The sequence below is a fragment of the Panthera tigris genome, chromosome B3, assembly GCF_018350195.1.
Source record: "Panthera tigris isolate Pti1 chromosome B3, P.tigris_Pti1_mat1.1, whole genome shotgun sequence".
Lineage (NCBI taxonomy): Eukaryota > Metazoa > Chordata > Mammalia > Carnivora > Felidae > Panthera > Panthera tigris.
Genome location: NC_056665.1, coordinates 5353421 through 5497599, shown reverse-complemented (window position 1 = coordinate 5497599; position 144179 = coordinate 5353421). Strand labels below are relative to the sequence as shown.

Genomic DNA, 144179 nt, shown 5'->3' with positions numbered 1-144179 from the left:
GGCGTGCGCGCTCTCTCTCTCTCTCAAAAATAAATAAAATATTAATATTTGGTGAATGAATGGTTTCATTCATCGTGGTAGAAAACCTGAATCTACATAAAGGCACAAAGAAGAAAGAGAAGATGCTTTAGAATTTCCAATCCTTTCCAATGAGCTCCCCATCTCTGGAGGCGTCTCAGTGCAAACTAAGCACCCGTTCCCGGACAAGTTGCGGGACGGTGCGCGCTGCGTGGAGGTGAGATTCCTACGCTCTGCAAAATGCTCTCTGCCACTCAGAGGCATCCTCTGCAATTTAGAGCCACTGACCAGCACAGGACTTTCCCTTTGGTGCCCAGCACCGGGTGGGGAGCCCTCTGACCCAGAAGGCTTGGGAAACAGGGTGGGGCGGAGTCACCTATCGGAGCCAAACAAGACTGCCCCAGGAGGAAATACAAGAGACCTGCAAACGGTGACAAAGGTGGACGGAAGCCGGTCCAGACGCTCACCGGCTGGACTGATTTGAGATAGGTCAGGCCATCCCCCCATCACCAGTCACGTCCCAGCCGCCAGCCACGATGTCTGGAGCTCCGGCACTGGAGAGACCACGTGAGCCACAGAAACCAGGCCCGAATTTGCATGTCGGCCCTGAACGGGTCATGGGGGGACGGCGAGATTTGGTAACGGGGGCATTTATTTATTTATTTATTTTAACGTTTATTTATTTTTGAGACAGAGCATGAACGGGGGAGGGTCAGAGAGAGAGGGAGACACGGAATCTGAAACAGGCTCCAGGCTCTGAGCCGTCAGCACAGAGCCCGACACGGGGCTCGAACTCACGGACTGCGAGATCGTGACCTGAGCCGAAGTGGTAATGGGGGCATTTTAGAAGCAGGGGCACTGCCAGGAAAGGAGGCGGCCCGGAAGCCCTGTTCTCCATGACAGGAGTCCCCAGCGTCGAAGAGATCAAAGGGAGCGTGACTTCACGGATTACACCCCGGCGCAGGTACTGGAGAGCCAGTTATCTGGGACAGGAAGTGGCTACGAGAAACACGCACCAAGGCAAAATCCCCTCTCAAGAGCTGCGTAATCTCTCCAAGGAGTCCATCTGCACAGAAACGGGGTTACTGGGGCACGTCACCCGTGGGGCGCGTTCGGGGAACTCCTTGAGGGTTCACTTGGGACACTTGGGGGATCACAGGTACGGCAAACGCACAGCACACCCGCCCCCTGCGTCTGTCCTCGCTCGTGGCGGACCCAGCTAAGCCGTCGCCACAAGGCCGTGGGATCCTTCTCTCTACTGTGTTCTGGTCACCGCTAACCCACCGGCGCCCGCACGTGGAATGAAAACGTAGCGGCTCTCCGCTGGCGGAAGGGTCGTCCCTGAGGGAGGAGCCGAAGAACTGTCTTCACCTCGCCTGCCCTGCGAGGATCACGGGGTCAGGATACCTCAGATGAGGAAACCGAGGCTCAGAGAGGGAGTGAGACCCGGCCAAGGTCACGCTGGACGCTGGTGGGGAGAAGCGGGTCCGGAGCGCTGGTCTTCTCCCTGCTCACCCAGGAGCTGTCACCTATGGCGGGACAGTTGGTGCGGGAGACACGGCCCACGTGTATGTCCCCGTGTCCCCGTGCCCGGTGGAAGAAAGCATTCCGGGTCTATCTGCCACCAAGTGCAGAATGTGAAGTCCCAGGGTGCTTGGGTTGGCCTTATAAAATTTGGACTTTCTGGGCTCCCTGGGTCAGCAGGGCTGCGGTGGGCAGGTGTTGGGGAGGCCCGGTGCCCGGAACGTGGCTGCTGGCTGGACATGTCCTTTTGAACCTTAGTCCCTGGCCTGTGTCCGGGGCCAACTGCCCAGGACCCTCAGACAGAGGCAGCCTGGCCCAGTCCAGGGGACAGGGCTTGCTTTAGGGTGGTGCCCATCCTGGGCAGGCCGTCTCTGCTCTCTTGGCCTCACACGCCTGATCCGTCGATGAGGAAGCTGACCTATGACTTAACTTTGCCGAGCCTCAGTTTCTTCATCCATTAAGTGGGGATAATGATACCTCCCTGCCGAGATGTCACAAGAATGGGATGGACTAATTCTATAAAATGCTTGGCACAATGCCCCGCACATGGCAGGTGCTGAAAGAAGGCAGCTGGAATTACCTGAGGACTTGTCCAGCTGTGAGAGCCCAGCCTGTGACCCACACCGTCCTGTGGGAAACAGGCCACCTGACAACTGGCTCTCTAGTCACTGGAACTGATATACCTTGGCCAAGCTTGGAGGGTGAGAAAATGGATTTCTCTTGGATTTGCAGAGCAGCCCAGAAGTCCCCAGACGGCTGCCCCTGGTGCCCACGGTCTGTGGCGAGAGCTGCAGACAAAGGGCCCCTTACATTCGTGGAGGGAACTCCCCGAGTGGCCGGCTGGCTGGGGACCGGGCAGGTAGGTCAGGGGATCTCCTGCTTGGAAGCAGTTTCTGGCAAGGAGAGGCCTGTGACTCTCCTTACCTCTGGCTTCCCAAGGGCCCTTCCTCAGTGACCTCAGCTCCTTTGTGCCCACCCACGTCACACGGGCAATGCTGGGATGGGAACTTTGGTGGCACTGAGTGGGAGAAGGACGAGCCGGCTGTGCCTTTTGTCTGTATCGTGTTTTCAAACAACAATATGGCTCATGCTGTAATTTTATTTTCTTAAAAATTTTTTTTTAATGTTTATTTTTGAGAGAGAGAGAGAGACAGAGACAGAGCGCAAAAGGGGACAGGCAGGGAGAGAGGGAGACACAGAATTGGAAGCAGGCTCCAGGCTCTGAGCTGTCAGCACAGAGCTCGTCGCGGGGCTCGAACTCACAAACTGTGAGATCATGACTTGAGCTGAAGTCGGACGCTTAACCGAGCCACCCAGGTGCCCCCATACTGTATTTTTAAAAGAAAAAAAAAAAGAGGAACTGGTTATAAAATAGTACATAGAAATGAAGTTCATATGCATGCACCAAAAAAGAACTAGAAGGAAATACACCAACAGGCTGAGGGCAGTTGTCCTGGGTGACAGGCTTGAGGCTGGATTTTTATTTTCTTCCCCGCGCCTTTCAACCTTCTCGACCGTGAACACGATTTGCTTTTACCATCAGGGTAGCAACAACAAAACCTGCTACCTTTAAACAGTGTCCACGGGGCCGGCTGTTTAGGCCCCAGCTCTGAGCAGGGGGCAGACTTTGTCAAAGCACCCGCCCTCCGCCCGGGGCTGGGAACCCTCAGGCAGGAGTGGGGCCAGATCCACTCCTCCAAAGGGTGAGATCTGGTTCTCCGTCCCTCAGGCTGGGGAGACACCTCCTCCCTCTGGCTCAGGGATCAGAGCCAGCCCTCTGATCCCGAAGGTGGCAGAGGTCCTGGCAGCCACCAAGCCGGCCCGCTGGCCGAGCCATAGTTTGGGCTCCCCCGCCACCCCGGGGAGGGGGGTGGCGACTCCCTGCCTGCCGGGAACTGGGCCAGGCGGAAGGACATGGTAACGGTGACGTTTCCCCCACTTCCTTTTACCTGCCCCACTGTGTCTGCTGCTGAGTCAGGGTCCCTTTGGGGACTGACCAGAGGATGTGGCATGACACAGCAGGATGTGGTGACGCTTTGGGCGGCCCCCTGGGGGCCAGGCAAGAAGTTCCAAGGAAAACGAGAGCATGAGCGGAGACATCGTGTGTCCCTGCACACATCACCTCTTGGTCCTACAGTTGGTTCTCTCTCTGCCTTGGCCGCGGGCCCGCTCTCCGGATGCTAACATCTGCGTGTGCGTCGGCCTGAGCACTTACCCGTGCCCCTGGCAGCAGCCTGTGAGGGGAGGGTGGCCGCAGACACCCCTGGGCTGGCCGAATGGCCCACATTCCCAGCCCTTTCTGTTCCATTGCTTCCACTCTAGACACACAAGAGCTTCCGAGTTGAAAATGCTCGTGGCCTTTCCGGGGAACGTTCTTCAGGTACAATTGTTCCATGAGCTGCGGTGCCCCACCCCGCCTCCACTAAAGGACCGGCCACTGTGACAACCTGAAACGTCCCTCCCACATTTCCAAACACCCTGTTGAGCTGTGGTTCCGGCCCTTGGTTGAGAACCTGTGAGCTAACCCTCCGGTCTTCATCCTCACTGATGGTGGACTGCTCACGTGACCCCACTAGGGGCAATGAGATCAAGGGGAGGTCTTGGGCTGAAGAGATTTTCCTTTCTTTCTTTTTCTTTTTTAAATGTTTATTTACTTATCTTGTGAGAGACAGAGTGTGCGCGCGCCAACAGGGGAGGGGCAAAGAGAGGGGAAGAGAGAGAGAATCCCAAGCAGGCTCCACGCTAACAGCACAGAGTGTGAGGCGGGCCTTGAACCCACAAACCGTGAGATCACGACCTGAGCTGAAACCAAGAGTCAGACGCTCAACCGACTGGGACACTCAGGTGCATCCTAAGTCGGATGCTTCAACGGCTGAGCCACCCGGGCGCCCCTGGGCTAGCTCTTTATGCCTGTGCCTGGGTGCACTTTTCTTCCCCCGAGGGGAGCATTCCATTCCTTCTACCAGATTCTCAAAGGGTCCACAACAGAACGGGAGCCCTCCTGCCTTCATGTTTTCATCTCATTCATGTTGTAGGTAATACAGGTAAGCCCCAAGGAGGACAGTGACTTGAGGCACTGGTGACCGAGCTGAAGTGATCAGTGGCCTCACCTGCAGTTCTGTCCCCTCCTCTTAACCGGCGGCCCCTCCTCACAAAGGCCTGGCCTCGTGCGGCAGCCTCCTCGCGGCCTCCCTGCCTCTGGTTCCCCTGAGAGGCCTTCAGGGTGCTGTGATTCTCCCCCAACTCAGTCCCGGCTCTAAATACTAGGGTTTTTCTATGTCTACCATCTAAAAGTGGCCACAGAAATCTCTTCAGTCCCACGTGGCCTGAAACCTCGCCCACGGGAGGTGGAGTCAGTCCCTCTTCTCCTTGAAACTGAGCCGGCCTTTGCGGCTGCCTTGATGAATAAACTGTGGCGGGAGCGATGGTGTGTGGCCTCCACAGCGAGGTCATAAAGATAATAAGGCTTCAGCCTCTCTCTCCCCAAGTCTCTCCTGACCTTTGAACCCATTGCCACGGTGCCAGGAAGTCCCTGGCAGGGCCTCTCGGAGGCTCTGGCCAATGCCAGGCCAAGGTCTCTGCTGATCAATCACCTCATAGGAGTGAAGGGCTTTCAGGATTCCAGCCTCTGCTTGCAAGTCTTCCAGCTGAGGTCGCAGGTGTGGCAGACAGATACAGTTCTCCCCTCTGGGCCCTGTCCCAATTCTTGGCCCACAGACTCTACGAGGCCAGTTAACAGTTGTTCCCTTGAACGGGAGACCCCTACGAGCTTGGGCTCAGAGGTCAGGAGCCACGGGCGCTGCCGGATGCTTTGTAGCAAAGGAGCGTAGTGACCACAGGGCTAAGAGAGGAGGGGGCCTTCCCGATCTCCTCCTCCAGCCACGTCTGAGGCTGGGGTCCACATTTGGTAGCAGCAGTTTTTTGTTTGTTTCTTTTGCTTTTTTAAAATTTTATTTATTTTAATGTTTATTTTTTGAGAGAGAGAGAGAGAGAGAGAGAGTGTGTGTGTTCAAGCAGGGGAGGGGCAGAGAGAGAGAGAGAGAGGGAGACACAGAATCTGAAGCAGGTTCCAGGCTCTGAGCTGTCAGCACAGAGCCTGACGCGGGTCTCGAACTCACAAACCACGAGATCGTGACCTGAGCTGCAGTGGGATGCTTAACCAACTGAGCCACCCAGGAGCCCCTTATTTATTTATTTTGAGAGAGAGCATCGCATGGGTAGGGAAAGGGCAGAGAGAGAGGGAGAGAGAGAATCCCAAGCAGGGAGTCGATGTATGGGGCTCGACCTCACAAAACGTGAGATCATGACTTGAGCCGAAATCAAGTCTGACGCTTAACCGATTGAGCCACCCAGGCGCCCCTTGTTTGTTTTCTTTTAAGTTTTGCCAATCTGATGGGGGAGACAGAATATCTTGCTATTGTTGTAATCTGCATTTCTCTGATATCAGTAAGGAACAGCATCTCTTCTCCTGTGGTTGGCCTTATGGACTTTTTTTTTTCTGTGAGACGTTTGCTCACAACTTTTGCTGACTCTTCGGTTGGGTTGGTTGTCTGTCTTTTCTGATTTGCAGAAGTCATTTACATGTCCTGGAAACTAATCTCCTGTCGGTTGTATGTATTATAAACATCTCCTCCCAGATTGTGGCCTATCTTATCGTGTTGGTTGTGGTATGTTTTTGTGTTGAACTGAAGATTTGAATGTAAATGTTATCAGACTCATTTAATATTTTCCTTTATGGCTGATACTTTTTGTACCCAGGATAGTCTTCCTTATCGAGAGGCATGAGGGGACTTTCCAGGTTGCTGGCTGTGTCCTATTTTCACGGCCTGAGTGCTGGGTACAACGCTGGGTTCATTTTGTGAAATTTTATCACACCGCACACTTATGACATGCACTTTTCTTTATGCATGTTGTTAATTAACAAAAAGTTTATTTAAAAAAGAAATCAGGGGTTCCCGGGTGGCTCAGTCAGTTAAGTGTGTGACTCCTGATTTCGACTCAGGTCATGATCTCTGGATTGTGAGTTCCAGCCCCGTGTTGGGCTCTGCTCTGACAGAGCGGAGCCTGCTTGGGAGTCTCTCTCTCCCTCTCTCTCTGCCCCTCCCTCTCTCAAAATAAGTAAACATTTAGAAAGTAAAAATAAATAAAAAAGAAATAATTCTTTCCCCTGACGTCATAAAAAGATTCTCCTAAAGCAATACCTATCAAAACAACACCAGCATTCTTCACAGAGCTAGAACAAACAATCCTAAAATGTGTATGGAACCAGAAAAGACCCCGATTAGCCAAAGCAATCTTGAAAAAGAAAACCAAACCAAGAGGCATCACAATCCTGGACTTTAGCCTGTACTACAAAGCTGTAATCATCAAGACAGTATGGTACTGGCACAAAAACAGACACTCAGATCAACGGAACAGAATAGAGAACCCAGAAATGGACCCACAAACGAACGGCCAACTAATCTTTGACAAAGCAGGAAAGACTATCCAATGGAGGGGTGCCTGGGTGGCTCAGTGGGTTAAGTGTCTGACTTCGGCTCAGGTCATGATCTCACGGTTCGTGGGTTCAAGCCCCGTTTCAGGCTCTGTGCTGACAGCTCAGAGCCTGGATCCTGCTTCAGATTCTGTGTCTCCCTCTCTCTCTGTCCTTCCCCTGCTCGTTCTCTGTGTCTCTCTGCCTCTCAAAAGTAAAAATAAAGATTGAAAAAAAAAAAAAAAAGAATATCCAATGGAATAAAGACAGTCTCCAGCAAATGGTGCTGGGAAAACTGGACAACGACATGCAGAAGAATGAACCTGGACCACTTTGTTACACCATACCCAAAAATAAACTCAAAATGGATGAAAGACCTAAACGTAAGACGGAAGCCATCAAAATCCTCGAGGAAAAAGCAGGCAAAAACCTCTTTGACCTTGGCCGCAGCAACTTCTTACTCCACACATCTCCAGAGGCAAAGGAAACAAAAGCAAAAATGAACTATTGAACTATTGGGATCTCATCAAGATAAAAAAACTTCTTCATGGTGAAGGAAACAATCAGCAAAACTAAAAGGCAACCAACAGAATGGGAGAAGATATTTGCAAACAACATATCAGATGAAGGGTTAGTATCCAAAATCTATGAAGAACTTATCAATCTCAACACCTAAAAAACAGATAATCCAGGGAAGAAATGATCAAAAGACATGAATAGATACTTGTCCAAAGAAGACATCCAGATGGCCAACCGACACATGAAAAAATGCTCCACATCACTCATCATCAGGGAGATACAAATCAAAAGCACAATGAGATACCACCTCACACCTGTCAGAATGGCTCACATGAACAACTCAGGCAACAACAGATGTTGGCGAGGATGCGGAGAGAGAGGATCTCTTTTGCACTGCTGGTGGGAATGCAAGCTGGTGCAGCCACTTGGAAAACAGTATGGAGGTTCCGCAAAAAATTAAAAATAGAACTGCCCTACGACCCAGCAATTACACTACTAGGCATTTATCCATGGTATACAAGTGTGCTGTTTTGAAGGGACACATGCACCCCCATGTTTATAGCAGCGCTATCCACAATAGCCAAAGTATGGAAAGAGCCCAAATGTCCATTGAGGGATGAATGGATAAAGAAGATGTGGTATATATACAATGGAGTATTACTCGGCAGTCAAAAAGAATGAAATCTTGCCATTTGCAACTACGTGGATGGAACTGGAGGGTATTATGCTACGTGAAATTAGTCAGAGAAAGACAAATATCATAGGACTTCACTCATATGAGGAACTTAAGAGACAAAACAGATTAACATAAGGGAAGGGAAGCAAAAATAATATAAAAACAGGGAGGGGGACAAAACAGAAGAGACTCATAAATACGGAGAACAAACAGAGCATTACTGGAGGGGGTGTGGGAGGGGGGATGGGCTAAATGGGGAAGGGGCACTACGGAATCCACTCCTGAAATCATTGTTGCACTAGATGCTAACTTGGATGTAGATCTTAAAAAGAAAATGAATTAATTAATTTAAAAAATATTCTCCTGGAGTTTCTTCTAAACGTGTTAAACTTTTGTTACTCACAGTTAAGCCTTGAATCCACCTGGAGTGTGTGTGTGGCTTGAGGTGGGGATCTCATTTTACTTTTCTTCCATATGGATCACAACTGTCTCAACACCACGTATGAGTCTTTTCCCCACCCGTTGGTGGTGTCTCTCCGTCACAAGCACATGTTCTCCTTCATGCATGGTTGTGCCTCTGAGCTCTCCTCCTGTTCAGTTCCTCTCTTCATAGCCTGATGCCAAAGCTGCTGTGCTCAGTTTCTTTAAAAAGCTTGAATAGCTGACAGGATCTGGTGGAGGCCAAGAAGGCGGGTGGGGTGTGGGTGGGGGCCTCAGAAAGATGGTGTGGCACCGTCCTGCCGACGAGTGGAGAAGGATTTTAGAGGCCAAGGCTGAGGGGTCAGGAGGTGACCCCAGCGAGGTAGGGTGGCTGTCCAAGCGAGAGGCGAGCAGCTTGGGCGTGGGTGGCGGCGGCCAAGTGGCTGGAGGTAAGGTGGACGGGACTTGCCGTGGGTTGGAAAAATTAGGATCGAAGAGGACTGCTTGGCTTTATGGGTAAGCCTGGGGTACGGCTGACAGGTAGGCCTCCCAAAGTGCCCTGATGGACTGAAGGAAGAGCGGGGGTAGGGGCAGGGTGAATGAGCAGGCCGTGCTGTCTCACCTCTGGCAGCTCTAGAATCCTCCGGGGGAGGGGGGGTTGAGCACCGCCCTCCTTGTTTCACACCATTTGCTGTTCTAGGGCACCTGTGTCACACCCCCCCAGCGGCACTGTCCTTGTGGGAGGCGAGGTACACCTTCCCTGCCCTGCGAACTCCAGCTCAGGGCTGGGCCTCCCAGAGTTCTGGGCCCAGGACCCTGGCTCATGGACGGCTTCCGGTCCCACAGGAGGCCCCGGGGCATCCGGGAAGGACAGAAGCAGGCGTCTAGGCCACGGGTCTGGCTCTGTCAGTCGCTTCCCTCCTGGGTTACAGATGCGGCTGGGCGCGTCTCCACGTTATTTTGGGAGTCTGTGCTGTTTGCCAGGACGAGCCCAGGGGCCCGTGGCCCCACCTGGGCGTGAAGGAAGCACCGCTGTGGAGAAGCTGACAACCTCGGAGGCCCTGCTTGTGGGCGGGGGCTCGGACCTGGGCGTTTCAACCAGATCACTGCTCTGTTTACAGCCTGCTGCTGGCTCATCACCCCCAGTTGTTATGAAAACACCTTTAGTTCATAAAACGTGGACAGGGCATCTGAGCACTCGGGCTGAGTCATTTCTCTGAGCAAGCCGTCAGCTGGGGCGACAGTGTTGGCCGGGCCTGGCGTGGGGCCCTGTGTGGGTCTGTGTGGTGCCCGTGGACGGCTCCAGGTGGCCTGGCAGGGCCACTCAAGCCCAGGCCACGGGCTTCATGCACTGAATCAAGGCCGATTTTGAGCTCCTCCTTTGTTTTGTCACCAGGGTGGCTGAGGAGAACAGAGGGGCTCCCGGGGTCCTCGAGTCACCAGATAACTGAGCGGGCACGCAGGGCGGGGGGGGGGCGCAGCGAGGAGGAAGAGAAGAAGAAATGGAAGGGGGCACCTCAGCCGGTGGGGGAGAAGGTCAGGCCCGGCCTGGGGCTCTGTCTGTCCTACCACAGCCCTGGCCAGAGGTGACCTCCTGACTGGGGGCCCAGATGGCTGTTGGAAGGGAAGGAGGAAGGAATAGAAGAAACCAGTCTTTACTAAGCACCTACTTCATGCCAAGCCCTTGGCTGGCTCGTTCTGCGGGCCTCGTGCCTGGTCGGAGAACCTTGGCCCCCTGCCAGCTGCAGGGCCTTGTGGGCCTGTGAGTTCACCTCCCGAGCGAGCTGTCCTCGTTGGCCTTATCTTCCTCATCTGGCCTCAGCTGAAGTGAGGGTCAAGCAAGATGACACAAAGACAAGTCAATAAATGGCACGTGTTTTTATAAGTAATAGTGACACAGTTACCACTGACTGAGGACAGACTGTGCCAGGCTCTATGTTGCAAGTCTTCCTCCCAGAAATTCATTTAACCTCCTCCCCGCCCCCCGCCAGCCACTTTGAGGCGATTTCTCTTTCTAGTCCTGTTTTGGTTTGTTTTTTTAATGTTTATTTATTTTTGAGAGAGAGACAGAGCACAAGCGGGGGAGGGGCAGAGAGAGAGGGAGACAGCACCCAAAGCAGCTCTAGGCTCTGAGCTGTCAGCACAGACAGCCTGACACGGGGCTCCAACTCACAAGCTGTGAGATCATGACCTGAGCCGAAGTGGGACGCTTAACCGACTGAGACACCCAGGCACCCCTTTAGTCCCGTTTTATGGATGGAGCCATTGAGGTGTGGAGACGTTAAGGAACTTGTCGAAAGCCACACAGGAGCTCTAACGCTGGGGCTGGCACTCTGACACAGGCAGTAATGACATCTGCACCACTCCATACATCAGGAGGGCTGGATTAAATTGGTCTTTCTCATTGTGAATTTTCCAGAACCCTCATCTTTCCTTCATTTTTAAAGAGTTGCTTCGCCATCAGATAAGCACGGAAGACGCCGGGATGTTGCCTGCTCCTTCTGAGACATTCACGGGGGACTTCGATACGGTAAAGGCCGTCGGAAGTGCTGTGGTGAAAGGGGAGAAGCAAACAACCCGTTCGTGTTTAACCTAGTACTTCTGAGCTTGTTTGCTCTCGGGGCTGTATTATCTGAGGGGCCCTTAGTAAGATCAAGCTCGGAACCGACACACTTCCACAACCTGCAGGTCTTTGCCTGTCTTACAGCGGTGCTCCACGACGGTTTTAGGCCGTTACTCCTTTGTTCGCTCATTAATTCATCTATTCAACCATCTATTCAACCTCAAGTGCTCCCTCACAATCAGAGGTAGACACAAGTGGTGATTTTAAGCGTCTTACAAGACCGATGGGGGAGACAGAACAGTGTGATAAGGAGTTCAAGGGACTGGGGGCACCCGGGTAGCTTAGTCAGTTGAGCATGTGACTCTTGATTTCGGGTCAGGTCATGATCCTAGGATCGTAGGGTGGAGCCTGATGTCAGACTCCAAGCTCAGCGAGGAGTCTGCTTAAGATTCTCTCCCTTTCTGCCCCTCCCCTTCTCCAATAAAAAGAAAGAAAGAAAGAAAGAAAGAAAGAAAGAAAGAGAAAAAAAAGAAAGAAGGAAAGAAAGAAAAAGAAAGAAGGAGGGAAAGAAAGAGAAAGAAAGAAAGAAAGAAAAAGGAAGAGGTGTCTGGGTGGCTTAGTCAGTTGAGTATCTGACTCTTGATTTCAGCTCAAGTCATGGTCACACGGTTCAGGAGATCAAACCCCAAGTCAGGCTCTGTGCTGAGCATGCGGTCTGCTTAGGATTCTCTCTCTCCCTCTGCCCCTCCCCGCTGAGTGTGTGTGTGTATGTGTGTGTGTGTGTACTCTCTCTCTCTCTCTCAAAGTAAACAAACATTAAAAAAAAAAAGTTCAAGGGACTGGGGGAGTCCAGTGGATGGCATCATCCACGCTGGGAGCCAGGGGGGCCTCCTGGACAAGATGGGGGTTCAGTGGCCAGGTGGTCGGGATTGCAGGGAAATATTTGTACACCTGTGTAAAAGCGATGCATTATCTTGACTCTTGGGAAACACCTCTTGGATTATCTGATTCCATTCTATGAGGGTTATTTTACAACTCTGCAAATTATAGATAAGTAATGCAAAATTATTCTTGTTACAGACCTGTGGACTCTGGCCCGTCTCATAGAACACCAACTGACTTCCCTCCCCAGTGTTGCCTTCATTTGCGTGTTCATTTCAATATTCCTGATCGATAATTGTGCCTGTTCTTCAGATTCTCTTGTGAACTGGTAATAACATGTGCCTGGTTCCCCCATTGATTTAGGAGTTTAATAAACTTTAACACATGTTCAGTTTTATATGACAGTCATGAGTCTGTGTCTTTTTTTAAGGGCTGATAATAAGAGGTTCCCTGGGCAGAGAGACACATGTGCAAAGACCTGGAGGCTTGTTCTCAGCACCAGGCAGTGAGTAACAGGTAGCCTGACCCGGATCCTTATCAGCCCAGACCATCAGGAGCTGCCGAAATGGGCTAATTTTTCAGCCCCGACTCATGAGAGGTGGGGGCAGCTGGAGTCAAATGAAAACACGCTCGTGATCACTTGTCAGGTGTTGATGTGCATATAACCGGGGACGGCATGACTCGGTGTCACGTTGATTGGTGTGTGTGCAGGGGAACTAAATGCACTTCTGTGGTGGAACCCATCACATCTGATGCTGCCATTGAGGCAGGCATCCCTCACTCGTCGGGGAGCACAGGCCACTTTGTGTAATGAGCTCATTCTGTGCACAAATGCAGGCAAAGCTCACCAAGAACAGAGGGGAGCAGGGACACAACAGCCTTGTGTCTGAAACCTGGGGGGATTCCACAAATGCTTATCAGAGTTGCCAATCCTAGGTGCAAGAGGCCTTAAATCGATTTGCTAAGAGGCCTGAAATGTTCAAAAGAAGGCAAAAGAGGGGCGCCTGGGTGGCTCAGCCGGTTAAGCATCCGACTCTTGATTTTGGCTCAGGTCATGATCTCAGGGTTTGTGGGTTTGAGCCCTCCGTGGGGCTCTGTGCTGACAGTGTGGAGCCTGCTTGGGATTCTCTCCCACTTCCTGCCCCTCCCCTACTCATGTGCTCCCTCACACACATGCTCTCTCTCTCAAAATAAATAAATAAACGTAAAAAAAAAAAAGCAAAGAAACTGGCGTCTCCAATTTGGAACGCTAGGAGATGGATGCAGCATCTGAAGGAGACTGGCTTGGGCTCCTCTGGCCTCACCTGGACTGGCCTGCAGGCCCTGGTTAGCTTGAGGCTCTGGGGTGGGCTCCCTCTCGTTGATTTTTGGCGGCAGCTCTGGCTAGGAACCCTGTTTCTCGTCATTCCCACGGACAGGCCCTGCGGGGGGCGGGGGGGGGGGGCCCTCAGCCAGGCAGGCACCAGCAGCTCCCGGCCAGTGTGACTTGGTCAGGATGTTCAGTGACAGGCAGCACTGGGCAGCTGCCACCTGCTGGGCCCCTGTGACCCACTCTGCTGTCCTGGAACTCACAGTTAAGGAGACAGTGTCACGCTGAGGGATCGGGGCTGGGATGGGTGCCCCGGGAGCTGTAGGCACCAAGGAGGCCCCACTGGACGTTCCTACATCACCGGTGGGCACTGTGGTGGGCAACCGGGATGCCAGCCTGGGCCCAGGGGAAGGAAACAGCCGTCCTATTATAGTATCTGTCCATACTGGACTCTGAGCTCAACACAGACACCCTGTAGGGACCTCTAGGAACACAGGGGATAGAACGGAGGGGCCAGGGCCATGGCAGGACCCATTCCCCTGGGAGTGGGTGGTCCGTGGGCCCTTTCCTGAACCCCTCAGGCCTCCTGCAGGGAGAGGGGATGCGCCTAGTTCAGCTTCTTCCCTGGCAGGGAGCCCAGAGCCAACCCTTCTGCTCCCCTGAGCCCTACTTCCTTGTTTGATTTGCATAACCACCTGCCCAGACCAGCTCTGTACCTTCTGCAGTTAGGGCTGGAGCCCAGCACTGCCACCACCCCCCCCCCCCCGGCCAAAACAACGACAAGGACAACCACAACAACGGATCCACCTGTAAAAGGAACACCTGTTGGGGTTCCTGAGCGGTCTCTCTCTGGGGAACCCGCTCTTGGGAGCTGGCTGGCTCTGGAGGGAGTATCTCGGTCGGTCCCTGGTGAGGGGCCCTCCTCGAAAATCTGCATCCTCTGGCATCTCACCTGTGGGACCTCGCAGAGCCCTTGGAAGATTTATTCTCCACACACCGCCGTGCAAAGGGATGTCCTCACAGCACTGCTCGGCTTTGCAGAAGGCTGGAAATAACCTGCATGTGCCACAGCAGGGGGTTGGTGATCCTGAGTGTCCGTTCAGCAGAGTCCTCAAGAGCCCTTAAAAAGATCAAGGTTGGGACATCTGGTGGCTCAGTCAGTTAGGCCTCTGACTCGACTCCATCTAGGCTCAGGTCATGACGTCACCGTTTGTGAGATCGAGCCCTGTGTTGGGCTCTGCGCTGACAGAGTGGAGTCTGCTTGGGATGCTCTCTCCCTGCCCTCCCCTCCCCCTCCCCCATGCTCGCTCTCTCTCTCTCTCTGTCTCTCTCAAAATAAATAAACTTAAAAAAAATGGTGAATATGGGGCGCCTGGGTGGCTCAGTCAATTAAGCGTCCGACTTCAACTCGGGTCATGATCTCTCATTCCTGAGTTGGAGCCCCACATTGGGCTGTCTGCCTTCAGCAAGGAGCCTGCTTTGGATCCTCTGTCTCCTTCTCTCTCTGCCCCTCCCCTGCTCATTCTCTCTCTCTCTCTCTCTCTCTCTCTCTCTCTCTAATAAATAAGCATTTAACAAAGTTAAATTTTGCCTAGTGGGAAAGACAGGGGTGCAGACAGGGGCAGGGCCGGGCTCAGGGAGGCGCCGCGAGTCGTCTGCTGGCAGGAGATGTGCCCTGCCTGTCACATGCTCTGTGTGAGTGTTTCGAGTGTTGGGCTGGGCTCCCCAGGTCGCCCCCACAGCAGACGACATGTCCCTGAGAGGAAGAGTTCACGCCACTACTTCTGAGGGCGGAGGAGGCACGTCAGGCCACACCGTGGTGACAGCCACAGCCCTCATCCCTGCCTGCCCTGAGGTCCCCCCCCAGCACTGCTAGCGGTGGGGTGACCTCAGTTCACCACTGGTGCTGGGACTTGCCCTGGAGACGCGCTCACTTGCCTGCGAGCAGAGCGTGATCTGGGGGGCTCTGTGGGAACGGTGGACACTGGGTGGCGGTGCCTCCCCAGGCCCTGGGGGGTGTGGGGGGCCGAGAGGGCAGCTCCCGCTGGGACTCAGCCCTGTCTGACCCTGCAGCCCCCACAGACCTTCAGCTGGCTCCAGGAAAGTGAGACCTTTCTCCCCATTTCCTATTACTTTCCTTCCCTTACTGACTTGATGATTCCCCCTTTCACTTCCCCCTCCTCCTTCACACTCATTGTCATTCTTTTAACAAACCTTAAAATAGAAACATGCACTTTTTACTCCTTTCAACGACCTCAAGAGGAAGACTTGACTGTGACCCTATGTGGTCACTAGGCCACAGGAATGAGTAGAGCCATGCTGGCTGGCCTGTGGGGAGCTCAGAGCTGGTGGCGGCGGGTGCCTGCCCTCTGGGCTTGGGAGTATGTCGGGAAGGCTTCCAGGGGAGAGACCTGGGATCTGGGGCAAGGGAGGGCAGGTGGGAAAGGGATTCTGGTGGAGGAGAAAGCATGTGCAAAGGCCCGGGGGTGTGGGGAAGGGGAGCTTAGGCCAGTGGGGCTAAAGTAAGGGTGCAAATGGAAAAGGGCAGGAGTCAGGGCTCCACCCAAGAAGTGAGAGCAGATGAGGGTACTGGAGTCAGATAGGGCTCCCAAGTCGGGAAGGAGGAGAGCCTTGGCTGTCAGGCTTGTCCCAGACACTCGTCAAGGCTGGGCTGGGCCCCCAGCTGCCTGGGTCCAGTGTCAGCTAGAACACGCATCTGTTTCACTGGCTTAGGATCCTAGGACAGGGACAGGAACCCCTGGCAAGGGGGGCTTGGGAGACAAGCTCAATGGTTCTTCCAGGCCAGAGAGGCTGAATTCCTCGGGGAGCAGCTCACCTCTTCAGTTTTTCCGAGGATTTAGCTGCCTGGGTTGGGACCTGCAGAGACTCTGGGTCCTCACACTGTCTTCCTGAAAACGTAATTCACACTAGAGTGTCAATGGCTCAAATGAAATGTAGCAGTCCTCAACTCTGGCTGTCTAGAAGAATCATCTGAAGTGTGTGTGTGTGTGAAGGTAATGACCACTGCTTTTATAAAAATAATACATGCTCGTTCTCAAACAAAACAAACAATACAGAAAAGCACAAAGAAGGAAGCAACGCCCCCCAGCCCCACTAGAAGGCCAGCTTCCTGATGGCAGGGTCTTTACCTGTTCTGTTCTCTGCTGTATTCCCATCACCTAGAACTTCCCCCCGACACAAAGCAGATGCTTAATATGGCTCATCATCCAGTGTTAACATCTGGGGAAATGTCATCTACAGAGAACTTTGGAGACATAAAGAAGTTAGGTAGACAGGTAAATAGGTCCAAATAATTAAACAAAAATTAATGTTTACTTATTTTGAGAGATAGAGAAAGAGAGAGGGAGGGAGGGAGGGAGAGGGAGAGGGAGAGAGAGAGAGAGAGAGAGAGAGAGAGAACGTGAGTGGGGGAGGGGCAGAGAGAGAGGGAGTCACAAAATCTGAAGCAGGCTCCAGGCTCTGAGCTGTCAGCACAGAGCCCGATGTGGCACCTGAACCCACGAACCGTGAGATCATGACCTGAGCCCAAGTCAGACCCTCAACCCACTGAGCCACCCAGGAGCTCCTGGTCTAAATAATTTTAAAAGATGGGATTGTACCATACATGTTAGATATAAAACTAAAAGCAATTTTACTTGAGTTGAGCAGAAAAAAAAAAAAAAAGCTAAAAAATTGCTGAATCTTAGATAAGTTTTTACTTTCCACAGAAATATTGGTTCATAATGAACTTCTCTCCTGTTAAGAGAAAAGATTATGAAATTCATCAAGAGATTGGAGTCTTGGGGAAAAAATAATAAATGCTTCACTTGGGCAGGCTCAATCATTCCTTGGGATGCAAAAGGCGATCACTTCCCTTACGCATCTTGCCTGGGTTCCTGACTTTGATTCTAATATTTTCCTTTTGTCAAGGTTTCTAACACTTAAATTCTGTTCTGCAACCATAATTCTCCTAGTATTTCATCTCAGTCCTGCATTTCAATAGATTCCTTTCCTTTTTTTTTTTTTTTTTTTAAAGCATATTATGTCCCTGGATTTTGCACCCGGAGTCATCTCTTAGTTGTACCAAGAGAAATTGAGAGAGACTTTGAAAGCCACTCACCCCCGGGGGTCCTGTATTTCGTCACCTCTGAGCAAATCTAGGTGGTAGAAAATGCAAATCATTCTGGTTCCTAGAAACGCAAATGCATTTTGTCTGGAGGAATGCAATTGATTGATGCCCTGTGGCTACTGATCAGTTTTGCACCCGTCTGTAAATTCATTTCGGGGGTGTTCTAATTTTCCTTTAAACCAGTTGGAACGTATTGCTTGTTCCCTAATTATTTAATGAGTTAAATACAATTTTTGACAGGTGCTCATTTTACACTGTATCAGAGGCATGATTTTGCCTTCAAAAACATTGACCCTTTTAACTCTCAGCTAGATTTCATTGCTGAGTAATTTTTTTTTTTTTTTCCAAAGGCAGCCCGAGGGTGCCGTTTTCCCCTGATCCTTTCCGTGTTGCCTATAAATCCGAACAACCTCATTGGGCGTAATATTCTCGGCGCCACCCCCCCCCCCCCGCCCCGCCCCGCTCCACACACACACCTTTGAAGACTAAGTTCCCCTGTCTTCTCGTATTGAATGTTGCTGTGGAAAAATGTGAGGCCAGCTTGACTTTTTTCTCCCCTTGTTCGTGCCTTGGTTTTTCCTCCTGGGCACCTGAACAGTTGTTTCCTTTATCCTTAGAGTCCATTAACTCAGCCCGAGTCAGCATGTTCCTGATGCTGATCATACCGAATCCCTCTTGTGTCCCCTCAATGTCTAAACATTCTTCTGCATTGCTGTTGGATAATTCACTTCAAGGACCCCGATCCCTCTATGCTGGAAGGTCTGGGCTCCAATCTCTAATTGTTGGGGTTTGTCCTTTTTCTCTGACTTCACTGTGATGATCTTGACTTTTTCTCCGTGCTGTTAGTTTGCTTTTCGGATGTGCGTGCTACGTCATGACTCGGTTTCTAGATGCGCAGGGGTCCTGTTCGGGTTCTCCATGTCGGTTGGTCTTCTGGTCTTGAGCTTGCTTTGCAAGCCCTGATGTTGTTCCTTGACTGTCTATTCTTCCCTCTGATTCATATGCTCATGCACTTTCCTCCAGTCTGGGGCTACTGGCTTCTTGGCCGCTGCCTTTGATCCTGGGCCCCTGCTCCCTCTCGCTTTCGCACCCTCCTGTGATTTCTTCCCTTTCCTGGCAGTCGGCAGGGTGGCCTTGCAAGTTCTTTTCATCTGCATGGTTAACTGGAGCAAGACCCAAGTCCTGTGTCCTACGGGAACCAGCCTGCGTCCCCCCCAGGACGGCCGCGAGGGCTTCGTGGTGTTCAGCCGCCTTCTGGGTAGCCCGAGTATCCAGGCAGGGGCTGGTCTTTCCTGCCGCCCTCTCAACACTCTGCACCCAGCCGGGGGTGTGCCCTTCTCCTGCCATGGAAGGTCCTGGAGGCAGCGGCCAGAGACTCTTCTTGGTTTGTGGGTCATTGTTTTCATAAACTGTCATTGTTAGTTGTCTGTATGGGGGAGGGGAGCCCAAGCTCTCCCCTCAGCCTGCCCTCCTGGGCTGCCTCCTAAACATGTCAGGCTCCAGGTCCTGCTGCCGAGGCCTAGAGAAGCTGATTCCGTGGGTCTAGGTGGGACCTCTCCCTCCCCAGGCAGAGGGATGAAGGTGTCTAGGCCTGGGGGTAAGACCTGCTGAGTCATCTACCAGGGCCATTTGCATTTTGGTCAAATTAAAGGAAGACAGACGGCTCTGATTATGTGAAATCACGTGGGTCTGAATGTTTCCCGGTTTTAGAACGTCTAAGTGGGTGGGCAAATTGGATCACTCGTTCTATTGCTGAGGCCTCTGAGGCCCAGAGAGGGGAAGTGACTTGCCCAAGGTCATACAGCAAGTTAGCAACAGGCAGGTTTGAAGAAGTAGAAATGCCAACCCCGGACCTGGGGCCTGGGGATCAGGTAGCCCACCTCTGAGGGCAGGAAGGCCTTTGTCCGCGGCAGGAGGAACCCCCTTCCCATCTACTGGCCTCAAAGAGAGGAAATGATCGTGGCCCTGCTCTGGGAAACTTTGGCCATGAGTTTCCCTGGCGGTGGGTGGTCGCCCCAGGAGGCACACTATCAAATCCCAACCCTCCCAGAAGGAGTGGCCCCCCTTCCTCTCATGCCTGCCCCCGCCATCCACCCACTGCTCTGGCAGCTGAGCTGAGGGCCGGGTGATGACTTAGGGCCAGGCAGCAGGTGCAGCGGTCCTGGTGAAGAAGCAGCAACAGAAAAGGCCGGGAATCTGGGACTAGTGCTGGAGAGGGCTCGGGTCAGGCCTTTCTGAGAGGGTTCCTCCATCTGCCAGGGGAAGGGGCTGCCAGAGCAGTTAGGGCCATGACTGGGCAGTGCGGCTTCACCCTCCGACCAGAGGGCCAGGGCAGCTGGGGTGAGCCACTCGGCGACTACTGGGTATGGTTGGCCCCCGGCTCTGTTCTCATCAGGCCCCACCAGCCTGGTGACATCAGGCAGCCTGAGGAGAATCCCGGGGCCACCCCCTTACTCCTTCCACGGCCCTTCACGACTCAGCTGGCTTGGGAAAAGAACAGGACGCTCTCCATGGGCTTGTGGCAAGGATTAATTCCTGCAAAGGCACATGGGAAGCAAGGCGCTCGGGTAACGGAGCCACTGAGCCCAAAATAGATCTATTCCACAAGGTAACAAGAAATACTTCATTGGAGTTTTTCGGTGAGGTGAGGAGGAAAAGGAATCTCACCGTTCACCACAGGGCTGCAATTTCGTTTCTCTCTGGGGGCGCTTCTGATCTTTTCCCGCTCAATTCCCCTCCCCCTCTCCCAACCCCCACCGTTGCCACCGTCCCTTCTACTGCTCAGTCCCAGCCCCCTCACCAGAAGGGGGCCGACAGCGGCCCCCAGGTGCGTCCCGGCAGCGTGTGAATCAGCGCTGAGGGTGTACACGGCAGGGGACACAGGGGAACCCCGGGAGGGAGGGCCGGCTCTGGATTCAAACTCAGGGGCCCCGGGCCGAACACATCGCCCCCATTCGTGGGCTTCCTGACTCTTCACAGCAACCCCAAGAGGAAGATGGGCCAGGCAGCTACCACCGGGATTCTGGCCCCAAGGAAACGAGAAGTTAAGGGCTCGTGTGGCTGACGAGTGCAGGGCCCGGACCCACCCCATTCAGAAAGTCCTCCAACCACTTTTGTCTGAGCTTCGGCCCAGACTTCCATCATCCCTCCACATCCGTCCGGCTGGCTCCGAGGCTGCCCGGCCATCCCACTGTGCTATTCATCTGCCGGGTCTGTGACGGGGCCTGCCTCCCGGACAAGGCCGCACATGCCTCTTGTGACCCCCAGCCATCGTCCCCCAGTTTTGCCTGGGATCTTACGCTCCGAATTTCCTCTCGCCATCTTAGTGTGGCGAGTGAGCCCTCCTCCCCCTTTGGAGAAAGGCTGACTCTCTAGGAAGGGGAGGCTGGGCCGAGCTGCTCCCATCTCTGCCCCGGGGCCTTGATGCCTGTGTGTCCCGAGGAGTGGCTATCCTGTCCAGGCCAGGAGGGGTGGGGGGCGGGGTGCTGGCAAGGACTTCAGCCTCTCTGAAGTGGGTCTGTTAACAAATCAGGGGTGCTGGCCCCTTTGACAACCTGATGAAAGTTGTGGCCTCTTTCCCAGAAATCTGCACCGACTTACAAACGTAAACCTGACCATTTGGAAGGGGCACCTGGGTGGCTCAGTTGGTTAAATGACCAACTCTTGGTTTTGGCTCAGGTCATGATCTCACAGTTCGTGAGTTCAAGTCCCAAGTCGGGCTCTGCGCTGATAGTGTGGAGCCTGTTGGGATTCTCTCTCCCTCGCTCTCTGCCCCTGCCCCACTTGCATGCACCTGCACACTCTCTTTCTCTAAATAAATACATACATACATACATACATACATAAATGAGTATTTAAAAAAACAAAACAAAACCCTCTTATAATTTAGGAGGTTATACATCCTCTGACCTCTCCTTGAGTTCTCCAGGGGTTCCTGGTCTGGATTAAGGCCTCCTATGTTACGGGGTGCTGTCTGCCAATCTCCAGGACCCCAGAATCTGGATGCTTCTGATGGCTGGATAGCTGGGTGAGGCCATACTTCAAGGAGGCAGCTTGGTCTCAAAGAACGATTTTATGAAAGGATCAGGTTGAAAATGGCCGAGCCCACTGAGTGAGAATGATGTCTGGATTATTCTGCAGTCAACTTTGGCACAAATATACACCACAGACGACAAATACGCAGAGCAGATCTATGCCAGGGTGACGACGCCCATGTTCAGTGGGTGCCAGGCACCGTGCTGCGGGTGGCTCATGCATTATCTTGTGAAGTCCTTCTCACGCTCGGTCCCACAGGGTTATGCTATTAGGAGCTCTCTGAGGCGAAGGAAAGCTAAGTAAATGACTCAAGGTCACACAATAAGTTGACCTGACTGGCCTCTGACCTCAAGTACTCTGACCCAGCAGCCATTTGACGGTCTTCCTTCCTACGAGCTGGTGAGACTCACCACCAGGGGAGGCCGGGCCCCATTCTGTTCTGAGCCTATTTTGTTTCCAGCTCGGCTGGATCCTGTTGGGTTTGGGCAGAGAGCAGGCTTCAAGTCAACACCGAAATGGTGTTTTTCTGGAAGGCCTCTGTAACACACTGGTGCCCCAGCCCCCTTGTCTGAGTCCCCAGTGGACCGTATCATGAAGTGGCATTTGCCTGGCCTGGCCGGGAGACAGAACTCCACTCTCAGGCAATTTTGGGTGGTAACGTGATTCCATTTGACCCCACAGGCTGGCAAGGCCTGGGAAATGTCAGCTCACACTTGTTTCCACAATTTCTAAGGGGGTTTCCTTTGCCCTCAGTATATCCTGCAAAGTGCCTACAGGGAAGGGCCGTCCTGCTTCCTTGCTGCCGAGTCACTCTTTAGGGTGTCCCTCGGTGCCAGAAGGGGCTGTAGAGCCTTGGCTCCTGTGACACCAGACCCCTGTCTACAAAGGGCTCCCACCAAACAAGGCTGTTCCACTGTCACCTTTTTAAAAAAATTTTTTTAGGGGCGCCTGGGTGGCTCAGTCAGTTAAGCGTCCGACTTCAGCTCAGGTCACGATCTCGCGCTCCGTGAGTTCGAGCCCCGCGTCGGGCTCTGGGCTGACGGCTTAGAGCCTGGAGCCTGCTTCAGATTCTGTGTCTCCCTCTCTCTCTGCCCCTTCCCCCTTCATGCTCTGTCTCTCTCTGTCTCAAAAATAAATAAAACGTTAAAAAAAATTAAAAAAAAATTTTTTAATGTTTATTTACTTTTGAGAGAGAGAGAGGGACAGAGCATGAGTGGGGGAGGAGCAGAGAGAGAGGAAGACACAGAACCTGAAGCAGGCTACAGGCTCTGAGCTGTCAGCACAGAGCCTGACGCGGGGCTCGAACTCACAAACTGTTAGATCATGACTTGAGCTGAAGTTGGACACTCTACTGACGGAGCCACCCAGGCGCCCCTCCACTGCCACCTTCTTAAACACCCTCCATGCCAAGCCCTTGGCTGGCTCGTTCTGACCCACCCAACAGGCACGTCCAACAACATGGATGGAGGTAGCCTAGCCATCACGGGGAAACCAAGAGAGAAAGAGAGGAGAATGCCTTGCCCAAGGCCCAGAGCTAAAATTCCCAGCAGCTGAGGTCTGTATCCACCCTGAGGGCTGACCTCAGGGCACCGTCTCCTCTACCTGAGGCCAGTGGTTCTCAAAATGTGGGCTGAGGGTGACTGGCAACATCAGCCTTAGGGGGGTGGGGGGGAGCTTGAAAGGACTGCAGACCCTCGGGCCCCAGATCTTCTGAATCAGTAACAGATTTAACTGGCCCTCCAATGATGCTGGAGCTGTTGAGAACCACTGGCCTAAGCCTCTGCCTTCTCAGCTGGAAGGTGGAGCCCGATACCAGTAGGAATGACTGAAATTTGAATTCCAACCCCTCTATGCATCTTGGTCCTTCCCTGAAGCCTGCCCCACACGTGAGTGACACCAGATACACAAGGGGCTAGAAACAGACACTGGTGATCGTACAAATCTTAGCACATGGTGAATGATGCATCGCCAAATCAATAAATGGGGAAATTGGCTAGCTCTTTGAGAATAACACACTAACAACCAAAAACGTCAGTAAACACACACAAAAGGGAACCTAAGTGAGAACCAAAGCCAGCTTCCACTTGTCTTGGTGAATCCAGAAGTGGTGAGGGAAGAAGCCTTTAGGGACTGGTCTGCCACTGTGCTCCACAGGCCCGGAACTGCCAACTGGACTGTGGGATTCTAAGGTTCGGCAAGCCCTAGGCCCCTGTCCCCACTCTCCTACCCTATCCTCCCATGAAGAGGGCAGTCTAGGCAGGTGACTTTACAGTGGCTCTCTTCATCCATCCATCTATCTACCCATAACCCATCCATCTGTCTACTCATCATCCAACCATCCATCCATCCACCCACCTATCTACCCATCACCCATCCATCTGTCCATCTACCTATTATCCATTCATTCATCCACCCATGACCCATCCATCCATCCATCCATCCATCCACCTCCTGTCCAACAAATGTTATTAGGCAACTGCTGTGTGCCAGGTCCTCTGGCCAAAACCCCTGCCTGGGGCCAAGCACAAAGCTAAGCTAAGGACTATGTTGGAAGTGATGGGGACTTGTGTGGCGGGGGTCCTTGCAGGCTGACAAGGGCCCCCTCCCCCATCCCCTGTGCAGCACCTGCTCCTTGAGTGGGAGTTCCTGCTGTGGTCCTTGAGGTCACTTAAGCAGGTGACCCAGCCCCAGGCACTTGTCCCCTTGAAGTCAGGTGGCGAAGTGTCACTTTCTGCTCAGGAGTGGGTTCCTGGGGGGGCTCTTTGGCCCTCTCACCCTTCCCAGAAGGTGAGGAAGAGAGCAGAGGAGGGGGTACAGGGGACCCGCGTGGGGCTGCAAGAGCCTGGGACCCGTGACCTGGAGGCTAGGTGGCCACTCCAGCCTCCACCCCATGCAAGTCCCACGCCACTGGCGCGAGCAGGCCTGGCTTGGCCCTGGGAGAGGGTGGCTACCATGGCCCCAGAGCCTGTTCTTAATCCATGGGGGTCCTCCCCCATAGCCCTTCTGGAGCAAAGCTGAACCCCACGGTGGCTGAGCGGCTGTCTCCTTGCTTTATGTGATTATAAAAGTGATACAGAGCTTGTTGTAAAAGTCAATCAAGTCAGAAAAGTAAAAATCACCTCAATCTGGCCACTTTTACTATTTGATGAGCAACTTTTTACACACACGCACCCCTCTTTAGCCTGTGCTGCTCTGTAGCCTGCTTTCAAGGAAAAAAGAGCTATTGTTTCCAAGGCGAGGACTTCTGAGCCCCCTGCGCTGGTGTGGCCCTGTGGCCCCAGGCTGGGCAGTGTGACGGGAGGGACTTCCCGTGAGGCGGTGGCCCCATCTGTTCCCCAACAACCACTGTGGGTGACTCTCCAGGCACTGCCCAGGGCATTCATCACATGATCTTCGATAAAACATAAATTAGCACAGAGCTGGATTTCTTCTTGTGGGGGGTGTGTGGCCTTTGAAGGATTACTTGCCAAGCTTGGGGGAGGCAGCGTGGGCGAGAGAACGTGCACACGCACACCCCACACATGGTGGGAGATCTGGAGCCCAGGGGGCTGAGGTGGGGCCTGCTCCAGGGGCCCCCGGTTGGCCCTTCGGGCAACAGAGTGACCTCCAGCCTGCGGGTGGTAGGTACTGTTGATATCACTGTACAGACGTGCCATCTCGCCGGGATGTCATCAGAGCACGTCGGCAACCCCTCTCCCTGCCCATTCCCCCTGCTTGGCCAGTGGGATCGCTCCTGTGACCTGTGACCCTGGAAGCTGCCATAGTCTCTCCCTGGAGCCAGAGCCTTACTGTGCGTCTGCTGGCGTCCAGTTCAACCGCTCCGGGCTCTTCCGACCCTGTGGTCAGCTCAGATTCTAGACCTCCCCTCTTCAGTGCCTTCCCCGGGCACAAGGCCACGCCCCTCGGTGGCGACCATCCGGGCTGGCTTCTCCGCCTCCCTCAGCCTGTCTTGAGCCCGGGCAGGTCCCCTGTCAGGTTACACTCTGTCACACCTCCAAGCTCTTTCGCCAGGGGCCTCCTTCTGTTCTGAATTCCTACTCCTTTTTCAGGGCTTGAGCCTCACTTCTTGTGTCCCCTGGACTGGACTAGGCCTCACCTGGGGGGGCTCCCCCAGCTGCCCCAATACTGCTTCTGTTCTCCTCCTCCTGGGCTGTGAGAGCATCTGTCCCTCACTGACTGAACCCTGCTGAGGGCCGGGGCCATGCTTGAGTCTCTGTGTTCCTGCCAGCTGGTGTTTGTGGAGCATCTGACCACAGGGGTGCCCACCACCACCTTAGGACGCAGGGGCCAGGTAGGTGGTCCCTTTCTTTCTTGTGTAGGTGAGAAACTGAGGCTCAGAGAAGCCACGGGGCTTGCAAAGGTCACTCACCTAGCGTGGAAGGAGCAGGGCTGCTCAGCTGGGCGCGGAGGAGCCGGCGGTGACAGATGGACCACAGTCCCCGTTCTTGCCTTGCACACGTGCAGAGTGAGGCTCGCGTGGGCGACTTCTCTCTGGCACTAACTGTCAAACCACAGCTGCCGCAGACACTCACGCTTCTGACTTGAGGTTAGCTGGGTTACAGCCTCCCGAGGGTCACGAGAGGCTCCGGGTCCCTCGCTGGGGAGGCCCCAAGGTGCTGGGACCGGGCAGGGCTCCAGCCAGAGGCCTCGGCTCCTCAGACACACTTCCTTCCTGGCTGGGATTCAGTCTGAGGCAGGCTCTTTGGACCCTTCCTAAATCAGCGAAGGTCTGCTGGGTCAGGGTTCGCAGCTACCCCCCTACCTCCTATTTGGGGTTCACTGCTCTGGGTTCTGCCCAATGGAGGGGGTTTTCCCGCGGGAGGCAGGGCCCTGCGTGCACCACTCTGACCCAGAGCTGGGCAAAAGGCCAGGGCCTGACCTTTGTGGGGCCTCAAGGCTCCTGGCAGTGACTGAGGACATGGGGCCAGGACAGGCTGACGCTTGCAGCCTGTGTGTGTGCCAGGCTCGGTGTGGGACCCAAAGGGGCAGAGGCCCACTGGGGTGAACTCCAGCATCCTGAGTAGGTCTAGGTCTTCTGAGTCACCGATGGTCACTGACAGCCACCGAACCCTCTGTGGGATGGTGGAACCACGCAGTCAGGCTGTGAGGACACCAAAGGCCCAGCCTCAGGCCCTCATCCCTGCCTGGGGGATGCTTCCCCTTCCCAGCATTCTGTGGATTCAAGTTTGGACTTCTGTCTACCCCCTTATCCCGTCCTCTGTCTTCCCCCAACAACCAGGAGGACAGGGGCCCAGAAGCCACCCCAACCACTGTGGGGTTTGGTTCCCTCGCCTTTCTTTCCAGCCAGCAGGAAGCACGGGCTTGGCTGAGGAAGGCCAGTGGGGGGGGGGGGGGGGCAGGCGGAAAGAACAGGACAATGAGTGCGCAGCTGCAGACGTCGAGGCCTTGCCTCACAGCGAGAGGGCTGAGCCCGCGGACTGAAGCGCCGAGTGGGGTCTGGTCAGGGCTGGGTTCCCCTGAGCGCGTCCCAACAGCTGGCTCGTTCCGACCGTCTGGGAGGCCATGTGGGGGCCGTGGCAGCTGCACTGAGGGAGAAGTGGCTGTCGGAGCCTCTTGGGGACTCCACCCTATGCTCACAAGGGGCCCAGAGGCCACGGTCTCTCGCCCAGATGCCTCTGCCGGGGTGGGAGCCCAAGGTTGGATGAGACCCGTCCGTGGATGCTGCTGCCCGCCTTGGCAGCTGCTCAGAGGAGAGACCCGGGGTAGGTGGGCCTCGGGGGCTTGGAGCAGGTCCAAGTCACAGGAGACGCCGTTTCTTGGGAAGAGCCAGGGGGCCTGGAGCACGGCCTCTGCTTCCTCTTCTCGCTTCTGGAGAAAAACCGCAGGTCAGCTGTGCTAGCTGATAATTCTGCAGCTCCATGCCCGCAGGCTCCCCCAGGGGCCTGGTGTCTTAGCAGGTGGTAGCAGGTGGCCCTCGGGGCTTTGGATGGAAAATCGGGGTTGGGAGAGGAGGCTGGATTGTCCAGGGAAAAGGGCACAGACCTGGATTCCTTACGGTTTATGGTCTAAACGGGAGCACTTTCCAGAATGAAAGTGAGCGGTCTTAATTACACCAGGACAGCAAATGTAAACTGGGACTCTTCAGGGCAAACCAAGGTGCATGTTACCCTACTTATCGGCCACTTCCTAGCTGTGTGGATTCGGGCAATTATATAACCTCTCTGAATTCTGGTTTCTGCATACAAAAAGCTCTACTATCATGTGCTTGCCTCTCAGGGCTGTCGGAGGGATTAAAGGAAAGAATGAAATTACGTGAAGATTTCTGGAACAGCCTTTGGCATAGAGTGGGCTTTGCTGGTCTGTTCTCCTCCTGTGAAGAAGTGGGGTCCCCGTCCTTAAAAGTAAGCAAGGACCTGTCAGCTCTTCGGGGTCCTCATGGCGGGAGAGCCTAGCGAAGGTGTGTATACAGCTGGAGTCGGATTCCAATCCTTGTGTCCTCCAGGGGGCTGACGGCGGCAGGTGGTAGAGCCCCAGACTCCGGCCCTGCCCTCATAACTTCCTGTATCTGACCAGGGTGGGACTCTGGCGGACTTGTCCCCTACCTTCCTTCCAGGCCGTGGTGGCTTCTGTGCACGTGGAAGCCCCACCAGGGCCCAAGAGCTTTGCTGACAGCGGCTCTTTGGCCGCCAGGAGCACAAAAAAGCCTGTGTGCTCCTGTCGTCCTGAGATTGCCCCCGTGTGGAAGCAGCCGCCTTCCCCGCAGGGGATCTGGGAAGGCTGGAGGCAGAAAAGGAGGACGCTGCTTGCATTTTCTGTGCCCGTTCCTGGGGCCGGAGTTAGGGAAGGAGACTGTTCCAACCCAGAATTTTTAAAGGGCTGAGTGCAGGGTGCCGCTCTGCCATAGGACCCTGGGCTGGTCACACGTCTCCAGGCCTCAGGTTCCTGCTGGGAGGTGGGGTCAGGGTCGGCTCTGTCCGCCTCAGCTCCCCGTTCCCGTGGCCGTGTCCATCGCTCTGGGAACCTCCGGAGATAGGGGCGCTCCCTCAGACACCTCGGTCTCCCGTGTCTGTCTGGGCAGAAGCAGCCTCAGCGAAGGAACGAACGCATGAGGCCGGAGCCAGGAAGTGAGCCGCTATTTGTGGCGTCGGCGCTGTGCAGAGGCCGCCCCCCACTCCCCAAAGCCAAAGCTGCTACAGGTGGAAGGGTGTGACCCGCCAGACGCCCTCGTGCGTCGCCCACACTCCAAGGTGGCCTTATGCGGGGAACACTGTCCCAGCAGCCTCAGCCACTGGCTCCTTTGTCCTCGGTTTCCTTTCTTCACCCCGAGAAGGTTCTGCTGGCTACTGGAGTCCGTGCTTGCTGGAAAGACGGTTTCTCTGAAGATGTCAGCTCCGGGGAGGTCTTGAGAATAGGGTACGGCCCTCAGCAGACTCCTGTCTGGCCAGTCTCCTCCACGAAACGTGCAGCCAGAGCCCCAGGTGGCAGTCAAGGAAACAGGAAGTAGGTGTGCAGCCCAGGGTTGCCTCTCAGGGTGGGTGCAGAGTCCACCTCAGTGCTGAGCCAGCAGGTGGAGGCCACATGGCTACCAGCCAACTCCGACTTCAAAACCTTCGTCCCAGGCAAGAAGGCCTCCTCACCCCCAACCCTCCGGAGATCAAGGAGAGAAACTGGGACACCAAACAGGTCACCAAGGTTACTTACAGCTAAGAAACAAGAGGTTTCCAAAAATGAGGCACTAAAGCTCCAAAGAGGAGCTAAAATCCCACTTTAAGACTTGCTGACCAGGGGCACCTGGGTGGCTCAGTTTAAGCGTCCCGACTTCTGCTCAGGTCATGATCTCGCCGTCTGTGGGTTTGAGCCCCACGTTGGGCTCTGTGCTGACAGCTCAGAGCTCGGAGCCTGCTTCGGATTCTGGGTCTCAAAATAAAACAAAAATAAACATTAAAAAAAAAAAAACCCAACTTTCTGACCAATCAGCCTATCAATGGAAGGTCTGGAAGGTCTGGAAGGTCTTGAAAAGTCAAGTCTCCCTACTATTAAACATAAACAGCTCCTATATTCTTACCAAGAGAATGTTTGACCATTCTCAACAATCCCAAAAAACCACTTTTTGTGCCAGGGGGGGAAAAAAAAGGCGATTCTCTTTGTTTTTTTGGTACAAAGAGGTGATTTTATTAAAGCACAGGGACAGGACCTACAGGCAGAAAAGAGCTGCCAAAAAATGACCGTTCTCTTGTTGACCCCAGATTTGGGGATCTTCTCCACTGTTGGCAATGTAACTTATATGTTTTTAAATTTTACTTATTTACTTTCATTTGAAGGGATGGGCAGAGGGAGAGAATCTCAAGCAGGCTCCACGTTCAGCGCAGACCCCGATGTGGGGCTCGATCCCAAGACCTGGGATCATGACCTGAGCCGAAATCAAGAGCTGGGGCGCTCAACTGAGCCACACAGGTGCCCCAGTTTTAATTTGTATTTTTAACTGGGGAGATTAGGTGTTTTCCCCATATTTGTGGGCTACTGTATTTCCTCTGGGAACAGCCTATTCACATCCTTTGTTCATTTTTTTCTACCGACTCTTTTTTTCTTCTTAATGATTTATAGGCACTCTGCATTATTGACATTGTCATGTATTTTTTTTCCTATTTTCTCTGTCATTTGTCTTTTAATTTTGTTTACGTCTCCTTCTGCAGTTTTACACTTTCACAGTGTCCCACGCGTGTCTCTTCCTGCGGCCTCAGTGTTTCATGTCGTGCTCAGAATCTCTGTGAGATGATTCAGCTGCTGCTTCAGACGTTCTGAGAAACAACGGCCACAAGGCTTGCCGTGGCGGCAAATCATGCTTATTCAAAAGAAAACGTTTATTTTAAAAATAAGAACTGTCACCCCAAGCATTTATTTAAATATTAATAGTTACGGGTAAAAATTACAAATGGTACAACAAAACTAACAGCTTTATGTTCACAGATGGTGAGACGCTGACAAACGAGAAAGGAGATCTATGTACATGGAGATTTGGTTGTTATGAAAATGCATACGAAGGCTTAAGAAACGGTCTATTTATAGGCTTTGGTGGAGCCATAATCCCCAATTTTCTACTGGCTCCCGGTGCTGCTTGGGGACCAGGCAAAGGCGAACGGGGTCCAAATATGTTGGAGGGTTTACTTTTAGCAGATATCCTTCTGCACGTGGTGGACCCCCTAAAATGTGACAAAGAAAAGAAAACGAAAATGTTAAATAAAACCAAAAGCGAACAGTCTTCTTGCTCTTAACCTGCGCGGACCTATATAATCAGTCCATGATTTTCCTTGGTCTTCCGTGTCTGTGCATTTGCTGCCCGCAGGGGCCCCTGTAAGGAAGTTTCTGTTACAGTTCGAGGAATGAAGGATTACTGCCCTTCACACACTTTTGCCTTGAATTTGTCTTAGACGTTTCTTAATTCTGTGACTTGAGATGGACAGCCCTCCTGTGCCTGCCCCCACCCACCCCTTTCACCGCTGATCGTCAAACCTTCCCTCTGGACGACATGGCCCAGATCCATATTCCTTAATCTATTCTGACCAAGTGAAGGAAGCGAGAATACTTCGGCTTAAGGTCCCAAATGCCCGGACAACAGACACTCTGGAATGACTGTGACTGCCCAGTTCGGAGAAAGGTAGCTGCGTGGGCGAGTGCCTGCCCGCAGGGCTGTGAGCAGAGCACAGAGGGGCCTCCTCCTGGACCCGCAAGGGGGAGGCTGCAGATGTGGCTCCCCGGGGAGGCGCTTGGGTCTGCGTGCGTGTCAGGGCCACGTCACCGGCAGCCGGCTCTCTAGCCCACTCTCACCTCCTGCTTGCTGCCTTTCGAACCAGGCAGGAGCCCTGGCCCAGCCAATTACAGAGTCCTTCCCGCACCTCACTTCCCTCACTGACCCGAAGATATCAGCTTTTCTTTTTCTCCCCACAAAGAAACCAAAGGAAAGGGTCAGGGAGCCAGCATTCTACTAGGATAACAGCAGAAGCCTCTCCCTGTGCGGGCATTTTCCATGGCTTGTAACCGCGCTGAGTCCATGCCCAGAGGTAATTCCATGGCATCGGGGTATCCAAGTGGCCTCCTATCTCTGAATTTGGGGGCCAGGGTCTGAGGACATTCTGGTAGGGCTGGGTGAAGAGTGGTTTTTCCACATTTTTAAACTCTTGCTGGAGGGCAGTTTTACTGCAGAACTGGCAAAGATCTGCTCCACCGGCAGAGAAGCAGCCTTAAATTTCCCTACGCTGATTTCCTGCTGAGAAATTAAGCCCTGAGCGAAAACCTGCTGTTTATGTTGATTTACAGAATGAATCTGCCAACAGCAGTTTCCATTTCACCCGGGCCATCCATTTTACTCCCACTCAGAGGGCCCGGAACACAACCGGTTCATTGTGTGTTATTCTGGAGATGTAAAATTCTGAGGGCGGGGTGGGGACTTAAGGTCTCTGGCAAAGAGCCACTTGTATTCTGTTGCTGCGCAGACTCCCAGCCAGGTGAGCAGACTGGAGACTGGGAAACCATCACAGCAGTTTAGTGCAAACGAGGAGAATGAAGCACACGTTCGAGGCTGCTACAAGGGCAGAAAAAAAAAAAAAAAAAAGTTACCAAACTCCGTGGTTTTGGCCAGTAGGGATTAGAAAAGACTCCCATTGTAAACACGCAAGCTAATTAACAACCAGCATCAAAATTGGTACTGGCGTTTGGGTAAGTGTGAGTTTTACAGTTTCTTCTTAGGTTAGCTCTAACCCACAGGGCAAAGTGCTTCACTCTTATAAACAGAAGTCGGGAAAACTGGAAAGGGAGCCAAGGGCAACGAACACTGAAATATGGGGTGCTCTGTCCGAACAAGTAAGAATGGTCAGATCATAATCATGTGTGAGGGATCTCCGTGGGCGACGTGCAGAAATGAGGGTGCTCGGGCCAGGCGTGGGCCAGCCAGAGTCCAGTCCTACCTGGGACCTGGAGCCCCGGGGCTGGGGAGAGGCTCACGCAAGCCTTCCCCTCGTCATAAACCCCAGGGGTCTAGACCAGATGCCTTTTACATTCTCCTTCTACTCCATGAGCTCCTGAGGAAATGGCTATTTCCCCAAACGGAGGAGTAAATGAGCAAAGTACGAAAATGTCCCCACCAAAGAACATCTGCTGGTCACTTGCGCACTAAAAGCCACAAAATTAAAGTAACATTTACTAATGCCTTTAACTTCTGTACCCTGGCAGAAGGATTAGCATGTACAAGATGCTTGTTTATGGACTTAACAGGAAAATGACAATTTGGTAACATTTGCCTTCCTTCCTCTTCCCCCAGCCCAGTTTTGTTTTTTATTACCCAGAAGGAAAGGAGGTAGAAAAACTGCAAAGAAAAACACAACAGCTTGTAAAAGTTTACCGAGGACTTGTTCCCTCTTTTCTGTAAGCCCTTTGTGTTGGAATGTGCAGGTAGCTGGGGGCCAGGTTCTCCAGACTGATGGGAAGGTCACGGTCCCGCCAGACCTTACTTACCCACAAGGCAAAGGCAGAGGCTGTCAGAAGAAGGCGCTGTCAGGACCAGTGCAATTACCAAGAATAAGGACACCGCACAGATCATCACCCAGGACCCGACTCCCTGCGGGCGTGCAGACAGCACCCCAAAGTCACCGCATCCCAGCCCAGGGGCCAGGCAAGTGTGGGGGAGGGGAGACACAACCCTTAGAGGCCTGGTTGACATGACCTTTGGGTTCACCTGCTGTGGCCTCTTCTCTGCTACCCTGCAAAGGTGGGGAGATTGGCTCTCCCCAGGTATAACCGAACTGGGAGCGTGGAGGACCGCCAGGTGGAGGCCCGCACGTTCTGTAGCAGTGAAAGTGGCATAGCAGGTACTGATGGTCATAAAAAACAAAACCCTTTGTTTACTCAGCCAGGATATGATTTATAATATTTTAGGTGGAAAAGTCCCTTAAGAAGAGCACTGATAAAAAAAAAATACCCCCCCCCCCCACCAGGGTAATGTCAAAACGGGAGATGTTCGTGCAGACTAGAAAACCGAGGCGATAATCAATTTAGGAGTAGAGATTTAAAAAAATCTGAAACAAATGTTTCTGTTTGGGCTCAAACCTTAATCATCACCCCATTAACTGGAGAGGCGACGTTTAACGACAGTCTGTTTTAATAAGAGCTTCAAAGCGAACCGGGGCCGCTCCGCTTCTGGCCGCTCCTCCCTGACCCGCCACCCCACAGACCGCAACGCAGGACGGACGTACCCTTTTGTCTTGGAGCCACCGAAACCAGTCTTCCTCCTCTTAGACCTCTGGGAGGCTGGCATCCTTTTCCTCTTTCTTTCATTTCTGGTCTTATTTGCAAAGTAGTGAGAAGATACGGGCATTTCCTCATCGGACTCCACAGGGGCATTTCTTCTGGTGCCTCTGCTGCTGCCCGGACTCACCCGGGGGGAACCGTCATCGGCTGCAAGCAGACAAGGCAGACGTTTACACGCGATGCTGTGCTGGCCCGGGTACGCTGATTGATGGTCCCTGTGGACGGACACAACACAGGGGTGCGGTCTGGCGGACACCCAGCTGCTTCCCGGGGGTCCTCCTGCCACACGGGTTCAACAATTCTGCAAGAACTGAACATTTCTCTTTCATGTCACAGAGCCCCAAAGTCCTCAGTGGAAATTTACTTTTAAAGCAAAAAGATCAGAATTCATTAAAAAAGCTTGAGATACCTTTTTTTTTTTTTTTTTTTTAAAGTAAACTCTACGCCCAATGTGGGACTTGAACTCACAACCCTGAGATCAAGGGTCACTTGCTCTACTGACTGAGCCAGCCGGGAGCCCCAGAAGTTTGTGACGCTCCTGAACTTAACTAGAGACGTCAGGTCTAGCTCATACTCTGTTGTGTATGGCCTTCGTCCCTGTGATCCTTCGGGCAGCTAATCCCGTTAAGCTCTTCGAAAAGTAGGGAGTGCTACATAAGACCAATTTACCATTTTACACGTGCTGGAAAAAGCGCCCAGTGGAAGAGAAACATAACCAACTATGTTCTGCACCTCATCTTTGAATGGTTACTTAGTGAACGAGTGTCAGAAAACCCTGGGCCCCATTTATATTCTTTATTTTTTTTTATTTTTTATTTTTTAAAAAATTTTTTTCAACGTTTATTTATTTTTGAGACAGAGAGAGACAGAGCATGAATGGGGGAGTGTCAAAGAGAGGGAGACACAGAATCTGAAACGGGCTCCAGGCTCCGAGCTGTCAGCACAGAGCCCGACACGGGGCTCGAACTCACGGACCATGAGATCATGACCTGAGCCGAAGTCGGCCGCTTAACCGACTGAGCCACCCAGGCGCCCCCCCATTTATATTCTTTAAAGTCAGAAACCACTTCTTTACGTTATAGTTGTAAACATTTCATACACTATGCAGGAAACGGGTCTGCATGAAAGCGCCACTTTGCAAAAAAGGTGGCTATTTCCACAAGCACTGGCACCCTAAGGCACCTAAAAAGCATAAAACCTCTCTGTAGGTCAACAGGGATCCCAGCTACATTTCCTTTCCTTTCCTTCCCCTTCCTTCCTCTTCCTCCCTCCCTTTCCCTTTCTCCTTTCCTCCCTCCCTCCCTCCCTTCCTCTTTCTTTCAGTTTTAACTAGGCTCCATGCCCAATGTGAGGCTTGACTGAATTCACGACCCTGAGGTTAAGAGTCTGAGGTTAAGAGTCACAGCCTCTACCGACTGAGCCCGCCAGGTGCCCCCCAGCTCCATTTTCTGAAGGAAGGTATTTCCTGGCCACTCCAGCCACCCTCCTGCCTGGCAGGAAGGGCCCTAATCCCCGGGCGTCCTCATCCGTCCAACGCTGGTTCACACGGGGAGGCAGCGAGGCTCTGGCAAAGCTGTCGTCCCGTCATCCTAGCTGTGGGACTTGGACATAAAAAGGCTGTGAAATGGGCGTAGTTCTGAGGATTGAATGATACAAAACAGGCAAAGCTCTTGGCACAGCGTCTGTCCCTCAGTAAGTGGGAGCGATCGTCACCACACTGTGGGCTGTTTCCACAGAGCAGCCCGTCTTATGTGGGCAAGAATCCCCTTCCAGACAAGTTACTACACTAAACAAATGTTAAGTTCCTACCAATATTCAAAGCAAGGCTCTTAATGGAATAATTACCATGCAGAGGAATTTTTTAAAAATCCCACTTTTCAGCATTTTGTTAATGGATAAAAAACGAATGAGGAGAGACAGAACTTGAAACACAGGCTCACTCATTTCTCATCCTGCTAATCTTTTCCATTAGCCTTGAGAAGAACCCCCAGCCATTTGTTACAGAAACAGGAAAAACACTGAACTTGGCTTGTCTTTTGCGTCTCACTGCATGGCAATATGCTGGAGGAGGGCAGAGGAACCGGCATCTTCTATAACAAAACCTTCCTCGTGCCGATCTTCTCCTAGTTAATCCTGTCTGGTAGCTCAGTGATGAGGTTCACAAGGAGAGGGGCGACGTGACAGGCCGCATCCTCGGGATCGTCTGCTAACAACAAGCTCACTTGGGCAGATTCTTTCCAGTAACGATGAGATTATCTAGCATTCCAATTACACGTTCATTTTCCCCAAACATTTAAACTCCTGAATTTTATCTTTCCACGTGTTTGTCAGATAACGTGTGCCTTCCGCAGATAAGGAAACCAAGCACAACGAGGTTATTGTGGCCTGCCAGGGATAGCAGAGTGTGATGGTGGCAGATTTGGATTTCCTTGGGCACTTGCCTTTAATAGAACAGGAACTCCTGGGCCCAAAGGTCCTCCTCTGGGCCCTATTCCCAGGCCCAAGGACTGGCACTCCCCGGGGGGCTCACCAGTGTCCTCTAAGAGGTGCCTGGCACATCACAAACACCGGGGGCTGCTCTGGGCACTTGAGCGTCAGTGTGACAGGGTGTAGGAGGCACTGACACAACCCAGAAACCACAAAATTCTAATTCAGTGACATGCGGTGCTTCACGTTAAAACAGGCTTTTAGAAAACACGTATTTAGCTGCATACCGCACCTGGCAATGTCCACTCCGAGTATTTCTGCAATATTGGAATCACTTCTGCGCCGTATTTTTCCAGTTTGTCTTCAGTAACGCCATCAATTTGAAGCAAAACCTCAGGATCGGAAGATAAAGATTCTGTGCATGGGCATAAAATTAGGAATTTAAATGACCACCCATGGAAAAGCCACTGAATTCGTGCTCATTCGCTCATTCAGCGCATGTCTGTCAAGTGCCAGCTAACTGCAGGGCACCAGGCACCCGGGCCAATTTTCTGAAAGGCAGTTAGTGCCAACAGAGGCGGCAGACAGGTCCAGAGGACAGGAGCCCATCATGCAATTCCAGCAGCAAAGGTGCGTGAATCTGGGCAGACGGTGGGGGACAGCACGGGACACGAGGCGGGGGAAACGGGAGGTGGGCACCCGTGCAGCGGGTCTCAGAGCTGAAGCACACTTTGCTGTCGTCCACTATTCTCACAACAAAGACTTGTCTAGCTGCGACACTGATGCTCCCTGTTTCGGAGGACGCCCACATTTCCATTTCCGGCTCTGACTTCTCCCCTGCACTTTAGACACGCATATCCAACCCGAGGCCGTCACTGAATTCTTACTCCATCCCCAACCCAAACCCGTTCTTCCTCCAGTCCGTCCGCAGGTGGGGTGAAGCAAGTATTTGGACTGGAACAAGCGGGCCATTAAGAGTCCTCTGCAGACAGATGGCACATCAGCCTTGTAGCTGGACAAGCCCGTCATTTTAAAGATCGCTCTGGCTGCTGCATGGAAAATGAATTGTGGGGGAAAGAGTGGAACCTGGGAGCCTGGAGGAAGCCACCGCAGGGGCAGGCAAGGGTGCAGGGGGCCACAGTGTGGCGGTGCACTCGCACGGAAGAGGGGGATCCAGGGACACTGCAGAGGCTAGGTCTGCAGGATTTATAGATGCACGGGGCTAGGGAAGGGAGGAGGAGATCATTCCTACTATTCAACTTGAGCAAAGGAAAGAAAGGGCAGATCTCAAATCTGTGATTTTCACATCATTCCTATGTCGAGAGGAGAAGGGGCAGACCAGCAGGATCACGGAGGGTTAACAGAAGACGAAGTCGGACTGGCAAGCAGAAATGCAGACCCTTGAAAGAATCTGTCCCTTTTCTAGAAAGATGTTGGAGTTATCGGCCGACTTTGTGGAAGATTAAAATGTGCAGAATGTTCACCTCTGGAGTTAAGGAGGCCAGGGAGGAAACTACGCTAAGAGCCTACCAACAAAATGCCGTATTCCATCAACTCTGAGACACACACTTTTCCACGCTGTGGCGTTCCTGAGGTCAAGGTGCAGCTTACAAGTGCTGACGGCCAGATGCCTACTGCCGCCTGCACACGTGAGGCCTGGTCATGGCTGTCCGGGCTGTCAGCATGTGCGCAGTTCACCTGCCCCACGAGATGTCCACCAGAGAGCACAGGACAAGTGACTGTGGATGCAGAGAAGCTCCGGGTAACGGGGAACAGATCTGCCACTAATAAAACAAGTATCTGTCTTTGAGGAAATGGCCACGATTCTGTACCTTCTTGCAAGCAACAGCCAAGCGCTTCGCATGCCCTACAGAAGGGTCCCCAGAGCAGACAGAGCAGGGTCACATTCGTGCTTCTGAGATGTGCCTCCGCCCGCTGATGCTCTCTGGCATCATCAGGGAAACGCCACCATCAAATCAGCGTGGGTGACACGGGCTTTGATTAAAATACTGGCGAAAAGAGTGGACCATGCTAAAAAAGACCGCGTCACTAACATTCTCAATGACACGAGGGCAAACAAAAGACATGGACGACTGAGTCAGAAACTGATTCCGAAGAGTCAGGCTTTGAATATGAACTTTTACAAGTACCTAAATCAACTTGCTTTGATTCTATGCATTTTTCATATATGCAGAGAATTGTATAATGATAAAAATCTATATGTAAATAAGTAAAAAACAATTCTTTCAATAAAAGCACCATGTCACCACTTAATTAGCACCTTTTTTTCTTCCTTAATTGTCTATAAAATAGCAGTGTCTTAACATAGACGGTGGCTCAGAGTTGATGAAATGCTGTCATGCCCTACAGTGGCAGGAACAGGAATGGAAATGAGAGAAGGTGTTGATCATGGGATTTTATGAAGGAAGCGTCCAGAAGGTAATGTACACTCATCAGTCAACTATGTGGACGCCTAATTTTACAGGAGCAATCCTATTAGGATCTGAGCTATGGAAATAACTCAGGTCAGCACGTTTTTTTCAACTGAAGACCAGCAGTGTGCTAGGGCCGGGTTCAAAGAAGCATAAAACATAATGTCTTTTCATAAGGAACTTGGCTCCTCGTGGCAAAGGCATTTGTGCATAACATGGCCAAACATCATAAAGCGGGCAGATAATGGACACACAATCAACGAGTGACAGTTGGTGGTAGAGATTATAAATATCCACATCCTAACGTCTGGCATTAGAGGAAGAAGTATAAAATTAAAATTATACTGTATGTCTGAATAACAAAGTATTATATGTAACTTAAAGGCTGTATTTCATCTTACATTTGTTTTTCTGAGCTTTCAATTTATTTATCTATTTATTTATTTATTTATTTATTTATCCTTAGTCTGATCTCTATTATTTAGAGTCTCTTTTTTTTCAATATATGAAATTTATTATCAAATTGGTTTCCATACCTGAGCCTTCAATTTAGAGATTAAATAATGAAAATAAACGGAGCTATATCAGAGCACTTAAAAAGTTCCATAGCAGGATTAACTTTTGGTTTATTAATTTACGCCACATAACAGAAGACTCACACATACCCACCTGCAAGCTTCTTGAGAGTGACAGTATTAAAAATATTAAAGTAATGGACGCCAAAAACTTTTCCCAGAGATTTGCAGACTTCCGTCAGTTCTCCAAGACATTTCTTAACTATCTCTTCCCTCTGAGACATCTTTGCCACCAAAGCTTTCTGCTTCTTCACACTGCTGGAGTTTTCCGTTTCCATAAAGTCTACCTTTGTGAGAAAGAAAGTGATCATACGAGTGGGGACACGTGCGCTTGTATCCAAATATAGGCTTCGTTTAATCCTTAACTGCATTTTTTGGCTTTTGTTTTTTTGTATTTCGGTTATGCCAAGTAGATACTGGAGGCCCCTTGGGAACAGGGGCTGAGCACTTCTCCTCTGTCCATCTCCAGTACCTAGCACAGAACGGCTTCTTAGTAAATGTTTACCTAACGAATACAGGATGATTCAGAGATCGGACAACCCATCGAATTCACTTTGACAGGTACTACATTACTTGGGTTCAATTTTAAGATCTCTTTCCAAGTTAAGAGGAACAGAATACGTTCACATAGGACAGCATATAGAAATTTAGCATCCATAAGCTTTGGAAAAGATCTTTTAATGTGCGGTAATATATTTTCTGCCCACTCACTGTAAGGTAATAAAGTAATATAAACATTTAAAATACCATACCTTTAAATGCCCATTTAGTACAGTTTCGGCTTTATTTCCTGGCACCATATAGGCAATCGGTTGGTCATTAGCATTGATATATAAGTCTTCATCCAAAATCTTGTCAAGTATCAACTTTTTAAAAAGTCTTTCGGCATTGTGTCGTGAATAAGTAGATCCCTTTCCAAATATCCCCGACTGAATTTTTGCACTCTTACTCCCTGGTAAGAAATCCCGAGAAGTTAGATTAGTAAATATAGGTACGTCAGAAGCCTCCAGTAGGAGAGGCTGAAAAAGTCATTTATGTGACAGTCTGGATAAATGAGGTAGGTAATCTCTTCCACAGGAAAACCCATGGCACAAATAAACACCCGTTTGCATAAAATGGGAATATTTGAGTAGAACTCTAAAATTTCGATGGTTATATGTACTTTTCCTCATCTTTTTATGATCTGCATTGGCCGAAACCAGCAGCAAAATAAAGCTTATCGTTTTAGGCTGTGGCATTTATAGCTTATAACATTACATTAGAGCAAAGAAATCAGAGAGAGTTTATATAAACTTTAAGCACTTTGTATCACTGTGCTACATCAGGATAACTGTGCATTACTGATCCAGTTACAAAAAAATGTGGACAATCATTTTTATAAATACTGTCTCTGGTCCTGTCCTGAAAGCACTTCTCACTTACAATCCCAGTATTTAAGTCTCTATTTTTTGTGACCCTCACAGAGGAAGCCTTCCCAAACTGTAAAACAAAAGCACATCAGGGCACGAGCCTACACCCTTCCCTCCTCCTCCTTCTGGCCGAGAGCACTGCACTGGGCTGGGTCCTGGGTTTCGAATCCAATCTGCTGTAATTATTAATGTCTTCATTGTAAACACAACTTTATTATAACAATCTACTTAAGAAGTCTTGTGACACTGATTATAACCAGAATTAACAGTTACTTTGTAAAGCTTTAGCTCTACTTTAAGAGTTTCAAATAATTACACTGTAAATGTCAGATGGCTTCTGGTCATATATACTCAATGATTCAAGTTTTTCTTTCTTCAGGTGATTTTGTATCCCTGAAATGTCGCACTGCAGATCAGACCACCGCTCTGGTATCGGTGGGCTGGGTGACATGGGCCAGCCCTAGTGCTGGGGATAGCTAAGAAGCAGGAAAAAGAAGTAAGCTTTGAAAGGGGGGAAGGGAGGAAAGCACCTGGATGGCTCAGTTGGAAAGGCATGTGACTCTTGATCTCAGGGTTGTGAGTTTGAGCCCTACACCAGGTGTAGAGGTTATTAAAAAAATAAATAAATTTAAAGAAAAAAAAAAAAAGAAAGCAAAGTGAAACACAACTTTCCTAATAACATGTAAGAGCTAATGAGAAATTGAGTATGTCAGAAAAACATTTGATTTAGTAATCTAGGAATTTACATGGAAGGTGCAGAGATATAGTTGAAGCTGTACTTAAAACACCATTTACTGCATCCTTAAGTACAACAGAAAAAGATGTCCTTAAATAAGACTACTTAAAAAATACATTTTATCAATATGACAACATATATATTACTAAAAACTACTTTAAAAGAAAAATTAAGAAATGCTTATATATCTGATACAGAAGTGATATAAATTATATGTACAGTATGATAAGTAAGTGGTTGTACACAAACATGTTAAAATATTAGCAGTTTGGGGGCACCTGGGTGGCTCAGTCGTTTAAGCATCTGACTTTGGCTCAGGACATGATCTTGTGGGTCTGTCAGTTCGAGCCCCGAGACAGGTTCTGTGCTGACAGCTCGGAGCCCTGAGCCTGCTTCAGGTTCTGTCTCCCTCTCTCTGCCCCTCCCCAGCTTGCACTCTGTTTCTGTCTCTCTCAAAAATAAATAAACATTAAAAAAATCAATTATTTTATCTGCAACTCCTTGTTCTTCCTGACCCACCGAAAGAGGCCCAAACTAGAAGGCAAGAATCCACAAAAAGAAGATCAGCCTGAAAAGCAGCTTTGGTCCTGAGGAACAAGCACGTTCAGAAGGAACAAATGAGGAAATGAGAAAACCACCTTCCTATAGGCTAGTAATGTCTTCCTGTCTTCCTCCCTTCCTTCCTCTCTTCCTTCCTCCCTCTCTCCCTCCCTCCCTTCCTTCCTCCCTTCCTCCCTCCCTCCCTCCCTCCCTCCTTCCCTCCCTTCTTTCCTCTCCTTCCTCCCTCCCTTTCTGGCATGTGTGCACACTCGTGAGTCAGTGAGGGGCAGAGGGAGAGGGAGGGAGAGAATCCCAAGCAGGCTCCCTGCTGTCAGCAGCGCAGAGCCCGAGGTGGGGCCCGAATCCACAAACCTCAAGATCGTGACCTGAGCCGAGATGGAGCTGGACGCTAAACTCGCTGAGCCACCCAGGCGCCCCTCAGCTATTAATGCTTTAAAAAATAAATACACCTATTAATTGCTTTATCTGGTTTTTGAATTAAAGTAAGGCACACATGTGGGAAAAATAAAATATAGTACAGAAAGGTTTAGAATAAAGACCAGCATTCCTCTGTCCCACCCTCTTCTCTTCTGGAAGGCAATCATGTTTTGTGTTGTTCTTTTTTTTCTTTTCTCTTTTCTTTTTTTCTTTTCTCTTTTCTTTTTTTCTTTTTTTTTTTTTTTTAGTAATCTCTACCTTCAGTGTGGGGCTTGAACTCACAACCCTGATTTGGAGCTCTTTGGACTGAGCCACCCAGGCGCCCCAGGCAGTCATGTTTTAAGTAGCTTTTGCTTTTAGCCCTTCTGGTGGCAACCTCCACAGGCAACCCTCACTCTTGCTGTCATCCCACCAGCCAGAGCCACTGCCTGACAATTTAGCTGCTGACCCCCACTGTGAAAGATAAAGCTTTATCTCATTTTTACCTCTCACTTTCCCTTGCCCCAGATTTGGCTAGTTATATATTAATATTGGTTCATGTATTGATTATTTTCTAACTTTATTTATTAAAAAAAATTTTTTTTAATGTTTATTTATTTTTGAGACAGAGAGAGGCAGAGCATGAGCGGAGGAGGGGTAGAGGGAGAGGGAGACCCAGAATCCGAAGCAGGTTCCAGGTTCTGAGCTGTTGGCACAGAGCCCAACGCGGGGCTCGAACTCACAGACTGTGAGATCGTGACCTGAGCCGAAGTCGGACTCTGCTCAACCGAATGAGCCAGCTAGGCGCCCCTATTTTCTAACTTTAGATAAAACTTCTGGCTACTCCCTCTACCTTCTACCTCGGAGGTTATTAATACCTCGAGTATTCCAAGTACTTTCTTTTATTTACTGTACTTATATTTTTATATCATCAAGATTAACACATCCTGTCCTGCGCCCCACACGTTGAAGTCTGTACATTGCCTCTAACTGTTGTAGGTTGTCAGCAAAGTTTCCGTCCCTACTAAGAAAGTCCTGACTCCTGCGTAACCCTCCGGAGAATGTTTACTGCATCCAGACAAATGGATCATTTTTTTGGTACATTTTATCAATGACTTAAAATCGTGTGACAATTTCCTTTGTTTTATATTTGACCTTGGCTCTCTTTCCATAATCTTTCCCATGGAATTTCTAAGTGCCTTTCTCTTTCTGTTGAGAAATAATATGCGTCCTTCACTGTTCTCAAAAATTTTCATTTCTTATTCCTTCTCTATACTGCTTGGGACCTGTTTTTCTTGACTTTCTCTTACAATCTGCACAGACTGTTCATTGGACCTGCTTCACAGCTGTGGATCTGGGCTTTCTTCCCCCTGGACCCATCGGTCAGCTTCCCTGTTTATGGTATCACTTCTTTGCCTTCTAGTCTCTAGGGTTGCTGATATTAATCTGATGCCAGTTTGGCTTTGGTTTCTTTCTTTCCAGTTTTCAGGATTATCTCTGAAGGGGTCCAGAATATGCCACTGTGGCATAAAAATTACCTTGAGCAGAAGGCATCTGAGTTCCTGAAATCTCTTATCTGTAAAAAGCAGAGACCTCCCCCCAAAACTCCAATGTCATAAATTCTCTCCCTGGGAGTAACCAGAGAAGACCAGTTTTTATCACTGGAGATGAGAAGGCTCCATACCACTCCTAAACACTGTCACAAAACTATCTTATCTCCCTCTCTTCTATTCTAAGGGCCCATTCATCTTTCCAAAAACACCCCCAACATTTGTTTTCCTTTAAGTGTCCTTTCCCCTCTTCCCCTTCCCCTATTAAGACGGTATATAAGCTCCAATTTTAAAAAAATGATTATATATTTCTGAGAGAGAGAGAGAGCGTGAAAGCAGGGGAGGGGCAGAGAGAGGGGGACAGAGGATCTGAAGTGGGATCCATGCTGACTGCTGACAGCAGTGAGCCTGATGTGGGGCTCGAACTCACAAACCCTGAGATGGTGACCTGAGCCAAAGTCAGATGCTCAACCAACTAAGCCACCCAGGCACCCCTAAGCCCCAATTTTAATAGGCCCTTTGAGCCACATTTTGATTAAATCTGTCTTTTGTCAGTTTAATTCACAGGCCCCCAAACATTAAATCTAACAGGGTGGAGGAAAAGTTTTTCTTCTCCAACATCACTTTATTCTTGGTATTCTTTTTATCCTTTTTTTTTTTTTTTTTTAATAAGATTTGTTTTATTTTTAGAAGGTGAGTAAGCTGGGGAGAGAGGGGCAGAGGGAGGGAAAGAGAGAGAGGGAGAGGGAGAGGAGACGGAAGAGAGGGAGAGACAGAGACTCCCAAGCAGGCCCCATACACAGCATAGAGTCCAATGCTGGACTCGATCCCATGACCCTAGGATCCTAATCTGAGCTGAAATCAAGAGTCAGATGCTCAACCGATTAAGCCACTCAGGTGCCCCATACTCTTGGTATTCTTAAATCTCATAAAGCATCTCCTTTGGCATTCGGTGGACATTTTAATCTGAAAGCTTTTTACTCTTTCATTCAGGGAAATTTGATAATTCCTTCTAATTCTATTTCAAAAATTTTGTCAGACTTCACATCTCCTAAGAAGTGATCTATATTTTTTCTCATATTTTCCATATATCTTTTTGCTCAAGTCTTAAAAGATTTTCTTGACTTTACCTTCCAACATTTCCACTAAATTTACTATGTCAATCACTTAGAGTTTTTAATAGCTCTTTCTCATTCTTTGTTTCTTTCCCATAAATTCTAATATTACTTAAGTCTTTGCGAAGAAACTAAATTATGAGTTTGCCCTCCCTTCTCCCTAAAGCTACTACTTATTTTGTAAATTGTCTCTGTACTCAGGGTCAAACACTTACTTGGTTTCTCCTTTGACTGTCCAGTTGTAGTTAACCTTCAGGGATCAGGTTAAACTTCTGAAGTGGTTTGCCCCCCGTTATTTTGTATCTATTTCCCCCTAAATCCCTCCAGTGAACAGAGACATCCAGTTTGCAGGTTTGCTTTAGGCTGGGTGGTCCCCAAATGCCGCTTGGGGGCTCTGCCCCCTAACTCAGCTGCCTTTTTATTCCTCGGGCACTTGATTTTTGTTTTGGAATCAATTCCAGGCTGGCATTTGATGGAGTTCTTTCGTGGGCCGACTTTAACTGCCCCCTCCTGTTTGTGGCTCCTCTGCTTGCACTCCCACCCCCAGGACCTGGAGACTCAGTCTGAGGCCTCCTGATAACGGGAGTTCTGCCTGGTTGAGAGCCCTCCTCGTCTAAGACTCTCTCCTTCATTAATTTTGCACGGTGGCTTACTGTATTTCATTCCGCCCGTCAACATGCTTCCATTCGTTCCCTGAAAGATTTGAAAAATCTTGAATCTGATGATGGGCTCTCTCTGGTTACCGATGCCCTTGTGAATCAAATCCCCATTTTATTTCCACACTATTATTTTGACAGGGCCTCAAAACAAACAAAAAAAAGAAGACAGATACTTCTGCCCAGGCTGCCGTCCGGAAATGGGAGTCACTCGACAGGCGACTCTCCAAGCAAGTTATAGTCCATTCATTCAGATGAGGTTGCATACGCGTTAATATTTTCTTTGTATCTATTTTTATTATCCCTATTGTTTTTATTGGCGTATCGTTGACATACAACGTTATATCAGTTTTGGGGGTACAACATAGTGATTCAACAACTAGACACATTACGCTCCGCCCGCCACGACACCGACTGACACCACACGACGTTTTTACAACAGTATCGCCTACATTTCCTGTGCTGTGCTTCTCGTTCCCGTGACATCTGCATCTTCTAACTGTAAGTTTGTACCTCTTAATCCCCTGTACCCACTTTGCCCTATTACTTGCTTCTCTGAATGTGAAAACCTCACCTTAGTAACATATAAATTCTACACAAATAATTGTTATCATTCATAAAAGCTGATTTTCTTTTGTTACTCAAGAAGTTTTGTTCTGAAATCCTTAAGTTCTACAAGACAGACAAAAGAGATTTTTTTCCACGTACTTGAGATGATTTCTGTAGATGTTTAATTTCAACTGCTGTAACTACAACTATAAAACAGAGAACTTACCCAAGAAAATGTCGACCAGCATATTCATAGTAAATCTCCCAGAAGGACCTGCAGGGGGCTTGTTTCGTGTTCCTTGTGCTGAACTATGTTCTTGAACAAATCTTACAATATCTTTTACATCATCAGTCACATCTCTTGTCTTACAATCCTACGAATAAAAAGAGATTACTTTCGGTGTAATTAAGATGATAACCTAGACTGCTAGGGTTTAATAGTAACAACGGTAGTCTCACAACAAACCGTTTCCACACCAAAACCAAGATCAAAACCCAAGTTCCAAGTGTTCTTTCTTTTCTAAGTTCTTACACTGACCCTGTGTCTAGAACAATTAGCACTCCACTATGTATGTTTTATTGCTGTGTTACAGACATACCTCTCATCTTTCAATTACCCGATAGCATGCTGTGGGTGGGACTGTTGTCTCCTTCTTTTCAAACCCTTCATACCTTCTAGAACAGTGCTCCGGCATTTACTTGGATGGCGACCTCTGATCACTTTTGGGGCTTTGATGGCACAGTCAACCCTTTTAATGGTCTTGTCAGTTTGCTCTTTCCTTCTCACTGGTCTCCCAACGCGGCCTACTTTTTTAAGCCCCCATTACCACAGGACCTGTCTGCTTCATCTATCCTGGCTCTGTAAACTCGAAGTACCACCACCCGCTGAGAACCACCCGCTGTTCTCAAAAGTGGCATCATGCTCCTGGCCTCCGTCTATGCAGCCCCCTTACCTTCTAACCCTTGTTCATCTGCTGCAGTCTAACAACCTCAAGACAAACAGGTTTCTTGTCTTATTCTACAAATTGGTGGTGATTCTGAGGCTCTGTCTGGGACCGTCATGAAACATGGCCCTGGCCCTCCCCTCCCACACCATTCCTGCCTTGATTCTTGGTGACTCAGCAGACAGATGATCCCCCACACCTTGGCCTCTGGCATCCTGATCTCCTCTGCCCTAGTGACCCTGTCCTCTGTGAGTGCCAGCTGCTCACGTCCACGGTCATGCCCACCACCTTGGCCTCACTAATAACGGCAACCCCTTCATTCTACGACTGCCACCTCACGCCATCTAGTACATTCTGAGCCTAACAATCCACCGGGCCTGCCCATCCACGGGTTCCCATCAGACGATCTCTTGACTCAGCCTAAATTCCACACCGGTCATTACAATACTACTGGTCCACATAACTTCAACTCCCTGGCCCTTAGGCCACCTCATCACATTCACTGCTTGACACACAGTGGATCCAATTCTTCACCACTCCGTGCCTGTACCTCAGTAGCTGAACTTGGCTGGAGAAACACATGCAACCACGCTGAATGTCTGCGCTTTCAGCAAATGGCCACAGAGCTCAGGGGGACCCTGACCGCGGCCAGGTGATCATCATACATCCCCAGTCTATCACTCCTCTGCTCTCTTAGAGCAGGAGTCGGCATACTGTGGCCTACGAGCTGGATGCCGGTTTCTGTAAATCAAATTTTACCGGAACGTAGCCATGGAAAATCGATGTATTTATGGTTTATGTCTGCTTTTGGGCTAAGAGAGCAGAGCTGGGTACCCGTGACAGAGACCCTGATACCGAGGCGCACAAAGCCTGACGGATTTCCTCTGGCCCTTTAAGATAAAGTTTGCCACACTGTCCTAGCCGGCCACTTCCCATTCTGCTTGCTCTTCAATCACTCTCTTATCCTGGCCGCTGCCGACCTTGCCTGCTTCTTCACTGAGAAAACTGAAGCAGCCGGAAGAGAGCTTTTGCAGATTCCTTCACAACATCGATCACCGGCGCCAGTCCTGCACGGCCTTCTCTTTCCTCCTGCTATTCCAGATGAATTCTCTAGGTTCCTGCCTAAAGCCAATCTCTCGACTTGCACATTAGACGCCCCCCCGACCCCCGTCTATTCAAGGACACTGCTCCAGCGGTTCTCTCCTCTCTCCTCATGTGTCAACGTTTCATCCCGGACAGGTGCATTCCTATCAGTGCAGCCACGGGCTGCTTCCCCTGCCAGCTGCTGTTTCGTTTCTCTGCTCATCCTTGAAGCACAACTGGTAAGAGTTCTCTATATTCACCGTCTCCAGTTTTGCCCCCATCTACTGAAACTGGTCAAACAAATGCAAGCCGCCTCGATTCCCGTGGCGCTAAATCCACTGGTGTCTTCCTGGCCCCTTCCCTGCTTAGCTTAGCGGCAGGGTTTGAGTGGCTCGCACACCCTCCTCTCTGAACCACTTTCTGGGCGTATTTTTGGTTTTCCTCTGACCTTGCTACTTCTCTTTCTTGGTCGCCTTTCCTTGCTCCTCCTCTTCTCCTTAACCTCTTAATGTCCCAGGGCTCAGAGGTTTGGTTTTCTTCTCTTCGGTCTAAACTTAAATCCCGGAAGATTCCATCTGCGCACGTGGCTTCGAATACCACCTATATGCCCAAATCCCTATGTACCACAAGCCTCTTTCCAGAATTCCTCAGTTAACAGACACACCTAACTCGATATACCATAAACCTAACTGATCCATCCTGCCAAACGTCCTGCCCCAAATGTCCTGGCTGGGGTGGGGGGGGGGGGGGGGAGGGTCACACCACGCCTCCAGTTACTCGGCCCTCCATTCGCTGCTCTGGCCTGCCTTTTCCTTTCCCCTTAACTCTTGGCCCTGCTCAGCTACACGGGCTCCCCCTCTATCCCCCCAATGCACAGGTATGCCCCCCCGCCCCACCCTGGGGCCAAGAATGCCCACATCCAGGGAACTGCATCTTTGCAATAAGACTTCCCTGGGCCACCTTACCCAATACCGCATTGTGCCCCCCACCCGCTACTCCTGACTCCTTATACTGCTCTGCTTGACACGCACTTATGCTTTTGTATTCAGCTTCCCTCTGCTAGAACATAAGCCCCACGAGGGCAAGGATGCTTATATCCTGTTCAGCGATGCATCCCAAACTCCTAGAACAGTGCCTGACACAGAGCAGGCACTCAACAAATACTTGCTAAACGAGAAGTGATTGGCAGCATCTACAGGGGAGGGCTGGGGGCAGGCTGAGGCAGGGGCGGCGGGGGGGTGGGGGATGGCTGCCGATCCACGATTCCACCCCAAGGGAGGGTATATCACCCTCTGCTCTGGCCAGCACTGCAGATCTTTGTAACTACTTTATTCTTCACATGGTATCACGGTTATGTGAATCCATGTCTGTCTGTCCCCCTCCAGTCTATGGCCCACACCATGTTCATCTGTGAATCCCTAGCACCTTGCAGACGTTTCTTTTTTCTTTTTTTTTTAAATTTTTTTAACGTTTATTCATTTTTGAGAGACAGAGCGTAAGTGAGGGGAGGGGCGGAGAGAGAGGGAGACACAGAATCCCAAGCAGGCTCCAGCCTCCGAGCTGTCAGCACAGAGCCCGACGCGGGGCTGGCTCTCGTGAAGCACGAGATCATGACCTGAGCCGAAGTTGGACGCTCAACCGACTGAGCCACCCGGGAGCCCACCAACATTTCAAATAATGTGAAAATGCTCTGTTAAGTACAGAGACATTAAAACACAGAATCACCATGATAGGTCAAATAAAGTACCTGATGAATGAATTTAACAACTTCTCACAGTTATTTTTAGGACAGACAATAGCAAACTCATCTAGAAGCTACTGCTATTCATTCTTTATAGGTTTTAAATAACCAATTTATAGAATAACGTAATTGACCTGATTCAAATGCACGGTCCACTAGTTAGTATAACTCTTTTGAAAAAGAGTTCTTCCAATATAAATTGGAATTTGATTTAAATATTCTACCTGTACATGTCACATCTTTTTGGGTTATCTACAGATTAACGATATTTCTAAAATATTCTGTAACCTTTGGTACACATCTATAACCTTAGCATTTTGGACAGGTCCAGTAAAGTTTTCATAGGCTTCTAATTTGAAAACTATTCCACAGAATTAATACTAAATGTTTCCATTACAAATTACTATGGGGAAGAAGCCACCTTCCCCAGTTCAGTCCCCGAGGGCCCACGTACGGTAACCTAACTTGGCTAAATTAAGAAAGAAAAAACGAAGTCCTAGCGATTTCCTGAATTACAAAGAATTTAAAACTTTCTCATTTTACCTTGGTTTTACAGCAATTATCACAAGAAACATCTGGGTATTTCTTACAAAAATCAGGATTAAATCCATTTTCACCAAAGTAAGCCAAAAGCTGTATTCTCCTGCATTCTGTTATATTTTCACAGTAGTGCACCATACTATACAAATTGTTGAAGTGAGTCTCTCTTGTATGATGGTTTCCATCCTTCTCCACTGAAAGAGGTGAAGCACATAGTAAAGACACTTATTAGAGTAGAAAAATAGAAGAAAACACTACAAAAATGTTTAGAATAACGTAATTTTAAATCTTAAATTAAATAAAATTACTAGTAGCCATTATATATCAACCTAACATCATTCTATAGTATAATCAACTGAGTATGTTTATCCCTCAAATTTTTAGTTTCGTAGGAATAAATGAAGATTGTCATCAAGAGTGGCTGAACAATTTTTTTCAAATCTTCGTTGTTCCCAACAGTGAAAATCTGACTGAACTTTACTGTACTTATCAGACACTCACGTACTTGACTGCACGTCCAAAGTCAGCAGAGCACGGAACTATGGCGGCGGGCCGCACGCCTCCCTGGGCATCTGGGATGGAAGCAGTTAAGCCAGCGGCTCCAGAACCGTGCTGAGGAGCCCCGGGGTGCTGCGGTGAATACTGCGGGGTATTTTAAATGTCAGGGAAACACAGCAGTACCTAACATCTCCTGGCACCACACAACATGCTAGTCTGCGGGGCCGCCCCATGTTCGTCTCTGTGAAACTGAAGTGGTGGAGGCTGTTGGGATAAAAACAAGTACCTCCAGAAAACCCGTGTGAAACAGGAAGTAAGGGTAGCAGCATCTAATCTAATTTCAAGGTTTGAGAATGACGCACACATACTTACCATTGGCAAGCAACTGCGGTTAGTTAAGAAAGAAAATAAAATTTGTTTTTCTAGTTTACGAGTACTATTTTTTTCCAAAATGTTGCTAAGTGTTTAAGACTTTAAATGCTTATTAAACTGTTTGGACCTAACTTAATACAGGTTCTGTTTAAAAACACACATGGACACACTGAGTTTAAAAGTTTCATTTTTTCACCGAGAATCGTCTCGTTACATAGAGTGCAAGGGGCGTGGGCTTTGGGGGTCAGGCAGACCCGGGCCCCGACAGGGCGCTGCCGCTTACTGGCTCGCATCTCACCTCCTCGTCCGTGAAATGAGGGGAGAAATGGCAGCACCTGTCAGGCTTGTCGTGCAGCCTGAGCGAAGGGATATAATCAAGCAGTGAAGGTGGCAGCATACGGCGGGTGCCAAGCGATGCCCTCTGTCAGTATCGCTACCACTGTCCTTCCACTTGCCCCCCATCCTACTGCTGCTGCTGCTCACGGGGGCTCCTGGGGGCAAGTTACAAAACCTTAACGAAGCTCCCTTTTTTCATCGGACAAACTCTGCCTCAAAAGCTAGGGACTATGAGCAAAAAAGGTGATACAATATTTGGCACGGTGCCTGGTAAGTGTCACATCCCATATGTAGTATCTCTGGCGGGGTCCGTTCAAAAGCAGTCTCAAACTAGAAAACGTACTCAGGAAGTACATTTAACTAGCACAGCGTAATAGAAAAACGGGCAAAGGGCATAACAAAACTCTGAAATACGTATCGGCTTTGACCTGGCAAGTCTAAGTCTGGAAACGTATCCTATGTACACAAGCACACAAACGCCCCAAGATACCCGTACAAAGATGCTCGATGTTGCACTGCTGATAACGTGAAAACCAAGAAATAATCTAGGTCTCTATTCAAAGAGGACTGGTTAAGTGGACATGGAATAAACCGTACCATGGAATTCTCGGTAGTCAAACCACACGTGGCTACATCTTAGCGTAGAATGAAAACAGTAAGGTCACTGTACGTCTACGTAAGAAAGGCACATCCCACTCACATTGCAAAATACATGCACTTGGCAGGGGTAAACAGCAAATACAAAATACTGCTTGTCTCTGATGGGGGGTGGGTGGGGGGTTGAGATGGGAGAGGGACATACGGAGGGTTTTATTTCTTAACCTGGTGGTACATGAGCGTTCGTTACTCCTTCCATTCTACCATTCTGCGTGTTTGAAATATGTGTTACACGCAAGGACGCATGCAGAGATTGAATCTGGAAGGACAAAGGAGACCAACAGCTGGGGTTCTTTCCTAGAGTAGAACTGTATACAAGCATGCTTTGGAAATTTTCTGCCTCATGCACGTCCATATACACACGCCTGCATCATTTTGAGTTTTACATGACAAGCGTGTAATACTTGTGCAATAAAAGTGAACTGAAGTAAAATTTCCATATCTACATAAACACTTCTAGTTTTCTACGACTATTTGAAGGAAACTGGACCAGAAGTACCACAACAGCAGGAGGAGATTACTATCACGAGGCTGAAAAGGACAGGATGTCTCTACAACGGGGCTTGACTTACTCAAGATGAGTCTCTTCAGTCTGGTCACATCATGATAGGTATAGAACAGCAGGCAGTGAGATATTTCCCCATCTCTCCCCGCTCTGCCCGATTCCTGGTAGTAACCCTCCACGGATTTAGGGAGAGACGCGTGGATCACAAATCGCACGTCGGGTTTGTCAATCCCCATTCCGAATGCTATTGTTGCACAGATAACCTGATGGGAGAGCAAAAGCCTGTTAGACTCATGACAGACTCAAAGACACATTTTAATCACAGATGCCTCTAAAAGCTCTATCCTCTATTTTACTTTAAAATGTACTCTATACAACTATCTAGTTTCTTCCTTCCTTCCTTCCTTCCTTCCTTCCTTCCTTCCTTCCTTCCTTCCTTCCTTCCTTCCTTCCTTCCTTCCTTTCTCCTATCGGTAGAGAATCATTTATTCCAAGAGAAAATGAGATAACAAGGACTGGAGACAGGAGAGCATGAGACAAATACATGAGTGGAGAAACAGGTGAGGGCGAGGGTATGTGTGTGGGTACCTTTAGGGTAAAAAATAAGTACTTCTGCTCTTACGGGAAGTGATTTCCTATCTTACTTGTATATCAAAATCAACATAAATATACTAGCCAATGTTCAGAAGGATTCTGTATCATCTTGAAGACTAAAGAGAAGTGCAATATAAATTTAAAAAAATCCCACTGGGCAAAGTGACCCCAGTCGTCTTGACTGCTCTGGGGTTTGCAGGGAACATTTAAGCATCCTTGCTCACTGTGGTTGTCAGCGTGGTCTTCTACTTGGGGGTGGGGTATTTTCTACCCAAGTCAGCACTCTTCTCCGCTGGGACGCTAAACACACGTCTGAAGGACTCCAGGAAAATGGCACAGCTGGGTTCAGGTACTGTTTCACGATGTGCTTTTTCCTTTAACTTTGACAGTAGTGAATGCGCTAAATGTCTTGATAGAGAAGGTCACATCTGGGAATATTCTTGGGATCAGTAAGACTTTGGACAATAAGCTTTCCCCTCACTGCTCCTCGATAAATTACTTCAACCACATCTATGAAGTCTTGCTTGGTTTTGAAACTTCCCACAAACTTAGTGTGATCAGGAGACCCCTAATTCACTTTCATGTGCTGCCCATCGAAGAACACAGTAGATGGAATATAACTGATGTCAAAATAGTGCGTGTGAACGGGAGTTCGGTCCACATCTACCAGATACGTGGCAGCCATTCTACTCAGGTCAGAAGACGTCTTAGAAGGAATATCATCTGGCTGTAGACAGACAGGATCCTCATCTCTCCCAAACCTGAGAACCAACGCCTTCTCTGCAGTACTTTTTATTGCTTGGTCTTCTTCTTTTTTGCTAGTTAGCTTGGGCAACAGGAAGCTCACCTCGACATGATCCAAATATTTATCCTCACCGTCACTCTTTATTTGTGCAAGGCACCTCCTTCTCTTCCACTCGAGGACTGTCCTCAACCCCGACCACTTCTCCGAAAGGTTGGTACCCTGGCAGTTCCCTTCTTCTACACCAAAAGCAGCGACCCTAACTCAAAGTAACCCAGGGGTTACTGCCTCCCGACTCTGGTGGACCACTAAAAAAATATATAACAACAATCTAGTTCCTTAAGTTGGTCCCATTATTTTGCATGACTAATGTGAGATCTTCATATTGATAGAGGCTCATGTGGTGGGGTGGCAGGCACTTTCTCATGGATTTGGTATTGTCACGTAAGGGGCCAGACTCAAGAGCAATCAGTAACCTCCGAACGTGCTGCCACATCTAGTTCTCTTACGTTTTTTTTTTTCAATTTTGATTTTTTTTAATGTTTATTTTTGAGAGCGACAGAAAACAAGCGGGGGAGGGGCAGAGATGGAGGGAGACACAGAATCCGAAGCAGGCTCCAGGCTCTAAGCCGACAGTACAGAGCCCAATGTGGGGCTCCAACCCACGAGCCGGGAGATCCTGACCTGAGCTGAAGTCAGATGCTTACCCGATTGAACCACCCAGCTGCCCCTCTCTTACGTTTTTGATATGGAGGTATGAGGGGCACTGCCCACACAGCCATAGCACCGAGGTCATGGTCATGATTGGGTCGCTCAGGAGCTCCAGGGTGATGACCACTGCCAGTGTCTCTGATGCTTCAGGAAACGTGGCAATGTCACCTGTGCCCGTGTTTACCATCTGTTTTTCCCTAGTGGGAGCAGCTGATCAATCACACACCAGCTTCTTTTCCTCAACAGCTGATTTCAAAGTAAAAACTTGTGAAATTTTTATTGGAACTCACATGGGTAAAAGTCTGAGAGTTGCTTATATTAGGGGGAAAAAAAAAGACTGGAGACCATGCATCGTGGCTGATGCAAATTACTTAGGAAAACCAAGGTGACAGTTGAACTTCAGGAGCTTCATAAATTGATTTTTAGTAAAAAAAACCATTTTCAAGAATAACCATGGCAGTTGCAAACTTAGGGCTTATTAACCCAAAAACATTACATCTCCAGGCAAAATTATATTATACAAATAAAGCTGCGAGACCAGTATTTCAAAAGCAACCAAACTACCTGGCAGCCAGACTGAGGCCGATGACATGATTTCGGTCACTGGGCACCAGGGAGAGGAACGGCACGCGGTGGAGTAGGCTGAGAGCAAACGGGCATGTTTGTCCACACTGGTGACGGCTGTGGCCTGAACTACAGGCTAGTCGTCCCCCCAGATTTATGGCACTTTTATCGAAGGAAATGTCCTTGGAGAGAGAAAGTCTGCCAGAGCCTCTAGTGGCTGAGAGCAGGCGGGGAGGCTGTGCAGAGTGGGGTGGCAGCCCACAGGCCCACAGGGCATGGCCTGCAGCGGTCCCACAAGTAGGGGGGCTCCCAAGGGCAAGTCTCCCAAGGTCAAGGTCTCCTGAGGTCGAGGGGTGGGCCAGGGGCAGTCTGCAGGCTCCCAGGGAGGTGACCCTGAAGCCAACTTCCCCTGAAAGCCTTTAGCCTTGTCACTGGGAAAACTGGCTTAGTCGAGCTGTTACTTCCTTCTTTATTTCTGTGTTGCTCTTAAAACGCCAGACTATAATAATTTCTTTGTGAAGAATAACAATGAAGTTTTTATTCTATCTCACAAATCTAACAAGATCAAGGTTTTCCAGTGACTGTATTATTATACCTGGACGGTAAGGATTAGCTAGTCTGAAAACAAACAAAAACTCACCAATTTTTTAAAACCATATTTTTGATCAAGTGTTTTATGTACATATATACAAATACGTTATCTGTATGCATGTGTACTGTGGAATAGTTATACTATACGTAGAGATTTAAAGAACTTGAAAATATTTGGCTTTTTTCTCATCTATTTTTCTTTTCTTTTTTTTCTATTTTTCTATTTCTTTCTTTTCTATTTTTCTATTCAATTTTCTTTTCTTTTTTTTTTTTAATTAAAAAAAATGTTTATTTACTTTTGAGAGAGAGAGTGAGTGTGAGTGAGCGAGGGAGGGGCAGAGAGAGGGAGACAGAGAATCCCAAGCAGGGTCTGAGCTGTCAGCACACAGCCCGATGCGGGGCTCAAACCCACAAACTGTGAGATCATGACCTGAGCTGGAGTCAGATGCTTAACTGACTGAGCCACCCAGGTGTCCTTCAATTTTCTTTTTTATGGTTGAGATCTCACACTTCTGGATTCTATTTGTCCCTACGTTTTTCCATTGTTGACATTTGAACATTTTCAAATCATTATGAAATTCTTCACAAACCATTTTCAATGTCAGGAATGCTCTATAATGTACCCAGTCACTCTCTCAGGACATTTAGGCTGTTTATATAACACTATCATACAGTTAACAACATTGCAATAACCTTGTGTGGTGATAAGTGGTAAGTACAATCGTCAAATCACTGTGCTGAACTGAAAGTAATATAACATTGTCTGTCAGCTATACTTCAATTAAAAAACAACAAAAAAAATGTAAAAAAACAGCCATGTAAATTCCATGCCCATATTTCAGATCTGAGGCTCTTGTACAGTCTACAGTATTCTTTTCCAGAAAGGCTCTCAGGAGCACTGTAGGAAATTGCCTCTTACAGCATCGACCCCAACAGTTAATAGAAGTCTGCTAATAATAGAGGTGAAAATGGTCGCTCACTGTTTTTAAATTTGGATTTAATAATTAGCAAAGTTGCACTTTGGAATACATTTGTGCTTAGACTTTGCTGGCTCCTTTTTTCATTTTTTATTAAAAAACATTTAAGTTTATTTATTTATTGAGAGAGTGCGTGTGTGAGTGAGGGAGGGGCAGAGAGAGAGGAAGGAGAGAGAGAATCCCAAGCAGGCTCCTCACTGTGGGTACAGAGCCAGATGCAGGGCTCGAACCTGGGAATCATGAGATCGCGATTTGAGCCGAAGTCAAGAGTCGGATGCTTACCCGACTGGGCCACCTAAGCACCCTCAGCTCCTTTTCGATGTCTCTTGATAGCGTGGGGTAATTTACTATTTGAGATTCATGTCTTTATCAAAGTTTTACGCTCTATGGGATGTTTTATTTGCTGAAGACATTATTTCCCCAGTTTGCTGTTGCCTTTAATTTTGCTCACCAACACTCAAGTGTTTAGGTATATAGGTTTTTAATCATTTCTATCAATTCCTTCCCTTTGAGCTCTTTTTAAGCTCAGGTTCTCTTCCAGCCAGGGCTCCTACATTTAAAAATACCAACAGCTTTACTTACCTGTGATTTTGATAGGAGGATCCAAAACAATCCCTCCCAGTAGGTAAGTGGTACCTCTGGTTGGATCACCCTCCTTTTTTAATTTTTCAGTGCCTTCCTTGCCACACACTGTTTTTACACGTTTTCCAGGTGAATTCTGGATTTCTGTGTCACTGATGTGTCTGTGATGTACTGCAAAGCCAGTGTTCATGTGTTTTCCTTTTCTTGCCAAATTCCTTCGGTTATTTAAACCGGGATATTCTTCCAGGCAAACTTTAGAAAAAGTCTATCAAAGGAATAATAATAAAAAAAAAAAAAGCCCACTGGAATTTTGCTGAAATATACAAGGTAGGGAGGACTGGCATCTGTGATTACTCCACTGACGACAAGGCAGTGATCCGCTTTCTGGACTTCACAATCTGAAAGTGCTCTTCCGTTGTGTTCAACACACGTGACAATGAGCTGGCTGTGAAATTCTTCAGTCCCAGGCTTCCCTTCTCTGATTCTGAAGACCGCGTGTCCTGCTTCTGTCATTTAGTGAACAGTCTCAGGTCTGTCTGGTTTCTGTAGAGTATCTTATTTCTTTATCTTGGTGAATGTAATTTCTTTTAGCTCTTCGTTAATCCAACAAAGCGGTGAACTATGTCTACATTTATCTCTTCCCCCAGTGACACGGAAATAAAGCTTTTACATTGGTTAAATATTTCTTATGTACTCATTTAGAACACATCTGCCTGTTGTATCTACCCCAACTGTCCTGACTTCCTTCTTGGACACACTTACTATTCTTAGGCGGATGCCCTGACACCAATACCATTTTCCTCTTTTCCCCTAATTTTAATCTGTTTTCTTTCCTTCACATTTTCAAGTTATTCGCTACCTCATTGATGCAAATGTCTGCACTGATCTGAACCATTTGTGTCCTGATACATAATTCTATTTGTTTTGCCTTTCGTGCATCTTCTTATCTGGATAAATTTCATTTTTATTTGTGCCTTCATCTCAGCCTGTAATCTTCCTATGGTAGAGTGCTTCTGGTTCATATAAGTCAAGTCTTCTGACATCTTTCCAAGGACACTAGGCTAATATACTCTAAGATTTCTTCTGTTTTCCGTTAGAAAATACTTTTGAGAGATGTTTTTCCTCTAAATCTTCAGGGTAATTTCCCTTTTTGTGACCTGAAAACTTCATAGGCTAAAAAAGTTATTTAGTTGTTTTCCTCAAAGTCATCCATGTTACTGAGAAAGATCTATCCAAGGCCGGCACCTGCTGCTATAGGAGATGCCTAGAGTGTTCTTAGTTGTCTTCCTCTTGATCCACTTGGGTGATACATCTGTCATCTCAGAAATCTCAACACCATTAGTTATTATGGAAATGCAAATTAAAATCACAATGAGATGCCACTTCACATCCCCTAGGATGGATACAGTAAAAAAGACAATAATGGGTAGTAATAAGAAGGCAGAGACACTGGAACCTCACACGTTGCTGCTCGAAGTGTAAAATTCTGTAGCTGCTTTGGAAACAGTTTGGTAGTTCCTCAAAAAGCTAAACGTACAGTTACCGTATGACTAAGCAATTCCATTCCTAGGTACCCACCTGAGAGAACTGAAAACGTGTTCACACAAAAACACGTACACGGACGTTCACAGAAGCATTACATTATGCGCCAATAGCCAAAAAGCGGGTGCAACCAAAAGTCTACCAACTGATGGATGGATGACAAACTAGGCTATATCCCTACCATGGAAGCTACCTGGCCACAAAAGAAATAAAGTATGGATACACGCTGTAATGTGGATAAATCTTAAAAACATTATGCTAAATAAATCAGCCACAAAAGAACACATACTGTATGATTTCACTCACGTGAAATGTCCAGGAACAGGAAAACCTATAGACAGACTAGCAGTGGTTAGGTTAGTGGTTGCCAGGGGCTGGGGGGTTGGTGGAATGGGGAGTGGCTGCTAATGGGTATGGAGTTTATTTTGGGGATGATGAAATACTCTGGAATTAGACAGTGGTGGTGGTTGCACAACCTTGTGAATATACTAAAAACCACTGACTTGTAAGCTCTGAAAGGGCGAATTATAGCTGAATAAAAAAAATTTTTTTTTTATTTAAGAAAAAGCAACTTTGGAAGTCTCAAAAAGATGTTTTTAAATTTCAGTCTTCTTTTGATGTTTATGGTATTTATTTTTTATTTAGTTATGTTTATTTATTTCGAAAGAGAGAGGGAAAGAGAGCATGAGCAGGGGGAGGGGCAGAGAGAGAGAGACAGGCAGAGAATCCCAAAGAGGCTCCACACTGTCAGCAAGGAGCCCGATGCGGGGCTCGACCTCACGAACCATGAGATCATGACCCGAGCTGAGATCAAGAGCTGGATGCTTAACCGACTGAGCTGCCCGGGCGCCCCGACGTTTACTGTCTTTAAAGTAAAACCAATTTTCATCCTGTGTGTGCACGTTTGCTCGCGTCCTATAAAAGATCATTTCCTTGATTTGTTTATTATAGAAAATGTTACCTGGCAACCATCCTGATTAATCCACTTGTGCTGTACTTCATCCCTGGCAGAATCGCTGAGGCCGGCGTGATAAGCAAGAGCAGCGAGACCATCCTTCTGTAAAGTGTCAGCCATTGTGTCGCATTCTCGCCTGGAGAGGCAGTAGATGATCCCAGAGTCATCTGCCGAGAAACCAAAACAGAGCTTTAATCGTAAATAACAACACAATTTTCATTGTGTTCGTAGAAATATGTGCACCGCGAGCAGACCTCCAGGGTATTGCTAGAGTGGAGGGTGGTCACAGACGTAGAGTGATTCAAGCGACGAATTCACACGCACTGGAGAAGACGGGACGGGACCTTCCGTTCTGCCCCCAGATGACTCCTTAGGTGGGCCTGGAGGAAGCCCGGGCTGTTTCACACTGGCCGTGCAGCGGGAAGGCACCCTTCCACGAACACTGTGGGAAGCGTAAGGCAGTGTGCATCAGCCTTAGAAATGCTTCTGCCTTTTGACCCCGTTCCTTCTATGAAACTCATCTAGGAAATTTAGGGGTACCACGGCTTCTGCCAAAAGTTTTGTTTCTACTTTTGAAAATTAGAAAAACTTCAATGGCCACCATCAGGGGATTAATTAAGAAAGGACATCATGAAAAAAACTATACCGTAATTATTAAGTGGTTTCCAAGTTTTCTGAGGAACCCTGACGATGTTCAAGGTACAGAGCGGGTTAAGGGTAGAAAAAGTGCACACACAGTACACTAATGGAAAGAAACACAAACAACTGCTGGAGGGAAGTAAACCCCAGATGGTCCCGGAGACTTGTCTTGAGGTGACTCTTGTCTTTTGCTTCTTTCTTTTTGTTGCTTTCTTGGTTTCTTCAAGGAGCACGTATTCTATGTGTCGTTTTGAAAACCACAAAATGAGAGGCGTTAAAGAAAAAGCCCTCTCTCCGTGGCAGAGCCAAAGGTGCAGACAAAAACATGCTGACTATCTATATTCGCCACCCGGGACAAGGGGGTCTGGAAGGGAAATCACAGACGACTTCTTGGTCTACCTCTCTGCACGGTCTGATTTGCTCAAACAAACACGTATACTAATTTTCAAAACACGAACTAGAGGTGGTCACCAAGAACAAGTCTCTCTGGGAAAGGAGCAGGGGGGGTTACGTGGAAAACTACCACGAGTTTCGCAATCTCTCATCTTAGGTAACAGAACTCCGAGGCAGACCCTCGGGAGAGGCCCCTAACACAGAGACTGCTAGAATCCGTACCGACAGGGACCAGAGGAGAGACGCCGAAACCACGAACTACAGCACGGGTGTGTGTGTGGGGGGTCATCTCATATACTTCTTCTTAGGGTTTATTGTTATCAAACCAAATGGGATTTTACAATTTCCAGCAGGGAGGCAGTTGTGATTTGCTGTTCTATAAATAGCTAGTTAGTGCTACTGTCATGGGAAAAGCGATGTTTAACATGCACACACACATTCTATCGTGGTACCAATACCACAATATTTACTTATTACTTCTAGACATAATTTGTCACATGTACTCACGTGGGTGATGCTTTCTGATCCACTCTAAGCAATCAAATGCCACCTTTTTGGGTTTTTTCGGTAACACGTAGTATTTCAGATTATGTCTGTTAAAGCTCATGCTAAACCTAGAAGCCCCAAAGAGAAAATTTTGTTATTAAGAGAAAATATAGTTTCACTCACTTTTATACATCAAACACTGATTTTCCACAATGCGAACCTAATGATCAAGCCACCTGAGCGGACGATGGTCCCTGGCAGCTTGCGTTACACGACGCTCGAGGGGAAGTCAGGTTAAGAGTTTGCGGAGGGAACGGTGATAGGGAACAAATGTCTGTGGGACGAGATGACAAGGAATCAGGAGGGCTGTGGAAGATAACACGTAGAGAGGACAGGTGAGTCAGGAGCCCGGTCCCTAAGACGAGGTCAATTACAAGCAGAGGTGGATAAAACTGAAAAGTCACAGAGAAAACACACACTTTAGGCCGCCAATGTTCCCAAAATTTGATGGCGGACATAAAGAGCTGATTGCAGGGCAGCAGCGGGAGCCAAAGCCCTCCGGATCACGGATCGCTGCCCTGTGCTCTGCGCCCCAAAGGGCATGGGCTGATTCTGACACACATGTGCCCCCTTTCTCTGCTGGCTCACCTGCCTCCTCCCTCCTGCTTCCTCAGGGGGCTTTTCTCCATTCTCTCTGCTCTTGTATTTCAGGCCCGTCTGCCAATTCTTCCCCTTTGTCTCTGAATATGTTCTAGGGCCACCAATACCCCCAACAGCAGAAGCTTCTCTTGTCCCTGCGCTCCCCTGCGGGTGGCACCTCACCTCTGCCTTGCCCGCCAGTGGCAAATTTCTCAGAAGACACTCACGCCCCCAACCAACTGACCACACAACCAATTTCAATTCTCGTCACCTCCATTCTGGCTTTTGCCATTACCATGCTACTAAGATTGTTTTATCTAAGCTTTTAAATTTTATTTTTGTATTTTTGAGAGACAGAGTGACACAAAGTGAGAGTGGGGGAGGGGCAGAAAGAGGGAGACACAGAATCTGAAGCAGCTCCAGGCTCTGAGCTGTCAGCACAGAGCCCGACGCGGGGCTCGAACCCACGAACTGTGAGATCATGACCTGAGCCGAAGTTGGACGCTTAACCGACTGAGCCACCCAGGCACCCCCCTGTATCTAAGCTTTTATTATTTATTTATTTATTTATTTTAACTTTTATTTATTTTTGAGACAGAGAGAGACAGAGCATGAACTGGGGAGGAGCAGAGAGAGAGAGGGAGACACAGAATCCGAAACAGGCTCCAGGCTCCGAGCCGTCAGCACAGAGCCCGACGCGGGGCTCGAACTCACGGACCGTGAGATCATGACCTGAGCTGAAGTCGGACGCCCAACCGACCAAGCCACCCAGGGGCCCCTAAGCTTTTAAAACTAAAGAAAGGTGAGGGGATTGTTACGGGGTCCCGGGCCCTGCAGGGACTCCCCCACTAACCCAGGCTCCAAAGGATCAACTTCTTTGGTTTTAGGACGAACGAATGACTTCCATGTGGGGGGGGCAGTCGCGTTGCTGACGGGACCGCCCTGCAGGTATGACGGCCGGGGAGCAGTGGGGCTGCCTGCAGGGTGTGCACTGGTCTCCGTTCAGACCTCACTCTCCGGCCCCTCTGTCACTCCGTGTCGTTGTATTCGTCCCTGAAAGCCTCCACTGGCACCGACCGTTTCAGGTCCACGGGCTTGCTCCCTCCCTGCCGAGCCCTCGAGTTTCTCTGTCTCCTTCTCTGCTTCCTACGCTTGCTCCTGCAGTGGGGGCCTCTCCCCTCCTCCCCGCATCGCCTTCTTTAAGCAGCACTGAGTGTCGGCCCTACCCGCCCCGACTCAGGCTTCTCCTCACACTTCTAAACCGCCGTCCAACTTCTTTCTCAACCAGTGGTCTGAAACAGGGGTACGCGTACCCCAACTTCACAAAGATCTTCTAAAGGTACATCAGCAAAGACAACGACTGCAAACGAGTCAGTTTGCGGGTCCTCCATTTGCACGTGGACTGTCTCCCGAGAAGACTGATCTGAGGACACTCCTGTGGCCGAGACACCCTGCGCGTTACCCCGGCCCCGCCTGCCCCCTTTACGCGGCCGTCCTCTCACCTTATAAAAACCGACCGACCAACCAACCCTGCTCTTCACCTGTCCTGAACTTCACGGCCGCGCACTGGTCTGGCGGTAAAAACCTCCAGGACACCACACGGAGCAAACTGAATGTAGTGCGGGTGTGCAGGTGAAATTTTCTTTAATCAAAGTACGAGAAACGCTTGGTAGGGCTTCATGTCTCGTGAGGGTTTTCCATATTTGTGTTGGGAGTAAAGTGTAGCGCCCTTGGCTGCTGTCGCAGGATGCAGCACTCTGGGAGCCTTGCAAGACTGCTGCTAACCGGCACTTTGAACCTGCCTCTTAGGCTGTTCACATGCACAGAGCACGGAGTCCTCCCTTCTAGTGCTTGAAATGGCCAAAGAATGGGTGGGTAGTGGATCACAACGGGGGCGGGGTGGAGGCAGGAGGTAAAAGACTGCCTCATCCATGGACTGTTTTGATCGTTCTCAGTCAATTATTTATAATCACTGCCACAGCAAAGGAAACCACAGTCCTGATAAAATGATGGCATAAAAAGAACGGCCCAGGAGTACCAATGATGTAGATAATGTTAAAACTTATTTGAGTTACTTTGGGCGCAGGCTGGGAATGGTGCAGGAGCCCCCCCACCAGCATGACGCTGACATCATGACTACCATCAGGAAGTGTCTTGTTACCTACACTGTAACCTGTAACTGCACAATAATGGTTATGGATTTAAAAAAAAAAAAAAAAAAAAAGGAGCTCGGGGTCAAAACGTAGAGGTGGAATCAGAACCCACTTATGCTGCCGGTGGGGATGTTTGGAAAAGTCTGGCAGTTCTTCAAAAGGTGAAAATCAGGGATACCGTACAATTGGGCAATTCCACTCCTGGGTACAGACCCAAGAGAAATGAAAACAGGGCCACACAAAAACCTGTGTGCGAACAGAGCGATGTGTAATAGCCCCAAATGGAAACAACACCAGTATTCACCAACAGATGAAGAAAATGTGCCATAGCCAGACAAAAAACAATATTACTCAACAATAAACTCTGAAAACATTGTGCTAAGTAAAAGAAACCACTCACAAAAGACCACAGATCACATGATTTCATTTACATGAGATATCCCCAAATAGGCAAGTCTATAAACAGAAGGTGGGTTAGTGGTTGCCACGGGCTGAGGGGGCTGTGAGGGGGAGACGGGTGAGTACTAATGGACGTGGGTTTTTGTGCAGGGTGATGAAAACGTTCTAAAATTGATTGTGGTCATGGCTGCACAACTCTGAGTACACTAAAAACCACTCAATTGTGCACTTTAAATGGGAGAGTTGTATGATACATGGACTACCTCTCAATAAAGCAGTGATCAGAAACTGGCACGTAATCTGAAAAAGTTTTAAAACCTGTGACGTAATTCAAAAAAACTTAGAAATGTTTAACTAATTAACTTAGTCAAATTACTAAAAATAATAAAGTGACATGAGATTAGGAAATAAAGTTGCAGACCACAAACTCAAAACCAAAACAAGAATCTCCACTGCAAAACGACTGCCCAAGCCCAGCACAGGGGCCACTGACTAAATGCAGCAGGTGCACCATGTGCTCTGATGAAAATGTTAACAGTCTCCTCGAGTTTGTCTTATTGGCCTGTTGGAAAATGGGATGTTTGGAATTTCCAAATATTCAGTCAGAGACCATTCCCACCAACTAAAGAACACGTAAGTGAATGTGGAATGCCCACACAACAGATCATTCAGCCATAAAAAGGAACGAAGTCCTGATATATGTGGCAACACGGATGAGCCTTGAAAACACCGCTCGGGGGAGGATGATGGACACGCGAGATGGGAAGAATGGGAAGTGACTGCTGGTGAGTGCTAGCTTCCTTTTTTGGGGTGACAGAAACGTTCTACACTTAGATATGGGGGGTGGTTGCACACCTCTGTGAAAATACCAAAACCCTACTAAATTCTAACCTTTAAATGGGTGAATTTTATGATGTGTCAATTATCTATTTTTATTTTCTAAGTAGGCTCTGCTCAATGTGGGGCTCAAACTCACGACCTGGAGGACAGAGGGTCACATACTCCACCAACTGAGCCAGCCAGGCACCCTGACTGTATCTCAATAAAGATTTTACTTTTTTAAAAAAAAGCTTGAGATTCCATTGTATCTTCACTGAGGGAGTACTGATATCAACTGACATTAACATGGTAACTATGATTAGGTCCAGGGTATCAAACTCCTGTCATTTTAAGTGATGTGTCGGGAAATGGAATCAATTTGTGCTCAAGCTCTAGTTGCTTTTGAAGCTGAGATAGTTGTCATGGGAATGTGCACTAAATAGTTCATGTGAACTGAGAAACCAAGACAGACTCTTCCCTTTAAATAAATGGAAATAACTTTAATGTAGGTGATTGGTTTGGCAATGAACACTTGCTTGGCCAATTACGTTCCAGAGTCATGTCCCGGGATCTGAAAGAGCTAACTGGCAGCCACAAAGTTCTGATAAGGCTGTTATTTAAAAGTGTATCATACGATAAAAACACACGTCAAAATGTATTAGAAAAGGCCTACTGAAACTGACAGCGTTTTGATCTCCCCAACTCTTCCGAATATACTGGATACAAGACTCATTTAAGTGAAGGGGGAACAAGAACATGCAACGGTCATTAGATAAATCTTGGGAAAACCTTTTTATAGTATGTTTCCCAGAAAAAGTAAAGTGAGTAATGATCTGACTTATTTTGCCAGTCAGAGAGTTTACAGGTCTTTGCTTCTCACAAAATTTAAAGGACCTAGTTGAGTTGTCAGCTGACAGATCATAAAAAATAATTTTTGATGACAGATCATTATGTAATTTTGGCATAGACGTCAGAAAAAACTCAAATAATTGAGTGTCGCTGCTAAAATAAAATGCTTTCCGTTCCCGTCTACAAGTTTACGTGAGTAACAGTTCTCACTGCTTACATCTACGAAAACAAGAAATATGGACGGAGTCGATTCATCCACAGATGTATCAGCTAATTGAAAAAAATGTCTATTCTGATCAGTTATATATAACTAATCATTATAATAATTCAATCTGGAAGAAAATTTTAGTATGGGAAATTTAAAAGCAACTTTTCATTTATATACATACATTTGTATACATATTTTTCTTATAGATATGATAGAGTAAACAAGATTTCATGCAGAAAAATATATCACCTTAGGATAAAAATCTGTGAGGAAAACTGAAGAGAAATAGGAATTCAAAGAGGAAGAGGAAAGATGTAAAATATCTGTTAAAGATATTTTTAAAGACGTGTAAAATTAAACATTTTAATGTGTTTTGTGAGTGAAAGTAGGTATAAAATTGCTATTATATTTATAGTCTACTGGATACATTTAAAAGGGCTAGGTAACAATTTTACTTAAAAATGTTACTTACAATAGACCTCATTCTCTTTATTTAAAACTCGTGTTGAAACATTTTTGGTGTCTGGTTAGAGATATACAAGGGGTACAGTTTTCCAATTCTTTCAGGAAGCACATTGTGACCAAAGAAAGTATGAAGACCGAGGACGTGGCCACGTCTACTACCCCTTGAACACCCCCCACACCACAGATCTAAAAATCACATTCACCACCCATCCCATCCCTCCACCCTCTCTCCTGCATGTCCGTGGTCAATGGTACCAGAAACTAACATAAACTTCCACCGTTCACCTTTCTGACGCCACTGGTTGCCAGTCTTACGGACGCAACTGTGCTTTCCCTTGACCCTGTCCCCTCCGTCCTCTTCCCGTTTCCACCACCGTCCCCTCTCTCCTAGAACGCTACGGTGGGGTTCCTACGGGCCGTCCTGCCTCTGATCTCTTGTTCCTCTGTTCCATCTTCTGTTCCACTGCCAGGGTCATCGTTCTACCATCAGATTCAGGTCACCACTTCCCAGGTCGAGCTGTCCACAGGATAAAGTCCACACGCTGCAGCATCACAAAACGCCAAGGCCCCCCCACGATACGGGATCAAGCCTCCTTCCCGGGGTTGGCCCTTCCCTGGGTTGCTCCGCTTATCCTACAGATTATTCACCGCTCCTTGGATCTGATCTGGACTCTGATGCCAGGAACTTCAGCCCTGAATTCTCACTCTCCACCTGTTAAAATGTCACCACTTCACACCCAGTAGGATGGGTACCATTGAAAAGACACGTGGTGACATGGATGGGGAAGGGGAGGGTGGGGGGAAACTGCACCCCCCCCCCCCCCACACACACACTGAAGTTAATGTAACGTGGTGCAGCCGCTTTGGAAAATGATCTGGCAGCTCTTCGAAAAGTAAAACAAAGAGTTACCATGTGACCCAACGATTCCCTGCTTGATATACGTCCAAGAGAAATGGAAGCGCGCGCAACAGCTCAGACACAGACACTCGTAACAGTTTTCCTAAGAGCCAAGACGTGGAAACAGCCCAAATATCCACCACGTGATAAATGAATACGTAAGATGTAGAGTACCCATACGCTGGAACATTTTTTTGTCAATAAAAAAGAATGAAGTACTGATATACGCTACAACACGGATGGACCTTGAAAACATTACACTTAAGTGAAAGAGGCCAGTCGCAAGAGGCCACGTTTTGTAAAATTCTATGTATATGAAATGTCCAGCAGAGGCAAAAACCTATAAATACACAAAGCAGATTAGTGGTTGTCTAGGGCTGGGGAGATGGGAGAAAGTGGGAACTGACTGCTGATGGGTATGGACTTTCTTTCAAGGGAGACAAAAATGTTCTAAAATTAGACAGCGGTCGGGATGCACAACCCTGTGGGTAAACTAAAAACAATCATAGAATTGCTTGCTTTAAATAGGTGAATTTCAAGGTATGTAAACTATATCTCACTACAGCTGCTTACAAAAAAGACTACTCATCCGACAAAGCCCTCTTCCTTTCTATGAGACCCTATCTGACCCCCGCCTCATTAACAAGGAGTTGTTATTCTGGGTTATCATCAATCTTGCCTTCCTGAGTTCCTGCAGTCATAATTTACATCTCTAATTACCACTTACTTCACTCTGCAATTTATTAGAAAGTATTTCAAGGGCTCTAAAACCAGATTGTTTGGGTTGAAGTCTCTTCACTCCCACAGTTGTGAGGCATATGACCTTGCTTAAATTATTTAATTTCCATGTGCCTCAGTTTCCTCATCCACAAAGTGAGGAAAACAGGAGAACTTACCTCAGAAGCCTTTTGTGTGGGTAAATGAGTCAATACACATCAAATGCCAAGAACAGTAACTGGCACGTTGTATAGGCTACATATGTGACTATTAGCTGTTATTATTGTTGTATTCTAATATTGTTGTTGTATCTACTGTCCATACATGACTGTCTCTCTTCTCTTTCTCAGTTTATATTTTAAGGTCCTAAGGAAAAGGGATAAAGTCTATTTTATTATCCACCCTCGTATTTCCCAAAGAGGAAGAAGATTACCACAGACTAGCAGTAGGAGAAGAGCATGGGGGCCAGGACCCCACCTCTGGGGACACCTGCCTTCAGCAGGGCCGTGACGCAGCAGCAGTTGGGTAAATTTAATCCAAACAAGGGGCCTACTGGCAAAAAAGATCAGGAAAAAATGTACCAGAAAGTGTCTGTTAAAAATCTTTTACTTCCACTAAGAGATTTAAACCCTCCCAAATATAGAAGTACCAAATATATTAAGGAATCAACAGACTTGCCCAAATTTTCATATTTTACCCACATTTACCAAAATTCCTCCATATGTTCCATTTATTCATTCTTACCGAGTGCCAATTATGCACAGGGCACCACATGCTAGACTCAGGAAATGTACAATCTATTGCTTTTCTAGGCTGATCTCCCCACAAAACTAGGAAAAGATATTAAAGGTGTCTGTCTCTAAATACATATGTGCAATGTTTATTCAAACAAAAATGACAAATTCTATACTTACAAAAAGTTACTCAAAAAGTGAATTGAATTTACACAATTTTAGTTCCATGGATTTAGCAATTAATATTACTGGCCTAGAAGAACGGTAGGCTGTATCTGGTATAAATTGATGGAAAAAAAAGCTAAAACATTTGCCTATAAAAAAAAAAAAGCTTTCACAGATAAATGTAGTACTTAAAGAAGCAAATCTCTAGCATGTAAGTTATTCACTAGAACCTGAAGTATGACACCTAAAATAATGTAATGCATATCAATTACGGAAGCAAAATCTCCCCGTCCCGCAAATTCTACACAAACATCCTTCCCGCAAGTGAGATTAAATGAAAACCTTCCATTCCAAATTTGTGACTTCACACACAAAATTTGGAGGACTCTAAGATCTGTGTGCTCAAGAATGCCAGTTTAATCTGCAAAGGTCCTTACAGCTCTCTTCCTCTCCTGACCCCCTCACACCCTCCACATGGCCTTTCGGTTCTTCTCATAACCTGCTGAGAAATGCTGCTTTTACTGATGACAGTGTTGACAGAGCCGGCTTACTGTCTTTATTTCCAAAGGAACAAAAGAGGTGCTTTTAAATATTCACCCCAATATACTAGTCATTCCTTCATGCATTCCTCAAACTCAAAGCACCCACCGGTAAGTTAGAAGGGAAAAATATTTTAACCTTGGCACACAACAGCTGTTAAGTAAATACTTGCTGAGTGAATGAGCCTATCAGAGAATGCACCTGTCCACAAACTCACACAGAGGTAAGAAACGATCCAGTACAACCTATATATGTGGAGATAATGTTTACAGTGGTTTCCATTACCAGTGATTATGGATTTGGTGGCCAAAAGAAGCACTCTGCTGTTGAGATGAAAACAAAGTATAAACGTTGTCATATACACAGTTTCTGGACTGTTTTCAACATCCTGGGACTTCAGGAAAACGACAAAGCAGGGTCATCCGATTATTTCCTGATGTATACTCTAGAATACGTAGGAGCCGAAATTCGATAAATCAAAGATAATTCGCTACCGGGACGATAACAGGTCCCATAAATTATTAACAGGTACAGTACATACTTTGTCCCTATTTCCAAAATAGGTATTTAGGATAGTTTTAATTTCAGTAAGTAAAGAAAAGCCCGAGGGCTTTGGTTCCCAAATTGTGCTGAGCGCTGGAATCGCTTGGGGATTTTTAAAAACATAAAGGCTCCCAGCCCCCCAAATTCTGATCTAATTGACATCGAGTGCAATCTGTGCACCAGGATTTTTAAAGCTCGGTACGTGATTCTCGTGTGCAGCGCTGTGGGAACCACTGCCCCAGGGTTTTTAAATTCATGCCTTCCAGCAACTTACACCTGAGGCTGGAGAATCTTCAGCTGAGTGAGGATGTCCTTCTGTACCCTGGGGTTAGCTGTGGCAGTAAGGGCCATCACTGGAACAGAGGGAAACTTCCGGCGAAGCATATTCATTCTTTTATAGTCTTGGCGAAAATCATGCCCCCACTAGTTGGAAAGAAAATACTGCTTTTCAGACTATTTGCATCTTTCTTACATAAACAGCAAATGCTGCTCACTGTATTCAGAACCACCTTATTCTTCAGCGAGATAGAATAATTCACTGTTCCCTTCTCTATTCTGCAAATATACAGACCATTGGCAGTACGTATTTACTGATATTTCAAGATATAAAAGCTGGTGTTTACCTGACTGACACAGTGTGCTTCATCAATCACAAAACGTGCCAAGAGCTTCCTCTCATACAGATTCTCCAGAGTGGAAATCAGTCTATTACTCGCACACACCTAGACCAGAAGTATATGCGTTAGAGATGTGAAAACATTACACACCACATCACCTTAAAGACTTTGCTGTCTTCAAGCTCCACTATAACTGAAGCTGTATCACAACAACCTCCACATAAACGAGCACTTAACTTCAATGTACCAAGAGAATTAGCAGGAGTAATGGAAACTTGCAAATGAGACCTTCTAGCATATTCACTACATTTAGCAAGCACTGAGGTTTACCACACGTTTACACTGGTAACAGGGTTACAGATGTATATTGTAGGCATACACGTTGTCTGGGGACACATGCACACATGCACATATGGACCTGTGACAGGGCCTAGAAGCAGTGACCTCCCAGTAGCCATGACCACATCTGGCATCCATGTCTTGACAAGCATCCGACTTGTCTTTTGTCTTAAGTTCCCGAGTGGTTCAGCTGGTTACATGTCTGACTTTTTCTTTTTTTTTAAAGTTCATTTACTTGAGAGAGCAAGAAAGCGGGGGAGGGGCAGAGAGAGAGGGAAAGAGAGAATCCCAAGCAAGCTTCAAGATGTCAAGGCAGAGCCCGACTGGGGCTCCATCCCATGAACCTAACCAGGAGATCGTGACCCGAGCCAAAATCAAGAGTAGATCCTCAACCGGACTGAGCCACCCAGGAGCCACTCCCTTCTAGATTCTCAAGTAACAAGAGCACTAAGAGCGTCTTTTGTTTTCTGGAGGCAACTCTGGGTGGGCTCCTAGATGGCTTCTGCGTAGGAGCTGGTCATCAGAAAGACCAGGCCATGATCAGAAACTTGGAATTTTCAGTACCACCCCCATCCTCTAGAGAGGAGACAGGGGCTGGAAATGGAGTTAATAACTGGTCATGCCCACATGAGGAGGCTGCCATGAAGTCCCAATAGCGCAGGGTTCGACCAGCCTCCAGGTTGGTGAACACGTCCGCCGACGTGGGAGGGTCACACATTCCCAACTCCCTGGAGACAGAAGCTCCTGTGCTGAGGACCTTCTCAGTCCCCGCCCTGTGGGTCTTTCATCGGACTGTCCATCTACAGCTTTTAGCACATGCTTTAACAAACTGGTAAACGTGTTTCCCTGAGTTCTGTGGGCCACTCTAGCACATTAATCCAACCTGAGGAGGGAGTCACGGGAACCTCCGATTTGTCAGCCAAACTGGACAGAAACTGTGGGTAACCTGGGGACCTTCTACTTGCAATTGGCATCTGAAGAAGGGTGGGAACCATCTTGTGGAGCCGATCCCTTAACTTGTGGTGTCTGACACTGTCCGTGTAGACCATGTCAGAATTGAGTTAAACTGCAGGACACCCTGCTGGGGTCACAGAGAGCTCGGTGTGAGGAAAAACCTCTACACATTTGGTCACCAGGAGTGACGTACTCTATGTGATGGTAAAGGAGGAAGACACAGGAGGGAAACTGGGTGTTTCCCTACTCAGGGCGGAGAACCAGATTGTTTTCCTAACACAGCTCTAGTATATTTTAAAATAATGACATCAATACAAACCTTCTCAGGAGTAACATACAAGAGTTTTATGATTGGGTCTTTTTTTGATAATTGCAGGTAAATACTTGTAGCTTCCGAGTCAGTCTTATCACCTGTCAGATAAGTAGCTGGAATCTAAGGATAAAAGTAGTAAACAATTTATATTTTATACATTAATCTGACTTAAGCATATATTTATCCTTAAGTTTCATAAATATTTCACAAGTCACATAGCAAACCTGTCAAAAGGAGAGACAGTCTCAATATAATTAAATAATTGGCACATATTTAAAAAGAAAACTTTTCTTAGCATAAGTCAAAATATTCCCATTGTTTACTTCCTTCTCTTTTTTTTTCTATTTTCTTTACTGCTGTTACTTTTCCTATCTGTAGATATGAACTCAGTACCCCGGAGATTCCCATCCCAATGTACGGCTCTTGTTGGTGTAGGTAAAGGCATCTCCAGCATTTTCCCACACAAGGACAATGGAAGGGCCACAGGAAGCATCACGGATGGCTGCACAGTGGTGACTGGCACGGCACAAAGACATTCTTGGGAAGAAAAATCAAACCAGTGGTCTCGAGGGGTGGTGGCTCATAACCTCGAAAATCTGTGGGATTCGGGAGGATGCATTCATATACTTCCTCAACCAGAGCCAAGAGGAGAAGGGTCACGCGGGCGGGGCGCTCACGTGATGCATTTTAAGGTATTAAGGGACCAGCCAGTATGCTTATCTCGCAGGAATAAAAGAAAGCCTCATATTTAGTACAAGAAATTCACATCAGCAAAACACAGGTTAAACGTTCTTGCTAAAGTACATTTTTCTAGACTCAACTACAGAAGGTTATCTCCTTAGAATTTTCAAAGACTCGCTCACATGCGTAACTGCTGATTGATTCTTATAATCCAGGAACTACTTAATAAAAAAGGTGTTACCCAGAGTACTGACATATAACTATTTTCATGTTTTTATGGGTATTTTTTTAGTTATAATTGGTAGTGTTTTAACTTACATCCAAGGAAGTCAGCTTTTGGACCTGATCAACGATAAGTGATCTCAGGGGAGAAATGACAATGGTGACCCCAGGAGAAACACAGGCAGGGAGCTGGTAACACAAACTTTTACCACCTCCTGAAAGGACAAAACAAACAAACAAAACCTATCAGGTTCTATCTTGAGAGCTGAAGGCAAAAGTTGAAAAGTAAATCACAGAGTAATATTTAGAAGTAATTAGCAGGACACCAAGTAATAGTCCCCATGATGCCAACAGTTTGCCGTATTAGAATGAGCCAAAATATTTAGACAATTTAAGTGTGTGAAAATTATCAGGACATCTTATGTAGGTACACGTGAAGCCAAAAGCAGGGATCAGGGCAGGGAACTGAAATGCAAGACAATTGCTTTAAAAGTCTACTTGAGAAATCCAAATGCAGTACAAGGGGTACTCTATCACAGTATTAGGGTGAAAATAATTACTTCAGATAATATTCAATATTTAAAGAGTTAAAACGTGATAAAATATACAACACTAAAGACCATGGTGAACACGGTTTAATATTTCTCTGATGATCCAGAAAGCGCTTTCAGGATCTCAGTTTTTTAAATCACTAGTAAGAACCTTTCGACGCTTAAAATCTGAGATTTTATTCGCTGTACTCTTTTATCGATAAGGAAATATTCCCATTCTTCCTTTGAGATCAAAGAAGGGTAGAACTACGCTTGTGTGTGCCAGCAGAAGATGAAGAGAAAGAAATTCTGAGATGCGTCCCCATCTCTCCGCGTAGCTCCAATTCAAAATGGTGAGACAATCAGTACACATTTAAGGATAACTAAAAAGATTCGTCTCTGATTTTCAACCTCTCCCACTCGCTAATGGTAGAAGCCCATGCCAGGCAGTTTCTAGGCCTTCGACTGTTTTTGTTTGTTTGGTTGTTTAGAACTATCCACCACATTCCCCTCTTTTGCACGTGGAGTAAGTACATTTCATTCTGGCGTATATGTGTAAATGTCAAGGAAAGATCCGGAAGCTGAGTTCTCGTTTCTGCTCTGCCACTTTACAGGCTGTCTGACTTAGACGTGCCATCCAACCTCTCCGCGCCTCAACGTCTTCACCTGCAAAATGTACTACATCGGCGGTTTTTTGGTTTTGGTTTTTGTCTGTTTTGTCTAAGAGAAACCTTATCTGGAATCTTTATCTGCATAAATCAAGAGGTTGAAATTGGGATGGGAAGACCCTTAAAAAGGCCCCCCAAACCCTAAAGAGGACCATGAAAAAGCCCTGAAACCATGGGACTGGATCACTGTCAGGGTCCTTTCCAGCTTCAGTTCTGAAATAGCAAACAAGTCAAAGCATGAGACAGAGTGAACAACAAGTTAATGAGATAAGAAATGCTGATTATTAAATCAGCGTCGTCTAAATTTTAAAATCAGTTTGAAAAAAACTCCAAAGCTCGGTCAACATAATTTTTATAACGATGGCTGTAACCAACTACTAAAAGTCACAGACGAGCTGAGTAAAAGGCAGAAGGAAGTCTATATCTAAGTCCGCAACTCCGATTCCTGTGCTTCTTACCCAGACTGCATCTTTAATATTCTTACTTGCACACGACAGAAAGTCCTAGATCTCTTCAACACTGAGGCCAAGGAAGAACCACGCTAAATGCTTTTCATTTAATCCCCAGGACATTCTGTGAAGTAGGCAGTTTACTATCACCCCTGCCACACACGAGGAAACTGGGGCTGGGGGTGAAGTGCCTCGCCCAAGGTCACATGGCGAATAAGTGGCAGAGCTGAGCGTTAAGGCCAGGCCATCACTCCACAGTTGACGGTCTCGACAACCCTTCAACATCAGACTGTACTGGATAAAGTGCCAGAGATGGTCGAGGTCTCTGGTGGTAATTTTTTTTATTCATGTTCCAGACTAATTTAGACGAGAGAGAGAGAGAGAGAGAGAGAGAGAGAGAGAGAGAGAGAGAGAGAGGGCGAGAGGGGGAGAGGGCGAGAGAGAGAAATTCCCCAAGAAAAATTCTAGATCAATTCAACACAAGCAGCCTTGACGTGAACATCTTGAAAGGTCTAAATGTTATCGCGTCAACAGAGGACGGAAACAATACTCTTTCTCACGACGGCATGGGAGGTTCAGAGGTCCCTTAATGACAGAAATATCGTGTGGGTGTTCATTTTATTTCTATTAAAGGGTTTTCATTTAACATCTGCCAATGGACTCCTGCCAATTTACATCTAAAAATACCTACCAGTGGGCATTAAGATAAAACAGTCTTCACCCAGCAGCGCAGCATTGATCGCCTCTAGCTGATTAGTTCTAAAATTATGCAGGCCAAATTTTTTATGAAAAATCTTCATCATTTCTTTTGTATGAGGAAAACTAAGACTTTGGAAACGCTCACGCTTCAGATTTCTGGATGCTAAATTTTGCGCCGACTTGTCTGAGAAAATAATCGATGTTAAGAAAAATCAGTGCATTATTGTTAACAAGTCAGTTTTAGCATTTACCCTTTGCCGCGTAATCCAAGGCATACATTTCCCTGCAGCACGTCGTTCTTTAACCATTTATCAGGGTTTCATCCCCACCAAAGGTTAAAGCCACCAGAGACGTCCTGAGGGCCAAATTCAGCCTTTTTCTTGGTTTTTCGGTAGCACCTACCACTAACTATTGCATTTATTCCCTGCTTCCTGCTCTTTTGACCTTCGAGACAATCGTGGGTTTTCTATTTTAATTCTCTTCCCTGGCTCCACTTCCTCCACCTGCCCCTTAACTGTGGGAGTCTTTGCAGACCCTTGGGACCGGGCTCTTCAGCCATCCTTTCCTAGAATTTTCCAAGCCCTCTGATCTTCAACATCACCTGTGTGCACAGAATGCCCAGATCTCTTCCGTAAGGCCCCGCCGATGCCCTCCTAAGCTCCAGCCCTGCGCGCATCTCCAAAAGTCTGCAAGACATTTCTATCCGAACGACTTACCAACACTTGAAGCTCAACAAGTCTTAAAATAGCCCCCCTCGGCTTTCCTCCCAATCTGCTCTGCCTCCCGACTCCCCTGCTCTGCTAATGGTGTCACAGATTCCCCAGTCGCCGGGTCTGAAACCTCGGAGTCATCTCAGCCTCCCCTGGTTCTTCCGCTACCGTGTGTCTCACGTCCGCCCCCCTGCTTGGCACAGAGGACAAGAGGTGCTCACGCCAGCTGGGGCAGCCTCTCTAATCCCAACACTCGACTGTCTCAACGATAATTGCGAGCATCAAGTATGACACATTCTAACATGATATAAAAATAAATCCATTAATGGTTATTTTAAAGGTCAACGGCGTAACTATGAGAACGACCTCCATGGTGTTAAGTCAGCGATGGCAAAAACAGGGAAGGCTGTACTTTATCAAACCTTACACATAGAAACTTGTTCCGGTTAAAACACACTTTGTGGCAACTTTATACGGTTGACGTAAGGTTTTAAAATTAATTTTGGCTTCTCTCTGCAGCCTTTACAGTGGCTAACTGCACTCCTCCCAAAACTTCTCCCGCTAAACTGGGAGCTCCAAGAGGACAGGAATGACCCGTTCTTCACCTCTTACCAGAACCTGACACCGAACGTGGCACGGAATGGCTCTCAATACATATTTGTTGAATGAATTAAAAGGATTTTAGGCCCAAAGAAAGAATCTGACTTAAGGAATTTCTGACTTCGTGTCTTTCTTAGATTGCCCTGCATTTTAATATTTTAAGACAGAAGACATGTTTCTCTACTTTATAAATTGATCAGTTCTCATCATCAGAGTTCTAAAAATACACAATTACATTTTTAACATATAAATTCAGTTTTGCTTTTTACTCATCCCTCAAATCATTAAAAACTTGGCCCTTATGAGCTTTATTGTTTTAGGGACGAAAATATGTTAATTTAGAGGCAAAGCACATTTGTAATGACTTCAGAGCTTTACTACAATAGGTTATAATTACGCGTTGTATCAAACTACAGCTGCCGCAGAGACAAAGGAGCAACCTGCTTTTGAAACGGTGATTTGGAATTCATATTATCAGCAGAAATGTGCATAGAGACAATGTACTTTTCAGGCAAGGACGATGTGCTATCATTTTTCTTACACAATTCCGATTTTGGACAGTTATATTTTCATATAAAATATAAGCATCAATTTATTTTAAACTTACCAGCGTAATTCTGAATTGACTCTGAGTTTTTAATTTGAGCAGCAGATGCCAATGGAAGACAGTTTGTCTTGGCTGAAGAAATTCTTTCTGATACTGGTTTAACTGGCCGACCTTCCTTAATAGGTTGATAGGCAGCTGTGGAAGATTTGCTGGCTGCTAAATTATGCATTATATTCTCCCAGTCATCATCATCATCAAAGTCATCTATGTCAAAATTATCAATATCACAGGAAGCCTGGATTTCTCTTTCTAAGTCATTTAGTGAAGCAGTGTGTTTATTCTGATCTTTCACAGCCGTGCTTGTGAGAACATTTCCCGGGAAATAAGAGCTTTCATTTCTTGTTTCTATCCTTGGTGTTTCAGCCCAGTTGCTACTTACAAAGGACTTCTGTAAATGGGGACTGAATAACGGTCTTTCAAAGGGATTCTTCGTGGTGGCTGAGAATCCTGTCTTTCCTGGGGTAGTGGCCAGGACACATTCCCTAGCAGCGTTGGAATTTGAGGGAAGGTGTGGAAAATGTAACTCCTTAACAAAAACACAACTTCCTGTAGGACAGGAATCACTGTTTGAAAATGCCTCCGCAGAGGAAAGAGACGCCATGTCCTCCGGGGGGCCACCAAGTGCATCGGGCCCGCACCTCCACACTGAACCAAGAACACGGGCATCGCTTGTATTTGAGTCAGCGTCGGCCAGGAGCTTCCTTCTGAAGGGAAAACAGAACACCACATTCAATGGGAGTAGTCTACCACGGTAGGCCGCACAAGTATATCGTTAGTTTCCATCCCAAATTGTGGCAAAACAGAGTCTCTTTTTCTCAATCTCTAAAGGGGCAGTTTGAAAACAACAAATAAATTTATAAATAAATAAGTTTAAAACACAAAACAGAGTGACAAGTATCCTATTCAATTTCCCAGCCAGAATGCCTGGAAATTCTGCCCCGTGTGTTTCTGACTTACGTTGGTGGGAGGCAATCAGATATATATTCCAGAAGAAAACGTCAAATACCTTATGTCCCGATGCTGACGCAGTTCCTGTCCACAATCCAGAGCGGTCAGTTCATCGTCAGGAATAGTATCAACTAATTTACAGATGTGGTCCATCACGTGAATAAGCTGCTGCTGTAAACTGGTCTGTCTAGCTATAAAATTTTATTTTGTCAATATTTTTCCTTGAAAAAGACTTAAAATTTTATAAGTCATGCATGTACAATTTGAAGTAGTTTAAAAACAAGATTGTAAACTACCACGTATTGCCCTATTATCTGCCTGTGAAATACTCTGAAATCACGTCATCTCCATTCTGTATCATGAGAGCCCGTAACTGTGTGACCATCGTTTCATTTCAGGTTAATTCTTACTATTTCGCTTAGGGTAACCTACGTCATTGTAAGCTACAAAAGTTGATCGATTTAGGAAAGTTTTTAACTAACCTCAGGGGTAAATCTTACCAGGCCCATAGAAGGTATATCATACAGGGCTGGACAGGCAAGAGCCCCGCCTGCTGTTCTGGTCCGCCTGGCATCCACACTTCCTTTCAGTGGTAACAGACTTAGACTTTCTTTGGGGAGACCCCTGCCCCTCTCCCTTGGTGGGCATCTGGTGTAAGGCAGCTCAAGAGAGAAACAGGTCTGGGAATTCTGTGACTGGAAAAGGAGACTTCTCTTTTCAAGAAGCTGCAAAGGCTGCTGGTGGCCGCGTCCTCTGCCACCACACAGGGAAACACAGCCGGAAAGGAAGACCAACACGAGGGCAGCAGAAAACGGAGATGGAAAGGAGTGGGGGACTGAGATGGAGACATGGGGTAGAAGAGAGGCAAGCAGGTGTGAGAGAGAGATTCCTGATCAATTTCCCCATTTTCAAAATTTACGTTACATAACTAAGAAAAAGGACGTCAAAGGAGGTGAGGCTTTAGATGAAGGAAGAAAAGACTGGGTCGGGGTAGAAATGGGAAGCAAGGAAGATGCCTCCTCCACCCCTAAGGCCTCAGGTTAGCACGGGAAATAAACAGGAAATCAACGGTTTAGGTGGGCTGCAGAGGAAGCTATTCTCAGGAGACAATGTGACAAGTAAGAGGAAGAGAATGTGCAGAGAAGAGAACGAGACTGCGGGAGGACAGCCAGTCACAGGCTCCGAAGGGCAGGAAGGAGGGGAAGAGCAGACAGGCAGAGGCTCGGGGGACAAGCATCCGTGCGACAGTGACTTGGGAAAAGTGGACTTTTACTAGAGACTGGCACGAATAAGGACGTGAGGTATGAGACGGTCAAGTGGAATTGCTGAGTCCCCATTTTGCGTGTTTGCGCGTTTTCTCTGCATGGCGAACCGGGTATCAGATTGGAAAGAGGAGAATAAACACTGGGCTGAAGGAAATGAAAGCCAAGATAGGCTCAGAGGTAGATACAGCTATTGAAAAGGAGCTCGAGTCTTCTTGTCTAGACAGGTTACACCTCAGAATACAAAGCAAACCCGCAAAGAAGATCCCGCTGATATGTGAGGAATCCAGTGAATACGACAGTTAGTTGATGGAAGAGTGAAGACAAGCAGACATTGTTCTAATTAAAAAAAGAATTCTAAACAGATTGCCAAAAGCTACAGCCTGGTGATGTGGATGTTAATTCAAGGCAAAATTCTAGAACATGTTATCAAATGGCTGCTTTGTGAGCTTCAAGAGGAGAGGAAACAATTATAGAGTTAGCAAGAGTTCATGTAAATAAACCAGTAATCTTAATGTATTTCCTTCTTTGAAGGGATTACTAGACTGGCAGATGATAACAGCTACCACTTACTGAAGGCCTACAGTACTCTGGCACTTAACCTTGAATCCTGACAAATACCCAGCAAGATACCGGTCTCATGTTATAGAAGAAACTGAGGTTCAGAGAAGCTTAACTAATTTGCCATAATCACACAGCCAGGGGTAGGAGAAGACAGGGTTTTGTACCTGAGGACCTCGTCACTCTAGAGCTAACGTCCCAGGCTCTTTCTCTTGCTGCCTTAGACCCTGGACCTGCGGAGCCACATGACCGAGTCTTCTGCAGCAGCCCCCCACCCCCCCACCGTGGACAAGGGAGAGAAACACAGTCTGGAGGCAGATGTGAAACAAGTTGAGCAAGAAGGGATGGATGGACTGATGTCACCTGAGAGACCGCTAACGACATTCCATATGGCTCTGTCCTTGTCCCCGTCCTAGTCAACCATTTTATCAGTGAAACAATGCCACAGAACAGCACAGTGTGGCGGCTACCAGTGTCAACTCAAGAGCCTCAGGACTGCTGGATTTCGATCCTTGCTCTGCTGTTGTTTAATTCCACGACCATGTGTAGTTCTATTTCATTCTCCTGGGCCTCGTGTCCTTATTTGTAAAACGGGGATAACAGAAACTGCCTTCAAGGCCACTGTGAGGATTAAATTAGTTGATATTGTCAAACACCCAGAAGAGTGTCCTAGTAGGACATCAGGTATTTCAGGGACTTCCCTAACAATAAATTCAGAGACCAAAATAAAGAAAAAGAAATTTGGAGGAAACAGAAATAACGCACACCACCGCACACGTGCATGTACATGTGCACGCTACACACGTGCACATATACACACAATACACATGCACACACACACCACACACGTGCGTGTGACACACACATGCCTGCACACACACCACTATGCTCATGCGTGTGCACACACACTACACACGTGGCTGTGCAAACACACACACCACAAGTACAGGACCCACTAGAAAAGACCAGAACAGGGGCACCTGGGTGGCTCAGTCAGTTGAGCATCCGACTCTTGATTTTGGCTCAGGTCACGAACTTATGGTTTTGTGGGATCGAGCCCCGCGTCTGTCTCTGTGCTGACAGCATGGAGCCTGCTTGGGATTCTCTGTCTCCCTCGCTCTCCGCCCCTTCCCCAATCATGTGCATGCGCTCTCTCTCTCTCAAAAAAAAAGACCAGAACAACATGTTACAGAAATACTCAGAGAATAAAACAAGTGCTCTTGGAAGATGGCTTGATTAAATGGAAAAATCCCATAGACGAGTTAAAGATAAAATTGAGTAAATCTCCCAGAAAGCAGAGAAGCAAGAAGTGGAAAATACAAATGATAACTCATGGAGGCCTACAATCCAAATTACAGAAGTTCCAGGAAGAGTGAAAGAGAAAAGAGAAAACAAATAAGAAAAGAAAAAGAAAAATTCCAAAAAACTCCAGGACAGAAGGACACAGATCTCCAGACTGACAGAGCCCCTGGGAAATAGAAATCAGGAGCAGGAAAGGAGGCTGCTGCTTTTCAAAATCTTGTAGTGCGTCTAGATTATTTGTATTAGTTAATAGAAAATTTAAAAATGGATTAGAAACATCAAATAAACAAAGTAGTAAACTTTGCACGGACATCAAGATGCAAACCCCAGAGTGCATACAAGGGAGAATCAGGAGGATGTAAGGTCTAGGAAAAAGAGTTAAAAGACCTGACAATATTTAGCCCTAAAAAAAGCAGGGGGTGGGGTAGGGAGAGAGGCTTCTAAGAACTTTAGACTTATTTCAGGAGGATTAAAGTTACAGGAAGACAAATTCTGGCTCAGTATGAGAAATGATTTTCTAACAAGTAGTGTTTTCAAAACACAGTATGAATTATCTTGTGAGAACACAAGTTTCTGAGTCGTCAAAGTCGATGCTGGCTACACAGCACCCAGGGGCGGGCGGTTCTATGTGGGGGGCCCGGTCCTGTAGGGGGCCCAGTTCTGTGTGACAGCCTGGTTCTGTGTGGATGTCCAGTTCCGTGAGGAGGACTGGCTGGATCTGAGGGGCCTGGTTCTGTGTGGGGGGCCTGTTCTGTGGGGGGGGCCCGGTTCTGTGTGGGGGCCCGGCTCTGTAAGAGCCATCTCACGCACCTCATGCTAGACAGCCACAGGTTAAAAATATAATCACGCTTTGTTTTCAAATGTAAGTAGTTAAAATACGTGCTATGTCTAAAATAATTTTTGTACCCTCATAGTCTGTGCTGGTTTCTCGATCAGGCTGCCACAGTGTCGTCTCCTTGGGTTTTGCCGAGTCCTCTGATGTGCTAGGACCATCCTTTGTGTCAGAGGCGTCAAGGTCCTTTAATATACTGCAAATTAAAAAATATAAAACCAACCATAATACAGACTTAGACCAAATGCATAATTCTTTCTGTGATGTTTTTCCACCACTGGCCGGACAATATGGAACAGAACAGAGAAACATGTTTTTTGTCTCTTCCATTCTAGAACTTCTTTGGCTGGCTTTCAAAGTCTCCCATCTTCTGGCCCCAAGAGACCTTTCACCTCTACCTCCAAAGGTGTCCTTTCAGTAACCCCAGGTGGCATCACACGGCATCGCTCCCACTCCTCACAGAAGCCCGGCGTGGTCTGCCTCGGGGATTGTGCCTCGCTCTCCTCTCAATTTGGCAACCCCACCGTCTAATCTCTTCCGACCCAAATCACACTTTTCTTCTAGGCCCGGTCCAAGTCTTACTCTTCTGCTTCCTCTAGCACGTAGTTATTCACATTCCTCTCTTCTGAGGTTCCAAAGCATTTTTCCAGATTCTCTTGCTAGGCCAGCATGGCGAATACATTATCTGTACGTAAGATCAACTCATGCAGATTATACGAAAATTATCAACACATACAAACGTGGTCAGTCTGACTAGATACAAGAAATACCTGAAACAAAATAAATGCACACTAAATGGTGTTAGAGAGGGTACCATGGAAATACAGTGCCTTCTGGAACGTGAGAAGGCTTTGCCAAGGAGGGAGACTTGAGGAAACCTTGAATGGTGGGTAAGGGAAAGGTGACGGACCATGAGGGGAGACAATAAAGACAATTCTCTTTACTTGATATTCAGGAATCACTATACGTACCTAAAGCAGGATTTTAGAATGCAATCTTCTAAATAAATCAAACAGTGAGGAATAACTATGCTTTACACAGTCTTAAAAAATGATAATATAGGGGGTGCCTGGGGGGCTCAGTCGGTTGAGCGTCCGACTTCGGCTCAGGTCATGATCTCACGGTTCGTGAGTTCGAGCCCCGTGTCGGGCTCTGTGCTGACAGCTCAGAGCCTGGAGCCTGCTTCGGATTCTGTGCCTCCTTCTCTCTCTGCCCCTCCCCAACTTGTGCTCTGTCTCTCTATGTCTCTCAATCAATCAATCAATAAATGTCAAAAAAAAAAGATAATATAATCAAAGGAAAGACATTCTATTTTTAGCAACGTTTTCCGGATTTTCAGCTCGTCTCATTTAGCTCTTTGGAACTTAGAGCTGTTGTACGGGCATAACTGGAGACAGAGCTCAAGAGGTGACGTGGGACCTGAAGGCAGAAGTCTGGGGGCCAGCTAAGGAGGTTTAGGCACACAGGAGATACAAAACATGCTTCTCGTTTGGTTATTTACTATCCGACCGTTCCACCTTGGAAGTTAATTCAGAAGTCACAAGCGGTGTTTTAAAACAAGATAAAATACAAAAGAAAATTTACGTGTGTACTGCCCACGGTTAGAGTACTGTCTGTGAACATTCTGTTTTGGTTTTATAATATACACAAATAGGGGCGCCTGGGTGGCGCAGTCGGTTGGGCATCCGACTTCAGCCAGGTCACGATCTCGCACTCCGTGAGTTCGAGCCCCGCGTCAGGCTCTGGGCTGATGGCTCAGAGCCTGGAGCCTGTTTCCGATTCTGTGTCTCCCTCTCTCTCTGCCCCTCCCCCGTTCATGCTCTGTCTCTCTCTGTCCCAAAAATAAATAAATGTTGAAAAAAAAAATTAAAAAAAAAAAATATACACAAATATATATTTGAGGTTGCAATGGAAAACACAGAGAGAGAATCTACGCTGGGAATAACCTTGGAAATAAACATTTTCTAACTGCGAACAACCTATAACCATGGTATGACAACTCAAAAGATCACGCGGCCATTAAAGAGAATAAAGATAAAGACTACGTAGAAACATGGAAAATGTTTTTAAAATAACGTTAAGAGCAAAGCAGCAGAATAAAACATTATAGTTACATGTTGATTACAGCAATGCAAAAATCACACACACATGCAGAGAAGGATCAGAACTTAACACGGGTAAAGAGAATGTCTGGTCTGAGGGAACCGCAGCACTGCAAGTGTCCCGTTAAACAGGCTGCAGTGTCATCTGGGCCACACACACTTTTTTGATGAACAGAGGAAAGAAAGGCACGCGTTCAACGGGAAGCGGTCTGGCCCGGGGAACAGCCTTACACTGGATCTCTGTCCATCTGCCATTAAATGTACCATCCCAGGCAACGCCTGCTCCTCCCCGGGCCTTGGCTGCTTCACTATTCTAGGAGAATCTGGTTTAGAATCTACGCTCCATATGAACTTTTGCTCAGTTCCTCCACTTCCTATAGCTCTGTCTGAATTTCTATGGGAAGGACAAAGAGGACAGGGCAGCTCTTACAGTTGTTTAGTTTCGTCATCAAACAGTAATGACATTGTGACCTTTCCCATCTCTTCAAACATCCCAACCCACCTGTGAAAACACAAGCCCAGAGAAAGAGGTTATGCAGGCAAACACCTCCTTGTTGATGAAGGTGGGATCCTAGACGGACCTGCTCTCATTAAAATATTGATTAACAGCACAGTAAATCCTCTATCACTCAACTGGACTGTGGTCCGGATTGGGTGGGAGACAGAGGTAATGTGGACTATTAGTTTTTTAAGCTATTGATGGGCTATATGTACCATCTTTTCCCCACACTACCAATTAACCACAACCATGTCACCGATTTACTAGAATTCAGAGAATGACAAATACAATGGCCAATTCTATACTGCAAGACCAAAAAAAAAAAAAAAAAAAAAAAAGGAAAAGAAAAAGAAAAAAAGGGCATATTATTTACTAAGTCACTTTCCCAATGAGTTCATTTTATGTCATTTCAGGTCTAAGAGTTTGGAAATATAGTATTTTTAGGAATATATTCCACCTGTAAAAATCAACTCAATAAAACTGTTCGGAGGTCCCATGTAATTAAGAGTAATGGAAGTTTACAGCTTTAGAATGTCATCAATTAAATAAAATGTATAAACAGGGATTTTCTGACGCTTTCATTGAGATATAAACTGTGCAGAAGCAGGATATAAATCTATACAGATGCTACCAAGCTAAAGAGGATTGTTTCAGACATCCCAGAAATAAACAACGTTTATGAACTAGCTGTTTTACCTGAGACATTTTAAAGCGGAAGAAGAGGCAGAGGTGACTTCTTCTGGAGAAGGTGGAACGAAATCTGCATCGTAATCCTCTTTGTTGAGCTCAACACACGGAGACTTCTCAACTGGATGTAATTCCGTTTCTTCCGAGATCTTCTTTTCGCTACTCTCTAAAGTAAAACCGGGGACACGGGTTACTTTCATCACTCCGGGGACGTCACTCGAGTGAGTGCTCCGGGCGAGTCACACCAGGCGAGGGCACCCTCCTTCCACACCTGGGCGCGGGGTGGGGGTGGGGGTTCTTCCTGAAGAATTACTGAGTCAACCGGGTTAAGTCCAATGAACGTGGGAATGAGGCTAAAGATCTGCTTAAGGATTTCCGCGTCTGTCTCCAGGTAAATTACGGATCCCAACTGAGCGTCGGCACTTCCGTTTTGCTCTTTCGCTCTTATTTAAGAGGGAAGTAGAACAAGTCAGTATGATAAGTGCACAAACGCGGTTGACCGTGCCGCCAAGGCATCCCAGTCGCTTGCGTCCTGCTGGATTCAGTGTTTCTCCCTCTCTCTCTTGACTGTGTGGGATAACGATGCCACATGGTTGCTTTCTAACTCACCTTTTACCCAATTTTCTGTCCATGAACAGCAACGCATTTGATTAGACTTTAGTTTTGCTTGCTGTTGATCATTTCTCCGTCCCCTCTCAGCCGCTAGTAACCTTGATGGGATTCAGGCCTAAAAGTGTTGGTCTCGTATTTATACCTATTTCGTACGTTGGGTACTTCCACATATGGCTAATCTTAGCTGGTAGGTTCTGGACACCTAATAATTATGACAGCTACACAGAAAATGATTTGAATGTGTAAAACTTTAATAGCAGAATTACGTCATATTCTACATTAATTTTAGGTGGGAGCAAGCCATGAAGGAATTATAACAGAAAGGCTTAGTTCCACATCCCAATTCTACCACTAGCTAGCCAGGAGACCATTAAGAAACCATTTAACCTCTATGGACTTTATTTTCTTCACAAGTAAAATTATAGAGCTATTTTTCGTGTTTATATAATAATATTATCAGAATAAAATCTTTTCATTTCATCTGTAGGTCCTGCCTCAAGAACGTGGCCAAAACATTGTTCAGTAAGTTCCTCCAAAGGGCCTAAGGAAAACAACTGTATCTCCTTGCTGTCGTTCCCAACGCTTGGCTTTGAATAAATTAATACAATCAACATACTAAAATGAGATAAAATATAATTTTTACCTCTTTCTTTTCCCAAGTGAGTTTTTACAGGGTGCCCATCCTGAGCATCTCCACCTAGAAGCTCTTCGGGAATAGGGTCATCGTCAATGCAAATCACGTCGTTACTTAACCATTCCGAGTAGTCGTTCTGTTCCTTAGTCACACATGCCTGCTCGCTTGCAGAGGAGGACGGAGTCACATCAGCCTTTATTGTATCTGCTTGAGATCGCTGTGCTTGAAAAAAGTTTCTCTTGCTCTTTTTCGATTTCTGAGCAGTGCTTACTCTTACAACGTGACTTTTGCACGGTGTCACAAATGCTTCTGAATTTCCAGAAATATCAAAGTCGTCCATATCATCCCAATCATCGACAGTAACAAAAGAATCTGATGAAGAACTAAATTCTAATTTCTTGAAAGTAGCATTACTGGGTTTCTTTACCACCGATGTGTTCCGGGTATTACAAAAAACTCCCCGTGGAACCTGCGGCAAATCTGGCAATGATGGTTTTGAAAGAGCTCTCCTGGTTTGCTGTCCTGCTGGAGCATTTTTAAAGTCACTGACCCTTGTCTGCTGACTTGTGACACGAGGTGAAGGTTCACTAAAGGAAAAGGTCTCAGTAACATTAACGCTTTTATCACTTAACACAGGTGCCTTTGCTACTGATACGCTAGTGACAGATACATCGTTGGCTGAAGATATTTTCTTTTTAAAAGTGAAACCTCTGAAAAATAATTGGAAAACCGAATTAGACTGACGAGTTTTAACAAACACACCAACTATACGAAACTCTAAAATCTGTTCCTGATTTATACAGCAACTCACCTTAACTATATCACAAGTGATCAAAGAACCTGTTCCCTCTCTGGTTTTTAAATGTGTAAGGTAACTTAAATTTTATTTTGTATGAGCTGATCTTTCTTTTTTTTTAAAGTTTATATTATTTATTTTGAGAGAGAGAGAGCGAGCGAGCGAGCACGGAAGGGGCAGAGACAGGGAGAGTGAGCCAGAATCGCAAGCAGGTTCCACACCGTCAGTGCAGAACCTAATGCCAGGCTTGAACTCATGAATTGTGACTTCATGACCTGAGCTGAAATCAAGAGTCAGACACTTAACCGACTGAGACACCCGGGCACCGCAGTATGCTCTGATCTTTCTAATGCAGAAGCTAATTATTCAGTTTTGAGAGTGTCGGGGCCATTCCCACTACTTTATTTCTCAGGCTGGCCATCCTCAGCCAGCAGCACCTCCAGTGGGAGGGGACAGCATCAAAGAAACAGAGAAGAAACTCATATGTGGCAACTTGTTGCCATTCTGATGCAAGTTTTATGGGGAAAAGAGGCAAAACCCAAAGAGGCTCCAACTGAAATCTGAAAAACAAGTAAAAGAGACAGGTATCCTGGGCGTCTGTGAGGTTTAGTGACATGAAGGTCAATGGTAACTTTAAAGCCAGCGCCCAGAACAGTGTCTAGTCTTAGTACAGGCACAGTTAAGAAGAGAAATTAAGTATCACTACAAGCAGTTTGGAGTCTAGCTTAGAGGAGAGAACAGAACTGGAGAGCTGTCATTTCCATATAAACTGTTCTTGGAATGGATATAAAATTATATTAAAATATTAAAAATACCTGTTTGGCCAAATTTATAGGATTCACTATTCATTCATCCCACAAATATTCACTGAGCAAGCATTATGCACCAGGAACAATGCAAAGTCACTGAACAATTTAGCACCTGGTGCTGCTAAAACATGTCCTACCATTAATTTACAAAGTAGGAGAGTCACTGGCCCTCTCAGCTTCATTTCCTGATGTGCAGTGAAAGGGTCGAAAGGGAAGAGATCTCATCTGTATGATACTGTGGGTCAGTGTCTGTATGACAGCCAAAATACTTACGAAGATTTCGGTTTTGCAAGACTTAATCCGTTATTGAGTTTTCTGGCTGAGTGGCGTTCCAGTTGCTCCTGTAGATTATTCTGGGGAATAGCAGCCATGATCCTAAACAGTGAGGAAAAGAACTATCAGCAGAGTTATGTACATCACATTAATCATAGTATTCCTTGGGGGTGGGGGTGGAGCACTGTCTCAACTGTTCCCAGATTAATTAGGGTTTTTTGGGTCAATAAATTGTTTTGACATTTTTTACGAATGGTGAAATTTTAAATATATAATCTTTAGAGAACTCAGTGACTCATTAAAAAGGAAAAACATCAGAATCGTAGGGGTCTCAGAAAATGAAGAGAGAGAAAAAGGGGTAGAAAATTTATGCGAGCAAATCATAGTGGAAAACTTTCCTAACCTGAGGAAAGATACAGACATCAAAATCCAGGAAGCACAGAGAACTCCCATTAGATTCGACAAAAACTGACCATCAACAGGCATATCATATAGTCAAATTCACAAACACTCAGGCAAGGAAAGAATCATGAAAGCAGCAAGGGAAAAAAAGTTCTTAACCTACAAGGGAAGACAGACCAGGTTCGCAGCAGACCTTTCCACAGAAACTTGGCAGGCCAGAAAGGAGGGGCAGGATATATTCAATGTGCTGAATCACAAAAATATGCAGCCAAGAATTCTTTATCCAGCAAGGCTGTCATTCAAAATAGAAGGAGAGATAAAAAAGTTACCCAAACAAAAATGAAAGGAGTTCATGACCACTAAACCAGCCCTGCAAGAAATTTTAAGGTGGGACCTTCTGAGGGGAGAAAAGACAAAACAAACAAACAAACAAAACAACAACAAAAACCCCAAAGACCAAAAGCAACAAAGACTTGAAAGGACCAGAGAACACCACCAGAAACTCCAACTCTACAGGCAACATAATGGCAATACATTCATATTTTTCAGTACTCTAAACATCAATGGTCTAAATGCTCCAATCAAAAGACACAACGTAATAGAATGGATAAGAAAACAAGATCCATCTATATGCTGTTTACAAGAGACCCATTTTAGACTTAAAGACACCTTCAGATTGAAAGTAAGGGGATGGAGAACCATCTATCATGCTAATGGTCACCAAAAGAAAGCCAGAGTAGCGATACTTATATCAGACAATCTAGACTTCAAAATAAAGACTGTAACATGAGATGAAGAAGGGCATTATATCATAATTAAGGGGTCTATCCACCAAGGAGACCTAACAATTGTAAACATTTATGCTCCAAATATATAAATCAATTAATCACAAACATAAAAAAAAAAACAACTCATTGATAATAATACCATAATAGTAGGGGATTTCAACACCTGACTTACAGCAATGGACAGATGATCTAAACAGAAAATTAACAAGGAAACAACGGCTTTGAATGACACACTGGGCTGGATGGACTTAACAGATATATTCAGAACATTTCATCCTAAAGCAGTAGAATACACATTCTTCTTGAGTGCACATGGAACATTCTCCAGAATAGATCACATACTGGGACCCAAATCAGCCCTCAACAAGTACAAAAAGATCGAGATCATACCGTGCATATTTTCAGACCATAATGTTATGAAACTTGAAATCAACCACAAGAAAAAATTTGGAAAGATAACAAATACCTGGAGACTAAAGACCATCCTACAAATGAATGAATGGACTAATCAAGAAGTTAAAGAGGAAATTAAAAAGTACACGGAAGCCAATGAAAATGATAACACCACAGCCCAAAACCTCTGGGATGCAGCAAAGGCGGTCAGAAGAGGGAAGTATATAGCAATCCAGGCCTTCCTAAAGAAGGAAGAAAGGTCTCAGATACACAACCTAACCTTACACCTTAAAGAGCTGGAAAAAAAACAGCAAATAAAACCCAAACCAGCAGAAGACAGTAAAAAAAAGATTATAGCAGAAATCAATACTGTTGAAACCAAAAACCAATAGAACATATCAACGAAACCAGGAGCTGGTTCCTTGAAAGAATTAACAAAATTGATAAACCCCTAGACAGTTTGATCAAAAAGAAAAAGGAAAGGACCCAAATAAAATGAAGAATGAAAGAGGAGAGATCACAACCTACACTGCATAAATACAAACAATAATAATAGAATATTGTGAGCAATTATATGCCAATAAAATGGGTAATCTGGAAGAAATGGAAAAATTCCTAGAAGCATATAAACTACCAAAACTGAAACAAGAAGAAATAGGAAATTTGAACAGAACCATAACCATCAAGGAAATTGAACTAGTAACCAAAAACCTCCCCAAAAACAAGAGTCCAGGGCTGGACGGCTTTCCAGGGGAATTGTACCAAATGTTTAAAGAAGAGTTAACACCTATTCTCTTGAAGCTGTTCCAAAAAACAGAAATGGAAGGAAAACTTCCAAACTCATTCTATGAAGCCAGCATTACCCTTGATACCAAAACCAGACAGAGACCCTAATGAAAACGAGAACCATGGACCAATTTCCCTGATGAACATGGATGCAAAAATCCTCAACAAGATATTAGCCAACCGTCTCCAACAATACATTAAAAAAAGTATTCACCACAACCAAGTGGGATTTATACCTGGGATTCAGGGCTGGTTCAATTTCCGCAAAACAATCAATGTGATTCAACACATCAATAAAAGAAAGGATAAGAACCACATGATTCTCTCAATAGATGCAGAGAAAGCATTTGACAAAATACAGCATCCTTTCTTGATTAAAAACCCTCAAGAAAGCAGGGAGAGAAGGATCATACCTTGGTCATAAAAGCCATATATGAAAGACCCAACACGAGTATCATCCTCAACGGGTAAAAACAGAGAGCTTTCCCCCTAAGGTCAGGAACAACACAGGGATGCCCACTCTCACCACTGTTATTCAACACAGTATTGGAAGTCTGAGCCTCAGCAATCAGACAACACAGAGGAATAAAAGGCATCCAAATTGGCCAGGAGGAAGTCAAAACTTTCACTCTTCGCAGATGACATGATACTGTATATGGAAAACCCAAGAGATTCCACCAAAAAACTTCTAGAATTGATCCATGAATTCAGTAAAGTCACAGGATATAAAATCAACGCACAGAAATTGGTTGCATTTCTATATACCAATAATGAAGCAGCAGAAAGAGAAATCAAGGACTTGATCCCATTGACAATTGAACCAAAAACCATAAAATACCTAGGAATAAACCTAACCAAAGAGGTGAAAAATCCATACAATGAAAACTATAGAAAGCTTATGAAAGAAATTGAAGACACACAAAAAAATGGAAAAATATTCCATGCTCATGGATTGGAAAAACAAACACTGTTAAAATGTCCATACTACCCAAAGCAATCTACATATTCAATGCAATCCCTATCAAATAACACCAGCATTCTTCACAGAGCTAGAACAAACAATCATAAAATTTGTATGGAACCAGAAAAGACCCCAAATGGCCAAAGCAATCTTGAAAAGGAAAACCAAAGCTGGAGGCATCACAATCCCGGACTTCAAGCGGTATTACAAAGCTGTAATCATCAAGACAGTATGGTACTGGCACAAAAACAGACACTCAGATCAATGGACCAGAACAGAGAACCCAGAAATGGACCCACAAACATATGGCCAGCTAATCTTTGACAAAGCAGGAAAGAATAGCCAATGTAATAAAGACAGCCTCTTCAGCAAGTGGTGCTGGGAAAACTGGACAGCGACATGCAGAAGAATGAACCTGGACCACTTTCTTACACCATACACAAAATAAACTCAAAATGGATGAAAGACCTAAACATAAGACAGGAGGCCATCAAAATCCTAGAGGAGAAAGCAAGCAAAAACCTCTTTGATCTTGGCCGCAGCAACTTCTTACTCAACATGTCTCCGGAGGCAAGGGAAACAAAAGCAAAAATGAACTACTGGGACCTCATCAAAATAAAAAGCTTCTGCACAGCAAAGGAAACAATCAGCAAAACTAAAAGGCAACCTACAGAATGGGAGAAGATATTTGCAAATGATATATCAGATAAAGGATAGTATACAAAATCTATAAAGAACTTACCAGGGGCGCCTGGGCGGCTCAGTCAGTTAAGCGTCCAATTTTGGCTCAGGTCATGATCTCCCTGTTTGTGAGTTTAATCCCCATGTCAGGCTCTGTGCAGACAGCTCAGAGCCTGGAGCCTGCTTCAATTCTGTGTCTCTCCCTCTCTTTCTCTGCTTCTCCTCCCCCCCTCTCAAAAATAAACGTTAAAAAAATTTTTCAAAGAACTTCTCAAACTCAACACCCAAAAAACAAACAATCCAGTGACGAAATGGGCAAAAGACATGAATAGACACTTCTCCAAAGAAGACATGCAGATGGCCAACCGACACATGAAAAAATGCTCCACATGACTCATCATCAGGGAAATACAAATCAAAACCACAATGAGATACCACCTCACACCTGTCAGAATGGCTCACATGAACAACTCAGGCAACAATAGACGTTGGCGAGGATGCGGAGAAAGAGGATTCCTTTTGTACTGCTGGTGGGAATGCAAACTGGTGCAGCCACTCTGCAAAACTGTATGGAGATTCCTCAAAAAATTAAATGTCCCTGACAGATGAATGGATAAAGATGTGGTGTATGTATGTATGTGTGTATATATATATGTATATACATACACACACACACACACACACACACACACACATATACACAATGGAGTATTACTCGGCAATCAAAAAGAATGAAATCTTGCCATTTGCAACTACATGGATGGAACTGGAGGGTATTATGGTAAGCAAAATTAGTCAGGGAAAGACAAATATCATATGACTTCGCTCATATGAGGACTTTAAGATACAAAACAGATGAACATAAGGGAAGGGAAACAAAAAGAATATAAAAACAGGGAGGGGGACAAAACATAAGAGACTCAAATATAGAGAACAAACTGAGGGGGTGCTTGAGGGGTTGTGGGAGAGGGGATGGGCTAAATGGGTAAGGGGCATTAGGGAATCTACTCCTGAAATCATTGTTGCACTATATGCTAACTAACTTGGATATAAATTAAAAAATCAATTAATTAATGTAAAAAAACCAGGATCAATGAAATAGAATAGAAAGTCATTAAACCAAAATATCCTACTTTGAGAGGAGGGATAAAACGTCCTCAGAGGCTTAATGGAAATATGAAGTTGGATATTCAGTTATAAAAAAGAAGAACTAATTGTTTTAAAAAATAAAGTAGTTCGTGCTCGCTTCGGCAGCACATATACTAACAAATAAAGTAGTTGCTACAAAGCCGTCAGTGGATGAGCTGAGTAGCATGTTAATCAGCTGGATCAGGCCTAGGAAATCTGTAGTCCTGTTACATAATGGTCAGAAGACACAGCAAAGAGGAGGAAGTGGATAGGAGAGATTATGCAAGGATGTCACAATGTAAATTTGGTCTCATAAGAATGACATGAGGAATTAAACAGATGGAACGTACTTGAAGACAAAATAAATAAATAAAATGTATAACCTTTAACTCACTGAAGGCTTAGTTAAATAGCAAAATGACCTGGACTCCCCCAATGCTAAAATAAGCACAAAAGACATCAGAGAAGAGATGATTTGGAAACTGATCTGGAGGAAAACCGGACCCGGCTTGGGCCTGCGGAGCAAGCAGAAGCTGCCCGGGGAGGGCGGTGTGAGAAACTGAAAAAGGCACCCTGAAAACCCAAAGGACAGATGAACGCAGTTCTCGGCCCGAGGGGAAACTCGGGAAAAGAAGACAGGGATCACCGACGAGAACGACGGTTTGCCAGCAAGAGGCCAGACTTCACCATTATCAAGTCTCAGCCTGAAAGAGTACTCTTTACCAAGCAGATTTACATCCCTCGTGTGACAAGCGTGAAATCGCTGAACACAGCACAGGGTAACGCACGGCCTCAGCGACCCGAAAGCTCCTGGGGCTGAAGGAAGACGGGAGAGCTGAAATCTAGGCTTAAAAATTCTCATTCCAGGGCACCTGGGTGGCTCGGTCAGTTAAGCATCCAACTCTTGATTTTGGTTCAGGTCACGATCTAACGGTTCACGAGTTCAAGCCCTGCATCCGGCTCTGAGCCGACAGTCCGAAGACTGCTTGGGATTCTCTCTCTGCCTCTTCCCCCAAATAAATAAACATGAAAAGAAAAGTCTCACTCGAGCTGATAGTTACAATCCCTCTCCCATTCCCTCTTTATCAGAAACCTACTTTTATCTAATGCCATGTAACTGAGGAGGAAGGGTTAACAACACCAGATGATACTCACGGAAATATGACGCTCTGCATAAATCACAATCCACTCACCGATCATTAAAATAAACTATGTTTAACAACTGTTTCACTTGGTTTTTTTTAAAGTCTACTTATTTATTTTAGTAATCTCTACATCCAATGTGGGGCTCAAAACTCGTGACCTCAAGAGCAACATGACTCCTCTGACTGAACCAGCCACCCCTGTTTTCCCTTATTTTCATTTTTTCAAAAAATGTTTATTGATCTTTGAGAGAGAGAGACAGAGAGGAGAGCACACATGCACGCAAGTGAGCGGGGGAGGAACAGAGGGAGGGAGAATCACAAGCAGGCTCCATGCTCAGCGCGGAGCCTGACTCAGGGCTTGATCTCACGAACCTGAGATCATGACCTGAACCAAAATCAAGAGTCAGATGCTTCACTGACTGAGACACAGGTGCCCCTAAAATGATGTATTTGAATCCTGTCATCCCTCCTTTTTCATTATCTTGAATATTTCTATCAAGAGAAGCCTTCTCTAATCTACTATTTTGTTACCTAGTATACTACAGTTCACGTGGGAAAGACAGGATGTTAGAGTCTTGCCCTTATTAATTTTCAAAATAACGACTTGATTTTCTAACAACCTTCAATTATGCTCAATTATCTTTCATTATTATTATAAACTCATAGGTTAAACATATTTAGTGTATTTTATTTTTTTTTAAGTTTATCTTTTGAGATAGAGAGGGCACACATACTCACACACAAATGGGGGAGGGGCAGAGAGAGAGGGTGAGACAGAATCCCAAGCAGGCTCCACACGGCCAGCACAGAGCCTGACTCGAACTCACAAACCATGAGATCATGACCTGAACCAAAACCAAGAATCAGATGTTTAATTGACGGTGCCACCCACGTGCTCCCGCTTTAGGCATATTTTAGTCCAATACACTTATCGTCCTTACTGATTCTCCAATTGTTTCATGTTTGGCCAGCGGGAGCCTCTTTAGTCTTTTTGACGTAACCTTGATAGTCCTTGCTAAAGTAGTCCTAAAATAGTCTTTGCGGGCTCCCTCACTATCTGGAATGAAAAGATATCCCAGGCTAATCTTCTGCATTTTTTGCTCCAGACTTAGAATCAGCCATTTCCCCAAAGGGCCCTGATTTCTTTTTTCGTGGTGTATATATATATATTTTTAGTTTATTTGAGAGACAGAGACAGCGCCAGACAGAGAATCCGAAGCGGGCTCCGCACTGTCAGGGCGAGCCCAATGCGGGGCTTGAACTTGTGTAACTGTGAAATCATGAGCTGAAACAAAGAGTCAGACGCTTAACTGACTGGGTCACCCAGGCACCCCTCGTAGAGAATATGTTAAGACCACAGTCTCTGTGTGTCCAAAGGCACCTTCCCATTTCGGTACCTTCTTTTTTTTTTTAAATGTAAGTTCTATGCCCAATGTGGGGCTCAAACTCATGACCCCGAGATCAAGAGTCACATGCTCCTCTGACTGAGCCAGCCAGGCATCCTGGCACCTCCCCATTTTGCATCTAGTTTAAAAGGCTTAGTATTTTGCTTAAATATGCTCTCTCCAAGGTCCGTCCAACGTGGAAGTCTTTCACAGTCTAAATGAGAAAGACTGAAGTCACACTGCTGCCTCTCAGAATTTCAACCTCAGCAGCTGATGTGGGGGGCAGAGGCACACAGACCTCCAGCCTTAAGACACTAAGAACAAAATGGTCCATAGTATCATTTACTTAACCTTGTCCTATATTCCCTCTAAGTTTTCATAGTTTCTATCGCATCCTTCTATGAATTTTCCACGTCTTACTTATTTTTGGATCAAAACCAGTCATGGTATTCTTTTTTTTTTTTATTTTTTTTAAATGTTTTTATTTATTTTTGAGACAGAGAGAGGCAGAGCATGAGCAGGGGAGGGGCAGAGAGAGTGGGAGACACAGAATCCGAAGCAGGCTCCAGGCCCTGAGCCGTCAGCACAGAGCCCAATGTGGGACTCGAGCTCACGGACCGTGAGGTCATGACCCAAGCTGAAGTCGGACGCTCAACCGACCGAGCCCCCCAGGTGCTCCAAAACCAGCCATGGTATTCTCACAGAGATTTCTAACATTACTCCGCAGCATGATGATATGTGTATATAGCCATCTCGATAGTACAAATTTTGATGAAATATTTCATAACTGTAGTGATAACATTATGGATTTATAGTTGGCACGCAGGCAGCCTTAACCCTGGGCTATTCTCTACTTCTAGTTTTTTTAATGTTTTATTATTTCTTTCTTTCGAGAGAGAGAGCGCACGTGTGCGCATGCAAGTACAAGTGGAGGAGGAGAAGAGAGAGAATCCCAAGCAGTAAGAGAGAATCCGGGATGTAAGCACAGAGCTGGACGCCGGGCTCGATCCCACGAACCTAAGCCAAAATCAAGAGTCGGACACTCAACTGACTAAGCCACCCAGGGGCCCCTACTTTTAAGCCACATGACTCTGGTTATTGCCACAGGGTAGCAACCGTTAGCCAGAGACATACTCCAAAGCATGGTAGCAAGTACACAATTTTCTACTCCAAATCCTTCAGTGAGAACACTTTGAAGACGGCGAACGGTGAGAAGCAAAAAGGGGTCTCCTTTGTACACTCCATTAAAACATCGTTAAGTTGTCTGACACACACAAAATTATTTACCAACAACAGCAAGTATCGGTGGTATAAAATTAAAGGAGGAGAATAAACTGAAACTAGAGACCAGCGAAAGGCTCTACAATACTGAAGGAGAGGAACAAAGCAATGAGCCCAGAAAACTTTAAAGTAAATCTCCGAATTAGACCATCACAGGAATCACAAGTATAATTTGGAAAATGATCACAATTTTCTCTTACTTAAGGGGGAAAGTTATCCTTAAGCCATTGCAATAAACAAAACACTAATTCAACAGTGCAAAAAAATTTACCGAATGAAACATAATAAACCAGAAGACCATATCCATGCACAGACAGAATAAATAAATCAGTGAAAAGAAGGAAGAGGATGATAACAATCCAGTGCTGGAATACAAAACATACACCCAGCAAATGAGACTTAAAGTCTTTTGAATTAAAAGAAACCAATGGCAAAGAATAAAGGATTAAGAGTCCCATCTGAACAGTGTCTTGAATAAACAAAAATAGTGTAGGCCAGAAACTGAAAGGGCCTTTATTTAACAAACAGGTCATGATACTAAGAAGTAGTCTAAGGGCATTAAACTGCAAGGAACATTTTTATTTAAAAGATTTTATTATTATCGTTTTTTAAGTACGCTTTACCTCCAGTGTGGAGCTCAAACTCATGACCCCGAGATCAAGAGCTGCACATTCTACTGACTGAGCCATCCAGGCGCCTCCACAAGGAAAATTTTTTTAAAAAAGTCTACAAGTAGCTTAGAAAAAAAGTATCACATTTGTAGTAATAAACAGAATTACTTCTGACTATTTGAGGGACACGGCATTTATAAGATCCTCAGCATACAAGACCCAAGCAACTTTCATTCACATGTGACATGAGAAATACCTTTTTGGTTTGAACATTGTAAGATTGAAGCCTTACCTTCAAAACTGGCTGTTAAGAAACGTACAAATAGCAACACTGATTTTAAAAACAAAAGCTTAGGTAGATGGAAGCGGGCAGCAGATTCTGCGCCCCGGCCTCACCAGGAAGCTACTAACATCTCTGTGGATTTGAAGCAGAATTTCCTAAGAACGCTTAACGGATGGAGGGGCGCCTGGGTGGCTCAGTCGGTTAAACATCCGACTTCAGCTCAGGTCACGATCTCACAGTCCGTGAGTTCGAGCCCCGTGTCAGGCTCTGGGCTGACGGCTCAGAGCCTGGAGCCTGCTTCCGATTCTGTGTCTCCCTCTCTCTCTGCCCCTCCCCCGTTCATGCTCTGTCTCTCTCTGTCCCAAAAATAAATAAACGTTAAAAAAAAAAAATTTTTTTTTAAAGAACCCTTAACGGATGGAGAAGAGAAAACTGACGATGTCCTTTAAGGCCCTGACATCACGTGCCAAGCTGCTATCTTTGGACGGTCGTGGACTTACGCTAACATCTGGAACAATAAAAGCCTCTTTGCATGGCCCAGGACAGTCTGCTGCGCGGGAGGCTAATGAAGTCAATTTCGGAGGGATCCCTCCACCGGCGCTATCAAAAGTACATGCGGATCTCACCTACACGGTTCGCTACACTCACAGCTCCAACAGAGACGCCTGAACTCTCCCCACCCCTGAAATTGCACTGGAACTGCTGGTGGCCACGAACTTCCTCGGTTGTTAAATAAAAGAAATTATAATAAACTGTTAACTTTTTCCAGCATTTAAAAACCAACAAAAACAAAAATGTAAGAAGTTAGTGGAAGGAGCACATGATCTGAGTTAACCAGGTCCGTCAGACAACGTCCTAGTAACACTAGCAGGAAAAGCATTGTTATTGCGACACGCAGTTATTACAACAAAAGGTTAAAAAGAGACTGCAGGAAAACAGCAAGACATAGGACAAAGGAAGCGAAGTTCTCTTTCTTTTTTTAAAGGCAGAATTCCTCTTCTTTCAAATAAATGAGACTATTGCTCATTTTGGGATCAAAATAGACTATTGCTATTTTGGGATCTATCAAAATCCGTACTACCTTTTCTCTAGGTCAAGTCTTCCTTTTATTCTTTTTGTTGTCTTGAGATGGCTATTTCAGGACCGGGGGACAGACGGCCAAAAAGACCGCTCTTAAGAAATTCAGCGCCAACTAACATTCAGGTATGTCTTGCACTGCTTCCTGTCTTCCGCTAGAAGTGGAGGTTTCGGGGGTGAGCTCCATGTGGTTACTGTTCAAAGGCTAAGCTACCTTCTAGGGCAAGAGCGGGAGCCAATCATAACCTTATGAACCTCAAGGTCACCTCGATGGGGCACCAGGGGAAAGTAACACCTCTCTCCTGTAATCAAATCAAACATCAAGCAAACACAATTTCTAGACAGAGAGAGACTTTTGACTAGGATCTTATAAAAGTGGGTTTTCTTCCATTTATTGCCATACATAGTTTCTTCTGGGAAGAGGCATAGCTCTGTATGACTTACCTAAGAAAAGCAGAGCTGTCAAAACTTGTAATCCCACTGTATCCCACAAGAAGCAAAATTTATTAATTACTGGGTATCAGGTGGTTGCTGGGTCCATTTGCCCAAAGATCTTCTGTATCACTGTTTTTATTACACGGGTTTTTAATGGTCTCTCTTTTTAAAATCAATAGTAAAAATGTATTTAAATTAACGATATATCATTTTAACAGTTTAATCGATAAAAATCAGTGTGATCAGGGGCACCTGGGTGGCTCAGTCAGGTAAGCACCTGACTTTGGCTCAGATCATCATCTGGCGGTTTTGAGTTTGAGCCCCACATTGGGCTCCCTGCTGTCAGCACACAGCCTGCTTCAGGTCCCCTATCTCCCTTTCTCTCTGTCCCTCTCCTGCGTGCGAGCACACATGCCCACTCTCTCTCTCAAATATAAACAGAAAAAAATTTTTTTTCAATCAGTATGATCAGATCAACAGATTTTAAAAACACCTATTGGGGTAAAACATACATGCAGTAAAGTGCACTGATCTTAAACATCTCAATATGGTTTTACTTATATATTTGCCTATAAAAGCAACACTCAAATCACAGTACAGAACATTTCTAACACAATATGCTTTCTTGTTCCTTCTCCCAGTTAATATATGCCAGATGTAACCACTATCTGACTGTATCACCAATGATTAGCTTTGCCTAATTCACATATAGAGAATCATACAGTATGTACTATTAGTACATTTTTGAAAAGCCATTTGATAAAACTCAAACCACTTCTGAGACATTAAAACACAGAATTAAAGTTAAAGTCAAAGGGGACCTGGATGGCTCAGTCAGTTAAGCATCCAACTCGATCTCAGCTCAGGTCTTGATCTCAGGGTTGTGAGTTCAAGCTGCACATTGGGCTCTGTGCTGGGCATAAAGCCCACTTAAAAAAAAAAAAAAAAAAAGACAAAAGACAAAAAAAAAAAAAAAAAAGAAGTTAAAATTGAGACCCACTGTATTATCTTGTATTTTACAATAGGGGTGAATCCATGAAAAAATAGGGGCAAAAAACAAGGCTGTTCTCCTATTTTCACTCTCATAGTGGACATTTTTGCCAATTCAAAATTATTCAAAAAGGAAATACTAGAAAAGAATAGATGAAAATATCATTACATGCAGACAATATGATTATATACCAACACAATCCAAAGAAAATCAGTCATAACAATAGATAATTAAAACTTCAGCAAAATGGTTAAATAAAAGATAAATATAAATCCACAGAAGTCAGATGCATTCTCATGTAGTGGTAATAACTAACCCGAAAATACAATTTTTAAAAAAGCATTCAGTTAACAATAGCAATGAGTATTAAACTACCAATTAACCTAGCAAAAGACATATATCTTCATGATATAAAGAAAATGACCAAATATTACTGGGAGAAAAAAAGAAAAATTTAAAAAAATAGAGAAATATTTCATGTTCTTCAATGAAAAGGTTTAAACATCATTAAGATAACAATTTTTCATAAATTAATTCGTGAGTTTAACAAAATTCCAATTAAAACACCACAGAATACTTCACAAAACTCAACAAAAATGCTTCTAAAGTTCATCTGACAAAAGCACAAGACAAGAATATTAAGTAACACTGGGGTTGTAACTAGCATTAGAAATACAATCATATTAAATGTAACAGTCATTTAAATGTCATGGTACTCATCTTTAAAAAAGAAAAATAAGGGTGCCTGGGTGGCTTAGTTGGTTAAGTGTCCAACTCTTCGTTTTGGCTCAGGTGATCTCAGGGTTCATGGGATCAAGCCCCAGGTCGGGCTCTGCGCTGAGGGTGTGGAGCCTGCTTGAGATTCTCTCTCCCCCTCTCTCTCTGTCCCTCCCCCACATGCTCTCCTCTCCCCCCTCTTCTCAAAATAAACTTAAAAAAAAAAAAAGAAATACAGGAAAATCTAGTCTCTAAAACATGTTTAATGTGTGATGAAAGAAACACAACAAAACAGGGAAAGTATTCAGTATTTAACAAGTGTTACTGGGATGTTCAGTAAGCAATAGACTCTAGATCTGGAGCTGGCAAACTATGACTCACGGGCCAAATCTGGCCTGCAGCCGGTTTTTGTAAAAAACATTTTAGTGAAACACAACCATGCTTATTTGCTCACATACTACCTATGGATGCTTTAGCACCACAGCTGGGTAGTTATCACAAAAGACTATCTAGTCTGCAAAGCCTAAAATATTTGCTACCTGGCCCTTTATAAAAGAAGTTTGAGAGTTGCTCTAGATTATTGTTGAGTAAAAAAAGGACTTATTAAATACATCAAATCTCTGATAAGAAGTTAAAAAAATTATCAGGCCAAAATGTAAACGAAAGCGAGCAATCAGAGAGTTACGGAAAGCCCTGAAATTGCTTTTATCCTAAGACGGTTGTCTAATTCCGAGAATCGAGACATCAGTTTTGACAGCCTTGGAGTGAAAAGATGGACAAAGTCCGAGTTAAGGCCTAACCAGGGTGGGAAATGTTCTGCTATAAAACCAGCACCCCAAAGGGGTAAAGTAAAATTAAATGCCATTTCTATCGCTGGTATCTGTAAGTGAAGGAAAGTCACCAGTTGTTGAAGGACTGAGAGGGAGAGACCCTGAACCCACAAGCCCGAGAATATTTTCTTTTTTTTTTTTTTTTTTAATGTTTTTATTTATTTTTGAGACAGAGAGAGACAGAGCATGAGCAGGGAAGGGGCAGAGAGAGAGGGAGACACAGAATCGGAAACAGGCTCCAGGCTCCGAGCCATCAGCCCAGAGCCTGACGCGGGGCTCAAACTCACGGACCGCGAGATCGTGACCTGGCTGAAGTCGGACACTTAACCGACTGCGCCACCCAGGCGCCCCCCGAGAATATTTTCAAATCAATTTTTACATCTGAATAATTTTATAAAACTTTGAGTCATGAATTTAGAGTAAAGCAATCCTAATGCCAAAGCATCCTAAAGCAAAGCAGAAACAAATGCAAAAATGTCTCCGGAAGAATGTACCTTTACCTTAGGCCTTAAGTAATTCCCACAAATAATTTTTCAAGACAATATGTAGCAAACACAGACAAAAAACAGCCAAGCACACAAGGAAACGAGGCACCAGGAAGAAGAATTAGTTGTACTAAGAAAGCCAAACAGTATTGGGCATAAAAGTATATAAAGCAATTAAACTTACTGTGCTTAGAAAAATCAAAGACAAGCTTGGAATTATCTGCAGTAACCAGAAAACTATAAAAATGACCTTGCCAAGAGAACTTCTAAAAATGAAAAGTGCAATAACCAAAAAGAAGAATTCAGTGAATGGATTTACCAGCACGTTACACACAACTGAAGGGGTACTTAGAAAACGGGAGGGAAAATCAGAAGAACGTGTCCAGGATCTGTCTCCAGGGATTTCTCACATTCCTACATGGTCCAAGTCTTTTGAGCAAAGGACATGTTAAGTCTTTGGCAGCTAGAGACGGCATATCCCTCCAGAGAGATCTAGAGTCATATCTCCCCAGCGACATCCCACAGTAACAAAGACAAAGCCCTCTCCTTCCTCTCCCTGGAGACATTTCCTTACATTTCAGGGTAATAAACCTTGAGGCACCTTCCCCATCCCATCCGGGAGAGATGCGCCCACATCCTAGGGTAAGGAGCAATCTCTCTGGAGGGAGGATGTGCAGGTGTGCCAGCAACCCTTAAATGCCCAGAGTCTCTAAGTTTTGGTGTTCCTTTTGCTGGGATGCACTGGACTGTATGCACCAGTATCATCTAGCCCCTATCACCTCACCTCGTGGGATTTAGGGCGCGGGGAACTGATGTAAGATATCGCGGGCTGTTGTTGCTGTAATAAACCATCTGTGTCTCCGGTCTTGTGTTCTGTCAGTACATACATAAATGCGAACGTATGTGTGTATAAAAAAAACTGTAGCAGGCTAGCTTGCTAGTTTAAAAGTAGGGCAAAATCTAAGATCCCTCACAGTAAGTTGTCGACTTAACAAATGCACACACACAGAGAGAGAAAGAAAACAGGTAGATGCGGGCCTGGGTGGCTCAGTCAGTTGAGCGCCCGACTCTTGATTTCGGCTCAGGTGATGACCTCACACTTTGTCGGACTCTGTGCCGACAGGGCAAGGCCTGCTTGGGATTCTCTCTCTCCTCTCTCTGCCCCTCCATCACTCACTTTCTCTCTCAAAAATAAGCAAACAAACTTAAAGAAAAAAGAGGTGGAAAATACGAGAAGTAAGAAGACATGAAGGTACGGTAAGAAAGTATTACAGAAATCTAAACAGCAATCTAGTTCCAGAAAGAGAGGAGAAACTGGGTCAGAATTAATACCTGAAAAGATAACAGCTGGGTGTTTCCATAATGAAAGACGAATCTTCAGATTCAAGAAAGCAAACAAATTCTGAGCAGGATAGATAAAAAGAAATCCACACCGAAATACATCATTGTGCAACATTTGGATAGAAAATTGATTTCTCTTCAAAAATGAAAATCAGAAGATGGCAGAATGTTATTTTCAATGTGCTGATAGAAAATAACCTAGAACTCTTTTCCCAGCAAAAACGTCCTTCAAAAATTGAGACTGAATTGTATACTTTAAAAGGATGAATCTTGTGATATATGAATTACATCTCAATAAAGCTGTTACTTTTAAAACTGCCTGTAACAAAAGCAACAGATAGTAAGTGTTGGTGAGGATGCAGAGAAACTGGAATCTTCATACGCTGTTGTTGAGAATATAAAATGGTGCAGCTGCGTTGGAAAAGTCTGGCAGCACTTTAAAAGATTAAACACAGAGTAACCAGCCATTTCACTCCTCGACATATACTCAAAAGAACTGAAAATACATATTCAATACTGATAAATGCTACGATAATGACGAACCTTGAAGTACTAGCCGAGTGAAAGAAGCCAGACACAAAAAACCACACATGGTACGATTCTATGTATATGAAATGCCCGAAATAAGCACATCTGTATAAAGAAAGTGGATTAGTAACTACCTGGGGGGAGGAGGGGGAGGGTGGTGGTGAGCAGATTGGGGGGTGACAGCAAGGGGTGTGGAGGTCCTCTTTGGGCTGATGGCAATGTTCTAAAATCAACCGTGACGATGGCTGCACAAATCTAGGAATATAATAAGAGCCACTGAGTTGTACTCTTTAAATGGGTTAATTTCGGACTACGTGAATTACAAGTCAAACTTGTTATTAAAAAAAATCAAGATGAAATAAAAACATTTTCAAATAATCAAAACCAAGTCTGCCACCAGTGAGTCTCATTAAATGAGATTCTGAAGGATGTATTTAATATTTAAGGTAGTTGAAAAGTGAGCCTAGATGTAAGTTCTCAGATGACGACGGCTGGACTGAAAGAATCAAGGAGGTGGTGAAATATGTGGCTAACTCTAAACAAACTTTGACTGCACAAAGCAACAGGGCTAAAAAACCAAACAGTTACAATACCCGAAGGTAATGACACATAAGTGAGGTAAAGAGATTTAATATGCTCCAAGGCCTCTGTGTTATGAGGGGTGGGAGGTGCTGATTAATTGACGACTTGAGGGGACAGATACGCACGCTGTGCTTTCTAGGTAACCACTGAAGTATAAAAACAGAGCATGCACCTTAAAATCTAGAAGGGAAAAATGAAATGATCTAAAAAAAAAACTCACTTAAAAGGAAGCTATTAAAAAGGAAAGAAAGGGAAAAAAAATACAAAGTACAAAAGAAGGTAGTAGATTTAAGTCAAAATATCTGTTGATTACAATAAATATAAACTGAACAATTACTTTGGCTAAAAAGTTTATCAATCCGAACTTAAAAAATGAGATCTAACTACTGTATTTGCTGTTTGTTAGAAACATGTCCAAAACACTGGGTTGTATAGAGAGGTTAAAAGTAAAAAGATAAGGAGCACCTGGGTGGCTCAATCGATTGAGGGTCAAACTTCGGATCAGGTCATGATCTCACAGTTTGTGGATTCGAGCCCCACTTCAGGCTCTGAGCTGATAGCTCAGAGCCTGGAGCCTGCTTCGGATTCCGTGTCTCCCTCTCTCTCTCTGCCCCTCCTCCACTCGTGCTCTGTCTCTCAAAAGTGAGTAAGAAGATTAAAAAAACGTGAAAACTCACCAGAAGACAGCTAAGGTTTTTATATTAGTAGCAGACAAAACAGATTTTAAGACAGAAAGCTGTACCAGAGATAAACAGGCCACTGTTATAATGACAAAGAATTCAATTCACCAGAAAGATATGACAACTTTAAATTTGTATGGCCCATAAAGTAACTGCCAGACACGTGAAGCAAAACTGATAGAATGACAGGAAACAGACTATAATTCTAGATTTAAAATTAGCTCTCAGTAATGGATAAAACAAGCAACTACAAAAATCAGGAACCACCCAGAAGACTTGAATAACGCCACCTTTGCAACTACAAGATGTACATTCTTTTCAAGAACAGACACTTACACAAGCTGACCACGAACTAGGCCATAAGGCAAGTCCCAACTATTTCAATGGATTAAAGTCACATGTTCTCCAACCAAATGTAGTTATGCCAGAAATCAATAATAAAAAGATAATTGGAAAAAAGTAACTGTTTTAGTATCCGCTAATGACTCATGACTGAAGAAATAATAGTATGACTGTAAACAGTACGGCCGTATAATGATGGTTTTCATAACCCCATCCATCACTCTTGTAGCTGGCATGCTACTGGAAAGAACTTTCCCTTTTCCCCTATTCGCTTTTTATCAGTAAGGATTGATTCCTCATGTATTTGGTGGGTTGTAATCTATTGCTGTCATTATTTTCATGCTCAAATGGTTTTGTATTTGATTAGGAGTAGTGAGCTCCTTCAAGCTGGCTCGTGCACTCTTTTTTATTTTTATTTTTTAATTTATTTTTTAATTGTTTTAATGTTTGTTTATTTTTGAGAGAGAGAGAGAGAGAGAGAGAGAGAGAGACAGAGTGGAAGGGAGGGAGGGGCAGAGAGAGAGGGGGACACAGAATCCGAAGCAGGCTCCAGGCTCCTAGCTGTCAGCACAGAGCCGGACACGGGGCTTAAACCCACCAACCGTGAGATCATGACCTGAGCTAAAGTCGGATGCTTAACTGACTGAGCCACCCAGGCGCCCCTCTTCTTTATTTTCAAAAGCGCTAAAATACACATAATGTAAAATTTACCATCTTAATCATCTTTAAGCGTGCAGTTCAGTGGTATAAAGTGCGTTCACGTTGTCGTGCAACCAATTGCCAGAACTTTTTCATCTTGCAAAACTGAGCTTCTATCCCTGTTAAATAATAATTCTCTCCCTCCCCCTCCCCCAGTCCCCGATCATCACCATTCTTTCTGTTTCCATTTGATTATGTTAGTGGAACCATACAGTGTTTGTCTTTTTGTGACTGGTTTGTTTCTCAGCATATGGTCTTCAAGGATTATTCACGCTGTAGCATGTGACAGAATTTCCTTCCTTTTTTAAAGCTCAATGATATTCCATTGTATGGATCTCACAGATTTTGCCCATCCACTCTTCTGTCCACAGACATCTGGGTTGCTTCCACTTTTTGGCTACTGTGAATAATGATGCTGTGAACACGTGTGTACGAGTATCTCTGAAACCCTGCTTTCAATTCTTTTGGGTATATACCCAGAAGTGGAATTTGTAGATCACACAGTAATTCTATTATTTTTCGTTTTTTGAGGAATAGCCATACTACATTCCACAGTGTCTGTTCCATTCTACATCCCCACCAACAGTGCACAATTTCTCCATATCCTCATTTCTCCACATCCTCACCAACACTTGTTATTTTCTGTTTGTTGTCTTTGTTTTGTTTTTACAGTAACCATCCTAATGAGTGTGAGATGATATCTAGTGTTTTCGACACGCATTTCTCTAATAAATTAGCGGTGGTGAGCATCTTTCCATGTGCTTTTTGGCCATCTGTGTATCTTCTCTGACAAAATGCCCATTCAGATCCTCTGCCCACTTTTAATTGGGTTGTTGTTTGTTTAAGAACTATAGGAGTTCTTCATTCTGAACTAGGGGAAGGAGAGCAGGAGGCAGGCGTTACAAAGGGGCACGAGGAAGCTTCTGGGAGAGATGAGTATGTTCATGAACCTGACTGCAGTCATGGTACCTCATAGCAAAACTGATCAAAGTGTATGCTTTACATATTTGCAGTTTATTGTAGATCAATAAAGTTGTTTTTAAAAAAACAAAACCCAACGACATCTTAGAAGACTGAAAAGTTTTGGGCAAATTTTATTTCACTTTAGCCCTTCACCAACTAAAGACGACTAAATTGACGATTGTAATAATACAAAGTAACTAATAAAAAAATAATTTGGAAGTTTTCCTTCATTTCCTATGCTCTGAAACAATGTATTTAGCACTGGGATTATCTGGACTCTTAAAATTTTCAACAGAATTTCTCTGTGAAACCATTTACATCTAGTGTGTTTTTCTGCCTCCAGTGAGACAGTTTTTTCATAACCACATGCTATGAAAATTGAGTTATTTAACTTCTAATCTTTGCTGGCATCAATTTTGGTAAATTGCATTTTTCTAAATAATTATCCATTTCATTTGAATTTTCAAATTCATTTAACACAGAAGTATGCAAATTAATATCATTAAAAATTTTTTTCCCACTTGTCATTTGTTATTTTGTATTTGTGATTTCTCCCAATTTTCTTAAATTAGCATTAGTTTACCTGGTTTGTTAAACTGTCTAAGATCTAAGATTGTGATTTCTCAATCAAACGTTTTTCTGTTCTCCATCTCATTGACCTCTGCTTCGATCTTTATTTCTATTCTCTTGTGCTTTCTCTTGTTTTACTTTGTTGTTTTTATTCTAACTTTCTAAGTCTGGAATTTACTTCAGGTGTTTTCTTCCCTAAGTTTATAATGTGTTTAAGCCAATAAATTTCCCCCCAACCACTACTTTATACGTATCTTACAGAATCCTATTTGTTAGGTTTTCATTTCATTAGTCTTCAGGAATCCTTTATTTCAATTTGTATTTCCTTTCCATCCAATAGTTCTTTATTCATTCTTTATTTATTTTTAATGTTTATTTTTGAGAGAGAGAGGGAGAGAGGGTGCCAGCAGGTGAGGGACAGAGAGAGAAGGGGGCAGAGGATCTGAAGTGGGTTCTGTACTGGCAGCACAGAGCCAAACTCGGGGCTCGAACCCACGAACCATTTAGATCATGACCTGAGCTGAAGTCAGACAGTTTACTGACTGAATCACCCAAGTGCCCCAACATCTAACAGTTCTTCAATTAAAGGGTTTTAATGTTCCATATGGGTTTTAAAATTTCTTTTTAAATTTCTAGTTTTGTTGCATAGCGGTAAGGATTGTTTGTAACATTTCTACTTTATGGAAATTACTAACCTTTTTCTTGCGACCTAACATACAAACTATTTTTATGAATGTAAATGTACACTTAAGCAGATATTTCATTACTGTACTGATCTTGCTTTGTCATAGATTTTTTTAAAAATAAAAAATGTAAGGGGCACCTGGGTGGTGCAGTCGGTTAAGCATCTGACTTTGGCTCAGGTCATGATCTCACGGCTGTGAGTTCAAGCCCCACATCGGGCTCTGTGCTGACAGCTTCGAGCCTGGAGCCTGCTTTGGATTCTGTGTCTGCCTCTCTCTGCCCCTCCCCTGCTTGTGCTCTGTCTCTGTCTTTCAAAAATGAATAAATGTTAAAAATATTTAAAAAAAAATAAAAATTTAAAAAATTAAAAAAAAAGAAATCTCATGTTTGGAAGTAAATATACTTGCAAATAAACCATGGATCAAGTAAGATATCACAATGGGTACTGGAATATATTTGGAACTGAATAATAATGAAAGTCCACATATAAAAATGTGATATGCAACGTAAGAGGTAGTGACAGGGAAATGTACAGCCTTCATTGTTAGAAAAGAAGGCTAAATATGAGCAGAAAGCATCTATTCAACGAAGTTAGAAGATATAAAACAAACTAAGCCTGATGAGAAAAGAGAAAGAAGTGTTTCTGTGAAAACACTTAGCAAGAACAAGAGAAAAGACACAAATCAGTATCAGGAGTGAAAGAAGAGACTTAAAATTAACTACATTCCCCACAGACATTAAAACATCGTTTTCAGGGGCGCCTGGGTGGCTCAGTAGGTTAAGCGGCCGGCTCTTGGTTTTGGTTCAGGTCATGATCTCACCATTTGTGAGTCTGACCCAGCACTGGGTTCCACACTGACAGTGCAGAGCCTGCTTGGGATTCTCTCTCTCCCCCTCTCTCTCTGCCCCGCACCTCGTGCTTCCTCTCTCTTTCTCAAAATAAATAATAAACTTAAAAAATGTCATAACAGATTCTGAATAATGTGCCAATAAAATTAAATTTAGATGAAATGGACAAATTTCTTTAAAAATTAACTTGCACTCACAAAGAAACAGAACTGTCTGTGGTCAAGGCTTGCCCTGCCAGACATATAAAGATTTAACAACACAAACAAAAAAAAGTCTTTAAAAACATAGGGGTGATGGTGTAAGGACAGGAAGGCCAGTGGAAGAGAATAAAGCACCCAGAAACAAGCCCGTGCACAATTTATAACAATTTATGACATTTATCACCACAGAACACTAGCAAATGAGTCTTTTTGGTAGTTGGTGCTGGTACCCTGGATATCTACATGGGGAAGAAAGGAAATTTACACCCTACTTCACTCCAGACACATAAGTCACTTTCAAGTGAATAGAACTTGTCATTTTAAGGGATTTCTCAAATAAGATACAAAAAGCACTAACAAAAAAGAAAAAAATAAAATTGAATTATTTAAGAATCTTTTATGTGTCATTTAGCTTGGAACAGCACCAAGACTTTTGAAACAGCTGAGTACAGAGAAAAGCAAGGTACCGATTACACAAAAGTCAGGATAACGATTATCTTTGGGATAGAGGATGAACAGGGCACACACAGGGCTTCTGAAGGTGTTAGCTATGCCCTATTTCTTACCCGAGACATAAGTACAGGGGTATGTGCTTTGATAAATACATCATTAAGCTATTTCAGGAGTCCCCAGAGACCTCGCCCTAACATTCGCTGATTTGCTGGAATAACTTACAGGACTCAGCACATAGTCCTACCAACAGCTAAGGACACACAGCCAGATCAGCAAGGGGAAAAGACACACCAGGCAGAGTCTGGGGGAATCCAGGTGCCACCTTCCTGTGCTCTCTCCTCTCACGAGGGCACATTCTCTCAACGAAGACGCAGCTACGTGCAACATTTCTGCCCCAGGAAACGTGTCAGAGACTCAAAGTCTAGGGTTTTTATTGGGGGCTGGTCCCAGAAGCACCCTCTGCCCACCAAAAACGTGGACTCTCAGAATAAAAGCAGGCGTTAGAGTTCCAGGTGGGCAAAACAACCATGTTGACGTAGGAGAGGTTTCAAAAGCCCAGTTCCCACTCGCCAGCCAAGAACCAATCTTGCAAGCAGGACTTTCTAAAGAGAAGTCTCAGGCCTGCGATGTTAACTCATACACAGGTGTTCTTTGCACTTTTCTCTATGAAATAGAACATATTTCACAATAAAAGATATTTTAAAAACAGGTGACCAACATATTATTAAATCTGTGTTTAAAAGCCACAGAGAAGACATTTGCAATATATACAACTGACAAATAGTGTAAGGAACGTATAAACAATTCCTGTAAGACAGCTGCAAAGAAAGACAAAAAACCTGAACAGGCTCTTTTAAAATGCAGAAACAGTCCATAAACACAATTAAGGTCCTCAACTTCACAATAGTCTAGGGGATTGAAACCACAAGAAAATACTACTATACATATACCTACTAAAGAGGCAAAAATAAAAACACGATATCAAATGGGGGGCACCTGGGCGGCTCAGTTGGTTGAGCTTCCGACTTTGGCTCAGGCCATGATCTCGTGGTTCGTGAGTTCGAGCCCCACGTCAGGCTCTGTGGTGACAGCTCAGAGCCTGGAGCCTGTTTCAGATTCTGTCTCCCTCTCTCTCTGCCTCTCCCCCACTCGCGCTCTCTCTCAAAAATAAAATAAAAACATAAAAAAACATTTTTTTAAACACAGTATCAAATATTAGCAAAGATGTGGGACAATGGTTAAGTCTCACACACTGGTGGAAGGGAGGTGCAACCACTTTTGAAAACAATTTGGCCTTTAGGAAGGTAAAAGGTACACATATTCTTTGACCCAGTAGTTTTCTGAGTTACGTGTACAAATTCATGAACACGCACCCGAGGACATATGCACAAGAAATTTACAACAACATCAATAGCCAAAATCTGAAACCAATCCAAATGCCATCAAAGCAGGAAGGATAAAAATAAACAAACAAAAAAACTCCAGAATGGATAAACTGTAGCAACAATCACATAAAGGAATATTCTATAGTGATCACATAAATTTTTACTAAAAATAATGTAAAAAATTAAAAAAACCTGTATCTACAATATGAAAGACTCTCACAAACGTAATGTTGAAGCAAACAAGACAAAGTAGAATACATAAATTCTCACCCTATTTGTAGATCTCAAAACCAGGCAAGACTGAACTATGTTACTTATGGATGCATACACAGAATATACCATGAAGACAAGAAAATTACCACAAAATCAGAGTAGTTGTCTCTAGTGTGGGGAGGAAGTTACGACGAAGGGAGCCACACTTCTGGGGTACCAGTAATACCTATTTTTCGATCTGTTTGAGGGTTATGTGCAACTGAAACTTTATAATTATCTTTATGTTTACATAATTTTAACGTGTAATTAAACTTTATAATTTTTTAATAATTATTCTTTAAATTATATATACTATGTACTTTCTAAGGTATTACGTATCTTTCTCAAAAAAATTGAGAAAGAAAAATTAGCAAAAATAACAAATAAAGGATTAACATTACAAACATACAAAGAAGGGCGCATGGGTGGCTCAGTCGGTGTCTGACCCTTGATCTCGGCTCAGGTCTTGATCTCAGGGTCACGAGGCTCCCATGTTGGAGCCTACTCAAACAAACAAACAAACAAAACCATACAAAGAACATCCAAGTTGCCATGAACAAATGATCCAGGAGTATAAACACACAGTTCACCAGAATATATAGACATTAAATAAACTTAGGAAGAACCATTCAACTTTTCTAGTAATTAATAGTATGAAGCAACATTTCATACCTATTAAATCAAGGAGAGTGGAATACGGTGATAATTTATAAGGTAAATGGCAACCATGAAGACTGAGTAGCTGCATGGAATAATTTAATATTGGGAAAACAAAAGACTAAATCATGAGTGCATTATGCTTACAGCTAAGAAGGCTGCATAGCTAAAATCTGTAAAGGACTCATGAAAAAGGAAAATAGCTGATATGATTTAAAGACACGATCATGACTGTAGTATTTTCCTGGATACTGCAAATATGTTTCATTAAGATACAGGAATTTTTAAACAAAGAAAACTCAATAGTTCCTTGTGATTCTAGAGAACAAAGTCCACGTCATAACCCCAAGACCTTTCACAAATTGACTTCAACTTGTATTTTTCACTCAACGCCAGGCATCGTGCTAGGCACTAGAGTACAGAGATGGGCAAGACATGATTACTCCCCTCAGTGAGCTCCTAGGCTGGCAGGAAACAGACATGCCAACAAATAATTACGACTTAGTGAAGTAAGTCCCACGAGAAAAGGTTTCTTCTTAAAAGTCTAGGACTTCCTGGAGCACCTGGCTGGCTCAGTAGGAGATCCTGGGCTTGTGCGTGCGAGCCCCACGTGGGTGTTGAGATTACTTAAATAAGACTTAAAAAAACAAACAAACACAAAATGTGACTTCCCACAGAAACAGACACACAAATACGGAGAATAAACTCATGGCTGTCAGAGAGGAGGGAGGGACATGGGCAAAATGGGCAAAACAGATGAGTGGGAGGTACAGGCTTCCAGTAATGAAATGACTAAGTCTAGGGGTTGAAAGGTACAGCCTAGGCAATAGTCAATGGTACTGTAACAGCCTTGTGTGGTGACAGATGGTAGCTATGCTTGTGGTGAGCTAGCATACAGAGTCGTCAACTCACTATGATGTACACCTGAGACTAATGCAACATTGTGCTTCAACTATACCTCAATTTAAAAAGGAGGTGGGGGTGAGTCTATGGCTTCCCAGATGAAGGAAAAACTCAAGAAAATCGTAGAGAAGCTTTCCAAAGAACATTGAATTGGAGCCCAGGTGAAACCTTCCAGACAGGGTGCAGATGTGAAGGGTAGTCTATGCACTATTTGTACCAAGTCTGAGGCACATAGCAGGTGGCTGGAGACTGTTTAAAAACCTCGGGATCCCACTACGGGCAATGGGGACCCACTGGGGCTTTCAGCATTTAGCTCCCGAGAGTATTTTGCAATTACTTTGGACCTCTTTGTTCTATCCTTTTTTCCCTTAAGAGAAATATATATTGGGGTGCCTGGGTGGCTCAGTTAAGCATCCAACTTCGGCTCAGGTCATGGTCTCACGGTTCACAAGGTCAAGCCCGACACTGGGCTCTCCGCTGTCAGTGCAGAGCCTGCTTCGAATCCTCTGTCCCCTTCTCTCTGCCCTCCCCAGCTCTTGCTCACTCTCTCTGAAAAATAAATTAACATTAAAAAAGAAATATATAAAAATATAAAAAACATATATTGATGTTAAAATATCTATTTAGTTAAAATTAGTATTTTTTTAAATATTTATTTATTCATTTTGAGAGAGAGCAAGCAGGAGAGGGGCAGAGAGAGGGAGAGACAGAATCCTAAGTAGGCTTCATACTGTCAACACAGAGCCTGACTTGGGGCTCGATCCCACGAATGATGGGATCATGACCTGGGCCGATATTAAGAGTCAATGCTTAACTGACTGAGCCATCCAGGCACCCCTTAGTTAAAATTAGTATTAACAATATATTTATGTTTAACTTTTATACATATTCCTTTTAATTTTAAATTTCAAACATACAATAAAAAGTTGACACCCATGTATTCACCAACCAAATTTAAGAAGTTAAATTCTGTCCTGTTTCTCTTTCAAAGACATAAAACGTTTTGGATGTATTTAAAATCACACACATCCATCATTCACTCCACTCATCTCCTTCTCTTCCCTCCCTCCTCACAGATAATACTGACTACCCCAAAGTGGATGCATATGATTTATCTGAATGTTGTTCTTTTACTACACATCTAACACTATGGGCTTTGCCCAGTTTTTTAACTCTGGGTTTATCAGTAAAATGAAGGCAAGAGCTACCTTTCCCAGTCAGTGGATTAGAAATAGAACGCTGAAATGCCTGGGTGGCTCAGCTCGTTGAGCACCTGACTCTAGATTTCGGTTCAGGTCATGATCAACCCACGGTTGGTGGGTCTGAACCCCACATCGGGCTCTGCGCTGACAGTGCAGAGTCTGCTTAGGATTCTCTCTCTCTCTCTCTCTCTCTCTCTCTCTCTCTCTCACTCCCTCTCTCTGCCCCTCCATCATTCTCTCATAAAAAAAAAATTAAGAAAAAAAAAGATACAGAACGTATGTGGTACCTATCATCATCACGACTGCCACTGAAAGGAACTCAACACCCAGAAATTTTCGCTTCTTCCAAGGAGACCATAAGCTGCTTTCTGATGTTTATTTATTTTGGGGGGAGAGAGACAGAGAGACAGAGCATGAGCGGAGGGGCAGAGAGACAGAGACACAGAATCGAAGCAGGCTCCAGGCTCCGAGCTGTCAGCACAGAGCCCAAGGAGGGGCTTGAATCCACTAATCATTTGATGGCGACCTGAGCCGAATCTGGACGCTTAACTGACTGAGCCACCCAGGCGCCCCTATAAGCTACTTTCTGACAGCAGCCTCGCTAACAAAATGTTTGTTCAATTTAGGTCTATTTTCATTTCCCATACGGAATACTGCTGCCTTCTTTCCCAATTTCTGACCTCTAACCCAGGCTCTGCCATTACTGTCCCTTAACCTTGACAGGGGCACAGGAACGCTACTTATCTACATTGGTGGCACCAGGAGCTGTCAGGTGCCTGCTCCATCTCAGGCCAATAGGTGCCCAAAGTTCTGAGTAACCTGAGGGCAGGTGAGGACTATGAGAGGAAGCCTGGTGTTGTGGCAGATGCCTGGGAGTCAGGCAGCTCTTTCCACACAGGGACAAGCTCTTTGTGCTTTAGATTCTCCCTGTCAAAAATGAGGACAATTTTACTTACTTCTCCGGGTGATGGTGATAATAGAACCCTTACCATGTAGCAAGTCCCCTTTGGAGCGTTTATTGCATATATTAAGCCACTTGATCCTAACAAAACCTGCAGGGTGCAGAAGACATGATTTCCCCTACACGACAGAAGGAAACCGAGGCACTTAGTTTAAACGACGAGTGGACAATCACAGAGCTAGTAGGTGGAAGAGCCCGGATTCGAAGCCAGGAAAAGTGATGCGGTCTGTGTCCTTAACCACCCCCCTCTGCGGACGTATTGTGGGGCTACGATTGTAAGCAAATGGGTCCCAGGCACGTGGCACACAGTACGCCCAAAATACAGTAGCCCGGCTCGTGACCGTGGAAAGCTCGAGAAAAAGTACAGTTTCGGTCTTCACCGGGGAGATGGGGGAAGTGCCAGAGGTCTGGGCTGGTATCATCCACAGACTGCAGTGTGCCTGGCCCTGTGGTAGGTACCGGAGTACACCAACAACAACACAACGGGTGCCAGGCCGGCTCTTCCACCGACACCGGGGGCGATCCCGGCCCCACCCCCGGGGCCTGTTTCCCCATCTGGGAACACGCGTGCTTTTTCTCGCGTTCTCTCGGGCTACGGGCCGCGACAGAGGGCTCCGCGGGCCTCGCCCAACTGGGACGGGCAACGGAGAACCTTCCTCTCCGGCCCCGGGCCGGGTCGCCGGGAGCGGGGCTGGGCTGGGCGGTGCCGGGCCCGCAGTCCTGTCAAGTTCAAGCGCGCCGCACTCACCTCTCCGGCAGGCCCGCAGCGGGCGGAACCCCGGTCCAAACTCCCCGCGCCGCCGCCGCAGCCCCCGCGCCGCGCGCCAGCTCACTTCGCGCCGGAAGCCGGCCGATTCCGATTGGTTGCTTCCTGAGGAGACCGACCAGTGCCCTTGCCCCGTGGTACCTGTCCCCGCCCCCGTGGGCTGCTGGGGCGGGGTGTTCCCAGCGCCCAATCAGAGTCTGAGATCCGAGGTCAGGTGACCGTGGTTCAACGTGGGCTTCCGGCACGCTCGGGATCTTTGTTGTCCTTGTGTTTCTTACTGTCGGGGGAGGCTTTAAAGAAGACAGGCGCCTAGAAGCGAGCTGGGGTGAAAAACCCCGGAACTGAGAGGAGCCTGAGACTAGGCAGTTCCCACAGGCCAGGTCAAAGCTCTGCACCCCTGCCTCTTTGGCTCTTATCCGCTGTCTCTGTGAGACTTGGGGGGATTCTGCTCTCCACCCCCTTGTAGAGCTGGCCTCTGCCCCAATACGTGAGCGACTGTAAATTGTCATTGACGGGGAAAGGGATCTCAAACTCAGATGCCTCGGTGGACAGGTGAGGTACCTGAGTGAGAAGCCATGCTGCTGTTCCAGTTGATTGTTGACACGCGCGACTGTGGGCTCTGTGATGCCAGATCTTTTTTTTTTTTTTTATTTCCTTCCCTTCCTTCTTTTCCTCCCACCCTTCCGCTTCCCTCTCTACTTTTCCTCCCTTCCTTACATCCCTTCTCTTCTAAGAAAAACTGAAAACGTGTTTATGTGTGAAATCCGCCGATTTTAAAATGCTACAAAAATAACACCGCAGTCAAACAAAACACATTATTGTTAAATTACTGTCTACAGGAAAAAGCAAAAGCAGGTTTTTAATAGCCAAATGGCCAAATAGGAAGCAAGATGGAGACAAGGTACAAGGTATGAAAAATCTACCAAAAGAGAAAGCTGAGTACACTTAGACTCAAAAGGAGGGTACTACCCAGAATGATCGGGTCGTCTCAGAACTCAATGAGGTGTGAAACCCAGCTGAAATTGCCTGGGCCACACACTGCCTGAATTCTCCTTTAGCTTTTTTCTTCATTGTCCTTCACATTTCTGCCTTCCCTAGTGCCAGTCATTGTGCTAAGCTCTTGAGAACTTTCTCATGGAGCGCACAGGATGTTAGACGTAGACGTCGGTGGAGGAGGCGGACACTTGCACATTGATGACAAAAGCGATAGGAATAGTGATCATATTATGGGAGCACCTAGGAAGGACACATCCACAGAGTGGCAGCTTTAGGTGGGATTCTGAGAGATGAGTAAGAGGTATGATTTGGAAGCAAAGGCCAGGAAACTGGAAAGACGACAATAAGGTACCTTTGAGGAAATGGCAGGGAAGTGAGCAATATGGAGAGATGATACGCGAGAGGAAACGGACCAGATCTCGGTTTGGACTTCACCCTAAAGGTAAGTGGCAATTGTTGGATGTGGCGACAAGTGGGATAGGGGAGAGCCTGGTGCCATAATATTAAGTGAAATCAATGATTTTACATATACGTGTGTATGTATGGATCTCCACCACCCAGATCAAGGTATGTACCATTTCCAGCACCTGGTAAGATTCCCTTGTGGAGCTTCCCAGCTCGCTCTCCCCGCAGCAGCAACCTGGTCTTACACAGCGTATATTCTTCTATAACTGCTTTTTTTTTTTTTCTCAACATCGTATCTGTGAGCTTTATTTATATTGTATGTACCAGAGACTCATTCTCTTTTATTACTAATTTTGTGAAAACTGTGAAATGGCCCCCAACATCCTTTTTGTCCAGTGAAAAATAAGGTGTTGTCTAGCACACCCTCAGGGGTATCTGATCCCATGTAGGCTCTATGCCTTTCATTGTCTTCGAGGTAAAGAACATCTCTAAATTGTTTTAAAGACAGGTTCTTGTCTATAGAAATGCAAATTGTGTCCAGAGGAACGCATTTAATTATTGTCAATTTGATCAGTTCTGCCAGTTTTGCATCTATTTGTAAAGTATTTCATTATTTCTCTATAGTATATATGTGTGGTACTTTGAATTTTCCTTTGTACTATCTTTCTGGATCTCATTAATTAATGAGTTAAATAAAACCTTTGACATGTGTTTATTTTATGTCTTTATAAGAGTCATGATTATACTTGATTTTAAAAACCATTCTTTTATCAACAGTATACAATTGTATGAGCATGCTACAATTTATTTATCCATTCATCTAATGATGGACATTTGAGTTTTTTCCCTTTGGCTATCATAAATAAAACTGCTGTGGACGTTTTTACATAAGTCTTTTGTGATCGTATGCATCACTTCTTCTTGGGGGATAAACAGTATCTAGGAATAGGGTTTCTGGGCCATAGGGGTAAGCGTATATTTACCTTTGGTAGAAACAGTCATGTTTCCAAAGCGGGTGTATCATTTTATACTACCACTAACACCGTGTAAGTGTCCCATTATCTGTATCTTCATCAACATTGAAATTGCCAATCCTTTTCATTTTAGCCATTCTGCAGGATGTTTAATGGTATCTCCTTGTTGTTTAACTTACTATAGAAGGTTTTCAGGAGAAGAGTAACTTGGATAGTTCCTTTCCAACCCTGGGCCCAGCAGAATGGCTCCTGCATAGCAGGGTGGTGAGAAGGAGACGGGCCATTCTGCCATCACCGAGGTACTGACCAGAGAACACATCATCAACATTCACGAGCACATCCATGGAGTGGAGTTCAAGAAGCGTGCCCCTCGGGTACTCAAAGAGATCCAGAAATTTTCCAGGAGGGAGATGGAAACTCCAGATGTGCACATGGACACCAGGCTCAACAAAGCTGTCTGGGCCGAAAGGTGTAAGGAATGTTCCACACCGTATCCGTGTGCAGTAGGCTAGAAAACATAACGAGGATGAAGATTCACCAATACAGCTCTATACGTTAGTTGCCTATGTACCTGTCACCACTTTCAAAAATCCACAGACCAGTAATGTGGATGGGAGCTAATCGCTGATTGTCAAATAAAGGTATAAAACTGCAACAAAACAAAACAAAACAAAACACAAGTAACTTGAACAGACTTTAGAAAGCTCTTTTTGGTTATGTGGAGAATGACATTTGTACACCAATGCTCATAGCAGTGTTATTGACAATAGCCAAAAAACCACATCTATTGGCAGATGAGTGGATAAACAAATATGATATCTATAGGCAATGGATTATTATTCAGTCTTAAAAAGGGATAAAATTCTGACACGTAACAATATGAACCTTGAAGAAATTACACTAAATAAGATAAGCCAGGCACAGAAGGACAATTACTGTGTGATTCCACTAACATCAGGTACCCAGAATTCGGAGGCAGAAAGTAAAGTAGTGGTTACCAGGGTTTGGGGCGGAGGGTATAAGAAGGAGTTGCTGTTAAACAGGTAAAATTTGTTTGAGATGATAAAAGAGGTCTGGAGATGGATGCTGGTGATGGTTGCACAACACTGTGAATGTAACTGACGTCACTCAACTGTACACGTAAGATGTTTAATGTTAAATTTTATGTCCTATACACTTTGACACACACAGGGACACACAGGTATGCACACGAGCCTGGTATTCTGGGTCTGAGAACTGAGCAGTGGCTCCTGTCTCCATTGAACCTGTAAAATTTTAATTTATAGAAGTGACTGAGTGAGGACACAGAGAGATTTTATTACTCTGTGTTTCCTGAGAGGAGGAAGCACGCCACACGGGGCCACGTGGGGAAGCAACAGGTGTGGTCAGGACGCAGAGAGGAGCAAGGAGAAACCTAAGCCAGACACTTAATCGGGGTTCGTACAGGGAAGGCAAGCCAGGGCAGGGAAAGTGGCTTGGGATTGGCTAGTGTGAATAATCCTGTGAAGTGTGAAGGCCCCAGGCTTGGGGACTGTTCCCAGATGTCTAGTACCTGGCCCTGAAATGATTTCGTCCAGGGCAAACATTGGCATAGTGTAGGAGAGTCAGATAAGGAGGCGGCTGTGTTAGGGACTTGAGATTGGCTGCAGGGTTTCTGATATGACTTTCCGTGCTTGAAAAAGTAGGATCACACGCTTTGGCTCTTCATTTGGCAGTGTGTTTAGTAGATGTCAAAAGGGCAAATACAGAATGTAAAAAACAAAACAAAACACAGAACAGTTGGCCCTGTGGCTGTCTGGTACCAAGGAAACTTTCAGGTGACAGTAGCGGAGACTTTCAGGAAGTAGGGCCTAAGTTGCTCGAAACAACACAGGAAACATTTTCAGAACATTTTACTATGAGCGTGAAAAAGAGGAACAGGTGGGAAGTATAAGGAGTCCTTCCAGGCCAGCCCATAACTCAGTTTTCCATTTATATGGCATTAGCCAAAAAAAAAAAAAAAAAAAAAACAGACTTGAAATTTTTGGCCTCTAATAATGTATTTTTAATTTTTTTAAATATTTATTTATTTTTGAGGGAGAGAGAGAGAGAGAGAGACAGAGCACTACCAGGGGAAGGGCAGCGAGAGGGAGACACAGAATCCGAAGCAGGCTCCAGGCTCTGAGCTGTCGGCACAGAGCCCGACGCAGGGCTCGAACTCACAAACCACGAGATCATGACCTGGGTCAAAGTCAGCTGTCCAACCGACTGAGCCACCCAGGTTCCCCTCTAATAATATTTTTGTCAAATTTGCAAACTGTATTAAAAACATGTTGAAGGGGTGCCTGGGTGGCTCATAGGGTTAAGCGTCCGACTTCGGCTCAGGTCATGATCTCAGGTCATGAGGCAGGTGTCTTGTGGGAGTCAGTCTCCATGACCCAAAGCACAATGGGTGGCCCAGCTGGATACGGAAGGTCACAGCCTCAGGGTCTATGAGAGCCTCTATTCCCAGGAGAGTCCAGTGTGTAGCCAGTTATCATTGTTTTAATAGCGTACAGCATGAGGCTTAGAGGGCTCGTTTCTTGCATCACAAGCCTTTGAGCAACTTATTGCCATCGTAAGTAGTCTAGAAACTCCAGGAGGCATAAGAAGAGGTTGCCAAAGACTCTACAGTGAAGGGGTTTCTGAGGGCATTAATGGGAGTGCCCGCTGATTTTAATTTGGAAGTAAAACTTGTAAATGAGGAGTATGTCGCCACCAGCCCCCCAAAGGACTAAAAGGTACAGGAACTATATGTCCGCAATGAGCGTGTCAAATGAGTCTCCTTGGAGAAAGATGTCATCATGGCATACCTGTGCTCCTGGTGGACACGGTGAAGATCTTATCTGCACAGACTGCATGCAGTGGCAAATCTGTTGAGGCTCCCCATGCCTGGAAAAGCTACGTTGTGTCCCCTCAGAGGTGAAGGCAGAGCACAGATGAGAGGCTGTTGAAACGGGGACTCGATGTAACGTATTAGCCACATTTATAAGAGCAAAATATAAACCCATTACTGACTGGATAGATTCAGTAAATTTATTTTTGAGAACGAGTGAGAGTGAGCACAAGTTGGGGAAAGAGGCGGGGGGGTGGGGGGGAGAAAGAGAGAGAGAGAGAGAATATCTTAAACAGGCTCCACGGTCAGCACAGAGCCCCACTTGGGGCTCAATCCCATGACCCTGGCAACACGACTTGAGCCAAAATCAAGACTTGAAATGCTCAACCGACTGAGCCACCCAGGCGCCCCTAGATTCAGTAATTTTAATAATATTAGATGTTGGGTATGAGGGCCAGAGCATTAATGATGCAGTAATCCACCACGAGTCACCTGTTGTAGACTGAATATTAGTCTCCTTCCAAAGCTGATACACTGAAGCCCCACCCCCACGGGGACTGTATTTGGAGATAAGGCCTTTACGAACACAACTAAGATTAAATGAGTTGATGAGAGGGGCGCCTGGGTGGCTCAGTCGGTTAAGCGTCCAACTTCAGCTCAGGTCACGATCTCGCGGTCCGTGAGTTCGAGCCCCGCGTCGGGCTCTGGGCTGATGGCTCAGAGCCTGGAGCCTGCTTCCGATTCTGTGTCTCCCTCTCTCTCTGCCCCTCCCCCGTTCGTGCTGTCTCTCTCTGTCTCAAAAATAAATAAAAACGTTAAAAAAAAAAAAATGAGGTCATGAGGGTGGGCCCCTAGTCCAACAGGACTGGTGGCTTTACAAGAAGAGGAAGAGAGAGATTTCTTTTTCCCTGCACCACACACGCAAGGCCACGTGAGGACACAGTGAGAAGGCCTACAGGCCGGGAAGAGAGGCCTGACCAGAAACTGAATCAGCCAACACCTTGATCTTGGACTTCCCAGCTTCCGTAACTGTGAGAAAATAAATTCCTGCTATTGAAGTCACCCATTCTGTGGTATTTGGTTATGACAACCCAAGCTGACTGATACAGCACCTTTTGTATTTTCCAGGTTTAAGAAACAGGCGAAATTGGCCTGTCAAACGGAGAAGCAGTGGGGATCATCACCCCTTTGTTAATTAGGTTTTAATCCTTGAAGGCCCTACTGTAACTTACATTGGGCCATAATAGCTATTTCAACTAAGGGGTGTCTGGAGTCCAGTGTATCGAGCCAATCTGTAACTGCTAAAGATTTAGTTTGTTGCGTTTTCAAAGAATGTTTATTTATTTTGAGAGCCAGAGAGAGAGCACACACAAATGAGTGGGGGGTGGGGGGGGCAGAGAGAGAGAGGGTGAGAGAGAGAACCCAAGCAGGCTCTGCACTGTCAGTGCGGAGCCTGGCTCGGGGTTAGATCTCGCGAAACACGAGATCACGACCTGACCTGAAATCAAGAGTCAAACGCTTACCCAACTGAGCCACCCCGGTGCCCCAGCCAAGGATTTAGTTTTAATTTATTGTTGATTGCATTAGAGCGTGTGTGTCCAATATGGCCTATTTTTAGGGCAATGGGTATTCTGACTATGGAAAATTTAGGCAAGGCTATAAAGTGAGACATTCCTAAGTTTTGTTTTGTTTTTCTCTAGCTTATATTTAATTACTTTCTTAAGATTATAGCAGGCACGATGTTTAAGTTTAGTGGAATCTCTGGCTTTAACTACAATTTGAGCCCCAGTATTAAAACCATAAAGTTTTGTCAATTGGTACATTTTGCAACTGCTAGAGTTAATTTAGAGCTTGGGCTGCAGACACACAAAAGACAATCATCCCTGTTTTTATCTTTTTGTTATACAAATTGTTTTAGTATGTAAGTTTTTTGTACATAAACTTTGGATTTCCAATTGGGTCAAATTAAGGAAATGTCTTTTAGTTAGATATCATGTATACATATGTAAAGTATCTATTATACATTTGTGTTAAAATATTATATAGATACATAATCTATTTAGTTACCTTTTATTTTCTCCCTCTGCATCTAGGGATGTTTTGTTCTTTTTTCTCTGCCTACCGTTTTTCTCCTGTTTCAGGCTTTTAGCTGCCCAAAAGAGTGGTTTCTAGTTTCTGTCTCCAGCTGGTAAGAGGAAAGACGGAGAGAGAAGAGCCCCAATATTTCCACAACCTAACCTGTCCCTTTCTTGGAGGATTCCCAACACACATCTTTTTTTTCCTCTTAAAATCTTTTAGGGGCGCCAGACCTTGTTTTTTGGCTCAGGTTATGACCTCACAGTTTGTGAGTTCAATCCTGCTTGGGATTCTCTCTCTCTCTCTCTCAAAATAAATAAATAAACTTAAAAAAAATCTTTCAGAACAGCCAGACAGCTGTATCTCTAGATGGGTAAAGTTTTTCCTTTTTTTTTTTTTTTCCCTGTCTCCTGGCTGTCCCAGACCTTCCCCTGCTCACCCCCCCACCCCCACCTCCTCTGTTTTGCTTTTGAATGTTTACCTGATAAAGTCCTAGTCTGAATAATTCCAGCAGGATTGGGGGCATAGGGGCTGTCCCTAGATGTCTGGCCCCAAACCCTGGGTTGATCTAGGGCAGGGGAAAGGATCGAGGGTTATATAAAGGAGGGGCCTGTGGGTGTGGGCGTAGGACAGGCGGGAGGGTTTGAGTAGGACTTTCAGAGCTTGCAAAAGCAGCATCGCACGCGAGATGTAAACAACTTTGGCTGTTCGGGCGGGCCTGTGGTTAGGAGATGTCAGGCACACAAATACAGAATCCAGAAAAACGGTTTGAGCAGCGCTTCTCCACGCTGGGACACTCTCCAAGACGCTAGTGTGTCACCGCGGCCACGTGTGTGTTGGGCATACCATAAGAGCTTCCAGGCATGAAAAAGCTCCCCCCCCCCCAAAACCCCAAAGGCAACAAAAGAGAACCTTCCGCGGTAAACATCTGTCGTTTTCACCCGTGGAGGACCGTCTGTTCGCCGCATCTTGATATCCCTTCGGAGCGCCACCCCTTCCGACTCCCAGGCCACGCGGCTCTGGCCGTTGTGGGAATGGCTTCTCACGCCTGGAGCCCCAGAGGCGGTCACGTGACTTCCTCCTGGCCAATCAGCATCTCCCGCTGTCTAGGCCTCCGTGATTGGTTCAGGGATGGGCCCGTGGTTCCAGCCGGTCGGTTGCTAGAATGTACTGGGAGCAGCGCAGGCGTCCCCTTTCTGGTGGGGTTGTCAACCTGTCAGGGTGTCATCTTGGAGCTGGGACTGCGAAGGGAGCACCAGGTGGAGGAGGAGTGGGAGCTAGCCTGGGAAAAAGCCACCACAGAGGAGAGTACAGGCAAGATAGGGAAAGAAACTGGGTTCTGATCGGATTGTCCGACGCCCTGGATCCTGCAGTGCGATCAAGTACATGAGATGTTAAGTTCCCTTTCATACTTAAAAAATTTGCAAGGTGCAAACTATAGGCATAATATACTACTGTTTATGTAATAATACGAGGGGAAAATAGTGTTTCTATGTATCGGCTTGCAAATGCATTTAATTTTTTTCTGATAAGAAACTAATAATCAAAGATACCTGTTGTGGAACGGTAACTCAGTAAATGGGGGAAAGAATCGTAGAAAGACTTCTCTGTATATCCTTTTCTATCTTTTGACATTTACACATCTGAGAGTGTTACCCATTCATAGTATTAAATACAGACTTCTAAAAATACAAAAACTAGAGGCTGCAATGGTATTTTATAAACCTTAGGAAGAACAAATCCTATTACATCAACAACATTGAATTTCCAAAGTATGTACTAGTAAGATAAGTATATTTACACTCCTAATCACTCAGGAGCAAAGTAAAAAACATTAACAGTTAAGAGACCAAATAGATGAAGCAAGATCTCAACTGAATTTAAGGTTAGGGGTGCCTGCTGGCTCAGTCAATCAAGATGCAACCCATGATCTAGGGTCGTGAGTTTGAGGCCCATATTGGGTGTAGAAATTACTAAAAAAATAAATAAAATTTTAAAAATAAATAAATAAAGTTAAGGTTATGTATACACAGCCTGCCTTGTGTTGTGTTTGCTGAGAAGATTCAGGAAGCTTTCTGAGATATCCAGTGATAACTGCAAAGGTCTTCCAGAATATTCGGTGTTATCCACAAGGAACTTCTGTCTCAGAGTAGGATGTAGTAGGTATCAGTACGTCATCATTCCTGCTGCAGCAATTGGGGGGGAAGGATAAGCTACAAAAATCATATATATTTGTTTAAGTTTATTTATTTATTTTAGAGAGAGAGAGAGAGAGCGCCCGCGCGCGGGGTGTGGGAGGGGCAGAGGAGACAGAGACGCAGAATCCAAAGCAGGCTCAGGCTCCATGAGCCCCATATGGGGCCTGAACCCACGAACCGGGAGATCATGACCTGACCGAAGTTGGATGCTCAACCAGCTGAGCCACCCAGGCACCCCTCCCCGGCTCATCATATTTTTAAAGACATCAAAGAGCAGTGGAAAACAGAGAAGGAAGAGCCCATTCTGGGTGAGCTGAGATTGTTGGTCATTTTTTCCCTGGGTCATTTGTGAAGTCTGGTCATAGGCTAACGACTGGGCTTGGTTTACACTGAACTGTTGAGGCCACTCAGGCTATTGTTACAGGCTAGAATCTAGATATGAGGCTCTTTTGCCCACGGGATATTTGGTAAGTGCTGGGGTAGACTGGGGGCAGGGGATAGCGGAGGGCCTGGCTGGGGCCTTGGCTGGAAAGGCAGGGTAAGATCTGCATTCTCTTAGTGTTTAGAAGGCTGAGTCCCGCTAAAGGGAAGGGCCTGCAACAAACACAAGGCAGATCTCATTCTCATGGTAATTAAAAACAGGGGTGGACAGAGTCTAACTAAAGTTGCCACTCACTTCAACTCAGCTCCATTCTGATTGGGTTGAGGCATCATCCCTTTAAGCTATGGTGCCTTCCGGAGGATGGGTAAACCCTCCGGGGGAAATATAGTTAACTTCAACTTCTGTGACTCTTTTATACACAATATTTGGCATATAATAGAACATTATAAGTCATCGAAAAAGCAGGTTATCGTAGACTGAACATTGGCCTCCCCAAGATATGTCTGTCCTAATTCCTGGAGCCTGTGAATGTAGAGACTTTGCAGATGTGATTAAGGATTTTAAGATGGAGACATTATCCTGGTTTATCCAGGGGGACCCAATAAAAGCACAGGGGTCCTTATAAGGAGGCAGGAGGGTCGTAGTCAGTAGAAGGAGGCGTTAAGATAGAAGCAGTAAGTTGGAGTTATGGGGAGACGGGATCACAAGTCAAGGAATGCAGGTCCCCCGAGAAGCTGGAAAAGACAAAACTGGATGCTTCCTTGGAGCTTCCAGAAGCAACCAGCTCTGCCAATACCTCGACTTTAGCCCCACAAGACTGATTCTGGACCTCTGACCTCTGGAACTGTAAGATAATAAATCATCATTGTCTTAGACCACTACATTTGTGGTCATTTCTTATAGCAGCAATAGGAAACTGATACAGCAGGGCAATGCACCTGATCATCAAGAGGGGAAAAGTGAGGCAACAAAAGTAGACCCACATCTAATCTGGATGTCAAGGATTTAAAATATCTATTTAAGGGGCGCCTGGGTGGCTCAGTCGGCTAAGCGTCCGACTTCGGCTCAGGTCATGATCTCGCAGTCCGTGGGTTCGAGCCCCGCGTCGGGCTCTGTGCTGACAGCTCAGAGCCTGGAGCCTGTTTCAGATTCTGTGTCTCCCTCTTTCTCTGACCCTCCCCTGTTCATGCTCTCTCTCTGTCTCAAAAATAAATAAATGTTTAAAAAATAAATAAATAAATAAATAAAATAACTATTTAAATATGTTAAAGAAAATAGTGGGGGCAACGGACAAAATGGGGACCAGATGGGGAATTTCAACAGAGAACTGGAATCTGTAAAAGCCAAATGAACATTCCAGAATGGACACATGTAACATCTGAAATAAAGAATTCCGATGGGCTGAGCGGCAGAGTTGGACACAGCAGAGGCAAGAGGTTGGTAAACTTGAAAACGGGCCAATGGGAAATATCCAAACGAAAGTACAGAAAGATAAAGTAGCAAGAACAATGTTAACTGCAAAGAATATAATATTTGGCTAAGAAGATTATTCATTCCTTTAATCTTAGAACGTTTGTTGTAGAAAAGAAAACGGAATTTGTGTATTTAAACTAAAAAGAAACTCACTTTATAAATCATATTGTAGATTCTCCTATTAGCCTCCTGGATCTAGTAACATAAAATAAAGCTTCTAGCAGTTTCGACTCTAAAAACTGAATTTGTTTTCACATTTGTAGAATGGAGGTGGTGGTGCACGTCTCACAGGATTAGGATGAGAATTAAGCGACACGAGGCCCTTAGCATAAGGCCTGGCACAGAGTAAATGCCCATTGGGGACATCTGCCCTGTCACGTGTCGTGAACTCCCATCACATGAAATGAGGTTAAATGAGATAATGGATATAAAGTGCTCTGTCAAGTCCTTACAAATGGTGGTGTTTCCTATCATAGGATGAATCTCAGTTTACCAACTCAGGTGTGTGATAAATGGTATTTTCTTTATTTAAAAAAAGTGTTATTTTTAATATTTATTCATTTTTAAGAGACAGAGCAGAGACAGAGCATGAGTGGGGCAGGGGCAGAGAGAGAGGGAGACACAGAACCCGAAGCAGGCTCCAGGCTCTGAGCTGTCAGCACAGAGCCCGATGTGGGGCTCGAACTCACGGACCGCGAGATCGTGACTGGAGCCGAAGTCGGACGCTTAACCGACTGAGCCACCCAGGCGCCCCAATATTGTCTTTATTTTGAGATAATTCTATGTTTTGGGCTCCCAACTGGCTGGAGTGACAGCAAATTAATCTCAGGAATCGGGGCTCTTCTTTCCTTTCTGCTGAATGGTACCTGTGTTCTAGAGGCTCATGTTGTGCCAACGTGGGGAGGGTGGGTGGTCCTTATGTTTCCCCAGAGTCAGACAGAAGTATCTTGTTCCTGTACATGTGCCTTCTTCCGGACTCTCTCCTCAGCTTCCCTTCCCACTTTGGGGGCCATGGGGATCTTTCTGCCGCTATGGTGCCAGACGAGGGCCTGGGGGTCTTAGAGGGGCTGCCTGGGGCACAGCTTGCCCTGACACCCTAGACAGTAGTGTCTCCTCTGCCATCGTGTTCCCTGGGGTGCTGCCCGGGAAGCAGGGCCACTGGCCTTTCTTTCTGGAACCCACCTCATCACCGTTCTCACAAATTAATTCCTCATTTATTTTTCCTCTGCGTGAGGGGCTTTTTATCTGGTCTCCATAGAGAATTCTGTCTTCTTCTTCTTCTTTTTTTTTTTTTTAACGTTTATTTTTTTTGAGAGACAGAGCATGAGCAGGGGAGGCGCAGAGAGAGGGAGACACAGAATCCGAAGCAAGCTCCAAGCTCTGAGCTGTCAGCACAGAGCCCGACACAGGGCTCGAACTCATGAGCAGTGAGATCATGACCTGAGCGGAAGTCGGACGCTTAACCGACCGAGCCACCCATTTGCCCCTAGAATTCTGTCTTCTTATAGGTGTAGGCCCCTGGAAATTTTGGGACTATAGGATCCCCCCCTTTATCTCTAGGGAGTATGTTCCAAAACCACCCCCACCAAGGGATGCCTGAAACCACGGATAATTCTGAACCCATAAACTATTTTTTCCTGTACAAACATACATACATACTTAGGGTACAGTTTCATTTATAAATTCAGTAAGAGATTAACAACAACAATAATAAAATAGAACCATCTAACAATGTACTGTAATAAAAGTTATGTGAATGTGGTCTCTCTCTCTCTCTCTCTCTCTCTCAAAATACCTTATTGTACTGTTCTCGCCCTTCCTCCTGTGAGGATGTGACATAAAACGCCTACATGATGAGGTGAAGGGAGGTGAGTGACGTAGGCACCCTGACGTGGCGTTCGCCTACGCCCTCTGCTTCTGAACTGCGCTGCCCGTGGATAACTTAAACCGTGGAAAACGAAACCGCGGATAAGGGGGGCCTACTGTATCGTTTTCTCCTCTCATTACCGCTTCATCTCTCATCGGAGCCAATAAACAGAGAACTGGCTTAGATGGATGAAGAAGGGCAGGAGGGAGGATATAACAAGAAAATAAGAATACATCCCGGAAGGGTTCCAGTGATGGTGTCATCCGGGTACCAGATTAGCCTTCCTGCCATAAAGCAACCGTGAAACTGGACAAAAGATACGAGCAACCATTCTCAGGCTCTGAACAACAGGTAGTGCATGACAGTGATCTCAGAGGGGGAACAGGAGATAGACCCCAAATCGTCTTGGCTGTCTGCTGGGGAACAGGTTTCCAACCCCATCGTGGCACACGGTGGTGCCTGGCTGTGTTGAGGAAGCAGAGATCACGGTCCAGGGCTGCCGAAGCAGCTTCAAGCTACAGGTCATGGCACTGGAAGGGACGCTACTTCATGTGTGGGGGGCAGAAATCTCTGTGGGAGGTCCCCCGTGAGCCGCTGGCTGACAGCTGGGACGCTCGTGTGTAGGGAAAGGCTACGCGGGGCTTCCGGCGAGAGGCTGCTACAGGGCTGAGAATTAAACAGATCCTGGACGTCTGGCAGACAACTGAACCTAGAGCACCTCCAGGGTATCATCCGCAGGGGCCACTAAGCAATCTAAAATCCCTACACAGGCAAGAAAACAGGACAGTGTGACCCAGATGAAAAACAACAAACAGTCGGTAGAAACTGACCTCAAGATGGTCCAGATGTTGGATTTAGCAAAGACTCTAAGTAGTATAAGTATGTCCAAAGATGTAAGAGAAAGTTACGTTCCAAAGAACTAAAAGAAAATATGGTCAGAATGAGCGTGCCAATGGGAAACCGAGACCAGCAGGTAAGGAGATCCAGGGATCTAAGCGCTCTCAAATTGATCTACCCAATCCTCATTATCTTAGACCCTCCTTCGCTCCTAATTCCTGGGATTCCTGGTTCTTTTGGTGGTTGTTCCTTTTTAGGATTCTGTGGTATAATATAAACTGCGTTGGTTTTTACCGAATCCCACTTCTGGCTCGGGAATGGCTGCTTGGATCTTCTAAGACAATCACCATCCCTCTTCTGTTGTCTGGCCTCCAAAATTGCGTTACCATTGTCTCCTCTGTTCTCCTTGTCCTTGTAGATTTATTGCAGTTTGTTAAAAATCAGTTTACTATGGTTTTAATAAGGGTTTTAGAGGGAATGAATGTAGATGTACGTGTTTCATCCACAGTTACAGCCCGGAACTCCTGCATTAAGTCTTAAAAGTGATTTAAATAGCATAACACTTCCTGGAAACCGTTCTCATCCAATATGTGAACAGCCGTCTGTTGGCCTCCCCCTCACTAAAAGGCCTCAAATGAGATTTCTTAATCTGTCTGTCTTCCTGTGCTCTCAAGGGCCACCAGACCTCTGAAATAAATTAGAGTTATGCTGGTCCCCAGCCCATTACTTGGACATGATAAATCAGGAAGAGGGAGACACTCACTTTCTTCTAAGGAAGCAGCCATCCTCGGGGGGACCTGCGCTCACCACAATTTTACAAATGCATACCTTCTTAGACACGCCTGGCTTTTGATGACAGCAAATATTAAATTATGCTTCAACTATAAAACCTCTATTGCATCGAACTCAAGCTAACAACATTAAGTGATTTCCTAGGTTTAAAAATCTAAAAGGCTTTTTCTTCCCTTAAACAAGTCCTGCCAGCCCCAGCATTAATTATTCTTGATTCTAGTAAGCACCTCACTCTTCTGCCATGAGAGGCGGGGGGTGGGAAAAGTACCTTTGTTGTACGGAGACTGACGGGGACAACTCCCCTTCTGCCTATTATAGTTCTCTATGCGGTTGGTAGCTCCCGACGTGCCTCCAGCCTGTGTTCTGTGACCGGGACATCTATGTGGTTGGAACCTTCTTCCGTTTTTTGTCTTGGCTCCTCTCTCACTGGCGAGGGGGCTGCTCCACTTCAGGTACAGAACTCCTTCTAAAAACCAAACTATAATCCCTACCTGCTGTCTAAGTATGCCAGTATTCATTTTATGTGTCTCGGCTGGCCACATTACCCTTCTACATCGCGCCCAAGCAAAGCCCACACCTTTATCCCCAATTCCAACATACTAAAAAAACCTTATAATTGTGCTCCTGCTTTTTGTACACCCCTCCGTTTGCCTTCACACAACGTTTCTCCCCTCTTTTTTGTTAACAGAATCTTGATTTCGTGCAAACATCTATGTACCTCCCGCCTCCCCTAGAAACTGGCTCAGGGGCAAATTTTGATTAGTTGGGTATCATTTCCCTAGACGAGATTGTTCAGACTTCTTTTTTTGTTGGTGGTAGGTTTTTTGTTTTTTTTTTTTTAGGTTTATTCATGTATTTTGAGAGGGAGAGAGAGAATGAATGAGTGGGGAAGGGACAGAGAGGGAGAGAGAGAATCTCCTGGGGAGACTTCTGAGAAAGGTTTCCTCATTCCCAAAAACAGACGCCCAGGAAGAGTCATCCTCTTTTGCTGATCACTGTTGGGTCTGAGTGTGGCACCTCGAGCAACAGCAGCCTTCTCGTGACTGAGACAGAATCTAGCGTGGGGAGAGGAGAGGAGACAGATGAAAGACTTTGGGTCCTCCATGACGTCCCCAATTATACTAACCACGGAGCCTTCCCCCCTCAGGGAATCTTGTTCAATAAAATACTCTTAATTTTTAAAGCCAAAGCGAAGTTGAGTCCACTAGATTTTTTCTCTTTGGCCCTTCGGGTCCACTGTCCACTCCTCTCTGAATCAGGAAGTTGGGTTTGCCGATGGCGTGCATCAGCGGCAGATCGACGTGGAGGGATAGAGAGCAGTTTCCATAACCACCCCTTCCCTTTGCCCTTCCAGGTATGAGGGTAGCTTCCCTCTGTTGCTAGCTCCCCTCCCTGTTGGCTTCTGGAACCCTGCTCAAACTTCTGTAATCCCTCCATTAGCCTCTCTGAAATGTCCCCTTTCCAGTGTGTCGCCTCTTTTCTGTTGGGATCCTGCCTGATACATCGGGTTTTCAACTGATGTAGGCACCGTTCACCTGACAGAGCCTGTAATGGCCTCAAAGACATTTTACTGTCATCTTTTACACGGATGGATCTGTTCATTGGTTTCAGTTCGTGAGGCAGGGTAATGTCCCCTTTGATGTCTGCCGTCTGCACAGGCGATGGGCTGACTGTTTTCATCAACACACTACTCTTCTAATAAATTTGCCAATATTTTTATTGGCACCAGATGACTTTGGGGTTGTTCATATTTGTGGCCAATTGGGAAAACAACGAAGAGAAATAAATCTCCGAGTGTCTTTAGACTAAGGACGTGTTATGCCTTGCAACTGTCTTCTGAAGAAACCTTGTGAGATGCTCCCGCTGGAAATGCTTTGGCTGCTGCAACCATTTCTCTCCTCTCAGGCCATCGTGTGGTTTTCCTCACCCACCAACCAGGGTCCTCCAACATCTCTCCTGGAAATTGCTCTGCTCCAAACCAGGCCCCCATGGTCTTCACCCAGCTCACCCTGGGTATTCCCCAGATGGCCACTTGATGGCGTCCAAGAATCTTCTCCCTCATTTCCCTCACATGATCCAGGAATGGCTCACATGCATAAAGGGGGTGTGACAAAGAAGTCTGATAAAGTTATTGATGTGTTTTGACATGTTCCATTGTGGATCATAGCGCTATCATACCTGCCATTAAAAAACAAATTTTTTTTAAAGGTTTATTCATTTGAGAGAGAGAGACAGATAGACAGAATGTGAGCAGGGGAGGGGCAGAGAGAGGGAGACACAGAATCTGAAACAGGTCCCAGGCTCTGAGCCATCAGCACAGAGCCCAACGCAAGGCTCGAATGCACGAACCGCGAGATCATGACCTGAGCCAAAGTTGGATGCTTGACCGACTGAGCCACCCGGGCGCCCCTTGTGCCTGCCATTTTAAAAGCATACAATGGAAGGCACAATCCACAACACTATTATTCTGTTTCATTTCATCCAGATGAAGAAGTCTTGATCACATAAATAGGAATGTATGTTTACAGGATATGTAGAAATATCACCATATGCAAAATATAATATACTATTGTCATCAAAGACCTGTGGAAGGTTTCACATTCAGATGTAAATACGCCTGTTCTTTAATATAATGGGACACACACTTTAGAGGTCGTACTGAAAAGGAAGTCTGTGAAGCCTCTCAGAAACAGCAAGAAAGTCACTGTAGGGGCGCCTGGGTGGCTCAGTTGGTTAAGCGTCCAACTTCGGCTCAGGTCACGATCTCGCAGTCCGTGAGTTCGAGCCCCGCGTCGGACTCTGTGCTGACCGCTCAGAGCCTGGAGCCTGTTTCAGATTCTGTGTCTCCCTCTCTCTCTGACCCTCCCCTGTTCATGCTCTGTCTCTCTCTGTCTCAAAAATAAATAAACGTTAAAAAAAATTAAAAAAAAAAAGAAAGTCACTGTAGACTTTCAGCATGAGGGGGTAAAGTGACAAAGTAGGATTTTGAAAACTAAATTGTCCGAGGTATGTGCAGATACCTGAATCAAACAGCCTAGATCGTGCCCTTAGTTCTGGCAAGTATAAGACGCATAGCTATCAAAGAGACAAGACTTTCTCATCTTGAAATATTAACAGGTTGAGCCATAAAACTTCCCGCTATACTTCCAGGGGCACCCGCTTTAAAAACACCATATATTAAATGCCATTCTACTAAAGTAGGTGCAAAGCATTTTTTTTAAAAGGTTGTCAAGGTCTTCCGTTCGTAAGTGACCTAAGATAGCAAATGCTGTTGCGACTCAGCCTGTATCTACTGGATCCCTCTGATTCTGATTCCAATTCCAACCTGTGTTGTTTTTGCCCACACCAAGTGATTCTCTGCATCACCAGCTGTCCTACAAGTCAACTCAATTCTGACACTCTCTGCCTGGAGATGACATCGGATCCCACGGGTTAAGGTGAAGTCCTACAAGACTGTCCCACTCTTCAGATACCAATCATAAGTTGGCACCTGGGGCGTCTGACCAAGCATTATAGACTGGAGGTTCCCATGGCCCCCTCCTTGGGTTCGGTTAATTTGCTAGGGCAGCTCACAGAACTCAAAGAAACATTCTAGATTACCAATTTATTTATTTTTTTAATGTTTATTTTTGAGAGAGAGAGAGACAGAGTGCGAGCAGGGGAGGGGCAGAGAGAGAAGGAGACACAGAAACTGAGGCAGGCTCCAGGCTCTGAGATGTCAGCACAGACCCTGACCCGGGGCTTGAACCCACAAACTGTTAGATCATGACCTGAGCCAAAGTCAGACACTTAACCGACTGAGCCACCCAGGCACCCCAATTACCAATTTATTATAAAAGGATATACAGTAACTCAGAAAGAGCTATGTGGGACCCAAGGAATTTAACAAAAATCCCCTACCCCTGGACAAGCAGAGCAAGACCAACTCCATTTTGTGCTACACCCACCATCTCATGTATAACCCCCATATGACCTACTTATTGCTTAAGACACTCCCCCACCCTAGTCAAGCCGCTGAGCACACCCTTACTGGAAACTGGCTCAAATAGGAATGCAGAACCCCTAACCGCCAGAGAATGTAAACCCCGCCTTTTGCCCGCCAAACTTGCGTGCCAATTCTGACCAGAGTGATAGGCTAGTTCAAACAGTTACTGTAGGGTAAATTGTAATTCAATTACCCCTGCGTGTGGACTGACATGACTATGCAACTTTCTGTGTGTGTTACAATCTCATTGGCCACTGGCCCCTATAAAACTGCTACGCCTTTTAACCTAGGGGTCCAAGTCCCTGCTCCGCTGTGTCGGGTATAGTCGGGCCCAAGCTCAAGCTTGCAAATAAACCCTCGTGCATTTGCATCGGTATCGGCTCCTTGGTGGTCTCTCGGATTCGAAATCGGGGGCATTACAAGCTGCACAGGGCATGGTGTGGGGAAAGGTGCAAAGCTTCCATGGCTTCTCTGAGCACCACTCTCCCCAAATCTACACATGTTCACCAACCTGGAAGCTCTCCGAACCCCATACTTTTGGGTTTATATGAAGGCTTCATTACACAGGCATGATGGATAAAATTATTAGCCATTGGCAGCTGATTCAACCTCCAGCCCTTGCATGGAGGTCGGCGGAGAGGGGTGGGACCGAACCCTCTCATCACAAAGTTGGTTCCCCTGGCCACAGCCCACCCTTAGGAAGACCCAGGGGCTTTCCAAGTCGCTTCATTCACATAGCTTTAAAAGACGCCTTTATCACTCTCATCACTTAGAAAATCCCCAGGATTTTAGGAGCTCTGTGCCAGGAACAGGGACAAAGACCAAGTATGTGTATTTCTTACTATAAATCACAACAGCACAATCCCTTTCACCATTTCTGTTCTGTGACCCCCCGGCTTCTGTGCCCTTCATTTCCAGTGGTTTCTATCTGTGACAGTTAGAGGCTCTCCCTCGGGCTGCTTTGCACACCAGCACACAAAGATTGCCAGGACTGCCTGGGAGTTTAAGCACACCTACTCCAAGTTGCGTCTGGGGCTACTGACCGGCACAGGGGCATGAGGAGGGACAAACTCCAAGGCATACTTTACTCTTCAGAACTCCCGTCTCTATCTATTGGTGCTTGGCCAACATCATACTCTCGATGGCTTCTTACCTGTCCTATGTCTTTCCCCCAGTCCTTCCCTTGTTCCTCCCCGGAGCACTTCCTTAATACCCTGTGCGCATGACTTCCGTCTCAGTATTTGCTTTTGGGAACCCAACCTGAGAAACCAACATCTCTATAAACCATGCTGCCGTGTATATGGCCTTACGTAGGGATGCACATCAAAGTCCACCAGAAAAAACTGTCCTGAAACATTGCAGAAAGTCTTTGGCTTTGAATCCATTACTGCAGAAAGAAATCTGCTGCGGTGTAGGGAGGGAGGGGAGTATAGAGGGGCAGAGTAATAAGGCCTCTGGCTTTGTCCCTGATCCAAACAGGAGCTGCCAGGGAAAGGCCCACTGCTGTCCTCTGAGCTTTATGAGGAGCGGTCCCAGGGGCTGTCGGGACTCTGTTCTTCCTGACTGCTATGGAGTGATCCTGGCTTTCTGTTTCAATTTCCTATTCAGTTGAAGATTTGCAACTCCCAAAACAAAGATATATGCCAAACAAGTTTTTTGTTTGTTTGTTTCTTTTAAACTCAGCGTCTCCAGAACTATTGGCCACTCACTGGCTATAATGTGCTCACTCATCATCTCTGTCCACGTCTGTGTCCACAACACTCTGCCCAATGACTGCAGAATATGCTGGTTTTGTTTAAGGACACATGGAGCCTTCCCCAAGATAAACCATACGTTAGAGCATTAAATAAATAAATAAATAAATAGTATTAAAAGATTGACATCTTAAAGAGCATGTTCTCTGATAACAATGGAATTATATTATAAAGGTTAGACAAAAATTAACCAAGTAAATTTGAAGATCTAATGGGCTTCATTATATGATTCATGCTTCGGGCAGCATTCCTTCTAGCAAGTAGAGGGGAGCTCCACAGGGGTACAGAAAAGGGAGGGTTTTTAAAGGTAGAGCGGGAGTGGAAAAAAGGAAATTAGTAGCAAAGAATCCACTCTTTCAGGCAAGGTTACCCTCCTAAGGCGAAGGGAAGGAATCTGTCGGTGAGTTTCCCAGTGCTGATCAGGAACTCTCCATGCTGACTTGTTAAAGGTTACATTTCTGGGGGGCAGAAATTGCAGATGGGTTAGGGCTTAAGTCTCAATTTACTGCCTTAGGACCTTAACCTAAGCGATACTATTTTGGGCCTGTGGTTTTCTTTTGAACAGAAATAATAACAAAAAGAAATCTAGAAGAGCTTCCGGTATTTGGAAACTAAGCAACGTGCTACTAAAAAATTCACAAATCAAAGAAAAATCCACAAGGAAAAATTTTAAATATTTTAAGCTAAAAGAGAAGGAAAATACAACATACTTGCAGGTAAAGCTATGTTTAGAGGAATATTTATGGTTTTATTTATGCTTTAGTACAGAAGAAGAAAAGTTTTGAGTCAATGATCTAACTTTCCACCTTAAGTAGCTAGAGAAAGAACAAATTAAGCCCAAAGTAACAAGGAGAAAGGAGATAATAAAAACAAGAGTAGAAATCAGTGAAATAGAAAACCAACAAAAAATAGAGAAAACCAAAAGTTGGTTCTTGGAAAAGATGAATAAAATTGATAAACCCTGTAAAGATTTAGAAAAAGAGACAGAGAGAGAGAGAGAGAGAGAGAGAGACAGAAAAGAAAAGTGAGGTCAGGGTAGATTTAGACACATAGATCAATGGAAGAGAATAGAGAGCCCAGAAATAAACTCACAACTACATGGTCAATGAATCTACAACAACAGAGGCAAGAATATACAAGGGGGAAAAGACAGTCTCAATAAACGGTGCTGGGAAAACTGAACAGCTCCGTGCAAAAGAATGAAATCGGACCACTTTCTTACATCACACACAAAAATAAACTCAAAATGTATTAAAGACCTAATGTGCTACATAGAACCATTAAACTCCTAGAAGAAAACACAGGCAGTAATTTCTTTGACATCGGCCATCGCACCCTGTCTCTAGATATGTCTCCCCAGGCAAGAAAAACAAAAGAGAAAAAAAAAAAAACAAAAAAAAAAACGATCAGAACTACACCAACATAAAAAGCATTTGCACAGTGAAGGAAATCCTCGACCAAATGAAAAGGCCAGGGACTGAATGGGAGAAGGTATTTGCAAACAATCCATCTGATAAGGGGTTACTATTCAAAATATATAAAGAACTGCTACAACTCAACACTAAAAAGCCCCACAAATAATCTGATTACAAATGGGCAGAGGACCTGGATAGACGGGTTTTCTTTTCCAAAGAAGACACACACGTGCCCAAAAGGCACATGAAAACATGCTCAAAATGACTCATCATCAGGGAAATGCAGACAAAAACTACAATGAGATATCATTTCACTCCCGTCAGAACGGCTAAAATCAACAACACAAGAAACAACAGGTGTTGGTGAGGATGTGGAGAAAAAGGAACCAACCCTCGTGCACGGTGGGTGGGAACGCGCACTGTTGCAGCCACTGCGGAAAACAGTATGGGGGCTCCCCAAAAAGTTAAACATAGAATTACTGTATGATTCAGCAATTGCACTAATGGGTATATACCCAAGGAAAGCGAAAACACTAATTCAAAAAGATACACGCACCCCTGGTTTATTGCAGCATTATTTACAAGAGCCAAGATAGAGAATCAACCCAAGTGTCCACCGACAGGTGAATGAACCCAGAAGATGTGGTGCCCCCCCCCCCCGCCACACACAGGAATATCACTCAGCCATTTTTTAAAAAAGAACGAGATTGTGCCATTTGTGATAACGTAGTTGAACCTAGAGGGTACAATGCCAATTGAAATAAGTCAGAAAAAGAAATGCCGTATGATTTCACTTCTATATGGAATCTAAAAAACAAAACAAACAAACAAAAGGCAACAACAGACTCGTAAACACAGAGAACAGAAGGATGACTGCCAGAGGGAAGGGGCTTGGGGGATGATCAAAATGGGTAAAGGAGAGAAGGTGGTCCAGCCTTCCAGTTACGGGATGAGTAAGTCACGGGCATAAAAGGGAGGAAAGTCAATCGTGCTGTAATAGCACTGTGTGGTGACGGGTGGTAACTACACTTGGGGTGAGCACAGCATAAGGCAAGGAGATGCTGAATCACTATGTTGTCACACTGGAGACTAATGTAACATTGTGTCAACTGTACTTCAGTTAAAAAAAAAAGTGAGGCCCGGCTAAAGGCTCTGTGGTGGTTCCTTACAGTCTTCTTACAGATGTTCCGTGTTTGAAGTTACAATTGTCCCCCCCCCCCCAACCTTTTCTGCAGTTTTCCTTTCCACGGTTTCAGCTACTCGTGGTCAACCATGGTCCGCAAGCGGATGATCCCCATCAGAAGGTCAGAAGCAGCCTCACGCTATGTCACAATGTCAATGTCGTTCACCCCCCTTCATCTCCTCACGTAAGCGTTTTATCATCTCACGCCATCACAGGCAGAAGCGGGAGGACGGCACGAGATATTCAGACAGAGAGAGACCACATTCACCTAACTTTTATCACAGTGTATGGTTATAATTGTTCTATTTTTTAAATTTGTTAATGTTTATTTATTTTTGAGAGAGACAGAGACACACACACACACACACACACACACACACAGAGTAGGCACGGGGGAGGGGCAGAGAGAGATGGAGACACAGAATCGGAAGCAGGCTCCAGGCTCTGAGATGTCAGCACAGAGCCCGACGCGGGGCTCGAACCCACCAACCGTGAGACCATGACCTGAGCCCAGGTCGGATGCTTAACCGACTGAACCACCCAAGAGCCCCATAATTGTTCTATTTTTATCATTAGCTTTTGCTGTGAATCTCTTACTGTGCCTAATTTATACATTAAACTTTACCAGAGTTATGGACGTATAGAAAACAAAACATCGGATCTGTAGGGTTTGGTACGATCTGTGCTGTCAGCACCCCCTGGGGGGGGGTCTTGGAATGTATCTGATCGCGGATAAGGGGCGACCACTGTGTATCAGAAGGAAACTTTAAACAAAGTAGATGAAAGGTACAAACTGGTAATGGGGAGCGGCTCAAGTTTTTGTCAAGAGAGATTGTCTTTTTCTGCTGAATGGAAGACAACGGGAGGGGGAGAAAACTGGGAGGGAATAACAGCGATGGTTGGACCAGCGGAGGGCTGAGCCCTTAGATGCCCCCCAGCGATGCCCTTAGCTGCTGGGTCCGGGGCGCTGCCTTTCCGACCTGCGTTTTCTGAGGTTTCTTCTCCAGTCTGCGTACCCTTCTGGACCTTTATTGCCCCCAACACTTAAACTCCTCTTGTGGTTCTCACCTAAACACCACGGGAAGCCAAGTTTTTTTCTATGGTGTTACAGGGAAGGGGGCTGAGTTTTCTGGGAGGGAGAAGACAGGCGTTTAAATTTAGACACGGTGGATGAGAGCAAGTCTCATGCGGCATCTGAATCAGAAACGAGGCAGAGACCCTTCTTTATTCTAAAAGCCAACAGCTGCTCGGAGACAAGCAGATTGAACTACTTCCTCCCTGCTCAGAAACTCTCAAAGTACACACACACACACACACGCGCGCGTGCGCGCACATGCACAAGCTCCTGCACACACACATGCATGTGCATTTATAGACACAGATGGTTGGAAGAACGCGGAAAAGGCACACAAAGAAAAATAATTCATTGATGATGTCGTTTGCAACTCTGGTGCACAGTGACATGATTCGCATCACATGACGTCCTGCGAAAGCATGTTCATGGGTCCAGGCGATTCTCTCAAACCAGGAGGTTAAGGATTACACCGCAGATAATCACCAAGCAACCAATTAAGACAGACTCGTTACTTTTGTAAAACACACACAGAGAGATGTTACTTCTTTTTTTAGATTCTTAGGAAAAATTTCAAACACACAGAAGAACAGTGTAATGATCCCCTCCTCTACCCATCACCCAGACGGAACATTCCAATTACACTGAGTTGGAAGAAATCACAACACAGGAAGTCTGCAGTTTGGGATACAGAACAGGGCATAGTTAAATTTAGCTTTGCTGGGAGCTAGCTCCAACTTGATTAATCAGCTAATCAAAGCTCTTTGTCTGATTTCAGTTTCCTTATTGGCGTAAAGAAAGGCTATTCACAACTCATCACCTGTGCTAGGTGTCTCTAGGTCCTGGCCGAATGCTCGTGCTCTGTCCAATATCCTCTGTGTGAGCCGATCCCTTTCTAATTCAGGTTGGGGAAAAAAGACAAACTTAGGTTATTTTCTATATGTCTTAAATTCAACAAAAATGAGACACATTTTTATTTTTTTAATGTTTATTTATTTTTGAGACAGAGAGAGAGAGAGAGAGAGAGAGAGAGAGAGAGAGAGAAGGAGCAGGAGAGGGACAGAGAGAGAGGGAGACACAGAATCTGAAACAGGCTCCAGGCTCTGAGCTGTCAGCACAGAGCCCGACGCAGGGCTCGAACTCACGGACCGTGAAATCATGACCTGAGCCGAAGTCAGACGCTTAACTGACTGAGCCCCCCAAGCCCCCCAAGAAACTTCCATTTTATTTTATTTCTTTTTATTTATTTTTTAAAACGTTTATTTTTTTTGATAGAGACAGAGCATGAGCAGGAGAGGGGCAGAGAGAGGGAGACACAGAATCCAAAGCAGGCTCCAGGCTCTGAGCTGTCAGCACAGAGCCCAATGTGGGGCTCGAACCCACCGACTGTGAGATCATGACCTGAGCCCAAGTCGGATGTTTAACGGACTAAGCCACCCAGGCGCCCCAAGGACACATTTTTAAATTGCAATCCGAGGTGTCTGAGATGCCGGCAGGGCACCCACGTGGAGACCATCACGGGGCCAATGGAGCCCAGCACCTCCTGGACCTCGGGAGAGAGCCTGGGGGCGGCACTCTGTTACAAGTGACGTAACAGTAGACCCAAGTGTCCGTAGACAGTAGACCCGGGGGAGGGAGAACAAAGGAATGAATCAATGAGGGCAAGGAGGTGTTGGCACATTCCCAGGACTCCAGGCCAGATATTCTTTCTGGAACTGCTCAGAAGTTCCAGTCTATCGTCTGCGGTTCTGTTCACAACCCTCGGGAAGGCCATCTGTCACCATGGCCAGCTGCTGAGCCCAACTGCCAGAGTCCTGGCTGCGGTCAGGCCGGCCTACTGCCTTCGGGGCCTCGGCTCAGCCCTGCAGGGATCAGAGCCGTTCTGGCGGGACCTGTTTGGGGGGCCTGCTGAGGGCGGAAGTGAGGGGGAGGTGAGGACAGGGAGACAGTGGATTAGACAGCTTTTCCACAGGTTTGGCTTTGAAGGGGAGGAGAGAATCGGGGTGGTAGCTGCAAAG

General features: G+C 45.7%; 1 protein-coding gene, 2 long non-coding RNA genes and 2 pseudogenes across 5 annotated transcripts; 2 read left to right on the top strand and 3 right to left on the bottom strand.

Moving 5' to 3' along the window:
* Nucleotides 1-30355: 30355 nt before the first annotated feature.
* On the bottom strand, nt 30356-117976 carry BLM (BLM RecQ like helicase). Of its 3 annotated transcripts, none has more exons than XM_042988006.1 (22): nt 117881-117976; nt 89503-89604; nt 87634-88334; nt 86388-86544; nt 83165-83286; nt 79192-79324; nt 78186-78889; nt 76261-76452; nt 74019-74137; nt 73026-73139; nt 71420-71518; nt 71071-71219; nt 61689-61795; nt 60156-60316; nt 52959-53154; nt 50527-50717; nt 46442-46589; nt 39996-40195; nt 39338-39530; nt 36529-36651; nt 33755-33956; nt 30356-30709 (listed from the first exon to the last, which is right to left on the bottom strand). In XM_042988006.1, exons 2-22 carry the CDS (start codon nt 89598-89600, stop codon nt 30532-30534), a joined length of 4287 nt encoding a protein of 1428 aa, XP_042843940.1. In that variant the 5' UTR covers nt 89601-89604; nt 117881-117976; the 3' UTR covers nt 30356-30531. The 3 variants fall into 3 exon arrangements, with proteins under 3 accessions (XP_042843940.1, XP_042843941.1, XP_042843942.1); XM_042988007.1 differs by lacking the exon at nt 117881-117976 and adding an exon at nt 115307-115351; XM_042988008.1 differs by lacking the exon at nt 30356-30709 and having other exon boundaries at nt 33831-34024.
* LOC102958517 lies at nt 53308-54791 on the bottom strand (annotated as a pseudogene).
* A 2539-nt stretch (nt 117977-120515) lies between the features above and the next one.
* Nucleotides 120516-120894, top strand: LOC107179255 (annotated as a pseudogene).
* Nucleotides 120895-121391: 497 nt separating this feature from the next.
* LOC122239181 lies at nt 121392-126282 on the bottom strand. Its single transcript, XR_006218133.1, has 4 exons — nt 126116-126282; nt 125195-125312; nt 123105-123238; nt 121392-121538 (listed from the first exon to the last, which is right to left on the bottom strand). It is a non-coding gene; the product is annotated as an uncharacterized LOC122239181 (long non-coding RNA).
* A 2895-nt stretch (nt 126283-129177) lies between these two features.
* Nucleotides 129178-133909, top strand: LOC122239180. Its single transcript, XR_006218132.1, has 3 exons — nt 129178-129219; nt 133071-133204; nt 133714-133909. It is a non-coding gene; the product is annotated as an uncharacterized LOC122239180 (long non-coding RNA).
* Nucleotides 133910-144179: the final 10270 nt, after the last annotated feature.

Coding starts and splice junctions, on each gene's coding strand:
- BLM (XM_042988006.1), bottom strand. CDS start 89,600: ATGGCTGCTATTCCCCAGAATAATCTACAGGAGCAACTGGAACGCCAC. Junction 83,287..86,387: donor TCCGCTTTAAAATGTCTCAG/GTAAAACAGCTA, acceptor TTTAATTTGCAG/TATATTAAAGGACCTTGACG. Junction 76,453..78,185: donor GTCAATTCAGAATTACGCTG/GTAAGTTTAAAA, acceptor TTATTTTCTCAG/ACAAGTCGGCGCAAAATTTA.